General features: G+C 38.5%; 3 protein-coding genes and 2 long non-coding RNA genes across 7 annotated transcripts; 3 read left to right on the plus strand and 2 right to left on the minus strand.

Annotated features, from left to right (window-relative positions):
* Positions 1 to 9,320: 9,320 nt before the first annotated feature.
* On the minus strand, positions 9,321 to 10,049 carry LOC5564724 (HIG1 domain family member 2A, mitochondrial). Its single transcript, XM_001649015.2, has 2 exons — positions 9,871 to 10,049; positions 9,321 to 9,768 (listed from the first exon to the last, which is right to left on the minus strand). Exon 2 carries the CDS (start codon positions 9,761 to 9,763, stop codon positions 9,437 to 9,439), a length of 327 nt encoding a protein of 108 aa, XP_001649065.1. The 5' UTR covers positions 9,764 to 9,768; positions 9,871 to 10,049; the 3' UTR covers positions 9,321 to 9,436.
* Positions 10,050 to 11,541: 1,492 nt separating this feature from the next.
* LOC110674367 (NTF2-related export protein-like) lies at positions 11,542 to 11,970 on the plus strand. Its single transcript, XM_021838647.1, has 2 exons — positions 11,542 to 11,669; positions 11,728 to 11,970. Exons 1-2 carry the CDS (start codon positions 11,649 to 11,651, stop codon positions 11,968 to 11,970), a joined length of 264 nt encoding a protein of 87 aa, XP_021694339.1. The 5' UTR covers positions 11,542 to 11,648.
* A 1,572-nt stretch (positions 11,971 to 13,542) lies between these two features.
* Positions 13,543 to 14,187, minus strand: LOC110674368. Its single transcript, XR_002498798.1, has 2 exons — positions 14,082 to 14,187; positions 13,543 to 14,024 (listed from the first exon to the last, which is right to left on the minus strand). It is a non-coding gene; the product is annotated as an uncharacterized LOC110674368 (long non-coding RNA).
* Positions 14,188 to 14,426: 239 nt separating this feature from the next.
* Positions 14,427 to 17,941, plus strand: LOC110674780. The gene is made up of 2 exons (XR_002499188.1): positions 14,427 to 14,524; positions 17,460 to 17,941. It is a non-coding gene; the product is annotated as an uncharacterized LOC110674780 (long non-coding RNA).
* Positions 17,942 to 22,089: 4,148 nt separating this feature from the next.
* Positions 22,090 to 105,657, plus strand: LOC5564728 (serine-rich adhesin for platelets). Of its 3 annotated transcripts, none has more exons than XR_002499189.1 (8): positions 22,090 to 23,220; positions 48,201 to 48,762; positions 54,612 to 55,409; positions 68,165 to 68,984; positions 69,476 to 70,153; positions 92,321 to 92,901; positions 92,967 to 93,527; positions 104,673 to 105,657. XR_002499189.1 is itself a non-coding variant. In XM_021839085.1 (8 exons), exons 3-8 carry the CDS (start codon positions 48,687 to 48,689, stop codon positions 93,431 to 93,433), a joined length of 3,420 nt encoding a protein of 1,139 aa, XP_021694777.1. In that variant the 5' UTR covers positions 22,090 to 22,371; positions 22,740 to 23,220; positions 48,201 to 48,686; the 3' UTR covers positions 93,434 to 95,997. The 3 variants fall into 3 exon arrangements, 2 of the variants coding, with proteins under 2 accessions (XP_021694777.1, XP_021694778.1); XM_021839085.1 differs by lacking the exon at positions 104,673 to 105,657 and having other exon boundaries at positions 22,090 to 22,371; positions 22,740 to 23,220; positions 92,967 to 95,997; XM_021839086.1 differs by lacking the exon at positions 104,673 to 105,657 and having other exon boundaries at positions 69,668 to 70,153; positions 92,967 to 95,997.
* The last annotated feature ends 13,384 nt before the right edge of the window (positions 105,658 to 119,041 follow it).

The following is a 119,041-nucleotide window of genomic DNA, read 5'->3' on the forward strand; positions in this document are numbered from 1 at the left end:
TCTTCGAAGGTAAGTAAATACTGCCATACATCAAACTTCATGATTCTGCAAATTATTGCATTTTATGGCTGAACTGCACTGTCTTGACCCATTTGATTTTCAAGGAAGCGAATAAATCTTTGTTAATTTTTGAAGATGAGTACACGCTGTTATGTGATACATTCTGGGGGAAGAATGCTATCAAGCGACACATCAAACAAAATTATATACCAACAATTTTTGCGTCATATGAATAGCTTGAGCTAATTCTTGAAATTGCAACACAAATTGGTTCAAAAATTCATCAGGGAATAGCTTCAGGAATCTTTTCAGGAATTACAAAAAAAAATCTCTGATTCTTTATATAGTTTTTCAAATATGACATCTTGCAATCTAATGAAATTTGACTGCAGATTTTTTGCAGAAATTCTAAACATACCTTAAATAAATCATGGAAATTTCTGAAAACATTTCTATAGAATTCTGAATTATCACTTATAGAGCTCTAAAGAATGTCTCAAGAAATTGCTTCACAAGAGAAGATTTCTCTATAAGTATTTCTAGAGGAATTTTTCAAGGACATCTTTGTAAAACTGTGATACAGTCTACTCTCCACATCTCGATATCGAAGGGACCATCGATATAGGGAGAGATCGAAACAAAGAACATTTGTGTAAATGAACACTCGATTGAAAATCACTCCGTTACCAGGAAAATGATAAACAAACAGACGTCATTTCGTATTTGAAATTTGTTTTGGATCACTATCTAGTAACCTTTGATAATGGGCATATCGGTATATGGACAGAAAACCTGGAATGAAATTCACATCAAGATAGGTACCCAAGTAACCATGCTGCTCAAGCTGCAATTTATGCATATAAACGGTGTATATAAAGCTAGCATTACTATATATGTACAATTAAAGTTGATTTAAAGTGGGAAAAAGCCCCACTAGAGCCATATTGAAGTTATAGCTTATAACATTAATTCGACATTTGTGGGGCCCTTTCCCACTTTAAATCAACTTTAATTGTACATATATAGTAATGCTAGCTTTATATACACCGTTTATATGCATAAATTGCAGCTTGAGCAGCATGGTTACTTGGGTAGATATCGAGATATGCAGAGTGAAAATGTTTGCAAAATGAAGGGACCGAATCATCGATATAGGGAGAGATATCGAGATGTAGAACATCGAGATGTGGGGAGTCGGCTGTAGTTATTCCGAACAATGTCATGATCAGCTGAACTCTCCTGATTAATTTCCTAAAATTAATTCAATTGAGGGTGTTACATGTTTTCGACTAAAAAGTTTTAAATTTTGCAGTATTGCTACAGTATACTAAAGTGAAACAATTTGTGGGCTTCATGGCCGTGCGTTTAGTGTTACCAAGCATTTAGCCGCATCGAGTCAAGGGGTCCACACCCCTTCGCTGACCCCTTTGATTCCTGCTTTAGTCCGGAAAATTTTTCGTCAGGCGTTGCATGCTAGTCTATTGTGTAGTGTGTTGCTTCCTTCAATGGGCAAATCGTGCACTGGAAGCATTACCGTGTTGATGTTAAAAAAAACAGCTACACGGGTAAAAATGCGGCACTCTAAAACAGGAGAAAGAGTCATGATTTCGGGAGGAAAGTGTGTTTTCAAGTTATGAAAATACACCATGACCAAAAGTCATGAAATCATGAAGCATTTTACCGTAACGCCGACTGTACGTTACGTTTTCAATTTTTAGCGAAGAAAAATGGCAATTAAAATCCTCAAATCATGAACCATGTATGCTGGAACAAAAGCACTATTCATGGATTTAGTCATCTGTCATTTATGATTTCTATTTTTGATACGAAAAGTGGCAATTTCGGTCATGAAATCATGAAGCAGGATCTGATATCATGAACACAGGTCATGAAAACATAAGCACTTTTCATGTTTTCAGATGCCTGTCATTTATGATTCCAATTTTGGTGCTGAAAAGTGACAAATTGAGTCATGAAATTGTGGGAAGGCTAGACCACGGAGACCCACCAGGTACACAGTGGTACCGACAAAACCACCGGGGGAATTTCGGTACGCGTACGGGAAGAACACTAGAGTACACAAAGTGCGTTTGCTCGTCGCGGCGGTCGGTTTATTACTACAATAACATAACATAAACAACAACATACATACGAATCACAGGGTCGGCGCAAGGCAATGATGATAAACATCGTCAACATAAAACAGACTGGTCCAAAATTACAACACTCCTCCTCGATGTATTCATCACTTGTCTTAACAGTCACAAAGTCTTGAACAGTTCTCATTGGACAACATAGCCTACACAAAGTTCCTCCTCTTGCACCAAACACTCCTGCTTCGTCAAGTATACCACAAAGTCACAAAGAGTTTACAGTCTATACACGATGTCCACTTAGCATCGGTTTCCCTCGTCAAAACAGTCATAAAATTCTTCTTGTTCACAGCACTCCTCCTCAACGGGATGCCCAGCTGCAGTTTTCCGGCGGTTGCCACTCTCCACAACTTCTAAAGCGTACAGTTCTCCACGAAGATCCGCTACTGCTTGCACTTTCCCGCTGGAACTCACTATTTGGCACTTGGACTTCACAAAGTTCACTCTCAGTCCCTTCTGTGCCAGCTTCCGGACTGAAAGCAATCCACAGTCCAGCTCCGGAACGTACAGCACGTCTTTCACCACAACTTCATTCACTTCCCCGTTGTCAGTGACGCACTTCAGGAAGCCTTCTCCTACACCGGCGGATCTCAGCACCGAGCCATCCGCCAAGTTCACTTCAACCTTCACACTTTCGTCGATCTTATCAAAGAACTTCCTGTCGCTGGTCATGTGGCTCGAACAGCCACTGTCCACATACCAGCCGTTCCGCTTCCGCTGTCCGCCAACACCAAAACAGATTCCGGGATTTTTCTTCACCGCTTTCTTCACTTCCGGCACTTTTTCTTCCCTTTCACGTAGCTCTGGGCAATCCCTCCGGAAGTGGCCAGGTTTCCGGCAGTAGTAGCACACTCGCTGTCTTCTTCTTCCTCTGCCCTCGTTATTCGCTTTCAGCGCACGGTCACTGCGCTCACCGGACACTTCTCGCTTCTCCATCCGTCGGTGGTACTCGTCCATCAGCCGCTGCTTCACAAATTCCAACGTTTGGTCTGCATCTGGCCGGCTTTCCAAAGCCGTCACCAACCCGTTGTACGACTCCGGCAGACTGCGATACACCATCGCCACTTGCAGCGAACTTTCGAGCTTCTGTCCCGCGCACGACAGCCGATCAAACAATTCTTCGATCGCATATAGGTGCTTCTCCATATCCGCACCTTCTTCGTAGTTAAAACTACATAACTTCTTCAGAAGCGACACTCGCGACGTCACCGTAGCCTTTTCGTGGTACTTCTTGAGCTTTTCCCACACTTCGACAGCTGATTTCGCGTCCTTCACCAAGGCTAACTGAGAATCTTCCACATTCAGGATGATCAAGGCCTTTGCCTTCTGATCCTCTTTTGACCACGCCGCAGTCACTGGCATCGGTTTTTCTTCAGAAACCGTATGCCACAGATCGTAACTTATCAACAACATTTCGATCTTCACCTTCCACGTTTGATAATTTCGATTATCCAAACGGGCGATAAAAACTTTCTCAGCCATTTCTGAATATTCGTTTTTCTGTTGGCGCACACTGTATTCACGAAGATACAGCCAACAACACTATCGAACGTACCCGCCGTATCTACACACGCGCCGGCGGTACACCACACAGAGTTACTGTTCGATTTCAATCGGCTACGGCAACTTTTCGCGGCACAAAATGGCAATCTTCTATCTTCGGCTTTGCGGGACAAAATGGTGCAATCAACAGCCAAACCGGCACTTTCCACCTCGTACTGGGCTTCCAACCAGACGGGAAACAACGGCACCAAACACCACTTTCACAGTCCCGGTCGCAGCTGTTTTTCTCCACACAGCAGCAGCTCGACCACTAGCCAAAACGAGCGCAATTGAACGATTCGCTCCCACCGACCGGCACCACACAGGAAGATCGTTCGCGGAAAAAATTTCACAACGCGACGTTCCGAGGCAAACTTTTACCGGTTCTTCCACTCACTGGGCCCATAACCTGTGGGAAGGCTAGACCACGGAGACCCACCAGGTACACAGTGGTACCGACAAAACCACCGGGGGAATTTCGGTACGCGTACGGGAAGAACACTAGAGTACACAAAGTGCGTTTGCTCGTCGCGGCGGTCGGTTTATTACTACAATAACATAACATAAACAACAACATACATACGAATCACAGGGTCGGCGCAAGGCAATGATGATAAACATCGTCAACATAAAACAGACTGGTCCAAAATTACAACAGAAATCATGAAGCAGGATCCCTGAATCATGAACTCAGTTCATGAAAACGAAACATTATACGTCAATTAAGATCTCAGTTTATATTTGCCATTGGTAAACAAATAAAATAAAGACTGAAATTGTTACTGTTTTTGTGCCGATAGTTTCGTAATAAACCGTGAAAACTTTCCGCAAATTTCAACCTAACGAGTGTGACATCTTTAGCAGGAACGCAAACATTCGGTGGCTAGGTTTGTACGCAAAATGTTGTTTCGAGCATCAATTGAATTGGTAAATGGTCCCTGGGCTGGTGGATTGCATGAGTCATGGAACACTCCTTAACAACGGATGTGGAAAGTGGAACTGGAACATCCGGCTGCTGAAGGCCTTTTGTGACCTGTTCTGTTATAGGACGTGGGGAATGCATCACTTTTGAACAGTTAAAATCGCCAACGAGATTGTCAAGCAAAATCTTCGCTCAAAATCAAACATTGCCCGGTTCTGCAAAGTCAGGATTAAGTAAGTACATTGATTGTGTCGTGAAACAATGTGGGAACTCACGAGAATTTCACCAAGAATGTCATCGATATGATGACAAGGTTCCGAAGAATTGAAACTTTTTCAAAATGACTTTTAGTCATGATATCATGAAACATAAAATTTTATGAAATCATGACTTTTTGTTCATGAATCCGGCAACGGATTTTTTTCCGTGTATATGATACTTGAAACAGAAACTTTCCTATGGAACCTGCGTTTCAAATTCTCAAGAGTGAGTTAAGGAAGATTAAAAAAATATATAAGACATCCATTAAGTCGCCAGACAATGTTTACTCACCTTCGAGACGGTTCCTCGGAAACCCGGATATCGGTTCCAAAGTGGCTACATAGGTCCCAGACATTGCAACTTATTCATGAAATATACTATCTTTAAAAATTTTAATGTTTGGTGTATCGTATGACAGTATAAACTCATATTTTGATACCGCAAACGATTCCCCAGAAACCCAGATAACGGTTCCAAAATGACCATATGAGTTCTACACTATTCAATCCAGCCACGGTATGTGAAATTTGAAAAATCATGAAGTTTGATGTGTCGCATTGTAGTATTTAGTCACCTTTGAAGATTGACCACGAACTGGATTCTCGGAATCCTGGAAATCGGTTCCAAAGTGGCCAAATAGGTCCCAGGCGTTGCAGATCACCCATAGAATGTAATGACTTTCAATATCACGAAGTTTGAGGTGTCGCATGACAATGTTTACTGATTTTTAATAATTGACCCCGGAACCGGTTCCTTGGAAACCCGGATACCGGTTCCAAAGTGGCCAAATGGGTTCTGAACTGTGCAGCTTAGTCATAGAATGCACTTATTAGAAAAATCATGAAGTTTGATGTGTCGCATGATAGTATTTACTTGCTTCCAAAAATGGCTCCGGAACCGGTTCCCCGGAACATCCGGAAATTGTGATCCGTGGCACGCAGTGACCATGATGGCCTTGTAGACATCCGTCCTCATCGTTATAGAGCTGATCATTGTAAAAAATCAGCTGATTTCATATTGCAAATTCACTTTTTCGAAAGTGGCCATTTTCAAACACCCATTTTAATTCCGGAATAACTCCGGAACCAGGTGACCAATCCTAAAATTCTATCCAAGCCCTCAAACTAGAAGGATATGCGCTTCTTGTGTCAAAATTTGGTATAAAAATATCAAAAAACAAAAAAGTTACAGCCCAAAACGTGTTTTTTCCAACACTCGTTTAGGGGGGTTGGTAATGGAAGGGTTAATAGTAATTAAGTTTTAGTCTTAAGGAATTTCATGGAGATGGAGACTACTGTCAGATGAAAAAGATAATAATAAATTATCCTGGAATTTCTAAAAGAGCTCTTGAAGGAGGTATCAGAGGTGTACATGAACTAACTTTTAGATTAGTCGCAGAGCGCATTGCATCAAGGAATTTCTTACTTACTAAACTTACTGAAACGATTCACGAAGCAATTCTTTGTGAGTTGAAGAAAGTGCTGTCAGGATTTCACAGATGCATTGTTTGAAGTGTTGTTTTTAAATTTTGTAGGGATTTCATCGACGTTCTTGGTGCAATTTAAGGATAAATTAGAGGTACTCCCAGGAACGGATTTTCTTTGGAATAAACCCTTCAATGATTAATGAAGACTCTAAGGAATCTAGAGGACAATAGAGAGAAAAAAATCCTAAAGAAATTTCTTCATTGTTGATTTTGTTGAAAGAATGTAGAAATCTTTGAAAGATCTCCTAGAGTAACAACATAAGAAATTGGTGGAAGAATAAATGGGGAAAATCATCGGATATAGCCTCTGAGAAATAATTTAAGAGTAATCGCTGTGTAAATTACTGGAGGTCGTAGCGTTGAAGTGCTCAAGGATTTCATGGGCAAATTTTAGAGAAATTCCTCTAAGTATCCTTTAAAAATCGGGGGAAAGATTTCTGAAAGAATTGGTGGAGAAATCTCTAGAGGAATTTGTGGAAGTATCATTGAAGGAGTCCCTGATTGTATTCCAGAAGAAATCACTTTCAAAAGAAGTCGTCATAGACTATTACGCAATTGTCCAGTTCTTCAAAAATTTCTTCTCAGATTTATCATGGCAAAGTATCGTGGATTATTCTAGTGATATCCGTACTAGAAGAATCCACGATACTTTGCCATGATAAATCTGAGAAGAAATACTTGAAGAACTGGACAATTGCGTAATAATTAAGATGACTTCTTTTGAACCTCTAAATTTATGCATCATGCAGTGAGTTCTGCAGAATCAGGAAAAAAAGTGACTGAATATCATTTTGGTTGAAATAGACACTTAGGACACCTTCTATTGAAAATAGAAGGTTGCATATGGCTGGTAGCCACTGAGTGCATTGTGAGCAGGAACTTTAGAGACATGGTTTTTTTAAAGGATAACCTCAGAAATTACTTCCGAGACTCACATCTAAAGATTTCGTTTCAAATTTCACAAGAAAATCCTGGATTTCATCCTTTTATCGATTTCGTGCAAGATTTACGTTTTGTACATTTTAATCCGAGGAATAATTTATCCAGAGATGCCTTCACTGATTTCTTACGATTTTCTCCAGAATTGTCGTTCATGTTTTTCCATAATTCAACCAAGCATTTCTTTAATGTTACATTTAGAAAATACTCCAGAAATGTTTCTTATGAATTTGTTCTATTTTTTGAGAAATTTCCCAAGGAGGATCGTGAAGAATTTGTCTAGGATGTTTTACATGGATTGGATGACTCCAAAGAACAGACAAGAAGATTTTTTAAGAAATTTTTGGAGAAATTCGTTGGAAAATATGATTTTTTTTTCCGAAACTCTGATGAAACTTCTGTAGAAACCCCTGATGAACTATTGCGGGGATCTCTGCAAAACTCCATATCTTCTGAGAATGTCCAGCTATCTAACCAGCCGGTTGGCATTTCTTCGTCGTCAAATAGCTTCAGAAGTACTCGGTGGATCGACTGATACTACTCACTTCCGTGCTTGAGAAGCTCGACCGTAGCGTTCTTACCACCAACCTTGCAATTCTTCAACTCGCTGATAGCCTTTTTAACGTCTCCTATGATCGCTGGGTCAACAGCTTGATCTTTATTATCAATGTTCATCCTGTTCTTCGCTACATTTCCATTCTCATCGGTCAACAACTGCTGAAAGTGCTCCATCCACCTGGCAGCCACCGCCGTTTTATCGGTCAGCAAATACCCTTCTCGCTCATTTCACATGGCGGGCACTGGTACGGTATTGTGTGCACCATTGACCGTTGCATAGAATCTCTGCATATCATTCCGGTTCATGATTTCTTGTGCGTCAGCTACCACGCTTTCTTCGTGCTGCCTTTTCTTTTTGCGGTGGATTCACTTTTCTTCAACCACCCTCTGTTTTGTTGGATACCGGCCACAAGCATACGGCTTCTGGCGACATTCTTCACTTCTGTCACCCTCTGGCAATCTTCATCGAACCAATCAATCAGAGTCGTTGATTCTCCCCATCTGTTCGTCTAGATGCTGGCGGTACTGTGCAGCTACCCCATCAATCAAGCATGGGATATTGCAGCACAGCGTTCTGATATTTTTGTAACACGTGACGCTAAATAACAGCACCCGATTTTCAGCTTTAACGAGGAAATTATCCGAGTCGATTTTAGGCCCTCGGTGTTTGCGGATATTCTTGCGTGCAAAGTAAGCACTGCTGATTTCCAACCTTCTAGCAGCAGCGAAGGTTACAAGTCGCAGGATATTATCATTGGTAACAAAATGGAGGCTTTCTGTTCCAATGATGCGTCGGAAGAAGTCTTCTTTCCCGATCTGTGTATTTGCGTCGCCGATGACTACCTTGAAATCTTGTTTTAGGCATTATCCGTAGGTCTTATCTAGGCTCTCATAGAACTCATCCTTCATGGCATCGAGTTTATCGTTCGTTGGCGCATACAGTCAACTTTCGTTCGGCGCACTAAACCTGTGGCCCTCTTAGTGAAAGACTTTCACTAATCGGGCTAAGTTTCGAGCTGTCAAATAGCATAGAACAAAAGAAAATCAGGGCTACCAACATTGATAAATTGCGTCTTATGTCAGAAAATGACGTTTGCCTTCGTTTTAGGTGGGCTATAGCCCAACTAACGGGAGCCCAATTAAAACGAAGCCCATCTAAAGATAGTGCAACGAACGAAATTCGACTGTATATGCTGATCAAGCTGTAGTTGAAGAACTTGCCTTTCATTCTTAACACAAAAATTCGATCGCTTACCGTAATGATAGTCTCTTGAGGTTTCTTTGAAGCATGTACAATTTTGCAGCAGAATTCATTGCAAGCAAGATAAGAAAAAATAGTTAAGTATAATTTTGGTTAAAATAGAGTTTAGAGACCAAATAACTAAAAAGAGGCTCGCTACCAGCCCAGTGAAAGCCATTACAAAGGGACAATCGAATCGAATAAATCAAATCTTAACTGAAATCCCTGTCTTTACAGTTAGATAACATCAATTATATTGGTCTTGCTAATTTCCTTCGCAAAAACCCGCTAAAACAAACACATTCGAACCGGACCAAAAACCGCCAAGTCATCCATCACTTCTTCCCCTCGTCCTTCTTGGCATAAGTCATTCCGACACCCACAATGAGCGCCACCACGGTAAAACCCTGCGCAAAGATTCGAGCCCTCATCATATACTGGGACATCTGTCGGCGGCCCTTCCGGAAGCTCCACAACCCGTACCCAAGACAGCTTATGGTCGCAGCGCATCCAATCGGAACCAGCGGGTTCTCCTTCACCTTGCGTTCCATCTTTTCGCGGGTCGTTTCCGCGTGGATGTCCGTGTAGTCCTTGCGCATCTGGATCCACTCCAGCTCGGCTTGCTGCTGGACGGCCGGTGCTGCCGCTGGGGCGTTCGACATTGCTCCTGAAATGGGAATGTCGTTACGTCAGTTGCCACTTTTGCCCCGGTCTCCCGGTGGCTGATTGTGAAATTCGCTCATTCTGCACTCTCGCATACGAAACTTACCTGTTTTCTACTAAAACGTAGACAAACCAAACGTGTTTGAAGAAACTTACAATCAAGGGTTCAATCAAGCCAATTGAAGTGAAAATTTTATAGTTTTAGATCACAAAACTTTAACAACGTCGCATTATATCAGTCGGCTTTTGAGTGATGGGTGAATTTTTTTACATCACACCGCGAAGGATTTGCGGGCCAAAACAAAAACAAATCGCCAGAATGAGAGAGAAATGTCAAGAATCAAAGAAAATAGAGAGAGCTTTTCCTGCACGGGAAGGAGCTTTTGCGTGCTTTCGGTTACGCCTACCCACACTGAAAGTTTGTGTTGAAGTAGGACTACACCCGAGTTCAGACAGTGATTTTTTAATTAGAATCTTTTACTTCAAGAAAGGGTTTGTAGTAACCAAAAGATATATATTATAATAAAACTTGCAAAGGATCGCTTCTACGGTGGTAATCAGATTTCATCTCATCCGTCGTAAATCAAATCCATGAACCCCGTCCAGCTTCAACAGAGTACATGCTGGTTAGCGGAACTGCGCGCGACAGGGCCCGCCTAGGAAGCAGTGTTACGATAGACGGAGATACCTTCAAAGTGGTGGACGAGTTCGTCTGACAACAATGTTAGTCGGTAAATACGAAGGCGCATCATCAGCGGAAGTCGTGCCTACTATGGGCTCCAGAAGAAACTGCGATCAAGAAATATTCACCCCCCACACCAAATGCACGATGTACAAAACGCTCATAAGACCGGTAGTCCTCTATAGGCATGAGACGTGGACTATGCTCGAGGAGACTTGCAAGTTCTTGGGGTTCTCGAACGCCGAGTGCTAAGGACGATCTTCGGCGGCGTGCAGGAGAGCAGCGTGTGGCGGCGAAGGATGAACCACGAGCTCGCGTCTACGGCGAACCCAGTATCGTGAAGGTAGGTAAAGCTGAAAGGATACGCTGGGCAGGGTATGTTGCAAGAATGCCGGACAACAACCCTGTAAAGGTGGTGTTCGCTACGAATCCGGTCGGAACAAGAAGGCGTGGGGCGCAGCGAGCTAGGTGGATTGACCAGGTGCATCAGAACCTGGAGAGCGTGGGTCACAGTCGAGGATGAAGAGAAAAGCGCTCATGAACCGAGTGAATAGGGTCCTAAAGCTCTATCCAAATTTTAGTGCCAAACGCTTAAGTTTAGGCCAAGGTTTAGGTCAAAAACACATGTTTAATCAATTTTTTTAATTTTTCTTTTTTTTTTTTAATCCAAAAAAACATTTATTATGTTTTATTAGATTTTATCATACCTCTTGGCTTAAACTCAAATGTTGGTTGTATTTTCCCGCATAGCAAAATACAGTTTGTCTTACTTTAAGAACAATAAACATCTTGTAACGAATACGGTTAATGTATCAGAAATAGTTGCTTTTATGTATAACCATATGGACTTCAAAGCTGTTCACCATATCAAACAGTAATCCATACCTATCAGTAACAATATATGATACTGCACTGATATTGTTAAATTATATGGGAATGGATTCAAGCAAGATATGGTGGAAACATTACGCCACCATTCGGCAAATTGTTTTTGTTTTAATTTGTGCAACACACTCACACATTTGCATTTGACAATATTGAACTACATTTAAACAGTTCGACAAATAGTTACATTTTGTTGATATTAGTGAGCGACAATCTAGCGTTGAGTGTAGAAAAAAATTGTCGTCGGATTGCCGTCGAAGGAAAACAGTCGAGTTAAGCTGAAATTATATTTACAAAACAGCAATTCACATCAAAAAATGACAACTGCGATCGACCCAGTAAGTACATTTATTTCGCCAATCTGTTGGATGTTTGGTTCAAACCCAATTCCCGTAGGAACTGCGCACCAAAATCGATGCCGTTTACCGGATGGAGGAGGAATTCATCAAACTGTACAACGAAACAGTAGCCAAGAAGCGGCATCAGATGGCCCGGCTCTACATGGACAACGGTTTGCTGGTGTGGAACGAAAATGGTGCCAACGGGAAGGACAACATCCAGAAGTACTTCCAGGAACTGCCCCGCTTCGAATACATTATGAACACCCTGACTATAATTGAATCATCGCAGGGCTGGTAGCAGATCTGGTTTTCTATTTTAATTCGAGTCTCTAAAAAGTGCAAAACTAAATGCAAATTCCTCGAGAAAAAGCCTCAAGAATTATCCTAGTGCTTGATCCAGACATTACAGCTTGAATTCTTTCAAGGATTCCTACTGGGATCACCCCAGAAATTCGTCTAGAGATTTCTCAACCAATTCTCCCTGAAATTGATTTGGCGATTCTTCAAATGATGTTTCTCTAGAATTTTCTCCTGGAAATGTTTGAGCGCTTCAACGCTACTACCTCCTGTAATTCGCTAAGGGATTATCTCTATTTTTTCCAAAGACCAGAATTCTAGTTATGTTTCTACTAATCATTCAACCGAATTCTCCCTTTGTTACTTTGTCAAGCTAGAGCCTCAGGAGTTAAGTTGGATTGCTGTCGAATAAAAGTTCAAGCCAGGGGATGGGAAACTCGGCTCACTGTGCCCGGCACACTGTTCATAGTTCCGCACATCTGGGCACCCTTCTCATCAGCATTTTTTTTTATTGGATTTGACAACTGAATCTTTGTTGTTTTTAACCATCAGCAAAAAAAAGTAGTGCGGCTCAACCCAGGCAACCAGCTTGTTTTAACTATCTAAAACTTGATTTTGTTTAGTAAGTACTAAATGGAAAATGTATACGTCTTCGTTTGCTCACAGCCGTTTATTTATTACTTTGCCTCCGGTACCAGATATTTGGCGTGCATATTGGTGTTCGGTTCCACGATGGTCCAGCCCAGCCCAGCCTCCACTGAGTAGCATTACCAGCGGCATTCCATGATTACGGACAATCTCGTACCTCCCGCCCACACCATCGCCGATATTATCCAGTACGATCTCGGAGGGTCATCTTTCAGCGCATTGGTGCCGGCGTTGAAGATTAGCCAGTTTAGTCGAAAACTAATAGAAACGACAGTACCAGATTCTCAACGCAGATGCTGCTCATCTCCCAGGAAGAGCTTCAGCCCAACCGTTCTCTTGATCGCCAGATCTGCCTTGTAGATAATCAATAATAAAGATAATAAGAATAATCAATTTACACACTCCACCATCATCCATCCAATCCGTAGCATGTCCGTTGTCCTGGTGGGGATTCAAATTTACCATCATTTCTATTCGATTTCTGATCTCGCCCCAAAAGCCATTGGTAATCGAGTGTGTCTTCCTTAGGCGAGTGGTTAGAGCCCGCGGCTACAAAGCTAAGCCATGCTGAAGGCGTCTGGGTTCGGTTCCCGGTTGATCCAGGATCTTTTCGTAATGGAAATTATGAAATCGTATCATCGTACCTGCCACACGATATACGAATGCAAAATGCAAGTTTCTGATCGTTGATAATTATTTAAATAAATGAATACCAACGAATCCAATCCTGCGTTGAAGATGATAGGACCCATTCTCAAATTTCATAACGTTAAATGAAATCGGTGGGTGTCCTTGATATTACAGTTGATACAGAATTTTTAAAATATTTATACAAAATTCGTTACGAGGGGGTGGGTGGGTGTCGAAATAGGCCATATTCAGCATAACATAATTCGTGAATAATCCTTTAGTGAAAGTCACATTGTATGTACAACATTTATTGTTAGATATCAAGAACCACTAATAGGATAGGTACATTGAAGGATACAAACATGAAATGTTTTATTTAATTTAATTTGAAGCCAACTACTTCTCTATTACTATCTCACCTTTAGCAAGTCTTTGGCATGCAAATTAATAATCGAGTCCACAATGTTCCACGCATAGCTCCGAAAATCACCTCGGATGAGAAGCATCAGCAGCGTCACGGCGCGGTCCATCTCATGAACGATCTCGTCTCTTTCGACCACTACCTGGCTGGTGATAACCAGTACCCTCACCAGGTCATTCTTCAGCACATCGGTGCTGGCGAATAGGGGCGGATTGGTTCTCAATAAAATTATCAGCTTCTGCAAGTACTCCTCATCTTTCTATCGTCAGTCCATCCATCAGATTCTTTGAATATCCGTTGCCCTGGTGGGCATCCAAATGAGCGATAATAATCCACTCGATTCCTCTGCCAGCGGACTGCAACATTGTATTGATTAATGTATTGTTTAAGATTCAATTATACTTAAAACTTACCAAAATATGTTCAGAAATGTTAATAACGCTTCCGGAAAGTAAAAACTTTAGCTCCAAAGCTGTCCAGACTGCAGTTTGGGGTCTCGAAGTTTTTTGAAAAAAAAAAAAAAAAAAACAAAAATAATCTGTCACGAAACGATCACAGTTGCCAGTTTTTGCAGTGCAACCAGACAAATGTGACATTTTAATTCAGGGGGTGGGAAACTTGGCTCATTTGAAATTGTGCCGAAATGTGCCGACTGTGCGAGAGTGAGCGAACGAATTAAAATGTCACATTTGTCTGGTTGCACTGCAAAAACTGGCAACTGTGATCGTTTCGTGACAGATTATTTTTGTTTTTTTTTTTTCAAAAAACTTCGAGACCCCAAACTGCAGTCTGGACAGCTTTGGAGCCAAAGTTTTTACTTTCCGGAAGCGTTATTAACGTTTCTGAACATATTTTGGTAAGTTTTAAGTATAATTTGTTGGAATAGAGGTAGTGTCGCACCTCAGGTAGAAGACTCGTTGGTTGAGGTAAAAGTGTGGAAGATTTGTTGTGAGGTATAATATTTGTGTAGGATGTTGAATTGTAAAAATAGATACCTGGTTTGAATAAAGAGAGTTGCAGCTGCTGGTTGAGGCATCAGTCAGTTAGCTGCCCAGTTGAAGGAAACATCTACTGTATTGTATTTCTTTATGATTTGCAATCGGATGTGGACGGGCTAGCCTCGCTAGGATCTGCGTGGTCTTAGCGGACTAGCTCTTCAACAGGTTATGGGCCCAGATTTCGGAAGAAAGTACTTAGAAAGTGTACTCTGGTCAGAGAGGTACTTGTGTTTTGCGAACGACTCTGTGAATGATTATGCGCCCTTGGCGTGCCTAAATGCTGCTGTCGAATAGCAGATTTAGAAGAAAGTTTTGTCGGGTGAAGCATCTTTGGCGGTAATGTAGGCCAAGCCAAAGTGGAAGAATATAGTGCGGACACTGTTGCTGGTAATTTTTATCGAGGAGGAGCGATTAGCAGTTGCGCCGATTGTTGCATTGAAACGTTTGGTGTTCATTTTGTTGTGTTTTTGTATGGACTTTCAAGTAAGAGCAGTGAGAGAGTGAGACTGTGATAGACTGTAACGTGAGACTGTTTACTACAGATACAATCTAGAGAAAAGTGCAACACAGTGGTCCGAAAGTAGTATTTTTTGGACGAATTACTTTTACCAAGCGTAAAATGGCAGAAGCAAAGATAACGTTTGATCGGTTGAACGATGTGAACTGGTCAACATGGAGATTTAGAATGGAGCTGATGCTGATGAAGGATGATTTGTGGACGATAGTGAAGGACCCCAAGCCGGAGTCTGCGGATATGACGACAGCATGGACTAGAAAGGACGAAAAGGCTCGTGCGGTAATCGGATTGGCACTGGATGATAGCCAATTAATCCACGTCATGGAAGCTGCTACAGCGAAGGAAATGTGGGAGAAGCTCAAAAGCTATCACGAGCGAGGATCTTTATCGAACAAGATTCGCATTCTTAGAAAACTTTGTTCGATGCGCTTGGAAGAAAATGGAAACATGTCCGACCATCTGTTGGAAGCATCAGAGTTAGTTCACAGTTTGGCCAGGATGGGAGAATCGCTAAAGGAACATCTTGTTGTAGCTATTTTGTTGTCAAGTCTGCCTGTGTCCTTCAGCCCACTCGTAACTGCGTTGGAAGGACGTCCTGAAGAAGATTTGAAACTTGATTATGTGAAGGGAAAGCTGCTGGATGAGTGGAGACGGAAAAGTGAATACAGTAAGCAGGAGAACGTCCATGAAAATGTATTGAAAACAACAGTGCAGAGAGAGAATCGTCGAAATTATGTTCGGACGTGCTACTATTGTGGACGAGAAGGCCATTTCCAGAGAAGCTGCCCTATTTTGTTGGAGGAGACGAAAAACAACATGAGAAAAGATCAAGCGAAGGCAATAACTGTACAGCAGCCAGAACCGGTACGTGATGGTGCTGATCGTGGAGTGTGCTTCACGGTCACTACTGAAAGTGATGTGCTTGCTGGAAAATGGATTCTCGATACTGGGTGCACAAAACACATGACAAATTCAGTCGCAAGCCTCGGTTGGTGGAATCCTTGCGCTGAAGAAGTCATTTTAGCGGATGGAAAAACAGTGAAGGCTAAAGGTAGCGGACAAGGAAAGTTTGCAGGAGTTGGGTTGGATGGTGAGCAAGTTGAGGTGAAGCTGAAGGAGGTACTGTTTGTACCAGGTTTGACGAGAAGCGTGCTGTCAGTCAGCAGAATAACAGAAGATGGCTTTACAGTAGTTTTTGGATCGACAAGCTGTCGAATCATGAGAGGTGGTACGGTAATTGCTGTAGGTAAGAAGAGAAACGGTTTGTATTATCTTCAGCAGTACTAAAAATGCACTGAACTCTGAGCTGAAGCAGGAGGAGTGAATAATTGAAGTAATAAGAACAAGTGGGCTGCACTAAGGAGGAGTGTTGAGATAGAGTAGTGACAGCCCCCTGGCAACACATGTGAAAAAGCGAGTGAGGTCAACCCCCTGGTTGATGACATGACGACGACTGACATTTGCATAGGTGTTGAGTGTGTGAGTGTGTAAATTAACGAAGCATTTATGCTGATGAATATGTATGATTGTTATTGTTTATTTTAGTCCGTACTGCTTACTCGTTGTAAATAGATGTAAAAATGAGAAAATAAGTCGTCGTAATTTACTTTCATCCGATCACGCGAATCCCAGGAACGTGTTCTTACAGCATGTATCGTTCTGGAGGAGGATTGGCCGCATAAGCCGCGTGGCGCAGAACGGGATCCTCAGGCTGGATGGATTGGCCGCAACGGAGGACGGGATCTATCGGGAACGTAGGCGATACAGGACACTGGATGGCAGCTGGCTGGTCAAGAGAGCTCGTGTGACAGGATCGAAGTCAGGAGGAGCTCGGATGGAGGACGAAGCATGTACGAAATTCGGAACGAGGAGGAGTTTCGAGACAGGAGGAGACGATCGGGAGTTGAGGTTGCGATCCTAAGGAGGAGTGTTGGAATAGAGGTAGTGTCGCACCTCAGGTAGAAGACTCGTTGGTTGAGAAGCATGCGTCGTCGTAGGTAAAAGTGTGGAAGATTTGTTGTGAGGTATAATATTTGTGTAGGATGTTGAATTGTAAAAATAGATACCTGGTTTGAATAAAGAGAGTTGCAGCTGCTGGTTGAGGCATCAGTCAGTTAGCTGCCCAGTTGAAGGAAACATCTACTGTATTGTATTTCTTTATGATTTGCAATCGGATGTGGACGGGCTAGCCTCGCTAGGATCTGCGTGGTCTTAGCGGACTAGCTCTTCAACATAATTGAATCTTAAACAATACATTAATCAATACAATGTTGCAGTCCGCTGGCAGAGGAATCGAGTGGATTATTATCGCTCATTTGGATGCCCACCAGGGCAACGGATATTCAAAGAATCTGATGGATGGACTGGCGATAGAAAGATGAGGAGTACTTGCGGAAGCTGATAATTTTATTGAGAACCAATCCGCCCCTATTCGCCAGCACCGATGTGCTGAAGAATGACCTGGTGAGGGTACTGGTTATCACCAGCCAGGTAGTGGTCGAAAGAGACGAGATCGTTCATGAGATGGACCGCGCCGTGACGCTGCTGATGCTTCTCATCCGAGGTGATTTTCGGAGCTATGCGTGGAACATTGTGGACTCGATTATTAATTTGCATGCCAAAGACTTGCTAAAGGTGAGATAGTAATAGAGAAGTAGTTGGCTTCAAATTAAATTAAATAAAACATTTCATGTTTGTATCCTTCAATGTACCTATCCTATTAGTGGTTCTTGATATCTAACAATAAATGTTGTACATACAATGTGACTTTCACTAAAGGATTATTCACGAATTATGTTATGCTGAATATGGCCTATTTCGACACCCACCCACCCCCTTGTAACGAATTTTGTATAAATATTTTAAAAATTCTGTATCAACTGTAATATCAAGGACACCCACCGATTTCATTTAACGTTATGAAATTTGAGAATGGGTCCTATCATCTTCAACGCAGGATTGGATTCGTTGGTATTCATTTATTTAAATAATTATCAACGATCAGAAACTTGCATTTTGCATTCGTATATCGTGTGGCAGGTACGATGATACGATTTCATAATTTCCATTACGAAAAGATCCTGGATCAACCGGGAACCGAACCCAGACGCCTTCAGCATGGCTTAGCTTTGTAGCCGCGGGCTCTAACCACTCGCCTAAGGAAGACACACTCGATTACCAATGGCTTTTGGGGCGAGATCAGAAATCGAATAGAAATGATGGTAAATTTGAATCCCCACCAGGACAACGGACATGCTACGGATTGGATGGATGATGGTGGAGTGTGTAAATTGATTATTCTTATTATCTTTATTATTGATTATCTACAAGGCAGAGCTGGCGATCAAGAGAACGGTTGGGCTGAAGCTCTTCCTGGGAGATGAGCAGCATCTGCGTTGAGAATCTGGTACTGTCGTTTCTATCAGTTTTCGACCAAACTGGCTAATCTTCAACGCCGGCACCAATGCGCTGAAAGATGACCCTCCGAGATCGTACTGGATAATATCGGCGATGGTGTGGGCGGGAGGTACGAGATTGTCCGTAATCATGGAATGCCGCTGGTAATGCTACTCAGTGGAGGCTGGGCTGGGCTGGACCATCGTGGAACCGAACACCAATATGCACGCCAAACATCTGGTACCGGAGGCAAAGTAATAAATAAACGGCTGTGAGCAAACGAAGACGTATACATTTTCCATTTAGTACTTATTGAACAAAATCAAGTTTTAGATAGTTAAAACAAGCTGGTTGCCTGGGTTAAGCCGCAATACTTTTTTTGCTGATGGTTAAAAACAACAAAGATTCAGTTGTCAAATCCAATAAAAAAAAGAAAAAGTAAGAGGTTTTTTCCGAGATACAACCGCCAAGTTGACGTTGGATAACATTAGCTTCTTCTATTTCCTGGCTTGAGACCGTCACGAACTTATTAAAGATTTCTACTGATCAAAATCGAATCAATTTTCATACTATTTGTTGCATGTCAATTCTGACCTATTATGGACATTGTGTGTTATTATTTGGTTGGTTCGGTTAACACTTCAACACCGATAAAACCGGTCGATGGAAGAAGAAGCATGTGTGGTAACTCTTGCTTCCCAACCAAATATTCCGGTCGAAAATTAGGTCCACGCATGATCCACTAAGATTGGTTGTGGGTTCTTTAGTGGGTTCCGAAGCCAGTTTGAGGTTGAGGTACTTCTCCATGAAGTCGGCGAGCTCCATGTTCTCCTCTTTGCTCAAATCGATGTTAAGGCGAAGTAGGCCGTCATTGAAATTTGTACGCGTTGTTGATGATTGTTGCTAATTCATCTCACGATTGCGAATCGAAGAAAATCAAAGTTGGTTTTGCACTGACACAGCAGGAAAAGTATCAGCATACTTTATGCATGATAGCGCGTACAGTGATACATTTTCAAGTCAATATAAACTATCAAGACCGAGTTTAATCACTTTGAAATGCAAGCTGAAAAGTCATCATTGTGGCCAAAACGAATGACGGGCGAGACCCACAACATATTAAACGAAATAACGAAGTTTTTGTCAATCAGTTAAAAAAAAACATTGCAAAAACAACGAGTATTAGTATGAAACTTCATGTTAAAGCCTTTTTTGTTGGAATCAAGTATATTTGAGGATTTATTTGCAAGTATAGAAAATTTACAAGATTTTAGCATTTTTGCAACGCTCACAAACAATATGTTCTACGATCACTATTTGATAAAGTCATTATGAGATCGTCACTTATCCATGACAGCCTAGTTATAGTAGAACATGATTTCGGTCTCAAATCTCTATAGCGAAAACCATTTTCACAAACTGGGACCATTTTTGTAATCCAAGTCAGAAATTTCCATATAGCGTTAAACGCCTAGAGGTATACAACGCCCTTTAAATGTTCCGTAATTGATTCAATTTTGTTTAATTGATACTCCATTATCAAAGTTACCCCAAAACAGATAACCGACTTTCGATTATATGACAAATAATAATCGGAATTTAGAATAAATCTTTTGGGCTTCGATAGCTAGGATATCAGTACTTGTTTTAAAAATTTAAATTGTAATTCAGCATGCATAAGTATTAAAGTTTCCTTAGAAAAAAACTATCAAAATTACCCCGTTTTACGGTACATGTAAACTTCAAAACGTCAAAACTTTATAACAGCAAGAAAAATGTGCTTTTTCTATGAAAAATAAGACATGCCTCGATATTTACCTATTTCTCAATAGTTTAGTCTTGAAAATCAATAGTTTTCATTATTGGAGTAGATTCGTAGAAAGATTTCCAATCGATTGGTGCAAGAATCTTGAAAATCTATGCGGGCGTTGGTAAGTTATTAACAGTCAAAATCTAACCACTTTTCGTGACGCGAGCAATTTTTTGTTTTTCGAAATTGTACCCCAGTATGTTGCCGTAAGACGTTATCAAACGTCAAAAAATGCTGATGAGAAGGGTGCCCAGATGTGCGGAACTGTTCGGAATAGTGTGCCGGGCACAGTGAGCCGAGTTTCCCACCCCCTGGCTGAAGCTGCGGCCACAATGGTCCGTTAGCGTCGACTTCACCGTCAGCTTTAACTGACAGCTAAGTTTAAAGTAATGATAATCAAAGCAGCACCCCACAATGATGCGTTGCGTCTAACGCACGCATGTACTAAAAACGCTGACGCTGTGCTAAACTTTGAAAATCTTCAAAGTTGACGCAGCAGCCAACGCGTGACGGAAGATTCAAAACAAAAAAAATGGCATAACTTCGGATTCCGCTAGAAATGCAGTCAACATCACACAAAAATTCAACTCCGAGGAAAAATTGATCACAACTTGATGTAGGTAAACAAGACTACGATGAGAATGACGCAATTCAACAATAATAACAACGCACGACGCAACGCAGTATTGTGCGCATGTGTTGCATTAACGCATCCGTCAACGTTTTTAGTACATTGACGGATGCGTTAACGCTGAAGTCGAAGTCGAAGTTGACGGACCATTGTGGCCCCCGCTTGAGACGCAAAATTTCAGTTCACTGTGATTTTTATAGCAACCCACTTTAATAAGGTGTGCCAATCAGTGCGCCGAAATGTGCCATAGCTGCGCAAGGCACACTGTGTAGAGTGACCACCCCCTTGGTTTTGCTCTAAGTTTCCATTCAATTTTTTTTTCGCGGAATAAATGCCAATAGTAGCTCAAATAAATGCCCAAGTGCAAAACCAAAAGTAGCTCCACTGCATACAAAAATAAGAATATAATACAGTGAAACCTCCATGAGTCGATATTGAAGGGACCATCGACTCATGGAAATATCGAGTCATGGAACAGCAATCCTTTGGAAAGCTGCTTCTAGGGACCATCATAGTAACCATGAAATTTGGTTTTTAGTATGGTTCCATGAGTCGATATCGAGTCATGGAACATCGACTCATGGAGGTATCACTGTATATATTATTATTAGTACATTGTGATGTACCTCTTTGGAAATAAAATTTTGTTCCGAAACACATCTGTAGGCCAATTTCGGCGCGTATTTTCTTCGAAGAAAAGAAAATTTTCTTGCTGGTGCGTAATGAAAGAAAATTTCTTCTCTTCGAAGCAATTGTTCGCCGGAATTCACCTACTGGTCACTCTACCCTAAAACTGTTGCCAAGAACTTACGCCCACCCTCGCAGAAATTTGAATCTAACATTGACGCTTCTTCTCATCTTCGTTTTTCTCGATTCTCCCATCGCGAATGCCGAAAAAGACTATGCGCCCGAAAGCAAAAGAAAATCAACAAAACGCACCCACCACCGCTGGTAGCCAGAGCGAAACAGCTTCTACCGCCCCATCTCCCTCTGGCCTGTTGATTCCGTCCGGGAACGCCGAGCCCGTCGCGATCCGAAAGAGAACTGTAAAATGCGTAGTTTTGTTCTCGGCCGTCGGTCGATCTCTTCTAGCTAGTAGAAGAAGGCTCTGTCAGTCTGGTCAGTCTCTACGGTGGTGTTTTACCCGACGGGTCGCGGTTCTTCTTGGAGCAGTGTTTAGTTGAAAACGTCGCCGTCGTTGGTTAAATTAGTTTGATAATGGCAGTTTAGTAGCCGTGGAAAAAGAGGATAATTAAGTGCACGCCATCCGTCAGCTTTTGAATCATCACGCAGTTTTACGGGCGAACAATACGACTGGGATTTGTGGATTGGTGCAAGAGTATATTATGGGGTAAGAAGCCCTCTCGCTGGCTGCTAATCAATGAATGAAAAGAAAGGGACGCTTCCATTATCACAGCTTACTAGATGAAAATATTTACATCGCGCAGAAGAGCCTGCTTATTTTTTTGGTGCGTAACGAGAATAATTCGTTTTTTGTGCGTGAATTGTGGTTCCGATTAGAAGAGGAAACTCCGCGGAACCAGAAAGAATCGGAAAAAGCAAGAAGAAAATCAGCCGAGGCTGTGAAATTTAAATAGCGCCTCGTCGTATCATATCGGAGGGGAGAAGAAGAAGAACAAGAGTGCGTGCGAGTGAGAAAATTTTTCAATGAAGGTGCAATACTTTGCAATAGATTACAGCCAGATGGAGTAATTTCAGGTGTTTCCAATTTGAAAGAGCAGAACTTCGCCAATTCCGAGAAGTGCACCTCGAAAGGGAAAACCTAAGAAGGCGCGACGAGGGATTATTACGCGATTCTACGGGGAAGAAGAAGCAGTGCACTAACTAACTAGCAAGCAGCAAGTAGGCGACACAGGTTTTGGAATTTTCCTTTGGCGAATTTCCTCGGTTGCTCGGACGAAAAGTGCGCGGAAGGCACGGAGGGAATCAACAATTTTACGACACCGCGAAAGTTTGTTACTGTTTGCCATTCCGCCGGGACAACGAAGAATCGGCGGTGCGGTTTTTCGACGTGGCAGACAGGTTTTTCGTGCATCAGGAAAAAAGAAGCTCCGGCAGCAACAGAAGGAGGAGAAGGGGAGCAGGCATTATTCTCGAAGTAGTGGGCGGAGAAGAGCGCTGGGACAGAAACAGATACAACGAGCAAAAGACGGATTTTCTAGCGCGACGCAAACGAAAGGTAGGTTGCTTGGATTGGAGACCGTTTGTTTGACTGAAGAGCGTGTGTGGGAAGATTTGGCAAGCTAAAAAATAATGTTCAAACACGGGATGCAGAGGTTCTCAAGTTTTCCTCACGCAACCTAGACTCTTGTCATCGCCTTAAAAAAAATTGAAATCGACGTGGGTTATTTTCCCTGAAATAACGGAATATTTCCAAATAATTTCTGTTGGACTTCCAAGCCAAGAGTCCTCTTTGAATTTCTAAGGGAAATTGTAATGTATTTCCGATAAAAGTTACACATAAGTGAATATGGGAAAATTTGACAGAATTGTCTTTGTAAATTTGATAGATGTAAAAAACGACGAAAAATCATTTGGAAGCATGAGAAAATTGACCTTGGATACTCAACAGATGTTCTCTTGTAAATTCGACAGAATTACTCTTGGAGATTGGAGTGAAATTTAATTGGAAGTTTGGACAGAACTTCTCTTGGGTATCACGAGATAAATTCGATCTATTTTATTGCAATTTGTTATCTGGAAAGTTCTGCCAAATTTCAAATTTCCTAGAGAAATTCAGTCAAATTTTCCAGAGCAACTCTGTTCAAAAACCAAAGGAAATCCTATCGAGTTTCCAAAGGAATTTGATAGGGAAGATCTGTCGAATTGGTATGGAAAATTATGACGAATTTTCATATAAAATACTGTACAATTTGAGGAAGAAATTCTGTCAAATTTTCATGGGACATTCTGTACTTTGATTATTGCATGGAGATTCCCATAGAAATCAATAGAATTTTTCTTGCAAATTTGACAAAATTTAGCTAAGTATGCTGTTCCGCTCAAGAAAAGTAAAAATTTCTGCGGAAGAAATGGTCAATTTTCTACAGTGAGCTCCATTTGAAATGACATGTCTTTTTAACTGCGTACTGCAATCGAAGAAAAATGCTTTTCTTGACCATTTCTTGCAAGAAATTTTCCACGCATCGAGATAGGCGATTACTTTTCTGTTGAAGTGCATACTTCGCTTTTCTCTTGAAATTCGGAGAGAAATTCTATTGGAGATGAGACGGAACCGATCATAGCAGCCTGAGAAGATGTCACCATGAAAAATAAACAAATACCTTTACTAATTTTATTGTATTCAAATCCTCTGAGCAGAATCTCAATAGAGAAACTAAAACGTAGATTGGAGTACATTGTACCTTTTAATTCCGCCCTAAATGTTTATCTCTGACAGATACGCGTATTTCGACTACCACTTGCAGTCTTCTTCAGTGTCAGTGGATCCGAGTAATTGCTTGAAAGCTCTCAGTTAATAATTGTGGAAGTGCTCATAAGAACACTAAGCTGAGAAGCAGGCTCTGTCCCAGTGAGGACGTAATGCCAAGGAGAAGAAGAACACTGCGACCTTGCTTACCCGGCGTGTACCGGGTTTTCATGATGCGAGATTGCACGCACACTACGACGAAACTGTCAAACGGTTCTGTTTTTACAGATTTTGATTTTTGATTACGTTCTAAAATGTATGCTACTCTGGAAATTCAGAGATAAATAATTTACTGCAGCATTTATGTGTATAAGATTTTCGGTGCGGTTTTTGCATGTCTGGCGCACTTTTTTTCTGGTATTCTTCATAGATTTTTGGCAATGTAGTGCAATTTGGCAAAAAATACGTTGTTATTTAATCACGAAAACTATGCAAACTGATTGGTAGCGATTTATGCCTAGATTAGTAGGTATCCCTAGATCAATCTGATTTCCCTCTAGTTAGCAACTTTTGGAAGAAGAGCATACAACTTAACTGTTTTTTCTGCAGTGAAACTTTAAGATTTTTTGTTCCAAAGACACACCATGTTCTAAGAAACCATGTGGAAATTCTTCCAAACTTTTTCATTGGCGTACCAGTATATAATATCCTAGTAATACTTCTAGGCATTTCTACCCTTTCTCTTTTAGGAATTCCTCGAGAAATTACTTGGAACTTTTATTCAAATATACTTTTAAATTCAAAACACTCTATAATATTCTAAGATGATCCAGTAGTTCTTACAATTGATCCTTAACTAATTTCTTAACTAATTATTTAAATAAATTTTTTGAGTTTTTATTAAAAAAAATCTGAGAAACTACTAATGAAAAAAAAATATTATGCTGAATGCTTGTAGGAACATTGGGAGGCATATATTTGAAAAATGATGAAACTGTTCCACTAGAAGAAAATCTGTAGTATTCCTGGAGTGATCATTGAAATCTATATATTTTTTTGTAATGAACTCCTGAAAGAATTTTTGAAAAATTCTTGTAAAAACGCGAAGACAAATATTTGGATAAATTTCACTCATCGTATGCATGGAATAATACTACGCTTATACTATTTTTGTCATCATACTATAGTGATCCATGATGAAATTTTATAATGATCTTGTAAATGCCATATGCATATTTGATGCTTGAGTTTTCGCAAGGAATCTTAGAAAATTTCTGGAGAATTTTGGGAAAAAACTCTTAAATCATTCCTGTTTATTTAATCCTTGCAGTAATTTAAAACAGAAGCCAAGAGATTATGACTGTTTGTACAGTCATGTTTGGTATAGAGCCTGTAGTGGATGAACTTGTGGAAGAATACCTGGAACAATTTATGAATGTTTGTATGGTGTAATGTTTAGTTGGATCAATTCTGAACAAATGTAGGCAGTTATGGAAGGATTTTTGTAAGAATTTTGATGCCTTGAAAAATATCAAGTAAAGTGGACATACTCTCAAATTAATTCACTACGTGATTTCTTGTGGCAATCCAGGACACAACTTAAATAGAATACTAAGCGGTATACATGAACAAGTCCATGTGTAATTCCCAGAATAATTGTAAAGGTGTACATAGGGAAATTTCTAGTCATAATCTCAGAGTATTTTGGAAATTCAGAGTTCAGAGTTAATTCAGAGATTCCCTAAGTAATTCCTACAAAAATACTTATGGGAAATTCTCTGATTATCCGTCTAGAAGTCCATCAAAAAATCTCTACAAGGATATTTTTTAAAAATATCTCGATGGATTCCTCCGGGATTTCCTGCCGGAAATCCGACGAGAATTCCATCAGAGATTGCTACGGAAATCCTTCAAGAATTCCTACTAGAATTCTTTCAGGATTCTACGAAAAACAAGAAGATTCTCCCGAGAAATTCCTGCAGAGACACATCTATATAATTTTCTGGGGATTCCACCAAGAATTCTTTCTTCAGGTTTCTACCAGAAGTTGATCCACTTTCAGAATTCCAGGAACTTCTGAAGGATTTCCTAGGAGAAATCCTGGAGGAACTCCTAGTAGTATCCCTGGAAGAACTTCTGGAGGAAGCCATGTTGGAACTCTTCGAGGTGTTCCTGGTGAAACATATTTAGAGGAATACATGGAGGAACTTCAGGAGGAATCCCTTAAGAAACTCCTGGATTCCCCATAGAGGTAATTTTTCATTAAGGAGGGGATGGGAACTCTTGGAGAAATTCCTGAAGAAACTTCAGGAGGAATTGCTGAAAGAATTCCTGGGGCAATCCCTGATTGAACTCCTGAAGATATTCCTGAAGAAACTCCTGGAAGAATTCTTGGTGGATTTCCCGAATGAACTCCTGGAGGAATTCCTAAAATAGTTCTTAGAGGAATTGCTTATGATAATCCTGGAAAGAACTCCTGAAGGAATTCTTGAAGCAACTCCTGGAAGAATTCCTGGAGGAACTCCTGGAGGTTTCCACAAGATACTTATGGAGGAATTTCTGAAGAAACTCCTACAAGAATTCATGAAGAAACTCCTGGAGAAATTCTTGAAGGAATTCTTGAGAGAATTTTTGCAGTACTTCCTGAAGGAATTATGGAGAAATTCCTGAAAGAACTCCTGAAGGAAAAATTCCTCAAGAAACTCCTGGAGACCTTTTTGGAGAAATTCTGTAAGGATTTTTTGAAGGAATTGCTGAAGGAATTCCTGAAGAAAATCCTTGTGTAATTTCTGAAGAAACTTCTGGAGAATTTCCTGACGGAACTCCTGAAGGAATTTCTGATGAAACTCCTGGAGGAATTCCCGAAGGAACTCCTGGAGGAATTCTCGAAGAAACTCCTGGAGGTATTCCTGAAGAAACTCCTGGAAAATTTCTGAAGAAACTCCTGTTGGAATTCCTGAATAAATTCTGGACGAAACTCTTGGAGAAATTTCTGAAGAAGCTTCTGGAAAAAATCCTCAAGAAACACCTGGATAAATTTTCAAAAGAAAACCTGGAAGAACTCCTTTAGGAATTCCATGGGGAATTACTAAAGAAACTTTTAAAGGAATTGCTGAAGAAACTACTAGAGGAATTTCTGAAGGAAATCATGGTGGCGTTCCTTAAGAAATTCCTGGAGAAATTAATGACGGAACTTCTGGAGGAATTTCTTATGGAACTCCTGGAGGACTTCCTGAAGAAACTCCTGGAGGAATTTCTGAAGAAACTACTGCAAGAGCTCCTGAGGAAAATCCTGAATAAATTCCTAATAAAATTCTTGAAGAAGCTCCTGCTGAAACTCCAGGAAGAATTCGTCAAGGAATTCCTGGAGGAATTTCTGATGGAACTCCTGGAGCAATTTCGGAAGGAAATCCTGGAAAAATTTGTTGGAAAACTCCTGGAGAAATTCCTCTAAGAACTGCTGGAGGAACTTCTAATGAAACTCCTTAAGAAATTTCTGAAGAAACTCCTGGAAAATTTATGAAGAAACTCCTGCAAGAATTCCTGAAGAAACTCCAGACGAAACCCTTGGAGAAATTCCTGAAGAAATTCCTGGAAAATTTCCTAAAGGAGTTCCTGGAAGAATTCTTGAAAGAACTCTTGGAGGAATTACTGAAGGAACTCCTGTAGGAATTTCATGGGGAATTACTAAAGGAACTTTTGAAGGAATTCCTGATGGAATTTCTGGAGGACTTCCTGAAGGAACTTCTGGAGAAATTCCTGAAAGAACTGCTAGAGGACTTTCTGCAGGACTTCAACGAGGAATTACTAAAGGAATTGCTACAGGACTTCTGGAGGAATTGCTGAAGAAAATCCTGGAGAAATTCCTGACAAAACTCTTGGAGGAATTCCTAGAAGGACTCCTGGAAGACTTCCTGTAACAACTCCTGAAAAAATTCCGGAAGAACTTCTGGAGGAACTTCTGGAGGAACTCCTGAAGAAGCTCCTGGAGGAATCGCTAAATATTCCCCCAGGAATTCCTGCAAGAGCTCCACCATGGATTCCTATAGGAATTCTTACAGGGATACTTCCGGGAGTATTAAAGGAGGTTCGAGGAACTATTGGAGGAATCCCTGGAGGAACTCGTGGAGGAACTCCTGGAAGATTTCCTGGAGGAACTCCTAGAAGAATCTATGGAAGAGTCATGGAGGAATTACTATTTGAATTCCTGGAGTAATCCCTGAATGAACTTCTGGAATAATTTCTGAATGATCTCAAGAAGATATCCCTGAAGGAACTCCTGAAAGAATTCATGAAGAAAAAGGAATTTCTTCAGGGATTGCTCCAGGAGTTTCTTCAAGAAATCATCCAGGAGTTACTCTTAAAATTCCTCCAGGAGTTCCTTTGGAAATTCCTCTAGAAGTTATTTCAGCAATTCCTGCAGGAGTTTCTTCAGAAATTCCAGGAATTTTTCCAGGGATTCTTTCAAGACTTCCGTCAGGAATTCCTCCAGAATATCCTTCAGGTATTCCTCCAGGAGTTTCTTTAGGAATTCTTCCAGGAGTTCAAATCAAGAATTCCTCTATGAATTCCTTCAGGAAATCATCCAGGAACACTTTTTGAATTCTTCCAGAAGTTCCTTAAAAATCCCCCCGAAGATCTTTCAGTAATTCCTCCGGGAAATCCTTCAGAAATTTCTCCAGAAATTCTTTCAGGAATTCCTCCAGTAGTTTCTTCAACAATTACTCCAGGAGCTCCTTTAGAAAATTTTACAGTAGTTACTTATAGAATTTCTCCAAGGGTTCTTTCAGCACTTTCTCTAGGAGTTTCTTCAGAAATGTCTCCAAGAGATCTTTCAAGAATTCCTCTAGGAAAATTTTCTTAAAGAACACGTGGAAGAATTCCTGAAGGAACTCATGTAGGAACTCCATTTAGAGAAATAGGAGATCCTTCAGGAATTCATCCAGAAAAATCATCAGGGATCCTTCCAAGAGTTCATTCAGGTATTCCTCCAGGAGTTCCTTCAGGAATTCCTCCATTAATTTCTTCAGGAATTCCTTTAGGGGAATTGTTCTGGAGGAATTCCTCCAGGAATTTCTCCAGGAGATTCTTCAGGAATTCCTCCAGGAGTTTTTTAATGAATTCCTCCTGGAGTTTCTTCAGGGATTCTTCCAAGTATTCCTCCAAGAATTCCTCTAAAAGTTCCTTCAGAAAATCCTCCAGGAGTTTTTACAGCAATTCCTCCAAGATTTTCTTTAGAAATTCCTCACGGAGTTCAAGTCAAGAATTCCTCTAAGATTTCCTGAAGGAAATCCTCCAGGAGTTCCTTTTGGAATTCTTTCAAGAGTTCCAGAAAAAATCCTTCTGAAGTTCTTTCAGCAATTCCTCCAGGAAATCCTTCAGGAATTCCTCCAGGAGTTTCTTCAGGATTTCCTTTTAGAAGCTTTTAGGAACCCCTGCAGAAGTTCTTTCAGCGATTCCTCCAGGAGTTCCTTCAGGAATATCTCAAAGAGATCCTTCAGCGATTCCTACATGAAGAATCACATGGAGGAATTGCTGAAGGAGCTCCTGGAGAAATTCTTACAGGAATTTCTCCAAGAGATCCTTCAGGAATTCCTCCAGGAGTTCGTTCAAGAACTCCTTCAGGAATTTTTACAGGAGATTGATCAGGAATTCTTCTTGGAAGAATCTTTGAAGGAACTCCTGGAGGAATTCATCCAGGAATTTCCCTAGGAGATCCTTCAGAAATTCCTCCAGTAGTCCCTTCAGGAATTCTTTATCTTAGGAATTCTTGTAGGAGTTTCTTCATGAATTCCGCTAAATATTCCTTAAGAAAATGCTGAAGAAACTGCCGTTGGAATTCTTGAAAGAATCCTCTCAGTGAATCAAATAGGGATTTATGAAGAAATTTCTGGTGAAATTTTCGGAATTATCGGAAGACTCCTTGTAATTATTGGAAAAATCCTTGGAGGTGAATATGTGAAGTTCTTGAAGTCTTTTTCATGGAAACCTTTGTAGGAAATACTGAATACCTGGCAAAAATCCTGGAAAGAATTTTGAAAAAGTAATTTAAGAACCTCAGAAGTATATAAAAAAAATCTGTGAATGAAATGATTGAGGAAGCTTAGGATCTAAATTACTGAAGCCAATGTCATAGAGATGGAAGATTTTTGGATGAATTATCTGAGGAATTTCTGTAATAAATTCTGAAAAAAGGCTTTGGAAAAATCAAAGCAATGCATACCCTGGTCGCATTCTTGAAAAAAAATGTGAATAAAAATCTGTTGATAGTTTGGCAGCGATTTTGCAAAAAAACCTTTTTCTAAGGTTCCTGTAAAATTTTTTAGAGGAATTTCTTAGGAATTCCTTAAGCAATCCTCAAGATTGCTGAATCTAACTTTAAGGGGCTGTTAATTATTTACGTAAAACAATTTCGATTGTTTTTCAATTCCCACCTCTTGTATAGCGCAATAATGAATATCTCTGATATCAAAACTTCCCTTTTATTCGCATTTTCAGCAAATTACAAGCACTAATGCTCAAAATAATGGATTGCTTTCAAATAATTAATAATTATTCACCAGGGAATTGGTCCGAGAATTCCCAGATAATTTCTCACAAATCAATCACCACCAAAACAACCTCCGAAACCATCCTTCTCGGGTGCGTTTCATTTTTTTTACGAACGATGAAAACCTAAATAAAAACGAATACCTATAACATAACAACAACAAGGTATAACACCTCTGCTTCATATTGGTCATGCACAGCGAACTCACAACTACACGCATGACAAAGAATATGCTGCCAGCCGTGCAGCAACCGAAGAGCCTCAAATATCGTTGCCGACGATATTTTTTGACAGCCCGTATAAAGAAGTTAGCTGTGATGGCTGGAGTGTTGGAGATGAGACCGAAGCGATAATAGCAACCTAAGAAAATGTCACCAAGAAGAAGAAACAAATACCTTTAGTTCATTCTGTTACTGACAGTCATTGAATACAGACGTTTGAAACCTAAGTTTCATTGTGTCTTATTGTTAGCCAATAAATTCCCTAGGAAATTTAACAATATTTTCCTTGGAACTTCAAAGGAATTTTGTCTTGGGTAACACGAGAAAAAGTCGTTCAAATAAATGAGGAAAATTCTGTTTCACTTGAACGAGAAATTCATTTGAACTACCACAAAAAACTCTGCCAGATTTTCATGGGAAATCCTGCAGAATTTCCACAGGAAACTTAGTCTAATTGTAAGTTGAAATTCGATTAAATTGCCACGAAAAGTTCTGTTTCTCGATATTCAATAATTTGATAGAAACTCCCTTGGAAATTCGACAGAATTTCATTTGAAAATTTGACACAATTTCTCGTGGAAATCGGACAGAAATTCCATTGCAAATTTGACAGAACTTTCCTTACAATTGCGTCACAATTTTCCTCGGAAAGTCTACAGATTTTTTTCCTGAGCATTTCACGAGAAATCCTGTTTAATTTCAAGGAGAAATTTGGTCAAATTTCCACGAAAAATTTAGAAATTCAATAAAAATTCCCTTTCAAATTGCAAAAAAAAAAACCTGGAGATATGCCAGAATTTCTCTTGGATATCCAAGAAGAATAGTAAACTAAAGGAAAATTCTGTCTAATTTTGAAAAAAAAACCTGTGTCTGTCAAATTTTTACGGAAAACTTAGAAATTCAATTATGAACATTCGTTATAATTCGATATTCGGTAGAATTCTCCTTGGAAATTTAGAAAAAATACCTTGGAAACTCGATAGATTTTTCTTTGGGAATTCGACAGTAATTCTATTGGAAATTTGATAAAAACTTCGACTTTCCCTTCGTTTTTTTTCGAAATTTGTCAGAGTTTCCTCTGAAAATCTATATACAGTCAACTCTTTCTTACTCGATATTCCGTATCGAGATAGAGAACCATATTCAAAGTTAGTATTCATGGCTACCTCAATGGTCCCTTGGATCGCAGTTGCACTGATTTTGTGTTCTATAACACGATACCTTCCATCTCAATGGTCCCTTCAACATCGAGTTAGGAAGAGTTGACTTTTGCACAACCTAAAACAGAAATTAATCTGAATTTCGAAAGGAAAATTATTTAGAATTTTCCCTGGGTAACTAATCATAACTCCCAGAATGTGCACAGTGAAATTATCCAGATTTTCCAGAGGGAAATTGTTTAGAATTTACGCATAAGAATTTCTTAATTTTTCACAAAAATATGCTCCAGAATTTTGACAGATTATTTCCCCCAAATTTCTAGAGCAAATTAAAAAAATCGACGGAGATTTTTTTTAAGGATTTTTACAGGGAAATAGTCTAGAATTTCCATGAGGAATTTAAAAAAAAACCAAAGGGAACTTTTCAAAATATATACAGGAAAAAAAAACCTGCGGAATTCCCACAGACAAAAATTATCTATTAATCAAAAACAACCTAAAGATTTATATTCCAATTCACACACAAAAAATATATATTCAATTACCGTAAAGAGTTTCCACACTTTCCTTAGATAGTTATGGATTATCGATTATTTTCCCGTGGAATTTTGGAGATTTCCTCGGGGATTCTGGAGAATTTCTCGTGAAAACTATGGAGAATTCCTCATGGAAGTTCTAAAAAACTTACGGTTGAAATTTTCAAAGAATTATAATTAGAATTGTTACGGTATTCAGCACCGATCCCGTACGATTACACCAGAATCGAATACCCCTCGGAAAGAGGCCGAGGATTGACAGCCAACATTCGTAATGAACTATTTAGTATTCAAATTCTCTTAGATGTATAATATTTATCGTAATAATTGCATATAATTCTATTGTTTCAGCTATCCTATTGAAAAAATCATCGTTATTATTAACGCAAGTCAATCGATTTATGAGAAATAATTGGGCTGCTTTAAAAATCACTGGATTAGGAATGCAAATCAATCATTTCATTGCTGCCAATCCAGCGACGATCATAGAGATACAGTAACTCAGTGTTATCAATATCTCATGCCTCTCCGTGAAAAAAAAAACTTACAAAAGAGCGTTAAATTTGTTTTCTCATAGATATGAGAATTTGTTTTACTTTACACATTTTCAAACCAACAATCAATGTATACATTCTATGTGGCACCTACTATACTTCGTCCTGCCACAGACTTGCTAATTCTGGTTTAACGGTAGTTTAGATTGTAATAAAATCATGTTAGTATTACATTATTGAGCTCTGTGGAATTTTATTTATATTTCTAAAGATTTTTCATCAATTCTCTAACTCAAATGCTTTTCAAATCTTCACAATAAATCAATCATCACAAACTATTTGATGCAGTCGTGAGAATACGAAAAGGACCGACTCGACACTGCACATTTTGAGGATTAGAAGGCCTCTCTAGGATTGGTTAATAGTCCTCGATGGTCTAAATCGCATTAACATCTTCAAAATGCAATCGAATTTATTCCAGCATGGGTCTCTTCAGCTCGTAGCCACTATTGGCATTAGCTACTGTCCAGTCCACCTCATATATCTAAAAAAAATAGTCAATTATTATTAGTAAACGAGAAATCTATTTCATATTCATAAAAACATGTATAGTGTATATAAGAATCGTCAAAATTTATGGCATGCTAGCGTTAAAAGCTGGATACAAGAGGCTGGAGAGAAACGGAAAAAGGTGAAATGAAATAGAAAGGTACTGAAGCTATACACATTTTCTTTCTTTAATAGTGAATTTGTGAATTATTTGGTAAAAACAGTAAGTTTATTGTAATTCTTGTAAAACTTTATTGTAAAATTGATTCTAAATACCTCTGTTAGGTGGCAAGTAGCCAGAAAACCGCCGTTCTCATTTCTTCATTGGAGCTTGAGAAATAGTTGAGGTTATATTAAATTTAGATATTACTTCTAGTCTTTTTTGGCTCTATTTGAAGAATTATATAACGTTTTCGATTGTTGAGCTATAAGGAGAGTAGCAAGAGACCGATGTAAGTAGGACATTCCTCATGAAAAAACTAAAATAATAATAAAAAGTATATAGCTTTTAGCTCACGCAAGTCAAACGCAAAACTGTGTCTGCGTAAAGGACCTTTGAAAATTCCACTGTTGTTGGGCATTGTTGTTGAATTTTCGTTGTAAATTCTAGAGAGTATCTCGTGAAAATCCTGGTGAATTTTTTATGAAAACTCTGGTGAATTTTCTATTACAGTTCTAATGAATCTCCTTGTCCAGAATTTGTAAAATTTCCTGTGTAAATTCTGGTCTATTTCTGGTAAACATCCATGAAATGAATTCTTCGAAAATCTACAGTATTTACACACAAAATTCTCCAAATTTTCCACTGAAAGGGTAAGTGGCATAAATCTGATTTTGAGTGAATCCACTGGGTGTAAGTGACATAAATCTGATTTTGAGAAAAACGCTTGAAGCTTTTTCAGCAAACTCTCATTCCATACGACTTTCCGGGGACCCAATAAAACAAGCCAATCTCTAACGAATTTTGTTAATCTCTCTGTTAGACGGAAAAATCGTCTTAAAATAGCGTTAAAAAGCTAGAAACAGTAGAATATTTTATTACACTTAACTCAAAACCGACCAAAATGTCACTTACACCCCTTTGCGTTTAGGCCCATCAATTTGCACGGGAAATTCTCCAGAATTTATAATGGAATTATCGGAATTTTCTTGGAAACCTCATGCAAACCTTCAGTAAGGAACATTCTCCTGATCTTTCAGAGATCATATTCTGAACTAGTTGTCCCGCTAGACGTTAAACTGCCCCCCATGACAGAATGACAATTGATACGCACGATCATCATAACAATTCGACACGGCATTCTAGAGTACTGTCAGTAACATTGTAGTAATTTATATCGTACTTTGTGACACGTTGAGTCATCACAATTTCTCAATGCAACCTGTACTATTCCCTCGCACAAACACTTTGGAGCCCTAGATCAATACAACAGTGATATAGCTATGTAAATCTGTTGACCTGTTCTCAAGCCAACTCGCAACATTTTTTTTTTTTTTGACACATTTTCTTGAATCCCCCCATTGGAGGAGGCCCATTTGTTGGACGTCATTTTCGGATGACCCCTTGTATTCGACACTTTTAATGGTCTTTTACGTAGCTAACGACGATTTGATTTTCAAATAGCACAACAACTTGTAGAAATAGTTCAATTCAAACATCATCCGCAGTTAGGCACTTTTTGAATTTGCTAATTTTATTGATTATTGAAGTGATTTGCATAATTCTTCGACAAAATTCAATGATTATGTGAGAAAAACACAATATTATAATAGCTAAATATTGGAAACTATTCTATAAAAAATCAGCAGCTTATTGATTATTGCTATTTCAAACCCATTCACTTTTTTACTAGTTTTATATTTGTGTTCAACACTTATTACGGTTTATTACGTGGCCCAGAACGTTAGAAATCTTAAATAGCATAACGACTCGTGAAAATGGTTGCATTCAAATATCATCAGCAGTTAGGCCCTTTATGAATCTTCAAACCAGTTAGGCCCTTTCAGTTAGGCCCTTCGATTGGACCTGGTTTCAGTTAGGCCCCTCCAGTTAGGCCCTTTTAATAAACATAGTTCCAGTTAGGCCCTTTTGGAATTTGTTGATTTTATTGCTTATTGAAGTGATTTTCATAGTTCTTAAATAAAATCAAGCGAGAGAAACACAATGTAATAGCTAAATGTTGGATATTCTCGGTTGAATATTCACTAGGGTAGAAGCACCGGTTTTGGCCATACGCCAGTTGTAGCCATAGTGGATTATACACCATTTTACATAGCCAATCAGCATGAAAGCTTTTGTGTTCAGTAGATCACATTCATATGATAGAGCTACATCAATTTAGTCGCCCAAATTGATTCAAAACATAAGAAAAACAATTCATTTTCTTTATATTTTAAGTTCCATACACCTAATTTGGCCAGGGTACTCCTAATTTGGCCACTCTCATGAGAAATCAAGGCAATTGGCCAATTTAGGAACCGAAGTTAAATCTCTGGCCGAAACTGGTTCCGTTGGCCTATATTGACCAACGAGATTTTTAAAGCGAAAAAATGGTTTTAGCTCAGTTTTGATGTTTTACGCACATAATATGGATTGAAAACTTGCATTTGACATATTTGTAGTATCAATACGGCTTCCCATTTAATTTTTATTGACATTTTCTCTTAGGCTGGCCAAAACCGGTGCTTTTACCCTACCTTATTGATCATATCTATTTCAAACCCATTCACTTTTTCACTTGTTTCAAACTTTGGGGCCTTCCTTAGCCGAGCGGTTAAAGTCCGCGGCTACAAAGCAAAGCCATTCTGAAGGTATCTGAGTTCCATTCCCGGTCGGTCCAGCTTTTTTTCGTAATGAAAATTTCCTTTACTCTCCTGCACATAGAGTATCATCGTACTTGCCACACGATATACGAATGCGAAAATGGCAACTTGTTAAAGAAAGCTCTCAGTTTATACTCATTGAACACAATGCTTAGAAGCAGGCTCTGTTCCAGTGAGGACGTAATGCCAAGAAAAAGTAGAAGAAGAATTCTTGCAGGTTGCAGGGCTGTTACAAAAACAAACAAATTTGTTTTTGTGAAAATCGTGACTTTTAGAACTCGATTCACAACTAGAGGCAACAAATAAAAATTAACAAATAAAAGTTATTCAAAATTTTTAATGTAATTGAATTTTTTTTTCAGGATAAAAAAATCAGTTTTTCAACAAATTTTGCATTAAGATTATGATAGACCTAGTAAAAAAGAGAATGGGCTTGAAATAGGAGTCAATGTAGTACTGAATCTTCAATAAAGAATTTTCAATATTCAATGTTGATTTTCTCACATAATCGATTGATTTTGTTCTTAAACTTTGAAAATCACTTCAATAATCAATAAAATTGACAAATTCCAAAAGGGCCTAGCTGGAACTATGTTTAATAAAAGGGCCTAACTGGAGGGGCCTAACTGAAACCATGATCAATCAAAGGGCCTAACTGGTTTGCTGACTCGTAAAAGGGCCTATCTGCCGATGATGTTTGAATTCAACCATTTTCACGAGTTGTTTTGTTATTTAAGATTTAAAACGTTATGGGCCACCTAGTAGCCTATTATGAGTGTCCAACACAAGTATAAAACTAGTAAATAGGAGAAAGGGGTTGAAATATAAATAATCAATGTAGTACTGAATCTTCATCCAAGAATTTCTAATATTTAGATGTTATGTTGGGGTTTTCTCATATAATCCTTTGATTTTAATCAATAATTATGCAAATCACGTCAATAATGAATAAAATCAGCAAATTCTAAAAGGGCCTAACTGAACCCTTGTTCAATCAAAATGCCTAACTGAAAGGGCATAACTGGTTTGAAGACTCGTAAAAGGGCCTATCTGCCGATGATGTTTGAATTCAACAAATTTTTATGAGTTGTTATGTTATTTAAGATTTAAAACGTTACGTGGCCCAGTAATAGACTATGAGTGTCGAACAAAAGTTTAAAACTATTAAATAGCAATGGGTTTAAATTAGTAATAATCAATATGTTACAGAATCTTCAATAGAGAGTTTCTCAATTTTTACGTTATGCAGATAGACCCTTTTCAAATATTTCACTAGGGTCCATTATGTGAGAAAAACACTATACAATGGCTAAATATTGAAAAATCTGGGGGAAAATTAAAAATGTACGAAAGGGCCTATCTGATTTTGATGGAAATTTTCAGTTAGGCCCTTTTATGACCAGTTAAGCCCTCTTAGTTTTACCATTTTCAGATAGGCCCTTTTAAATTTGAATAAAAATACCATTAATAATGCATTTTGCATGTCAGTAAGAGTATGTAAGAGTAATTTACGTGAAAAATGATACAAATAATGAATAATCAAGTTTGTTTACATTTTGCAGTTAGGCCCTTTTCTAATGTTACGCTAGTGGAATTATTCAAGTTGACCTATAAAAAAGGCCAATGCCTGGTTGGAATTCTAAAAAGCGCCATGTATTTATTGACGTGTAGTAATAGTAAATCGTCATTCAACGAGCAAGAAATCACATCGATTGACTTGAAAACTGAGAAATAGGAATTGAAAATGCGGTGAACAATAGTCACTTCGAATCAAAAGTTTGAGTCAAAACCTCACTGTACGATTTTCAGAATAAATTAACTTGATGACTCGCCACGTCTAGGTTGAGAACCACTGACTTACATTTTTGGAGAATCACAACACATCTATCTCCGCGGTTCGTTTAGATTCGGTCAACGCCTGCGAGCAAGTGCTCGCTCCTTCCATATGTGGCGGTCGGTTTCGCTAACCGAACCGCCGTCAACAAGTTTTGTTTGCCCCGCTAATCAATACAACACAAGTCACATCGCTTGATGCCATCATCATCATCATCGCCGTCTTAGGTTTGGCTCGTCATCGATTCGCTTGTACTCTGATGTGTTGCCACAAGTCATTAGAACGGGATCCGCGTTTTGCTCGAAAACAGCCGGGATTGCAACTGAAAAAATTAGCGCGTTGGCGACGGTGAAGATTTTTGGCAACTACAGTCATACCTCGATATAACGAAACCTTTGTATAACTTAAACTTTTTGACTCTCATATGTTTTAAGTTCAAATTTAGAAATCGTTCCCGATAATCTTCGATTTGTATTAAATTTTACACATGTTTTCGGTATGACATAAGGAGTGTTTTCCATAGAAAAATCGATCATTCCGACATAAGAATAACTTCTAACAATGGCTTTTAAGTTTTAGCTTAAGATTCTACCAGAAACATTTCCAGACTGACTCAATACTTCCTTCAAAGATTTCTCTGGCCATTCGTTAAATTATGTCTGCAGTACATCAGCTACAGCTCTAAGATAGAACCTGATTCTCTGCTTATTGTGCAATGACCACTTCTACCGTTAGCTTTCTGGGAGCTTATTGTCAAAGTTGCCCAGTTTTGCATTGTATATCCATCGTATAGCAGGCACGTAAGGAAAGTCCAAAAAGTTTCCGTTACGAAAACATCTCAGGCTATCTTCATATCCCAACTATGGAAGTGCTCATAGATTACTGAGCTGAGAAATAGATTCCGTTCCAAGCAGCGTAAGACTAGTACAAAAAAATAGCAGAAAAATCAAAACTATAAGAAAATAAAAGAACAAAGAAAAGCATAAAGAAATTCAAAAGACCAAAATAAAGAATAAAACAAGGTTAGGTGAATAACATAAATTTTAAGGTTGATTCTCTTAAAGTACACATATTTAACAAAATCATGAGAAACATATGCTTTTTCGATATAACGTAATTTGGATATAACGTAACAAAAATGAAAATTGTGACATGTTATATTGAGATACCACTGTAAGTACAGTACTGTAGAATGGCCTGACTTCATCGTATTTGTAAAACGATAACGGATGACACAGAGGCATCTAGCACTGAACCCGGCTTCCGGTTGTGTGACATTTTACGTGTTTTACAAATGGCAAGGAATCACGCGTGCACTTTCCGTTCATCGAGCTTCCAGTAGCTATGGAACCCCTGTAAGACGCCGATAGTGAACCCCAAGAAGGGAACAGGACGATGACAGCCAACCATCATCATCGAATCAGAAATCATTGTTCCAAGAAGGAGAGAGAGGTCTGGTTGCAGCAAAGTTGACGTCGACCCCCCGATGCAGAGGCGTTGAACTAAGTAGAAGAACTATTATTAGGTTTAGTCTCCAACTCGAACTGAATCCGGACCGGAATTGAAAACATGCATAAACAGCAATCTATGGAACACCTCCGCAGCGTCGTCGTCGTCGATTGGACGGACGCGTTTTGAATCGGATACAGTAAAGTGAGGTGGTGACTAATAACGCCCACGGATTGTTCGCAATTGATGTGGAGTGGATCATAGCAACCCGGTTCGCGAGAGGATTAATCAGGTTGGCGTCAGCAGTAGTCATCATATTGTATTTGGAAGCTGTTGTTGAGTGGTGGTCAATAAGTATGCCGTGTTCATCTGTGGGACAATTCGCAACAAATTCTTTAAAAAAAATCATGCAATATCTTCTTTTTGAAATCTGCTTGGATAAATTTTACGAAAAATTCCAACAGTTTCTAAAGAATCTTGTCTGAAAACTTCTCCCTATTTCTGTACATCCCAAATGGGACAGTGTCTGCTTCCCCACATAATGTCCTTAAAGATACTTCATTAACTGTGAGATTGCTTTGTCGAATGATCATTTTTGCAAGAATGTGTCTTGTGGCAAGCACAACAATATTCTATGACGTTTTTTGGATGAAACGCTAGTCAAGGACATTGGACCGTATGCATAAAAATGTAGTAAAGTTGAGTTTACTACATTATCGGTAGTAAACGCTATGTGTGGAACACGAGTGGAACATGTTTGTGTAATTTCTCTTTCTACACCTTCCGAACATACTACAAACAACGCATTGCTATGAATAAAGGTAGCATTTACTACAAAGCTACTGGTAGTTAGCTTCAGAGATTGGGTGATATGAATAAAAAACGTTGAACTTTACTACATGTAGCATCCACTCAAAAACAAAATCCACAAAGTTTACTACACTTTGGTATGAATAAAAAACTTTTCGAACATGTAGTACTTACTACTTTCGAACATGAGCAGTGACTGAAGCTGCACGTTAAGAAATTTCCATTCAGGGTGCAGAGTGATTCTGCACGTAAAGAACAATCTATTCAGAGTGACGCTTAAAATTAATACAATCATGCATATGGCGGAAATGCATGGAATCTAATCGATCACGCGACAATAGGGTAACGACTGTTTATTTCGTTCTTAAACGCTAACAGTTAGCGCCAGCGGCAACAAGTACAGGCAACAACCTTTCGAACATTCAGTTTCTTCCACTGGTCGCCGTGCGACGACACTGTTGTTTGTATCCCTCTCACTGATCGCGCTACGCTGGATTCTCAAATTTCTCAAACTTTCAACACAAGCGCACGGAAGAATGGTAGTCGGAGAACTGTCAAAACGTATGGAAAATAATGAAAAACGTAAATTACTTACAATTCGGAAACTGGATCAAAAAAGTAGTGATTAGAAATCAAGTGCAAAGTGAATACATAACTTTTTGTATTTAGTTCATCTTCCGTGGTGCTTTCTTTGCTTCAGGATTTCGTTTTTACTACCACTGAAAAAGAGCCATCTATTGCCTTTTCAGTTTTGAATATCGTCCTATTTGCACAAAATCATGAAGGTGCTGTAATTTGACAAGATTTGTAGTGTAATTTTGCGATTAGTCTGGTATTCTCTTTATGTATATGATTTTATAATGATGGTACATCAAAGAATTTTCTGAGTGGTTTTCGGTCTTCGCCAACGCCAGCGATTGATGTTTTTTTTTTTTAATATTAGCTTAACATCTATGAAGAGATCTTGAGACTACAGCTATCAAATTAGGAATTACATATTTTATAGCATCAATACTGAGAATAGAATTTAGAGAGGTAGAATTTTGATGCTCCCCGTGTGTTTTCTTAACAGCATGTTGAATTCCGGAAGTTCTAAGTGTTTCTGTGATATTCTCGTTATTTTGGTAGGGTTTCTGATAGTATCCTTGGAATTTCTAGAACTTAGAACGTAGAGATTTTAATGGGAATTGTGATTCCATTTGTAGTCTGGGATTCTGGAAGCCATTCTGGGATTCTTTTGGGAATATTGTAAATCCGGTATTTGATCCATTAATCTTTTGAAATTATTCGGGTATCTTCAAAACGGTATTTCTGTAAGAATCTCTGAGATTTCAGTGAGATTCTTGCAGACTCTGGTCCGAATCTTTGGAATATGGTAAACTTTAGATCCCTTTGATTTGCAGTTCCGCTGGGATTTCAGAGGAAATCTTCAATTATAGTATAAACCTTTGAATGTCCGAATGTGAAAATGTAAGAGAAAATCCTTAATTCAACCACTGTTGTTAGAATTTATTTTAGTTTTTAAGAATTCCAGGGATACTGCCAGGAAACCTACCGAAATATCGAGAATACCACAGAAATACTAAGAACTCCATGTCCATCATCGGAGTTCAACATGCTGTTTATTTTTAATTCAAAGAGGAAGCTCAAAATTCTACCGCTATTTCATCAAATTCTCAGTACTGCAATCTTTAAAATGTAAGGAACTTTATACTCCCACAGTTGCTGTAATCTCAAGATTCCTTCATGGGATACAGATTTCTAGCTAGTATTCCAAAGATCTCAGAAAAATCTTTGTTGTCAAATCATAAAATTCACATGCACATAAAGGGAATGGTTATCGCAAATTTACACTTCAAATCGTGTAAAGTTACATAACCTACATGAATTTGTGTTCATGATCGATTACGCAATACATAGCGGGAATGTAGCAATATTCATATTTTCACATGATTTGTCGTGTGAATAAGCGATAAATTTGGCATATATGCATGATTTTTATTGATTTTAAATGTCACTCAGAATGGAATTTTCTTAACATGCAGCATCACTCTGCACTCTGAATAGAATTTTCTCAACGTGCAGCATCAGTTCGAAAGTAGTAGGTACTATATGTTCGAAAGGTTTTTTATTCATACAAAAAGTGTAGTAAACTTTGTGGATTTTGTAGATGCTACATGTAGTAAAGTTCATCGCTTCTCATTCATACCGCTACTCATTGTTTTTCGATCTATAATGAACACGGTCTTGCTGAACAGATACGTGTTTATCGCTTCTTTTTGACCCCATTAGAATAATTATATATGACAAAAAATTCAATAGTCTAACTAACCTCGACCGGTGGGATTCGAACCCACGACCCTCAGCTTGGTCTTGCTGAATAGCTGTGCGTTTACCGCTACGGCTATCTGGGCGCTTAACAACATTCAGATATAGCTCCGACAAATTACATAAGATGTCGTTGTCGTAAACATTCATAAAAATCTCAGAGATATTAAGTTGAATCCACAAGCAATTTATTGAGTAGAGATATCGTACAATGTATTTAAATGTGATGTAGTTGTGATATAATTTCTATAAAATATTATATTATACAGTATTGGACAAAACATTTGCAACTTTTTCGATTTTCCATACAAAATGACCAACTTTGGGAAGCCATATCTCAGTTATTTATAGACCGATTTGAATGAAATTTTGACAGAACATCAGACATAACTTGAATTTTAACATATATGTTTGAGTAATTTTTCCAATCACAAGTTCAAAAGCAGTAACGGTTTGACTAAAGTAAATTTTTTGATGATTTTTTATAAATGACACAACTAAACATATTGAAGGAATAGTTTCATGGTATCTTCAGCAAAGTTGTAGATTTTAACGATGTGAACAAGTTTGCTGAAGACAGTTTTTGTGTAGGACTATCAGATTTTGAGATAAATAGTTTTGAATTTTTCGTCGAAAATTACACTTTAGATAAACCGTTATAATTTATAAACCCGTGATTGGAAAAATTACTCAAAAATATATGTTAAAATTCAAGTTATATCTGATGTTCTGTGAAAATTTCATTCAAATCGGACGATAAATAACTGAGATCTAGCTGACCAAAGTTGGTCATTTTGTACGGAAAATCTGAAAGTTGCAAATGTTTTGTCCAATACTGTATTTTGTACGTATCTGCATCTCGTGTCTCACACAATCTGTGAGTTGCGATATGAAATATCGCATGGCACACTAGCTCATTTAGGTATACATGAGAAATACGACACCCTGATTCAAAATTCTGCCACCAGGCAGCGCTAGTGAGCATAGAACTTTTGTTTTGCGGATAGCTCAGGATCCTGACCACCTAAAAAGATGGCGTCTTCGGCAAAGCTGTTCAGTAGCTATCATTATAATAGCTATGAGATTCAAAATTTTGCCACCAGGCGGCGCTAGTGAGCATGAAACTTTTGTTTTGCGGTTATCTTAGGATCCTAGCCACTTAGAAAGATGGCGCCTTCGGCAAAGTTGTTGAGTAGCTCAAGCGCTATTATTATAAAAGCTATGAGATTTAAAATTCCGCCACCAGGTGGCGCTAGTGAGCAAAGAACTTTTGTTTTGCGGATAGCTCAGGATCCTGACCACTTAAAAAGATGGCGTCCTCGGCAAAGTTCTTGAGTAGCTCAAGGACTATCATTATTCTAGCCAAGAGATTCAAAATTTTGCCACCAGGCGGCGCTAGTGAGCATGAAACTTATGTTTTGCGGATATCTCAGGATCGTGACTATATAGACATGGCGTCTTGGGCAAAGTTGAGCTACTCAACAAGTTTACCGAAGACTTCATCTTTCTTTGTGGTAAGGATCCTGGGTAACAGCAAAACAAAAGTTTCCTGCTCACTAGCGCCGCCTGGTGGCGGAATTTTGAATCTCATTGCTTTTATAATGATAGTTCTTGAGCTACTGAACAACTTTGCAGAAGACGCCATCCCAAGCAACCAAAAGTTCGGATAAAAGGGCATGTTTTGGCTTAATCAGCTCACTTTTTATGTAATTAACCGAACTTTACAGATTACATTAAGCAACCTATAGAAGAATTATATTTACTTTCAAATAAGAAAGAAGTTCAATTCAAACTTGTTCTGAACTTTCTAGTTATTGACAAGTTCACGAGTTACTTTTTCGAGAATCAAGTTTCGTAGTATTCTTTCAATCAGCGGAAAAATTTCACTGAAACTAGATTTACACCAAAAGTGATCTCTGGAGTTCACTGCTTCAGTACAATCCGCACTATTGGTTGCTTGGGATCTTTCTAAGTGGTCAGGGTCCTCAGCTATCCGCGAAACAAAAGTTCTATGCTCACTAGCGCCACCTGGTGGCGGAATTTTGAATCTCATAGCTTTTAAAATTATAGCGCTTGAGCTACTGTACAACTTTGCCGAAGGCGCTATCTTTCTTAGTGGCCAGGATCCTGAGATATCCGCAAAACAAATGTTTCATGCTCACTAGCGCCGCCTGGTGGCTAAATCTCGAATCTCTTGGCTAGAATAATGATAGTCCTTGAGCAACTGAACAACTTTGCCGAAGACGCCATCTTTCTAAGTGGCCAGGATCCTGAGATATCCGCAAAACAAAAGTTTCATGCTCACTAGCGCCGCCTGGTGGCAAAATCTCGAATCTCTTGGCTAGAATAATGATAGTCCTTGAGCTACTGAACAACTTTGTCGAAGACGCCATCTCTCTAAGTGGTCAGGATCCTGAGATATCCGCAAAACAAAATTTCGATGCTCACTAACGCCGCCTAGTGGCAGAATTCCGCAATTCAATGACCACCATATGTTAGCCCTTGAACTACCGAACAATTTTGCTGTACATTATGATCCTCTATTTTGAATACTTTTTAAGATAATGATCATTTATAAAAACGGTCGTTAATCTGAATTTCGGTCGTAAAAAAGTGGTTGGAAAAAGAACCGTCGGTAAAAAAACGGTCGTAAAAAGAGGTTGGAGTGTATAAGGTTTAGAGTTATTCCTGGCTTAAAGATTTTTGCTAATAATCTTAAATTAGATGTTATTAGTTGTTTTGTTTTCCTAGGCATCTGTCTCCTCTATAAAAGATTCTGGGATAAGTTTATGGTAGAAGCTTCAAAAACTTCTGATAAATGCTCCTCAAGCTTCCCAGGCCTGGTAGAAGCTTCCCAACTTCTGATAGAAACTTCACAAATTTCTGGTAGAAGCTCCTCAAACCTCTTTTAGAAGTTTCCCAAGCTTAGTAGAAGCTGGTAGAAGCTTTCCAAGCTCTTGATAGAAGCTTTTCAAGCTTTTGGTAGAAGCTTCCCAAGCTTCTGATGCAAAGTTTCTGTGAGAAACTTACCAAGCTTCTGGGAGAAGCCTCTAAAGCTTCTAGTTGAAGCTTCCCAAACTTCTGGTGGGAGCTTCCCAAGCCTCTGATAGAAGCTTCCCAAGCTTCTAATAGAAGCTTCCTGAGATTCTGGGAGATTCTAGGAGAAGCTTCCCAAGCTTCAGATAGAAATTTTCCAATCTTCTGGTAGAAGCTTCCCAAACATCTGTTAGAAGTTTCCCAAGCTTCTGGTAGAAAATTTCAAAATTTGTCTGGAAAAGTCTGGATCGCTTATGTCGTATAGGAGAACCTTTTACAAAACCTTACAAATTCACTTCAAATTCTATCTGGATCTTCCAGATTTTTGTATAATGGGGCCTCAAAAATCTGGAATTTTCCAAACAAATCTGGAAGGTTGGCAACGCTGCTCACTACCGTTTCGCGGTCAACAGTGTTGCCGGTAACACTAAGCTTCTGATAGAAGCTTTCCAAGCTTTTGGTAGAAACCAGGCTTCTGGTAGAAGCTTGCCAAATTTAGGGAAGAATTTCCCCAGAGGAGCTTTTAAGACGAAGTACCTCCAGTTTCTGAGAGGAGATACTGGATAAGTAATGAAGTTGTCTCGAAGCAAAAAATCAATAATAAGGAGAGTCTTCACGCTTTTTGTGTTTTCTAAATTTTACGAGAGCTTTATCTGTGTTTCAAGTGGACGTCAAGTTAGGGCCGATACCCAATACAGAAATAGCCGCACCACCCACGCTTCCTAACAACAATGGACTGGCTTTTCTGAATCTGGATGACTTTACCCTTGACTGATTTGGTCGAAGCTTTATTCGTTGGCTCAATAGCCTTCTGAAGCTACACCAAGCCGAGAATGTATTCTTCTAACTCTTCTGAACCCTTCTCCTCAACCAAGATCCATCAGTCAAGTTTCAGTCCACTTTCCTACTGGCACTGACCTACCTACCTACCTAGGGCGAACCTAGATCTTTATCGGGAAAGCGCGAATAAATACCCCACCACTATAACGATGGTAATTATATGTCCAATCGAAAAGACGAAACAAGAGCCCGAAGAAAGCCCCGCAAAACCACACCGAGAATATACGCGCGACCATGATGGGCAAGGTGGTGTTCTTCGCCGTCGTCGTCGTCGTCTTCTGTACTGTCGTCATCGTTTTGTTGGAACGAAGACTATTGAATTCGGCACGTGCGTGGGCTGGGCGCCGGGGGTCGAACCCAATCCCCAAACTCAGCAAGCCAGGAAGTGAAACGGCTTCGAATGGTGATCGCTTGTGGGAGGTGAACCCGAGTAAGAATTTAGAACTAATTGAAAACTTATTTTGTATTTTTGATATCATCGTTTTAAATCATTTCACATGATAATGATTCTAAAAAAACACCTTTCATGACGTTATTCGTGTTTTTCAAGAATTTTTATGGGAAAAAACTTTGTAAAAGTTATACATTTACTGTGAGTTTCTTGATAACCGAATTAAATCACAGTTTGGATTGAGGAATATCTAAATGATATCAAATTATGAAGTTAGATTCAGATCCAGAGAATGATTATCAAAATTTGTTTCTAATATTCTATGAACAATACAATTGGATATAATTTTGATAAAATTTCAAAATCAGATTCTGCTCGGGACAAAGGAAAGAACATCGTGTAAACCATCAGCCAAGAGGCGATTGGAAGCTTTTAAGACCTGAGTGCTAGTTGCTGCTGCTTTACTTTCGATTTTCGTCGTTCGTTTCGCTGCACTGCACTTTGGAGCCTCCACACTGAGGGGGGAAGACCGACCGCAGACGCGCTTCGTAAAGGTTGCGGTGGTATATTTTTGGTATTTTCATGCATCGGCACCCTTTGCCTTTTGAGCTCGGTTTCCTTTTCTAATTTACTATAAGACGTCATAATAGATTTATAGCCTGCTGGAGCACTATCGATTTCTACTAACTTTAATTTAGGAAACACCCTTCGATCGATTTTGATTTCCGACGAGCACTAACAAACACCATTTCTCTTCTATCCTTCCAGGTTAACAACAAGATGCAACCGGCTTTGTGTCGAGTGGAGAAGGTCCTGCTGAAGTGACCTCCATCATCGTCCATCATCCAACCCCCCTTTTGAAACATCGTCCTTCGTCCACTAAACGCCTTCGAAAGGAAACGACAAAAGTCATAAACCTCGTCCTCGCTGACGTCGGTCGCGCCTCCCATATCGCCTTGGACTGAATGTTGGTGTATTGAAAACAGAAGCAGTCCGGTCTCCCTCCGCGTAACAAAGGACATCCGACACATACACACCCAGGCAAACACTTAACGCGCGATGCGATGTCCTTGAAGGGCACCGAAGACGGAGCGCACAGCAAATCTAAGCCATCTTTGTTTAGCTCCCGATAAGGGTCTAAGGTCACGCGATTCGCTGCAAGTTGGACGGACATAACAGGCCGTGCGGGTTTGGAAATAGCATTGGCCTACTAAGTGGACCCACAATCACCATCATCAACAACAACACCCTTGAATGATGTTCGGCCAACGCAGCGAAAAGATGGATCTGAACAACGAGAACATCCAGTCCGCTTCGGAGATTATTGAAAGTGGGTATCGATTCTAAAAGGAGTAACACGTATCAACTTAGCCTTTATTTTATAAAATGCAATGCTTTCTCGCGTGAAAATTCTTAAGAACCAATTATCAAATTGTAAACAAATCGTGTTTCGATACCATTCAATACCCACGAACCATGCAAACATTGTCAACATAATCATAAAACCAGATTTTGAAAACGTCCAATAACCGCTTTTTCCAAATCATTTATTGCCCCCTGCCTAAACGGCCAATTTCTCTTCATCAAGTCAAGAGGGCCTACAATCGGAAATTTTCGCAAACTGTTATTGGTTTTAGCATGGTGGGAGGCAAATGACTCTCTCTTGGCCTAACCCAGGGCCAATGCACGCTAACAAAATTCAAGTTGGCCTTTAAAAAAGCCAACGCCTGGTTGAAAATCGAAAATAGACCAAGCATTTAAACACGTCATTTTTCCACATTTTTGACAGGTTACAGACAAAAAATTGATTATCAACGTGTAGTAATAGTAAATCGTCACTCAACAAGTAAGAAATTACACGAATTTTCGCAGAACCAACGATCTGAGGATTGGCCCTTTTGAATTGTTATGCGAGAATTGAACATTCAATCAGTTAATTGTGTATCTAATTATTACCCGATACTTCTCATTTGTCTGTTAAAGAATTTAGCCTCTAAGGGCTGTACAAATCCTAATGTAAAATACAGGACTGGTAGCAGTTCTCTTTCTAGAGACTTGGTCTATATTTTAATGCAAGTTTCTCATTTTTTTTAGTTATCATTCCAAACACTACATTCATTTCTTATATTTAGGTGTTCTGTGTTATTAGACAACACTATCATCCTAATTTGGTAAAACAAATTTAAGATTTCATTAACATTTTGTTAACAACATATTACATTTCATTTGCCGTAGCATTTGGATTTTTTACAGGTGAGTTGATTTCACCTGCTTATAAGAGAAAAAAAAACGCTTTGAATATACTTAACCTAACTTAACCTAAACATATAACGCATTAATCGTGGCAATACAAGATTGTAACGATTTTTGCCTGAAATTATTATTTATTTTATTTGACATTTTTTCCAATGTTTCTACATTGGATATTCTATGTAACTCATTGGTACTAACCAGGGAAGAAGCTTCAGAATCATTTTCAAAATTTTATTTCGAATTCTCTGCAGAGCTTTCTTCCTGGTATTACAACAGCTAGTCCATATTGGTACAGCATAAAACATGGCTGGCCTGAAAATTTGTTTGAATATCAAAAGCTTATTCTTAAGACAAAGTTTTGATTTTCTATTAATAAGGGGGTAGAGACATTTTACATATTTGTTACATTTGGCTTGAATGCCCTCAATGTGATTTTTGAAAGTTAAATTCTTATCTAGCATGAGCCCTAGATACTTAACTTCATCTGACCAATTTATTGGAACCCCTCTCATCGTGACAACATGTCTACTTGAAGGTTTCAAATAAAGAGCTTTTGGTTTATGTGGGAATATTATTAGTTGAGTTTTGGAAGCATTAGGAAAAATCTCCCATTTCTGCAAGTATGAAGAAAAAATAAGTCTCTAAAAAGTCTTTATTTTTAACGAAAGGTCTCAAGGTCTCTATTTTAGCCAAAATGATCTCACAAGTCACTTTTTTCCTGATTCTGAATCCTATTGCCAAATTCAAGGGGATCTTCAGGAATTTCTCCTCAGATTCATTGAGCAAAAGCTTCAGGAATTCTTCTAGTGATTTCCACAGATATTTCTTCAAGCAAATTTTCAGGGACTCCTCTACAAATTTCTTCAGAAGTCCTTCTAGTGAATCTTCTACCAACTCTCCCATCGAATAGTTCAGCGGTTTTTCAAAGGAGAGGGATCTCTTCTCTTTCTCTAAGGAATGCTTAGAGTTTTCTCTTCAGAAATTGCTCCATGAAATCCTTGAAGATTCTAACACTTCTACTTCTTTTCTAATTTTAATAACGATTACCATGACATTTTTTCCAGAAAGTTTCTTAGGTTTTCCTACAAATTCATTTGACTTATTCATCCACCGATTTCCCCAGTTGCTACTGTAGGAGATCCTCTAAAGGTTCCTACAGAATTTCTTCCAAGAAAATTATAAAAGTTTTATTCTATAGCTTTTTGAAACATTTAGTGTAGGGATACTTTTCCAAAAAACAAATCTACAAGAATTCCTACGCCATTTTTCTAGTTATCCTGCAGAGCATTTCCTTATTTTCATAAAAAAGTTTCTTCCAAGGTTAACCGAGGAAATCATTCTCATTTCAATAAATTCGACCTGAGACTTCCCATCAAATTTCTCTAGGAATATCCTCAATATTGCATGCTAAAAATACTCCTGCAGTTCTTTCAAACAAGAAGAAAAATAAAAATGTCGCAAATAAAACCTATATTACTTCTTCAGAAGTGCATTAAAGCTTCTCCCAGAAGCTCAGGAAGCTTCTCCCAGAAGCTCAGGAAGCTTCTCCTAGAAGCTTAGGAAGCTTCTCCTAGAAATTGAGGAAGCTTCTCTCAGAAGCTCAGGAAGCTTCTCCCAGAAGCTCAGGAAGCTTTCCCAGAAGCTCGAGAAGCTTCTCCCAGAAGCTCAGGAAGCTTCTCCCAGAAGCTCAGGAAGCTTCTCCCAGAAGCTCAGGAAGCTTCTCCCAGAAGCTCAGGAAGCTTCTCCCAGAAGCTCAGGAAGCTTCTCCCAGAAGCTCAGGAAGCTTCTCCCAGAAGCTCAGGAAGCTTCTCCCAGAAGCTCAGGAAGCTTCTCCCAGAAGCTCGAGAAGCTTCTCCCAGAAGCTCAGGAAGCTTCTCCCAGAAGCTCAGGAAGCTTCTCCCAGAAGCTCAGGAAGCTTCTCCCAGAAGCTCAGGAAGCTTCTCCCAGAAGCTCAGGAAGCTTCTTCCAGGAGCTCAGAAAGCTTATCTCAGAAGCTCAGGAAGCTTCTCCCAGAAGCTCAGGAAGCGTCTCCCAGAAACTCAGGAAGCTTCTCCCAGAAGCTCAGGAAGCTTCTCCCAGAAGCTCAGGAAGCTTCTCCCAGAAGCTCAGGAAGCTTCTCCCAGAAGCTCAGGAAGCTTCTCCCAGAAGCTCAGGAAGCTTCTCCCAGAAGCTCAGGAAGCTTCTCCCAGAAGCTCAGGAAGCTTCTCCCAGAAGCTCAGGAAGCTTCTCCCAGAAGCTCAGGAAGATTCTCCCAGAAGCTCGGGAAGCTTCTCCCAGAAGCTCAGGAAGCTTCTCCCAGAAGCTCAGGAAGCTTCTCCCAGAAGCTCAGGAAGCTTCTTCCAGGAGCTCAGAAAGCTTATCTCAGAAGCTCAGGAAGCTTCTCCCAGAAGCTCAGGAAGCGTCTCCCAGAAACTCAGGAAGCTTCTCCCAGAAGCTCAGGAAGCTTCTCCCAGAAGCTCAGGAAGCTTCTCCCAGAAGCTCAGGAAGCTTCTCCCAGAAGCTCAGGAAGCTTCTCCCAGAAGCTCAGGAAGCTTCTTCCAGGAGCTCAGAAAGCTTATCTCAGAAGCTCAGGAAGCTTCTCCCAGAAGCTCAGGAAGCGTCTCCCAGAAACTCAGGAAGCTTCTCCCAGAAGCTCAGGAAGCTTCTCCCAGAAGCTCAGGAAGCTTCTCCCAGAAGCTCAGGAAGCTTCTCCCAGAAGCTCAGGAAGCTTCTCCCAGAAGCTCAGGAAGCTTCTCCCAGAAGCTCAGGAAGCTTCTCCCAGAAGCTCAGGAAGATTCTCCCAGAAGCTCGGGAAGCTTCTCCCAGAAGCTCAGCAAGCTTCTCCCAGAAGCTCAGGAAGCTTTCCCAGAATATTAGGAAGCTTTCCCAGAAGCTCAGGAAGCTTCTCCCAAAAGCGCAGGAAGCTTCTCCCAAAAGCGCAGGAAGCTTCTCCCAGAAGCTCATCAAGTTTCTCCCAGAAGCTCATCAAGTTTCTCCCAGAAGCTCAGAAGCTCAGAAAGCTTCTCCCAGAAGCTCAGACAGCTTCTCCCAGAAGCTCAGACAGCTTCTCCCGGAAGCTCAAGAAGCTTCTCCCAGAAGCTCAGGAAGCTTCTCCCAAAAGCTCATGAAGCTTCTTCCAGAAGCTCAGGAAGCTTCTCCCAGAAACTCAGGAAGCTTTCCCAGAATATCAGAAAGCTTCTCCCAGAAGCTCAGGAAGCTTCTCCCAAAAGCGCAGGAAGCTTCTCCCAGAAGCTCAGCAAGTTTCTCCCAGAAGCTCAGGAAACTTTCCAAGAAGCTCAGGAAGCTTCTCCCAAAAGTGCAGGAAGCTTCTCCCAGAAGCTCAGGAAGCTTCTCCCAGAAGCTCAGGAAGCTTTCCCAGAAGCGCAGAAAGCATCTCTCAGAAGTTCAGACAGCTTCTCCCGGAAGCTCAGGAAGCTTCTTCCAGAAGCACAGGAAGCTTCTCCTAGAAGCTTAGGAAGCTTCTCCTAGAAATTGAGGAAGCTTCTCCCAGAAGCTCAGAAAGCTTCTCCCAGAAGCTCAGAAAGCTTCTCCCAGAAGCTCAGAAAGCTTCTCCCAGAAGCTCAGAAAGCTTCTCCTAGAAGCTCAGGAAGCTTCTCCCAGAAGATCTGGAAGTTTCTCACAGAAGCTCAGGAAGCTTCTTCCAGAAGCTCAGGAAGCTTCTCCTAGGAGCTCAGGAAGCTTCTCCCAGAAGATCAGGAAGCTTCTCCCAGAAGCTCAGGAAGCTTCTCCCAGAAGCTCAGGAAGCTTCTCCCAGAAGCTTAGGGAGCTTCTCCCAGAAGCTCAGGAAGCTTCTCCTAGAAGCTCAGGAAGCTTCTCCAAGAAGCCCTGGAAGCTTCTCCCAGAAACTCAGGAAGCTTCTCCCAGAAGCTCAGGAAGCTTCTTCCAGAGGCTCAGGAAGCTTCTTCCAGAGGCTCAGGAAGCTTCTTCCAGAGGCTCAGGAAGCTTCTTCCAGAGGCTCAGGAAGCTTCTCCCAGAAGCTCAGGAAGCTTCTCCCAGAAGCTCAGGAAGCTTCTCCCAGAAGCTCAGGAAGCTTCTCCCAGAAGCTCAGGAAGCTTCTCCCAGAACCTCAGAAAGCATCTCCCAGAAGCTGAAGAAGTTCTTCCAGAGGCTCAGGAAGCTTCTCCCAGAAGCTGAAGAAGTTCTTCCAGAGGCTCAGGAAGCTTCTCCCAGAAGCTCAGGAAGCTTCTCCCAGAAGCTTAGGGAGCTTCTCCCAGAAGCTCAGGAAGCTTCTCCTAGACGCTCAGGAAGCTTCTCCCAGAAGCTCAGGAAACTTCTTCCAGAAGCTCAGGAAGTTTCTACCAGAAGCTCAGGAAGTTTCTCCCAGAAGCTCAGGAAGCTTCTCCTAGAAATTGAGGAAGCTTCTTCTAGATTTTCAGGAAAATTTTTCCTATAGCTTGTAAAGCTTCTCCCAGCAGCTGAGGACACTTTTCCCAGAAGCTCAGCAAGCTTCTCTCAGAAGCTCAGCCAGATTCTCCCAGAAGCTTAGGAAGCTTCTCCTAGAAATTCAGGAAGCTTCTCTCAGATTTTCAAAAAAAAAAAATCCGAAAGCTCAGGAAGCTTCTCCCAGAAGCTCAGCAAGCTTTAATCAGAAGCTCAGGAAGCTTCCCCCAGAAGCTCGAGAAGCTTCTCCGAGAAGCTCAGGAAGCTTCTCGCAGACGCTCATAAAGCTTCTCCCAGATACTTAGGAAGCTTCTACCAGAAGCTTAGGAAGTTTCTCCAAGAAGCTCAGGAAGCTTGTCCCAGAAGCACAGGAAGCTTCTCTCAGAAGCTCAGGAAGCTTTACTCAGAAGATCGGGAAGATTCTCCCAGAAGCTTAAGAAGCTTCTCCCAGAAGCTCAAGAAGCTCAGAAAGCTTCTTTTCAATAATTCATAATTTATTCAGAATCATAAATCATCACTAATCGCATCTTCCTTCTCATTCCGCAGACCGTCTCTACTTCGTCGCCTTCAAGAAGGACTTCAAACCACGCGGCACGTCCAACACCCACTACTTCAGCATCGACGACGAGCTGGTGTACGAGAACTTCTACAACGACTTCGGCCCACTCAACATCTGCATGCTGTACCGGTACTGTCGTTTACTGAACGAAAAGCTCCGCTCATCGCAGCATGCCAAGAAGAAAATCGTCCACTACACGACGGTGGATGCGTCCAAGCGGCTGAACGCCGCCTACTTGATGGGCGCCTACTCGGTCATCTACCTGAAGCGCACCCCGGACGAAGCCCTCAAACCCCTAACCTCCGGATGTAACGTGCTGACCTACACCAAGTTCTGCGACGCGTCCTACGTCTACTCCGGCTATCGGATATCGCTGTACGATTGCATCCACGCCGTGGCCAAAGCGCTGGACGCGGGCTTCTTCCGCTTCGACGATTTCGACGCGCAGCAGTACGAGTACTACGAGCGGGTCGAAAACGGCGACTTCAACTGGATCGTGCCGGACAAGTTTTTGGCGTTCTGCGGACCGCACAGCAAGTCCCGGTTGGACAATGGGTATCCGATTCACGCACCGGAGACGTATTTTGAGTACTTCAGGAAGTACAATGTGACGACGATTATACGGTTGAACGTGAAGATTTATGACGCGGCGAGGTTCACCAGTGCGGGCTTTACGCACCACGATCTGTTCTTTGTGGACGGGAGCACGCCGAACGATGCCATACTGAAGAAGTTTTTGACGATCTGCGAGCAGGCGGATGGGGCCATTGCGGTGCATTGTAAAGGTGAGTGGTTTGGGAGGGCAATCATGACTTGATAATTTTGAAAAATATCGTGAGAAATCGTCAACAGTAGTGCTGTGGACAACATTTTTGAAACAATTCTGAGATAAGTATGAGACAATTTTTTCAGCTTCTTCTTCTTGTCATTACGTCTTCACTGGGACGGAGCTTGCTTCTCAGCTTAATGTTCTTATGAGCACTTACACAGTTATTAAATGAGAGCTTTCTTTGCCAAAGTTGTTATTTTCGCATTCGTATATCGTGTGACAGGTACGATGACACTCTATGCCCAGGGAAGTCAAGGAAATTTCCATTACGAAAAAATCCTGGATCGACTGGGAATCCAACCCAGACACCTTCAGCATGGCTTTGATTTGTAGCCGCCGACTCTAATAGCTCGTCTACGGAAGGCCCCTAGACAACATTTACACATTAATTACACTACGGAACACGTTTTTGTCTCCAGCACCAAAATACCGCTATTCACTTAATTAAGGGTTGCTAAATCCATTGCCGTTTTCAGAAATATCATAGCACGTCTAGTTTTTGAGATATTGACTGTTGAAAATGCAAAAAAAAAGACTATTTCAGCCAACTTGCATGCAAGTTTGCCAGCTTGTAAGGTAATATATTGGCTTAATTTGCGACAGAATTCAAACTTTATGTGTATAACAATACTTATTATCAAAGTTTGTAATACTTTCGATGCGGAAAAGTTATTTTTTGAAGGTTTAGAAAATTGTTGTATTTTGCTATATAGAAGAAACGAAGAATTTCGTATGTTCAAGTTCTATTTTGCATGTTTGGCGGATTAGATCACAAAAAAAATTGACAAATCGTACTTTAAATTTCAAGTAAACATGAATAAAATCAGTGTTTTATACAACTTTGGCGACCTGTAGCTAAAAATTGTGACGTGCTGAAATATTTCTGAGAATGGCCCCAGATTCAGCAACCCCAAATCTGCTAGAGACACATAATTTGATCCTTGAGGCACGCAAAAATGTCATTTTTGTTACGCTGTGTTAGTAGAGGCATTCCCCCATTGTCTTTTGGATAAATATCTGTCTTTTTTGTGAGAAGTTTTTCCTTGAAATCATTGCAAATTGTGGATGTAAATTCTGTGCAAGATATCCTTGAAAATTTTCAAAAATTTCTCCAAAATATTGTAATGAATATCAAATTGAAATCAGGTGATTTATTTGAAATTTTCTTTGGATTTTTTTCTAAGAAAGTCTGAGAATATTTCAAAGTATGTTCAGTGAAATTATCCCAAGGACTTTTAATGGATTTCTTCTGGAATCGATACTTAATTTCCCATACAAATATTTTGATACCTACCTATACTGCCCATAAAGGCATAATATGTCCCATATTGAAAAAGTAGGCATTGAGAAAACACCGCTCAAAGTTTGAAGTTTGACTTCTCATACAAATGTTCATGATTTTCTAGTACATTTCTACTTGCCATATTCATTCAGCACAACCTCACAGGTAACTCATTTTGCTTCTATTGATCATCAAAAAATATAAACTTGAACATAATTCATGTTGCTATTTCGGTTGAAAGTTCATATAGAGACTGTTATGCCTTTACTTTTCAATGTTGAACTGAACCAACTTCATATTTTTCCCCAAAATTTTCAAACAAAGTGTGTAAATTTTTATGTGCATAGTAAAATACATATTAAAATATGGATGTTGCGACGAAAAAAGGCGTTGGTTCGAAAATCCATATGGGACAGTTATGCTTTTATGGGCAGTATAATTTCATTTATTTTTAATTCTTCAATATAAATTGAGGGTTTTTTCGCATTCCTCTATGAAACTTCTGCATTAACTATCCCTGTAATTATTGATGAGTTTTCCTTGAAATTTGATTAAATTTCTGAAAGAATCATTCTGGATCTTTTTTGTTTCTAGTAGAAACGTAACTTTGAAATTCTAGCATATTTTTTACGAAATTCACTGTAATCTCCTTTTTTCTATCACGAACAAATACTCTGGCAAACTTCCCTTGGAAGAGTTATTGTTCTTCTTGTAAAAAAATGAAAAAAATTTCCCTAGGAAATAGCTAAGACCCATGCGTTGATAAATTGTCTGTGAAAAAAAATTAATTAACTCATTACGCGTGGTGAAGATGGACAAATTATGGGTGAAATTATGAAAAAAAAATTGAATTCTAAACTTGTAACCAACTCAGTTATTGGGTCACCAAGTGGCTCGGTTGCTTAGTTGGTAAAGCGCTCGTCTAGCATACAAGAGTCCTGGGTTCGAATCCCAGCCGAGCACGTGGATTTTTTTTCATAATTTCACCCATAATTTGTCCATCTTCACCACGTGTAATGAGTTAATTAATTTAATAACCATGCGGATTGGATTTCCGAACAGCTCAATATAAGCGTCAATTTATGTCTGTGAAAATTGTGCCATATTTTTCTCTGTCGATTGTGGGGAAATGCTGGTAGAAATTCTCAGTTGCAGGGCTGTTACAACAGTCGCGAATTTCGCGGTTCTCGCGGATTTCGCGATTTTCGCGAATTTGTAGCGGAATTGTTCCGCCAGTCGTGAAAATCGCGAGTGCATGAAATACTGTCGCGAAAATCGCGGATTTATCTAATCATGACGCGAAAGTCGCGAATTTGTGTTTTACAAAAAGAGCCACTCTTTGTTTATATTGGAGGTGCAGAAAATTTTGAACATCTTCCTTCAAGTATAGTTATAATATTCTTTAGAATTTTCTTTTTGTATAAATAGGCACATCTTTAATTTCTAAAAACATAAACTTTGGAGTGCTAGTCCGTTTAGCTTCCTAAAAATATTTAAAAAATCGTTGATGTTGCGGCAAGACTGTCTTGATTTTTTTGAAGTATTACTCTAATTAACCTTCCGGTAGTTGCGGTTGGCTACCGTCAGAAGCGCCTAGCTAATGCTGGGTACCAATAGCGAGTTTTCCCCTATTTTGTTAACCTTCCAGTCGTCGCGTGTTGTGAACAAAAAGCGAGGTTTTTCCAACAGTATTGTACAAAATACAACAGCGCGACGACTGAAGTGTTACAAATACTTCAGCACGACTTTTGAAGTGTTGAAGCAAGAAGACATTCTGATCGATTACACTGCGGAACACGTTTTTGTTTCAAGCACCAAAATACCGCTATTTATCTAAATAAGGGTTGTTGAATCCATTCCCGTTTTCAAAAATATTATAGCACGTCTAGTTTTTGAGATACTGGCTGTTTAAAATGCAATATTTGATTATTTCAGTCAACTTGCATGCAAGTTTGTCAGCTTGTATGGCAATTTATTCGCTTAATTTGTCACAGAATACAAACTTCATGTGTAAAACAATACTTATCAACAAAGTTCATTAGACTTTCGATGCTCAAAAGTTATTTTTTGATAAAATAGAAGTGTATTGTATTTTGCCATATAAGAGAAACGAAGAATTTTATATGGAGACTGCAAGCACGTTGGAAAAATTGATTTTATCTAAATTTAATCGTGCAATACCAACCAAATTGTGTCTGAAATGAAAGTTTAAGTCATGTTTTGCATGCTTCACATGAAAGTTTGATAAATCATACCTTAAATTTTATTTAAACATCATAGAAAACAGTGTTTTTACAACTTTGACGACCTGCAGCTAAAAATTGTGACGTGCTGGAATAGTTCTGAGAACAGCATGAGGTCCAGCAACCCCAAATCTACTAGAGACACATAATTTGATCCTTGAGACACGCGAAAATTCAATTTTTGTTACGCTGTGTTATCTATATTGGGTGATATGAATAAAAAAACGTTGAACTTTACTACGTGTAGCATCTACTCAAAAACAAAATCCACAAAGTTTACTACACTTTTGGTATGAATAAAAAACTTTTCGAACATGTAGTACTTTCTACTTTCGAACATGAGCAGTGACTGAAGCTGCACGTTAAGAAATTTCCATTCAGAGTGCAGAGTGATTCTGCACGTAAAGAACAATCTATTCAGAGTGACGCTTAAAATCAATAAATCATGCATATGGAGGAAATGCATGGAATCTAATCGATTACGCGACAATTTGCACAAAATCATGAAGGTTCTGTTAATTGGTAAGATTTGTAGAGTAACTTTGCGATTAGTCTGGCATTCTCTTTTGTCTATGATTTTATGATGATGGTACATCGAAGAATTTTCAGGGTGGTTTTCGGTCTGCGCCAATGCCAGTGATTGATGATTTTTTCAATATTAGCTTAACATCTATGAAGAGATCTTGAGATTACAGCTATTAAATTAGGAACCACATATTTTCTAGCACCAGTACTGTTATTCTGGTGAAATTGCGGTAGAATTTTGATGCTCCCCGTGTGTTTTCTTAACAACTTGTTGAATTCCGGAAGTTCTAAGTGTTTCTGTGATATTCTCGTTATTTTGGTGGGGTTTCTGATAGTATCCTTGAAATTTCTAGAACTTAAAATGTAGAGATTTTTATGAGAATTGTAGTGATTCCATTGGTAGTCGTTAGAATTCAATGAGGATCTCTCCTAAAATACCAGGCTTCCTTTTGAAATTATTAAAATTCCTATCGATTTCACAAAAAATTCCATTGAAATCTATAAAATATTTACCGACATTCAAAATGTTTATATTTAAGCTTTGCTTTGAAATTCCAACGGAACTGGAGATCAACGGAATCTTAAAGGTTTTTACAATAATTACAAAGTTTAATTTTCAGAATTACAAATATCACACAATAATTCGCAGGAATCCCACCGCAATCTCATAGATTCTTACAGAAATACCGTCTCAAAGATACCCACGGAATTCCAAGAGATTCTCATTCTCACCCCAATTCTAGAGTTTTTACCAGATTTCTAATATTTCCGCAATATTCCTAGAATGGTATTTACACTTCCAGAATTATCATAAAAAATCCGACATCCCTATCGGAATCCCAAAGTTCCTACGAGAATTCCGGAATTCCAAAGGAAATCTTAAGAATCTGAGATGTCACAATTTACACGTAAAATTCAGAACTACGTTATAAATATCTGAATTCCTTTTAAACTTCTACACCTAAAAATAACTCTTAATCCAACATCGAGGTCGCAATCTTTTTTGTCGATAAGAACTCTAAAATTCCTAGAAAATAACATAATTATCGTAATGCCAGAATTCACACGGATATTACAAATTTCTTCTGTCGGTAATCTTACCGGAATCTCAGAATTGGCGAGGTGAATGTTTTCGTAACCTCAGAATTCTTAAGCAAAACTCAAAATACCTTCCGAAATATCAAAACTCACATCGTTTTCCCATGATTTTCACTCAAAAGTAAATTATTCCATTCAATTCCGCAATCTCAAAGCATGTGTAGCAACCTCTGAAGATAACTACCAGTAGCTTTGTAGTAAATGCTACCTTTATTCATAGCAATGCGTTGTTTGTAGTATGTTCGAAAGGTGTAGAAAGGAAAATGACACAAACATGTTCCACTCGTGTTCCACATATAGCGTTTACTACCGAGAATGTAGTAAACTCAACTTTACTACATTTTATTCATACGGCCCATTATTTTATAATTTTTTATAATGCTTTCATACTATGCTTGGTTTGACAAAATTTATGGATTTATCACATTTCCAAGCCAAGATTACCGTATGATAAACCTAATTTCAAATTTGATTTCAGTCAATTGAAGTTTTCTCTGACCATTCAATAAGAATTTTTGCTAATAACAATGAATGTCTCGCATGACTTTGTTCAGAGTGTCAATCCATCCGGGAAAAGCGGAAAAACCGCGGGAATACAAAAGGCTGGAAAAAAATTCGGGAAATACCCGGGAATTTAAACAACAATTTCAAGCTTATGGGCGAAACTAGAAAACTTCCTGTCAGTTCGAAACTAGCTATTTGTTTTATCAAAATCCTGATAAAAACGATGGTTTCCTAGGGAATTTTTTGGTAGATTAATTCTAACAATTCTTACCAATTTCTCATGAAATGCTTTGTAGATTTATTGCGGAAAGATATTGAACAAATTCAAAGGAGATGCTTGATAGATTTTCATTTGGATTCATGGCAATCTCCACAGGAATCGAGGCAGTAATTGGCCAGTTTCTCAAAAGTTCTTTGAGATAATTAAAAAGGTAATTGGTAGATCTTATAAGGTTTTTAGTGGATTTTTTAAACGTTTCTGGAGTTACCGATGATACTGATTCAGGATGAAGCCTTGTCTGTGTTACTAGTTTGAATAGTCCTAAATCAATGACAGATTTCCTGCAGATTTACAGTGAATTCCTTCAATCATTCTCGACAAATTAGGAAAATCTTTAATGGATAAACAAATAGCGCGGCCCTTTAGGTATTCTTGGGCAGGTTTTGTTGAGCTCTTGACGCGATTCTTGGCCAAATAGCTCCATTGAGAAACAGTAAAATGCTTTTTGGCGATTTGGGTATTCAACTTTACCGGTTCGTAAGAATATATTGTAAATTAAGAACACAGAACAAAATGTTGTTCATAAAATTCCAAGATTTTTTTTAGATATTTCGACAAATAATTGGTATACAGTAATACCTCGATATAACGTAACTCGATTTTTATTTTCGTTACGTTATATCGAGGTTACGTTATATCGAAGCAAAAATTTTTTTTTCTGAATTTCGTTCATCATGTATTGTTTGGTGAGAAAATGGGTCTTACATTGATATTATTGAATTAGCAGGCATTTTCAGTTTATCTCACATATTTTTTTAAATATTTTTCCGTATGAATTTTTTTATATTTTTATTTTTGTTTTATTTTTTTACTTTTACCTTTTTATTTCAGCATTCCCTAATGAAATGTATTCAGGAAAAAAACTTTGGAGGAATCCTTGAACACTCGGAGAAACTATACAATAAAGTCATAAATGAGATCTTTCAGAAATCTTTAAAAATGTTAATGTTGAGCAATCCATGAACATTTCTAGCAAGCAGATATGGAATTTCAAGAATTTTGTTATGAGCAACTCGTGGTAAAACTCTTAAAGCAAATCTTTTTGTAATTTCTGGACAGAACTTTAGAATGAATGTCCCAAGAATTCTTTGAAAAATGTATTTTTTAGAATTCATGAAGAAATCACTAGAAAACTGTCAAAAATAAGAACTATCTTCGAGTAATTTTTCAAGCGAAAGTTTCTGAACGAATACATTGTGAATTTTCGGTAGTATTTTAGGAGAGATTTCTGGAGGATCTCCGGAGGAGGATGCTCAGTTTTTGGAATCCCTGAATATATTTTTGTAATAAAAAAAATCCATAGAAAAATTTCTAGACTTATCGTCTTTAAGAATTACTTGAAGAACCCAATGAAATCATTGGAATCTTTCTTTAGAAATTCGTGTTGGAATGAATGAAAGATTTCATTTCACATAGAATCCTTGAAGAACCTAAAGTATTATATAGAATGGTTTCTGCATAAATATTTGTAAAAAGTTCTGCAGAAAATCATAATTAAATTGGTGGAGAAATGCCAAGAAAATTGTTCTTCAGGTTTTTGGACGAATACCTGTACGGTTTTTTTTAACAATTTGTAGAGCATTCCAAGAATTATAACTGGATTGTTCTTTAAAAAGGCCGCTGGAAGAATTCATGATTAAATGCTAAAAAAATTTATAAATTTCTAGACTCCGGAAAAGTATAAATATGTGGAATTGTTTGTAGAATGCATAGTTGAATTAGAGAAATAACACATGAATATCTGGAGGGTCAACTTGTAGAATTTCTGGAATACCGCTGTCGGAATTATTTTAAGAATAGGTTTTAAGTTTATACATGAATACCAGGACAGTTTAAGATAAGCCCATGGAGCAATTATTGTCGGAATATCTGGAGGCATCCTCAGAATCCGTCGAGAAATTTTGATATCTATTTATGACTGTATTCAGTGATAGTAAACGCTTGAACTGCTTTGATTTAGTATTGGTTGGTGTTTGAATCTTGAAAAATGTTTACAGCAGTTCATAAACAATGTTTTTGATAAAAATTGTAAAAATAAATGGGGTCAAAAAAAAAGTTACGTTATATCGAGGTAAAAATTACGTTATATCGAGTTACGTTATAAAGAGGTTACGTTATATCGAGGTTACGTTATATCGAGGTATTACTGTATTTTTGTCCAAATCTTTCGAATTTCATACCGTTTTGAGCTCATATTTTAAAAATTGAATAAAAAATGATTTATAAGTAAGTTAAATGAAGTCCTCCAACCTTTCGTAAAAAAAATCAAGTCGCAGGATAATTTTGACTTCCGTATTTAATTGTTCGAGCATCCGGGAAGAAGCCAGGATTTGGAAAACTGCTTTTGAATGGACACCTTGTTTGTCCTATAAAATGTTTGATTTGAACATTTTTCTGTGGTTCCCACAATTTGCTACGAAACCATCGTGACCACTTAAGGTTGACTTAACCTTGATGTTTTTCAAGTACAAATCTTAATAACCAAATAAGAGTTCAGGCTGGAGATTTGATTGATGGGTCTCTCGGTGGAGGAAAATTGAAGGTGTGGCTTCGATTCAACACATTTTTAATTAATCCTCCATGAAGCTCCGCTAATTTAGACCTGTCGTGTGACAAATAAAGGTCACGTTTTACTTCTCCCGTAGTGTTTGGCAAAATGCGCGTAGTTAAATTAGCACTTGGTTTGCGTAAAGGCAAGATTGAGAGAATTACTTTAGGTATCGAAAATTATTTTTTTTTTTCATGAGCAAACATGTTATTGACATCAAAAAATTTGAGTGTTTTTTTTTTTGTTTCTCGCGGATTGGTGCTTCCTGGCGCGGATAGAATTTTGGAAGTCGCGATTTTCGCGGATAAAATTTTTAAGTTTTTGTAACAGCCCTGCAGTTGATTCACCAGGCCACTAAGGGATAATTTTATCTTAAAATTTGGAGTAGTAATTGAGATTTTTCGTTAAAAATATCCATAGACAGCCTGAAAATACAAAAAAAAATAAAACTCGTCGCTAAAATTTTTAAAAGAACATCTACTGCAATTTGTGGAGAATTGCCAATAAAAAATAATAGGTAACTTCAAGAAAACTTCAGCAGGAAATTCTAAAAGAATGTTCCTAAACTTTTCTGGGTGATTTTATCCTTGAGTTTGTGAATGCAAAAATTTGAATGTTTTTTCTTAGAAGTTCTGTGGAAATATGTTCACAAATTCCGAAAAACTTGCTAAAAATCTAGTATCTGACTCCTACTGCAATTTTAGACAGTAACACTACAAAACATAAACTGTTGAAGCTCATGGATAGCTCACAGTTCTGAAAAAAATTGCACAACAAATTTCGACTAAATTTCATCAGCAATTGAGGGTAGATTCGTTTAGAACTAGAGGATAATTTTCCCTGAGAATCCAGGAAAAATCGGGAATTTCCGTGAGAACTATGCCTCTAGTTTCTGGTATATTTCCTTTGGGAATTGATGTGATTAATGAGAGGCATTTCCAGTTTGAATGATTTAGATTTTCTTGTGAAAAGTCCCCAGTGTTTCCTTCAAGAATACTCTCAGGATTCTAGAAAACTTCTGGGAGTTCATTTCCTCCAGGATTTGCTCAGGATTCTCCTCAACAATCCTCTCAAGATTTTCCTCATGATTTCTCTCAAGATTGCACTCAAAATTTCCCTCAAGAATCCTCTCAGGATTCCCCTCAGTAATACCCTCAGTGTTCTTCTTAGGAATCCTCTAAAGATTCTAAAGATAGGAATCCTCTCAGGAATCTTCTCAGGATTCTCCTCAGGAATCCCCTCAGGATTGCTCTCAGAAATGCTCTCAAGATTCCTTTCAGGAATCCTCTCGAGTTTCTTCTCAGGAATCCTCTCAGGATTTCTCTTAGGAATTCTCGCGGGATTCCCCTCAGGAATCCTCTCAGGATTCCTCTCAGGAACCCTCTTAGGATTATCCTTAAGAATCTTCTCAGGATTCTTCTAAGCAATCCTCTCAGCATTCCTCTTATGGATCCTCTCAGGATTCTTCTCAGAAATCCTCTCAGGATTCCTCTTAGGAATCCTCTCAGGATTCCTCTTAGGAATCCTCTCAGGATTCCTCTTAGGAATCCTCTCAGGATTCCTCTTAGGAATCCTCTCAGGATTTCCTTCAGGAATCCTCTCAGGATTTCCTTCAGGAATCCTCTCAGGATTTCCTTCAGGAATCCTCTCAAGATTCCTCTCAGGTATCCTGTCAAGATTCCCCTCAGGGATCCCCTCATGATTTCTGAAAGAATGCTCTCAAGATTCCTCTCAGGAATCTTCTCAGGATTCCTCTCAGAAATCATCTCAGGATTCCTCTCAAGAATCCTCTCAAGATTCCTCTCGGGTTTCTTCTCAGGAAACCTCTCAGGATTCCCATCAGGAACCCTCTCAGGATTCTTCAGGAATCTCCACAAGATTCCTCTCAGAAATGCTCTCAAGATTGCTCTCAGGAATCCTCTCAGGTTTCTTCTCAGGAATCTTCTCAAGATTCTCGTAAGAAATCCTCTCAGCATTCCCCTTATGAATCCTCTAAGGATTCTTCTTAGAAATCCTCTCAGGATTTTCTTCAGGAATCCTCTCAGGAATCCTCTCAGGATTTCCTTCAGGAATCCTCTCAGGATTTCCTTCAGGAATCCTCTCAAGATTCCTCTCAGGTATCCTGTCAAGATTCCCCTCAGGGATTTCTGAAAGAATGCTCTCAAGATTCCTCTCAGGATTTTTCTCAGGAATCTTCTCAGGAATCCTCTCAGCATTCCCCTTAGGAAACCTCTCAGGATTCCCATCAGGAACCCTCTCAAGATTTTTCTCAGGAATCTTCTCAGGAATCCTCTCAGCATTCCCCTTAGAAATCCTCTCAGGATTCTTCTTTGAAATCCTCTCAAGATTCCTCTTAGGAATCCTCTCAGTATTCCCCTTAGGAATCCTCTCAGGATTCTTCAGGAATCTCCCCAAGATTCCTCTCAGAAATGCTCTCAAGATTGCTCTCAGGAATCCTCTCAGGTTTCTTCTCAGGAATCTTCTCAAGATTCTCGTAAGAAATCCTCTCAGCATTCCCCTTATGAATCCTCTAAGGATTCTTCTTAGAAATCCTCTCAGGATTTTCTTCAGGAATCCTCTCAGGAATCCTCTCAAGATTCCCCTCAGGAATCCCCTCAGGATTTCTGAGAGAATGCTCTCAAGATTCCTCTCAGGAATCCTCTCAGGATTCCCATCAGGAACACTCTGAGGATTCTCCTCAGGAATCTTCTCAGGAATCCTCTCAGCATTCCCCTTAGGAATCCTCTCAGGATTCTTCTTTGAAATCCTCTGAAGATTCCTCTTAGGAATCCTCTCAGGTATTCCCTCAGGAATCCTCTGAAGATTCCCCTCTGAAATCCTCACAAGATTCCCTTCAGGAACCTCCAGGAATCTTCAGGATTCCTCTCAGAAATGCTCTCAAGATTCCCTTCGGGTTTCTTCTCATAAATCCTCTCAGGATTTCTCTCAGGAATCCTCCTAGAATTTCCCTCAGGAATCCTCTCACTATTCCCCTCAGGAGTTCTCCCAGGATTCCCCTCAGGAAACCTCTTAGGAATCCTGTCAGGATTCCCCTTAGGAACTCTCTCAGGATTCTCCTTAGAAACCCTCTCAGGATTCTTCTTAGAAATCGTCTCAGCATTCCTCTTAGAAGCCCTCTCAGGATTCCTCTTAGGAATCTTTTCAGGATTCCTCTCAGGAATCCTCTCAGGATTCCCCTTGGAAACTCTCTTAGGATTCTTTTTAGAAATAGTCTCAGCATTCCTTTTAGGAGTCCTCTCAGGATTCCTCTAAGGAATCCTCTTAAGATTTCTCTTAGGAATCCTCTCAGGATTTTCCTCAGGAATCCTCTCAAGATTCCCCTCAGGATTCCTCCCAGAAATGCTCTCAAGATTCCACTTGGGTTTCTTCTCAGGAATCCTCTCACTATTCCCCTCAGGAGTTCTCTCAGGATTCCCTCAGGAATCCCCTCAGAATTCCTCCCAGAAATGATCTCAAGATTTTTCTCGGGTTTCTGCTCAGGAATCCTCTCAGGATTCCCTCAGGAATCTTCTCAGGAATCCTCTCAGCATTCCCCTTAGGAATCCTCTCAGGATTTTTCTTTGAAATCCTCTCAAGATTCCTCTCAGGAATCCTCTCAGGTTTCTTCTCAGGAATCCTCTCAGAATGCCTCTCAGATATCCTCTCAGGAATCCTCTCAGGAACCCTTTCAGGATTCTCCTCAGCAATCTTCTCAGGATTCTCCTAAGGAATCCTCTCAGTGTTCCCCTTAGGAATCCTCTCAGGATTCTTCTTAGAAATCCTCTTAGGAATCCTCTCAGGAATTCTCTCAGGAATCCTCTCAGGATTTCCCTCACAAATCCTCTCAGGATTTTCCTCAGGAATCCTCTCAATATTCCTCTCAGGAATCCTCTCAGGAATCCTCTCAGGAATTCTCTCAGGAATTCTCTCAGGAATCCCCTCAGGATTCTTCTCAGTATTCCTCTCAAGATTCTCCTCAAGATTCCTTTCACGAATCCTCTCAGGATTCCAGTCAAGAATCCTCTCAGGAATCCCCTCAAGAAAAGGATTCCTTTCAGGGATCGTCCGAGTATTCCTCTCAGTAATCAGCTCAGGATTCTGCTCAGGAATCCTTACTTCCTTCAGGATTTAAGAATTCCTCCCAGAATTCAGGATTCTGCTGAAGAATCCGTTCATTAAAATATCGCTGATTTAAAGTATAACCTGTAAACTTCTCTGCTTCCCATTCCAGCGGGTCTCGGTCGGACCGGTACCCTCATCGGGGCGTACCTCATCAAGCACTACAACTTCAACGCGCTGGAAGCGATCGCTTGGCTGCGACTGTGCCGTCCCGGATCGGTCATCGGCCACCAGCAGCAGTGGATGCTGAGCAAGGAGGCCTACCTGATGAACGAGGGCGTGGCCTACCGGAAGCGCCACTCCATCAGCAAGCCGCCCAAGCACGAGTACGGAATCTACAGTATTAAACAGTACGATGATGACAATGGCGATGGGGTGGGCGAGGAAGTGGAAGGCGGTAAAGATTCGTCCGTTAGGACGTTTCTTTCGACGTCTTCGTCGGAGTCTTCGTCGAGTACGTCGTCTTCGGCGACTTCCTCGACTACGACCACTCCGGTGGCCAACAAGGTTCCAATAGCGACGATCGCCGGAAGCTGCAACAACAATCGAGTGCAGATGCTACTGAAGGAACGGGTCCGAGGGATTTCCCACAAGGTGGACACCATGCGGCTGAATGATGAAGAGGAACAACAGCAGCAGCAACAGAGACAGAGACAGAGCAACAACCTGAACAACAACTTCGACGGCGGAACGGGAACCGGACTGATCGTGGACGTGGTCGATGGAGTGGGCTCGACGAAGCCGTCGCCAGCGCCAGCTTTGACCACGGATGTGAAGTGCGCCACCATTCCAGTGACCCGGAGGTCCAAAATGGTGCGCACCAGTAGGCTGATTACATTGGAGCAGTCGCAGCAGACGCAGGGCGACAAGCTAAACCAGATCAAGGCCATGCGCCGGAGACCGTCCCGATCGGCCAACGTCATCACGCAGTGGTAAGTGGGAGGCGCTCATAACGGGTCCTAAACTATGAATGCTTGCTCTAAAGAGTGTTTCGGATTTGCTTGCCTTTAGCGTTTTTAGCAGCAGTGCTGGTGATGAGTGAGAATGGAATGGGGCTGATATTGGTTTTGCGTAGTGCATGGTGCTCCCCAGAAAACGACTGGCGAACATAGATTCAATGGAGAGGGGAGCACCGTGGTAGTGGTTAGAACTTGGATTGAAGGGTAGAATAGACGTTACTAACAACTGATTCGTCCCAAAGGAACCACTATCACTCATCGCTTGCTGCGCGTCCAAATTCATGCCGAAAATTCTTCTAATATTCTAATCGTGGGTTTCAACGTGGGTCCAATGACTAATACTCTCGTTTCTTAATCTCTTTCTTCTCCTGTGCTACGCTATCCATAACCATTCACTACTTGACAACGGTTGTTCTTGGTATCTTGGTAAATCATCACTCACTCAACCTAACCTCACCTTCTAGTCATGACGAAACGATCGCTAACAATCGTTTCAATTTGAATCACGTGCATCACTATCATCACCATCATCATCATCACCACCATCATACCCGTGCTAAATCTCAACCATTCCGCAATACTACTGCTGCCATTAATCCGAACAACACAACAACTGCAACTGCAACCAACATCATGAACAACAACAACATCAACAGTAGTAGTGATCGAATCGCTGCTGCTGCTGCTAGTGGTGGTGCTCCGACCGCAACTGTCCAAGCCAATAATCTCTTGAATCAAATCGCCTCATCCACCACCAACAATCACAATCAACGCGTCAACGCAACGACAGCAACCGCAGCAGAAGCGACAGCAACATCACCCAAACCAACGGCAGCAGCACCCCAGGCTTCTTCAACGGAAGTCGAAGAAGCTCCTGTGTCACGTGTTACCACCGGCACCGGCAGTTGCTCCACAACGGTGAACAGTAGGCAGCATCTGACGGAATCACCGGCAGCAGAGGGGAACCGAGCAGGGAAGCAGTTAACAACAAGTACCATCACCACTACTACAACAACTACTAACACGTCGTCCAATGCAACGGTCACATCAGCGACGACGGCCGATCCGGGAAGATGCAACGCGACCGGCGTGCTGCTTCAGTGTAGCACCCGGACGCAGAATAATCGGCTGTACAGCAAAAGGTACGTAAGCTAGCCCGGTAGAATAAAGTTTAAGGAATCACACACGAATCCCATCCTGATCCACCGTTCATCATCCGAAATTTCCTTTCCTAACATCCCTTCCCTTACTCACACTCATACTCATATGAAATCAATCAAGCACTTCTGGTTTTATGAAGGTTCTGAAGAAGTCTTTAAAACTAAATTGATCTCCTTGAAATCTTGATAAATCTTTAGCAAAGTAGGTACCTACTTTAACAACATCATCATAATCGACGGTTTACCTTGAATGAAATCTTCGATGAACTCCGGGTTCTAAAATATCATAATGAATTTCTCTATTAACCTCTAGAAAAACTCCAGGAGCAGGAACTGTAACTTGTTGATAAATTCCTTAAAAAGATCTTCAAGCAGTTCACTGTGAAATTCCCAAAACACTGTAGCATAATTCATAACACGCTGAGAAGTTAATTATTGGAAATCTGTGGGGAATTCTGGAATGAACATGAGCAATTTTGGAAGTCTACAGAAGGATAGATATTTGTTAAATTCCGAGAATCCAGCTTGTTGAAGAGTTATTGGATATTCTCATGTAGACACACTTGAATAACCCTGGGCGAACTATTGATTGAAAACTATTCCTGAGGATTCGTTCATCTTGAACGAATATATCTGCAGAAGCTCAAGCAGCAACTTGTAAAATGGATTTTGGATAAATCCAATGCGTATTTGCAAGATAAATTGCTATTTCTGCAAAAAAAAGCTCTTTGAAAAAAATCACTGTTTACTTATCCAGTTTCTACTAATTTCGTTTTGCCTCATTCTGCAGCATTTGTGCCCGAGAAAAGCATTTGTGCGATACATCAAACATAGCATGTAGAAGAAGCTCTAACAGCAACACGTTAAATGGTTCTTGAATGAATCCAATACATATCTTTTGGATAATTTGCTATGAGCCATTTTACGAGACGTTTCGGAACAGCTGATCGCCGCAACGGCGTCAATTGACAGGAGACCTGGGATTAAATCCAGCGTGATTTTCAATAACGCCTCATCTTACCAAACGGTGACATGGAGAAAATGACAAAAAAGAGATCCAAAAATGTTCGTTACTGCAACATTACACGTAGTCATTGTATCAGCTACCTCTTTGTTACCCATATTGCACATAAAAAAGCACTTTTGTGATCAGAAATATTTTAATAATTTTTCTCCATTTAAGTTTTCGCCTGGATGAAAAGCTACGCTAGAAATGCGCACAGTCATCAACCATCATCATCGCGAAAACTGACACCGATGATTGAAAAATCCCAGGTCTCCTGTCATTTGACCAGGCTTCGTAAAATGGCTTATTCATGCAAACAATCTGTAGCTTCTGAACAAATCATTATTTACTAATCACTAATCCATAGAAGAAATTTATGAGGGTTCAAAGAAAAATGTATCGCATCGATGCTCGTTTAGACCCTCGAGCAGTTCCTGCATTAATTCGCCTATGAAATTTTTCATACCTTTATTAAAAGTTCTTCCTGAAATACATCTGTTGTTGCCAGCACTACCGTGCTAGGCCGTAGCAACAAATTGACATTTTTATTCAAAGAACGAAGGAGAAGAGAGATGTCAAATTAAACTAGTTCAGTGAATTGAAGCTCATGGAATTGTATATTGTTAAAATTGAGTTCTTTAATTGACATAATTTGTTTGATTGCTAAATATGCTTAGATCTAATATTAAAAATGACTACAGTTTGATAAAAGCTAAACTATCCTACAAATCACAGAATTCTTCACAGTAAGTTATCTACATTTCTATATATTAGTAATTCTAACCTTAAATAACTATTATCACAGATGAATCAGCAGATTGTTACGGTTTTTTGTGGATGATATTGAAAATACCGGCTAAGACTGGTTTATGTAGTTACTGCTAAATGTAAAACATGTTTTGGAGTAATCACCAGCTTTTAGCTGTTTCGCACTCATTAATCGAAGGCTGCGATCTGCTCATGAGAATGCCGTAACAACATTACCAGGCTGGTAGCGGGGTAGCACGTCACTTTTCAGTTTCCTGGTCATTAATTTCTGGTCACAAAAAAGTCAGTACCTATTCGTAACAAAAAAATACTTAAGTTACTTTTTTCTTAAAAATAATCACTAAAATCACAAACTGGTTGCATTTTCTAACATTTACTACTAATAAATTTTGGCTGAAATCCAGTAGGTACGTATTTGAGGCCTCACCCAAAAGTTTTTCTCAGAAGCTTTCCAGTATCTTTAGAAATGTTCTGGGATCTTTCCGGAAGCATCCTGGGGTTGCATTTCATAAACAATTTCGATCTCTTACGAAACCGTCCTATTGGCTTTCTCTAGAGCTGTTTTTAGTCTCGTGCAGATACAATCCGAGATCTCCCCCAAAAACATTAGCCTCCCACTTGAAGGATTATAGGGAGTCTAGATGCATTATAGGATGTGAGTTATTCTCATCCCAGAATAGATTGATTGTAAAGTGTAATGTAGTCATATCTCAAAATCATGTTATTTACCGCAATGTTTTTGGTGATGAACTAGCCGTACACACTTAAATTATTTTACAGGAATCCGTGAATTTCACCATAATCTTAACAGCTGAAAATTTCGGTGAAATAAACGGAGTACGGTAATTTTTTACAGTTTTCGGTAAAATTTCACTGGAATCCGTTGAATTTAGACGGAGTTACGGTGTTTTATTTACCGAACTGTTCAGCTGTTGAGATTACGGTGAAATTTAAGGATTACGGTAAAATAATTCAAGTGTGTAGGTGCTAAACATCATCCTAACAATCACAATAATGGTTGTAGGATCTCTTCCAAAAGAATTTTGAGTTCTCTTTGGGATCACCTCTTAGATATATTCATGGGTCTGTCCAAGAAGAGCTTTCAAAATCACACTGGAATTTCTCCCAATATAGAATCTATTCACTGAAACTCTGCCGAGAACTCATGTGTCGTAATGCCTCAGTGACACTCTAGGATCGCTAGAAGCATTCTGCTATCTCTCTCAAATGCATTCTGAAATTACTCCTTGAAAATAATATCAACCTTTTGCCTACAAATAATCTAAGGTCTCCTTCAAGAGCAGTGTTGATAGACTCACACTCAAAATCTCAATCAATACGCTCTCCCGTGAGAGCAAATTCATTAGAGATCTGCTTCGAAAATCTCATGCTTGAGATTTTGAAACCAAATCACTCAATCAACTCAAACCGTAAAACATGATTCAGTCGCAAAACCCGTCAAAAACTCGTGAAACCGGAATGTTATTGTATACGTTAGAAAGGATTACTATAATTTTACCAGATTAACAAGAAATTATTGCCGTGTGTGAGTAAACAGTGGAAATACGAGACAATGAGTCAAAAAGGGGAACCAACTCATCCATGATTTTTTGACTGCTGAGTTACGTGATTATGAGAAATTGAGTTTTTCACAACACTGTTCAAGAGCATTCTTGAGTTTCCTAAAAATATATCGTTTTTAAATGCACTCACAACACCACTCTTTGTCACAACATTTATGGGGTCTCTTACATTGTAAAGGTTCTTCTAAAAATCTTTGTGAGCACTCCCTAAACTCATTTTACAGTTTTACCTCTGAAGCATTCAAGCAAAGGGTCGAAAAAAGAATGAATCTCAGACCAACTGGCTGGATAATTAACAAAGAAAGAATTCAACACAGAAATGTCTGCAGTTTGATTCTTGAGCAAATTTGTAAAGTAAACTCTGGCATGATTTCTGGCTGAAACCCAGTACGTACCTGAGGTCTCGCCCAAAAGTTCTCCGGTGTCCCTCTCAGAAGCATTTCAGAATCTTCAGTAGCATCATTCCGACCGACTGAGGTTTTATCTCATAAAAGAATTAAGTTTCTTTCAAAACCATTTTGTTACTTTCCTCGAGTGCATTTCGGAGTCTGCCCCGGAAGCATTCTTTTCCGCAGATAAAATCTATAACCTCTCCATTCGGGGGTTTTCTACTAGAAAGATTTTTGGCACAACCTAGAACAATCTCATCCCAAAATAAGGCATGCAGAATTCTGGAGTCCCAACTTGGACTGAGAAATATTTCAAAACCCATTTCTCTGAAAGGTATTCCCAGCTTTCCTCGCAATTTGAGTTCTTAAAAAAGTAGTAGGATCTTTCCCAAATTAATCTTTAGTTCTCGTTGCTGCACTATTTTGAGATTTCCTTAAACAGAATTGTGGAACCTCCTTCTAAGAGTAATTCTGGGTCTGTCCAAAAAGAGTCGTTAGATGTCGTTTGATTTTTTTCCTGATTCTTTTCTAGAATCCAGGTCTGCAGTTAAGAAAAGAAGTGTTTCAGGACCAGAAGCATTTTGGAATATTTTCACGAAACCTTCGCTTAGACTCATGTGCCTTTTCTCTTCCCTAGACGCAGAAACATTCTGTAAATTTTCCTACAAGCATTCCAGAGATAATCTGAAATCTTCCCAAGATACACTTTGAGCCCTTATACCAAAAGCTTTATCAAATATATTCTGAAGCTTTCCCTGAACACCAATATGCTCCCTATCGACAATCTTAGCGCTGTTGAATCTTTAAAGACATACAAGACTTCTCTTTTTAAATCGTATCTCATGAAAAGACAATACTAGGACTGTCAATAAATAATCTGAGGTCTTCTCAAGATGCATTTTGAGTCCTCACACTAAAACCTTTTTTAAAATTAGTCTGAAGCTTTCCCTGAATAACACTATGCTCCCTACTGACAATCTTAGCACTGATGAATCTTCAAAGACATACTGGACTCCTCTCCTTAAATCGTACCTCATGAAAACACAATACGAAGTCTGTCCAGAAATAATATGAGGTCTTTCCAAGATACACTCTGAGCTCTCATACCAAAAGCTTCCTCAAAGTTATTCTGAAGCTTGATGATCTCCGCACAGTACCAAGAAATTTTCAAGCCTTGACTAGTTAGGACATTAGGAGCTATCTCCTTTAAGGTCTACAAAATACCTTCCAAGAAACATTTCGGGGCGATTCACAAAATAATTTTAATAGTTGTCCCAAAAGTTGTTGGGTTTCTTCCTTCGAGTATTTCAAGTGGCTTCCCTACATACATTTTAGAAGTTCTAAACATAATTATTCGTACTTCCCAAGAGTATTTTGAAGTCTCATCGCTGGAGCATTCCTAGGATTATTTTATTTTGGTCATCTCTAAGAAGCGTTTCACAAACCCCTTTTAAATATATTATGTTGTCCGCAAGAGAATCTCAGACATCTGTCCACGAAAGGGTTCGGAAATTTATCCACAGAAGCATTCTAAGGTCTCTAGTAGAAGAATTCTAGAGATTCTCCCCAAAAAGCACCTAGTTTGCTTCATGTCAAAATCATTCTGGGGTTTACCTTTAGAAGTATTGTCTGATTTTCTTCTGAAGCAATCTATGAACTTTCCCTAAAACATTTTGGAAACGGATACAAATGGATTATATAACATACACAGAATAATTATGAGGTCCAGGCATGAATGGGGCCCAGATAGCCGTAGCGGTAAACGCGCAGCTATTCAGCATGACCATGCTGAGGGTCGTGGGTTCGAATCCCGCTGGTCGAGGATCTTTTCGTAAAGGAATTTTTTTCGATTCCCAGGGCATAGAGTATCTTCGTACCTGCCACACGATATACACATGCAAAAATGGTCAATCGGCAAAGAAAGCTCTCAGTTAATAACGATTGCTAATAAGAACACTATTCTGAGAAGCAGGCTTTTTCCCAGTTGGGACGTAACGCCAGAAAGAAGAAGAAAAAGAAGCATGAATGGGGTTTACTGAAGAAGCGTTCTGGAGTCTTCCCCAGAGCATCTTACAGGATTGTCACACAATATGCAAATGCAAAAGTGCTCAATTGGCAATGGACGCTTTCAGGGAGTAACATTGGAAGTGCTAGTAAAACACTTAGCTAAGAAGTAGGGCCAAAAAAAGAGAGAAAAAACAAACCTATTAATTGTTCAGCGTTGAAAAAGTTACAGTTTTTCGTAGCTTGATCCAAAGAGCACATTTTTCTATGTATAACCAAATTTTATTGCGCTCCGATATCTTAATGTTGACATTATAATTGATTAATGAAGATTTCAATTCGTAGACTTTATAACGTTTTGATTTACAAAATGACAGCTTGTCCCTTAGTAAAATTTACCGAGGGTGATTCAAAAGCGATTCCCATACTAACTGCCAACTTATTTTAGAAATAATTCCAGGACACTGAAAATTGTAAAACTTCGGATTCTGGCTTAGAATCAGAATATGTAAAAAATTGGATTCCGTCGATGGGGGTGAAAAATGTGATTTATGAAATATTTCAGCTAATAACGCTGATATTACTAAAATTAATAATCCATATGTTAGGGAACATATTATTCCACGTAATTCATCACATCAGATGTTTTTGTTTACTTTATCAATAAACTTGTACGTTGAAACTAGATAAAATTGATTACATTAAATTTCTCCTGTGCAAACTATCACACATGTACTTTTACCTCCATCGTTATATTAGTAGAAGGTTGAAAGTCTTTTTATTACAATTCACAAGTATTTTGCGGAATTTATTTGATTTTTCCACAAAAACTTTTTTTTTTCGGTACGTTGTCTAAAACATTGAAAACGGGGGTGAGATTGGGTCAAGCAAGAACGACAGTAAATTAAATGGCAAGTCCACTTTTTTGACATTTTACGGTGCCGGGTGTTCTCTTTTTTCATAAAGATGTGTTAATTCTTTCAAAATACAGCATCTCTGAAACATCAAACAAGTCTACTTGAGTATTCCGTGCATTTTGACAACTTATCAAACCAGCCACTGTGTTTCGTGCGCAGCAGCATCGTAACATTTTTTCAAATGGATTTTTTTATAATTTATTTATTTATCTGTGTTTTCATATTATAGAAACATCTCACGGAAGTACAAATGAGTTGGATCGCTGAAATACTGGGATTATGACGTCAACATCTGCCTGAAATGTATTGATCGTGGAATGTCGCACCAAAATTTAGCTATTTACGAAGGTTTAAAATAATCAGTGTTTCAGTACACCTTTGGGAAAACTGAATAGGCTTTATGGCAATGGGGATGAGACTTTGAAGACAAAGAAAATTTATGTTAACTTGACGATAAATGTTGAGTTTACATATTTTTTCTCATAGCTCTTCAATTTTTTGGTAAAATCGTTCTTTTAAGTGGGTTTATCATACCTGTGAAACATCTTAGATATCTTTTCGCCTTGTTTGCATCGTATTTCATCAATATTTTTCAGCTGTGAATGGTTTTGCAATCATATTCTCAAAAACAAGTTATTTCAATTACAGTGACCCAATGCCGCTGTGAATGAATATTTTTCTTCAATTTTTTGAACAGTTGTTAATGTACCATCAAAGTACATACACACTAAATTTGAAGTTTATTGGAGTTAAATTGCGATAGTTATTCAATAAATAAATCGTACATATTCTTTTTTGACCCATTCTCACCCCCAACGACGGTACCCTTAAACAAGCCAATATTGTAGAAAAATCCCTTCCAGGATATGAAAAGAAGTTTCTAAACATGTTTATTGTATCCATAACTGCATAGATATTTGTAACATTCAACGAAAATAGGCGTTGAGGAATCGACGCATGGGGTGATTTCCAACAGTTTGGGCAGAATCTAAATTTTCAAAAAAAATACCATGAATTCAGAAAAAACAAGAACTCTACCTAAGAGCTTTCTAAGGGGTAAAAGAAGTGTTCCATAAACATTAGCACAACTATTAACTAAGTGATTTCCTTGACAATATTCATATATCGTGTGTGAAGTACTAAGATATTGTACTGTTTGGAATTCGAACTGTCTTGCTAAATAGATGTACACTCATTGCTACGGCTATTTGAATCCCAAAGCATTTCACGGTCTCCAGATGCATTTTGGAGTCTTCCCGGAAGCATGTTGAGTACACTTCAAAAAATCATTTGAGGTCTTCCTGAGGAGCATTCTGAGCCTCACTTTGAAACAATCAACCCCCCTCCCTCTCACTAGCAAAACTCCTCCCTGTGGCAACCGTTGAGTTGCAGAGGTGATCTCGGTCTCTAGTAGCAACGGAGGTCACGCCAACATTCCTTCCCTTCTCCGCTAACCGGTTATTGATATTACTAAGTTTGGAGTTCTCGAAATTGTACATTGAAGATGGTATGCTACCCTCAAGCTGCCTCTGTTGGTTCCCTGTACAATTTTGAGTATTCCTGTCAATCACGAAGTAGCAACTACGAATTGTACGGTCATAAATGCTTATGCTTAGGGGTCATCCAAAAATGATGTCCATCATTTAGGGGAGGGGGGTCTACGAAAGTGTGACAGTGCATTTATTAGGTATTGGAAAAAGCGTGACAGAGGGGGTAGGGGGGGTCTAGAAATCTCTAAAAACGAAGTACGTCATATTTTGATCTTCCCTTATGCTTAAAAATCATTCCATGCTTTCGACAAGAACATTCCTCTAAGAGAAATTTAAGATTTTTTCGCAGAATCATTCAGAATTAACTTCTTTTTACTTAGTTTAGCCTTCGTCCAAAAACATTGGCATAGGCTCCCCAAGAAGCATTCTGGTTTCTCATATCTCATAAGGCTGATACAAATTTTAATTTTCTTTTATGTCCGAGACCACTTGGAAGGTACGAGGGGGGGGGGGGTGTGTATAAAAATAAATAAGGAACAAAAAAAAAAGTTATTTTTTCGAATTTTTATTTTTAACGATTGTTGTAAAACTTTTTCCAATCGTCATCTGGATCATTATTTTACCTGGTTTTCACTTTAAAAATTGAAAAACCCTAACTGATGTCAAAAAAAAAATGATTAATCTTTTTTTTTCTCCCCTTCAAAATTTTTGAATTTTTGAAGGGGGGATGACATAAAAGAAAATTAATATTTGTATCAGCCTAAATTGGCTACCGGTTCTATTTCATAAGCAAAAGGTCATGGGTTCAATCCCAGACCCGTCCATTTCCTTGTACTTTGTAGTTATATCTTTCACTTGTTTCTATCATTCATTCTTAATCTATCAAACTCAAACTATTCGTTTATAACAAACAGTAGTATCAGAGACGGACAAGAAACCGTTTCCATTATAATAGCACGCGTTTCCTTATACACTACTGACCCGATTTTGTCAGCCTATTTTAAATTTACCAAAAAATTGTTATCGTCATGTTTTACCTCGTTTACATTAAAATTGATGATGATGTTTGATGTCATGTACGCATGGGCGTAGCCAGAGGGGGCAATGATAATGCCTTTTATCGATATTACCAATATAAGGGAGCCCCTGATAAAAAAAACTGGCTACTCCCATGTCCATCGCCCTCCTCAAAGTCCATGTAACCTTGTAACACGCCAAAATTTGAAAAACAGGAACAAAATAAAATGACCCGATTTTTTCAGGTTCCCTATTTTGTCAGCCTAAAATTCATCGAAAAGCAAACCACTCTGTCATGCCTTTTCACCAACCAATACACTCACGCATGAACTGGCGTAGATGCTAGTCGGACTCTACAGTCGGTCTGCATTCTGACGTGGCAGGCGCCATTGTTGCCTGAAAATAGATTATCACCAGCACTTATACACTGAGGGTGTCTGTTAGTCCCGAGCAGTCATCTGGTTGGTTCCTTGTGTAGTGCAGCTTATCTGGCGATACTGGAGTAGCAACAACGGGCGGCAAATCAAGCACTAGCATTATCTGATTCGAGTTGTTCTCATTGCAGAATCAATCTACATTGTGGGATCCCATTTGAAAAATAGAGGGTATTTTTTTTTAATTTTCCATTACTATCAAAGACGAAATTTGTCTCTGGTCTTATGGTTGTTGGTACTTTTGAGGATTTTCCTAGAAGAATTTTTGAGTTTCCTCGCAAGTGTGATTTTGAGGTATCGTAACCAAACGAATGTTGATGTCCCTTTACAGAGCCTCGTACGCAATCCATCAGAAACGCTCTAGACTCTATAGAAGTATTTTGTGAATTCCTCCAAAAACATTTTCTTTCTCAAAGACAGCATTTTCTCTTCAAAGGCAGATACCCCAGTCAACACTATTCTAGAGTCTCCCTCAAAAGTATTCTTGAGTTTTCTCGAACCCTCGAGAAGCATTTTGAAGTCTCGCTGGAAAAAGATATTTTCAGCCTCTTTCTCTCTCTCTGCAGAAGCATTTTGGGACCCAAATGCCAATTGAGGTATTTGGATATACAATATGTGCGAGATTGTATCATTACCTTATTGGGTATCACTCAAGAAGAGTTCTGTAGTCTTTCCCAGAAGCATTCTGAGGGTCTTCAGAACATCATTTTGAAGGACCCGAATAGGGAAATCCTGGTCCGATCGAGCACCTTTCAGAGTAAGAAATTTTCTCGACTTCTTAGGGCTTAGAGCGTATCTACATGCCTGCCGCACGATATGCAAATGCCAAATAGTTAGGTCCTGTTTTCATATCGAAATTTTCTTTAAGAATGTTTATAAACAGGACTCTTCCAGTATTCTCGGAGATTCTAGAAGCGTTCTGAAGTCTTCATATGAATAGATATCTAAGGCATTATGGGGTTTATCTTAAAAGAAGTTTTGGATAGCATTCTAAGGAATTCTACTAGAAGTATTCCGGCATTCTGAGGTTTTCTTCAGAAGCATTCTAGGTTTATTGGCTCTAGATTTTGTGGTTCGGATCAATCTGGGTGTTTATTTTGATTTACACTTAAATAAATTTTGGGGAATGCCTCCAGAAGTATTCTAACTGTAGCATTTTACGCAAAAACATTCTGATGTCCAGCTAAATGCACTACAGGGTTTTCTAATAGAATTGTAAGGTTCACTCGCATAAGCATTCTTTCAAAAGTAGCTGTGATTTCTTCTCAGAAGCATTCTAAAGTATCTACTCTTGGGTTTGTACCTTTTCGCAATCTTCACAAAAATCAATAGTCTTGTCTCCTTCGAGAAACGAATTTCCGGAATTATTTAGGCGCTCTGGAAGAATTCCGGAATATCTAACTTGTGGATTCTGGAACCACTCCAGAATGGTTCCGGAATTAACCATTTCAGAAATATTCTGAGAAAAAAAAAATGTTATAATCATTCCAGAAGGATTCTGGTACCTCTCCAGAATGATTATGAAGCAATTTCGTAAGGATTCTGGAAATATTCTTGAAGTGTTCTGGAACCATTCCATAAGAATACATAGATCGTTTCTGAAGGATTCTATCTTCATTCTAGAGAGATTCAGTAGCCATTCGTGAAACATTCCGGGAGGATTTAAGAATAATTTCAGAAAGATTCTGAAACCATTCCATAATATTTCTGGAACTATTCCACAAGAATTCTATAATCATTCAAAAAGGATTCTAGGAACACTCTAGACGGATTCTGTAAACATTTCAGAAGGCTTTAGGAACCATTCCAGTTGGATTCTGAAATCATTCAAGAAATCATTCATTTGGAACCATTCCAGAAAATTTTTTGAATTGTTTCTGTAAGATACAATCAGCAGATATGGAGCTAGAACGTTTCAGAAGGCTTTTGGAACCATTGCAGTTGGATTCTGAAATCATTCGATAAGGATCCTGGAACCATTCTAGAAGTGTTTTGGAACCATTCCATAAGGATTCTGGAACCACTTCAGAAAGATCCTGAAATATTTTCAGAAAAATTCTATAGTAATTCCAGAATTTCGAAATAATTCTAGAAGGGTTTATGAACCATTCCAGCAAGATCCTGGAATCACACCAATTGGATTATGAAATTATTCCAGAAGAATTTTGGAACCATTCAAGAAGGGTTTTGGATGATTTATTTTCAAAATTCTTCTGGATTGCTACAGTATACTCCTCAAATTATTGTAGGCTGTAATAAACAATATGGTAAAAACAAATATTATAATTATGAATGTTACAAGGAAAGTACCCTGTTTGGCACTACTTCTTCTATCACGATTGTTTGCTGTTCATGTTAGGCAAAATAGGATCATGCTAAATGGATTACCATTACAGGAATGCATTGACAATAGATCTATCCACACATCTTCCATCTCATCTACTAGGGGGAAGTCCTGTATGGCCGGACAGCCTCTATGGCCTTATGTTTCATATAATTTAAGCTGAATTGTCTCCGTACGTTGACTTCAGTAAGTTTTGCATCAATCACAATGCAAATTTATTAGGAAATATAGAATTTCAAAGAAAAGCAACCTTTTTTTGTTAACCATTGCAAGTCCTCTATGGCCGGACACCTTTTGTCCTCTATAACCGGACAATGAAAATGTTAACCTAATAACTGGGATCTAATTTATAATTCGCTTTTTTTATAAATGTATGGTACAAAAAAACAAACAGCAACAAAAATAAAGCATAAACAACAAAACTTTCGGTCCTTGGAGGACTTATAAAGTACTGTAAACATGATGCATTTAAGGCAAAGGGTTCCACAAATATTACGTAACGCAAAATTTTCCAATTTTTGACCCCCTCCCTCCCCCACGTAACAGCTTTTGTATGGATAATTTTAAATTTTTGTATGGACCGTAACACTATGGAAGACCCCCTCCCACCCCCTGTTGCGTTACGTAATATTTGAAAGATCCCAAATGAGCGCACGAGAAGTAGCCACAAGATATGATGTACAGTCATCTCTCCATAACTCGATAATGAAGGGACCATCGAGTTAGGGAGATATCGTTTTACAGAATATACTAAACCAGTGCAAATATGCGATTCAAGGGATCATCGAGATAGCCATGAACACCAAATTTTAGATATTGAGATACGGAGGTCGACTAAGGGAGAGTTGACTGTACCTGAGAGCACACTTCAACCTTCAAGCTGACAAAGAAATTGTGAAGAACTATTGTAAATTTTGCACCCTTTCGGACGCGACGATTTGTAATCGTCGCCGGTGAAACCGTCGCCAAAATCGTCGCCAAAATCGTCGCCAGTCAAGCAAGCGCTGTGAGTTTGACGTTTCACCAGTCTTGCCAACACAAATGCATATCACCTCCTTTGATTGGTTTGCTGGCGACGATTTTTTCAGTCTGTTCGAAAGTGGGTCGCACATTTTGTTGCGAATGAAACAGACAATATAAACGCGTTAAATTCCCGAAGACATTTTCATCTGAATGCAAGCAACCGCCAATGTAAGACTGATTTGGCGAATCGATCTATGGCGCTGATCAAGAAGGAGTTTATGGAACTGACCTAAGATCTCGCTAATACGCTTCATGCGCTGTACACCATGCAAAGATTGAACCCACAAGGTTTGTGCTGACATACGAAGCACCATTTGGCCTTTCTGTGGGTTTGGTGTAAATTTCGACGGTGAAAATCATAGTGTCCGAGCATAGAGGACATAATGTCCGGCCATAGAGGACACATTTCAGTGCACACCATTTTTGGTACATAATGTAATCCATCATAAAAAGGGCCGCGAACGGTCGTGTTTTGTTTTGCTTGCCACACTTTTTTCGTGCTCTAGTTTTTCGCGATTTTGCCGATGATTTGGCTGGTGCTACACCATCCGGATTGTAGTTCGGATGTTAATATTGAAAAAACCTCGATATCTTATAGTGAAAAAAAAAAAATCCAGCGCGTTTCGTGCGATCAAAGACTTCTTTAATGTGATGTTTTATGACCGGTTCTAATTGGCTTTGCTAATGAATTTCCACGTGATTTTGTTGTTGTTGCTGTGTTTGTATTTTGATTTTGACTGACAAGCCACCGGATGGTTTCGACAATGAAAAAAAAACATTATTGTAATAATTGTGAAAAATACGCGAAAGAAGAAGTAAAAAATGTGGTCTAGAAATGACAAGTGGTATATGCGTCATAAGGAGAAGAAAATGCATGCCAAATTAGTTGCTGATTTGATTTGATGACAACGCCGCCTTGGATGAATTTTGGTGAGATTGTTCTGATTATATAATTATCTGTACTTGTCTCTTTTTTATTTTCGACTTTTGCAGTCAGCTATTTTTACTGTTAGGGGAAAGGTATTCAATATCGGCAGATAGAGATATGTTTGCCAAATTAAGTGTAATTGTGGTAACATTGTGCTAAAAGATTATGTAGATTATGTAAGATTATGTCCCCTAACAGTAAAAATAGCTGACTGCAAAAGTCGAAAATAAAAAAGAGAAGAGTAAACCCCTTTGATACGGATGTATCACAACCGTCGTTGGCCAGTGTGTACGGCAGCAACCACGTACCTATTCCTCAGCCGAATCGACAACCCGTGCGATCATATGGGGATGTAGGTACAATAGTGTTGCGTTTTCTCACACCGACTGTATTCAATGCCGGCAGATAGAGATATGGTGAGGGATAAGTGTGGTATATTGGACTAGCAAGATTGTGGGGCTTGGGGATGCTACAAAGGTCAATAGCCAAATACTTCAGTTTACCGTAGCATAGCTGTAGTATAATTGGTAATGCGTCCGTGTACAGAATGGAAATTGTGGGTTCAAGTCCCGCCGGCTACATAATCTTTTAGCACAATGTTACCACAATTACACTTAATTTGGCAAACATATCTCTATCTGCCGATATTGAATACCTTTCCCCTAACAGTATCTGTACTTGAACAGTAAATACGCGCCAGTTCCAAAGTAACCATCTTTGAAACAGGAAGTGTGTATGCATTATCATTATCCATTTGATAACGGTAATGTATACATGCGGGGCTTGTTGTTAGTGAAAGTGACTTCTGAATGGACGTGTCTCTCCAGCCATTCTGAAATGGGTCACCGGATCTGCAATAGAGCTATCACCTTCTAACTCCCGGACTGAAGCTTTTTGCAAAAATGCAGTACCAAAGCAGTTTTGCTGAAAACTTTTTTCCATAATACCACTGCCGGACAGTGGGGGTTAGATGGATCACACACACACATAATGTAATCCATCATAAAAATGGTGGTAGTTGGTCCCTAGTGATTTATCCTACCTCCGTTCTGGTCACGATCTTCAGATTATCGTGATTCGTCAACATTCGTATTGATAAAGTGGAGGGACATGGTTGAAATGGAGTTTAAAAGAAACGAATGTCAGAACAGGTATCCACCGGCGACGCCAAACGGACCAACGTAATGTGGTGTAATTTGGGATTTGTGGATTGAATACTGATATTTTTTGCCAATCATCAATATGGGTGACTTTCGAGGATAGCGAAACGTAAGAGGGGTTAGGACAAGGTTGTGGATTTACTGGGTAAATCCATCACATTGGGGTTATGACTCTGTGTCTTGTCAGGAATAGGGTCTGATTGGTATGGTAGTATGCAATAGAGTTCGGAATTGATAGACAGACTTTGAGGAAAGAAGTTTTGAACGTAAGGCAGCAGCACCTTGGATCTTGGAGGGCGCAGGTCTGGAGAGTTGGGCAGCTGTTCATACTAGGTTACATTACGTAGAAAGTGGAATCTGTTTTGCCGTGCACAAATTATGGGAAGTATTTGAAAATGTTTTCTTGTTCAGATTGGGTAACGCAAGAGAGGATTTTTAGCTCTGCGTTATATTAGGAGGATATTATAGTGCATGGTCTACTGATGACTGTGTATTTTAAGGGTGATCGAGTGAAAGCTTTGTTGAGTAAAGTTACCGTTGAATTTTTGCAGTTCGTAATTGTTTTGAAATGTTTGTCGGACAATAAGAAAATTTTCTAGGGTATTTGTTTGGATGCTAATGCATTATATTGATAAATCTAATTGTTCGTATCACACGCGAAGCATAGCATAACCCAATATATAATGAAATTAGGTTCGAAGAAAGGATTAATATTTGATCACTTAAACTTTACGCTGCAAGATATTCTTAATCGTTTTTCTTTTCTTCTGATGTACAGGAATAACTGGTATATTTAGCTAAAATAATGAACAATCATACGCATAGAGCCTACGGGTCATGCAGTTAGGATTGAAATTAAAATAATATTGCACATTTCTTTCACACCACAGGTTTATCGCAGAAGTTTTTACATGTGCGGAGGCGTTGGTAGAGGTGCGCGATTGCGTCGAGTCGGGTCGGTGTTTTCAGCGGACTCATTTTCGCAAATCGAAGAATGAGTGCTCTGAGGGCATCAACATGATTCGATGAGGTCCCACACTTTTATTTGCGCTTTTGCACTTGTAAATGTCTTACTAAATAGGAATACTTTGTGTTAGGGAAAGTGTAGGAGAATAAAATATAATTCATTAGAATTTTCTGATAGAGGCAGAGTTCATATCCCTTTCGGGACGAACCAGCACAATTGTGCTGTTCGGCACCCATCACATTGAATGATTCTTTTAGCCAATAAATCATTGTTTTACTAAACTTTTTTGATTTCGAATATTGAATTATCATTGCTACTTGTAATTAAGCACAACAGATTTTGTTTACATCGTGTTTAAAAAACACCAGCTCAGGGTAAACAATATGTAAACAAACACCGTAAGAATTGAAAAAGTTTTATCTGTCGCAACTTGTCAACTATTCGTTTTTTCTAGGTATGCACAGGTACGAATCGAGAGTGAAAGAGTCATTCTTTGAAATGGTGAAGACCAAATGAGAATTGATTCACACAGCAAATATTTCTGGAGGGACAAAGTGGGACCAGCACAATTGTGCTGGTGCCGGCACTTACCCGGTCGATGTTCGTTGTAGACTACCAATTTTCATTTTCAGTATTTTGATCGAATTAAGTGGCTGAATCTGGTTCTAATGTCCACAATAGTGCATAATATTGCATTAAAACATGAATGAGTGATTTCATACGAATCATAAGGATGATGTATCGTTCGAAAACTATGTAACAGAAACTCATAGCTTTGGTTTAAAAACTTTTAGTTTTTATACGTCCATATTTGAAATTGGGAATCACATTTAATGTTTTAAATCTCCTATAGTAAAGTTTAAGACAAAGTAAAAGTTTAGGGGAACGTTCAAAAATTACGTCAATCATTTAGGGGAGTGGAGGTGTATGAAAGTGCGACAGTGCATGCGGGAAAAAGCGTGATAGTGGACATGGGGAGGATTTAGATTGACTTAAAAACAATTGACATAATTTTTGAATTTCCTCTTGCTTTGATAATCGATCAATACAATGTTGACGCGATAATCCATTTTGGTGTTCTACAATGTATGCCGGTTCAATATCTGCCATAATATTTATGAAATTTGACAACTGAAGCTGAAAACCTTTACTTACTATTTGCTTCCGAACCACAGAGTCCTTTAAGGGGACACGGGAGACCGTGTTATTTTCCCTATCTTTCGTCTCACTCTAACAATAATCATCAAAACTTTGTGGAAGCAAATCTCGAGTTTTAGTGAACCGATGAAGCTGAAAATTTATCGGGCTGTGCACTACATATACAGAATCGTAGTGATACACTTTCGCATCGATATATGGAGTGGTTCTTGGGATTTGCTTCTTGAAATGGATAGGGTGATTATGATGACGTCCCGTGCGGCCTTAAATGGCATACTATTGATGTATGCAGCCCATGCTGGTCTTCTTCTTCTTCTTTTTCTTGGCATTACATCCTCACTGGGACAGAGCCTGCTTCTCAGCTTCAAAGTGTTTAATGAGCACTTCCATAGTTATTACCTGAGAGCTTGCATTCCAAAGTTGCCATTTTCACATTCGTATATTATGTGGCAAGTACGATGAAACTCTATGCTCAAGGAAGTCAAAGTAATTTCCATTACGCAAAGATCCTGGACTGACCGGGAATCGAACCCAGACTCCTTCAGCATGGCTTTGCTTTTTAGTCGTGGACTCTAACCACTCGGCTAAGGAAGGCCCCTGCTGGTATTACTCGCAAATATGTTGTTTATGATGTATGAAATGCGTTTGAAATACTCTACTTAACTATTGAACAATGTATGAATTTATGGAATCTAGATTATCCGCTCATATAAAAAATATCGTTTCATTCCTTTTACGTTTAAAAATATAGTGTCCAAAACTTGAATTATGAGACTTAGATAAGCTGATATATTAAAAATAAAAATCTGTACTTTATTGCCGTGCGTATTGTGTTGCAAAGTAACTAGCAGTATCGATCAAAGAAGTTTAGGTTCAATTCCCGCTGCAGTATTTTTTTTTTTTCGTCAGATACGTATTACGATTATGCCATTTGGCGTTGCATTCTAGTCCGTTGATTCGTGTGATGCTCCCTTTAAAGGCCATAATCGTACATAATGCTTTCCAGGAAACTTTCCACGGTAGGATTGACAGCTAAAAATGTACATACAACCGAAACGAAAGGGAAAACAAAACTTACGAGTATGGTCGAGCTTTACATTTTCCTTAGTAATCTAACGGTCACACCGATTGCGAAACTTTAAAAGCTCATGGCAAACCAAAAAGTCTACTGTTTGCAGCTGTCTTCTGCATTGTCTTATTAGAAGCATTGTCAGTGTCTTTATTTGCAAATCTGGTAGTTTCCAAATATTTAAATACATTAAAAAAATTGATTGTTCTATGTAATTTTCAAATTAGCTGGAATATATGTATGTAACAATTTCAAAAATCAAATTCATTCTTTAATATGGTTATTGACCTGATTTTGTCAATCTTTTTAAATCGGTTTTTGAATTCCCTGTTATATGTAAGCTATTCGTCATAGTTCTTTCGATCATACACACTACTAAAAACTAATACAGTACTGACCCGATTTTGACTGCCCCCGATTTTGTCAGCCTATCTTGAATATATCCAAAAATTGTCTTCGTCATGTAGTACCTGTTTACATTAATACTGATGATGATGTTCGATGTCATGCACGCATGTGCGTATCCAGAGGGGGCAATGGCAATCCTCCTTCTCCTCTAATTCCTCTAATTTCACTTTTATTTTTTTTTGCAAAATTGTTAAGATTATGATGATTATGATCCTTACTGGAACCATCTCACGAGATTTTTCAATAATTCGACCAGGAATTTTACGAAGATCTTTTTCAAGCACTCAATCATCCCATAGGTATAGAAATAATTATGGATATTTATTCACGACATTATCGAATGTCTTTTATGAATACCTCTAAGAACACAAAAAACTCAAAAAAAAGTAAGTATCTAAATATATTATTTTTTTAATTTTCATACTGGAAACAATTTTTTTACAACAATTCCAGGTCAAATTCTTGATGAAATTCCTGCGAAACTTAAAAAACAATTCTATAAAAATTATAAAAACAGTTCTGGAAGAATTTAAAATGTTTTAAAATTTACATAGAAATCTCCAGTTGAAATATTCTATGAATTATACTTAAAGGAATTGCAAGAAGAGCTTCGAGGCCATTTTAAAAGAAATTCTGGAAAAAAAACCTAAAGAAATGTTCGTTTGATTTTTCTTAGGAATTCCGGTGTCCTAAGAAAAGTTCTTAGATAATTCAACGGTTAGGTAGATTCAGATTGATGCCAGTTGTCTTACAGGCCAAAGCAAAATTGCCGATCAAAGGGATCCTTTGGCGCGAAATTTGAGAATGAAATTGTGAGGACCGCTTATCTCCCCCTGATAAACAAAAAAAAACCTGACTACGCCCATGTCCCTCGCCCCCTTTAAAGGCTATGTAGGTCGTACACGTAGTTCATAAGCAAATATTAATACGTTAAAATTTGAAAAACAGAAACAAAAAATATGTCCCGATTTTGTCAGGTTCCCATTTTGTCAGCCTAAAGTTCATCGGGGGCTGACAAAATCGGGTCTCTACTGTATTACAATGACTTAATTTCCAGTTTAAACAAATAGACTCGATGTAAAAAATAAAATAAAGTAAATTTGATATTGGGAGCCAGATAGCCATAACGGTAAATGCGCAGGTACTAAGCAAGATCATGTTGAGGGTCGTAGGTTAGAGCTCAGCCGGTCGAGCATCTTTTCGTTAAGGGAATTTTCTCGACTTCCCTGAGCGTAGAGTATGATCCTACTTGTCACACGATATACACATGCAACATTGGTCGATTGACAAAGAGAGCTGTTAGTTAATATCTGTGGAAGTGCTCATGAGAAATTGAGAAGCAGGCTTCTTTAGCGTCAGAAAGAAGAAGAAGAAATTTTATGGTAATTATTTGCACCTAAAAATGCGCCATTCTTGTTAATTAACGTCCAAGTTGTCGGGCACATATGACGTAAACTTACATGAATTTTTAGGGAAGCTGCTTGCGCAGAATATTTTGACGTTTCCATTTTAGCTCTTGGAATAAAATGAATGATTCCAATTATTTAAAATGAATTAATTCCATGTTACAAACCTTAACAAAAACATTGTTCAAGCATCATTTGGAAGAGGGCTATGTGATTTCAAAAGTGATAGTGTATATGTTAGGTAAAGTGAGTGAAAGAGGTTGGAGGGAGTCTCTAAAAAAAAATTTAATTTTCGAGTCTAGTACACGACTCTGACAACGGCCTTATAGTGGAGGTCGAATTATGCGTAACTGTCAAAGGATACAAACTGTAGTGGAATAAACTGATATAGTTCTCAATTCAGTTTTCATTTATGTATAGGTATTCCACTAAACAATTCGAAGGTTTATTATTTTCAATTTTAATTTTTATTGCATAATTATTTTTGAGGAAAAATCCCACATAATTTAGGAGGATATAAACAAACTTAGCAAAATCAAGACGTTTTGATTGAGACAATTAGTTATCAAGTTATTCACACTTGTATATTTACCCATTTTTATATAACGTAGACTAGTTCTTGAATAATCTCGATGAACGTCATCGTCACGTGATGCTTTGAATCTGAGAAATAATATGAAGTATTTTTATCTCTCGTACATTGTTTTCGTCTCATTTATAAAAAATAATATAAATTAAAGTATATTATTTTTTTTAATTTCAATGTACATTTAAAAAAACATAATTATTTCTGAATTTTTGGGTCACCCTATCTCACGAAAGAGCACCCTAATGACGAAATAAAAAAATACGGGTCCAAAATTTTTTAAAAAGGCATGACTTGAACAATTTTCTAAAAAAAAAAAAAAATACTTTTTCGAACAACGACCGCCTTGGGGACGGACCAGCACAATTGTGCTGGTCTGAATTTGACCCTAAAAAGTTCATGGAGTGATAGAATAGCCAAAATTAAGAATGTTTTGTTCTACGAGATGATGAGTTTATAAGGTAAATTTTGAAATAATCACTCAAATATGGTCCGTCCCGAAAGGGATATGTTACTTAGGTATTTAAAAGCTAATGAGAACCACATTAAATAATAGATAAACACTAATGGTCATATTTTTATATTTTCATTTCATCGCGGTCCTCATTGCTCGAGCGGAGACTACAAAACTCGAGGTGGATAGAATCGACGCAACTACGACACGGAAAAGAAACAGATGAGAAACTATCGATACATTTATTCAACTATAAAAACCACGTTTTAACGTAATGACTTTATTTCTTCTCGTTTCAGCAATCCAACAACCAAACCATCTCTACTATCTTTTCATTTCCTCTTCGTTACATTTATAGTCCCTCTGGCACTGAATCGAATGACGCATTCCGCTTTTTATTAGCGATGTCTTTGCTGTACGTTGAGCATGGTGTCGGAGGTGATGTGCTGTGTAGAACATCGGATGTTCTACACGGCACGCCACTTCCGGCATTTTGTTTGGCGCGCGGGATAGGCAGTGCTAGTGATGATATGAAGGCCGCTATTCGGTTTAGTGCCAGAGGGACTATATCTATTTAATGTATCTGAAGCTTGTGGGACCGCTTTAATTCCGGCGCCTGCTTGTGGAAGATCCCGGTGTGCTAAACGGTATAGGACATGTTAACGGGGGAGGCTTGGTAGGTCCTCACCCAGCCCGTGTCTAGATGGGCGGATAATTGTCTGCCAGGGTGTGGATTGAGCAATTACAATTACAATTACAATGTAATCCATCATAAAAATGAATTATAAAGGTTAATTTTTGTTCTCATGTGAGTTTTTACTTCAAACAATGTGAATTTTTAATACTGTAAAAAAATACCGTTAAAACTAATGTAGATTTTAAAATATTACAAAAAAAAGTGTCCGGGCATAGAGGACTTCCCCCTATGTATTTCTCATATTCATTGACCTTAACCTGCCCTCCAATATCCCTATCATATCATCTATAATTGTGATATAATTGTTCATTCCACAACTTAAACCTCATACCATCTTCCAGGTCCGTTTCCGCCAGCCAGCAGATCCAGCAGCAAAAGAACCGAAAGAACATACAAACCACAGCGGAAGTGATTATCACCTCAACGACGACATCCGGAATCACCACGCTGACCACGAACAGTACCACCGGCACGCCGAACTCGACCACCGCCATTGTTGCCACCAGCCCCACATCCGGAACTGCCGTCGTTTCTGCGATCCCCACTTCCGCAGCCGTCATCAAGCTGACCGTCAAGGACGAAGTCAAACCACGGGCCTCGGTCCGGACGGTACGGAACAACAGCCTGGACAGCTACCACCATCACTATCAGTACATCAACATCCCGAACATCATCACGTACAAGCGAGGGCGATCGAAGATCCCGGCCTCGGCACGGTTACGATCGAGCCTGGCGGAATCTACGGTCACCAGTGCAAAGAAGGACGCGTCGGCGGACGCGGAAATCCAGCTGATTCTGAACAAACCGATGACCAGGAGGATGCGGAATGCCGGAGGCGGAACAGCGCCGCCACAGTTGATCTCTACGGGGAAGTCCGCGGCGGTGGCCGCTGCCGTCGCCGACGAACTCAATGGGAATGGAGGTTTGTGGGTTCTGGATTCTGTGTTTGGAACTGTTGTAAGGATTAACGTTCTACATTGTTTTCAGGTTTGTCCACGTCGCTTCCGCTGAGCGGTGACGACCACCGGAACAACAACGGGGACATCAACCTGGAGCTGACGAGTCTGGCCGAGGCGGGTGGCGTTCCGTCCGCGTCGACTGCCCAAGGCGCTGGTAGCGTTGTGAAGCGCAACAAACGATCTCGAAGCAGTACAAAGATTGAGAAGGAGAAGAACGACGAGAAGGGGAGCAAGCTGCTGCGGAAGAATGGCGGGGCCGGGGCGGGCGGCAGCAGTGGGATTCCGGTGGCCACCAAGATGATCGGTGGGGATTCCAAGGGGGTGGCGAGCAGCGTGGAGAGTATAACTTCGGCGGCCAGTACTCCGACGGCCAGTTTGACGAGGAACACCTTCAGCAGTAGTTCGCTGAACCGGAAAGCCGGGGTTGGGTCGTCGAGGGTTGCCGCAACGGAGTCGTCTTCCGGGAGCAATTCCCTGAAGGCGCGGAAGAAATGAAGAACGCACTACTGAAGTGCGATTGCCGGATGGAAATAGCATTTGAGTAAGGAAGTACTAATCCTAGATTAGTTGAACTGCAAGTCGAGGTTAGGTAAGTTTAGAAGCTCGGGGAACCGCTCGGAAATCCGGTTTCTGTGATGTGATTTCATTGATTGTCATTTAGGTATTTTACGCTTGGTTTTTTGTATGTTTAATTTCCCCCATTCTACCTCTCATCGATCACGCACTAACTTTCTCCTCAGTTCTATCCACCTAGCAGTGCGCATACATCTCGAACCGAACCAGTGTTACGCTTTTGCCTACGGTAGTAATTTAAGTTTAGTTAACTCTCGAAGCAAGAAAAAAAAAGTTTACAATCCATCGCAGCGCGATCGTTATGTTTAAGTTTAGTGTCCATATCATATCTCATCATACAGAATTGCGCGATCATGGAATTGGGCGTGGTTTTTGTTGGGACGAATCAACACGAACACGTGTGTGAGCAAGTTTGAGTTTTGAAAAGGAGTGCAATGCTTGTTAGAAGTGCTTTCAGGAAAACAGGAAAAACCGATAGGACCGCTAGCATATTTGAAACTATTAACGCGCCATATACAGCTATACAAAGTTTTCCCTTGTAATTATCGCTTGATAACGAACAATCTCAACATGTATTGAATCGAAGCTCGCAAAAAAGGGGCTGACTATTGTGTAACTACATTTGTACAGATTGTTGTAAATAGGCAGCGAGGCAGGGACATATGTTGAAATTATGAAAGGAAAGGTAGTGAATTGAAGTTTTTTTTTTGCGAAACAGTGCTACGGCGAGTTGGGCGATTTTACAAAGTACAAAGTAAAAGTTGCGTATATTTTTTATTATTAAGCTCCTTTTATGTCGCTCAGGTCGAGATGATTACAGATTATTGGTGCTTATAATAAACAGTAGGCGTTTATTCGATTATTATAATAGCTCTGACTGGCTACTAGATTTCTCTCAATTCAACAAACCTCGTTTGCTGTATAGGCACAAGATTGAATCCTAGCAACCAGTGCAATAGCATTCAAATTGTTGTTATTTTTCTCATACATTTCAAACTATTTTGTAATCTACATCGTATACACTATTAAAATATAAAATGTGTCTGTTTATTACTCCAATAAATCTGTCTAGATTCAAAGCGTTATCATCCTTCTTATTTTCTCCATCTCTCGGCATTACTTCCTAACTGGGACAGAACCTGTTCTTTAACTTAGTCTTCTAGATATTTTTAAAGCTATGAACAAGCTTCCTCTACAGAAGATTTGAAAGAGCTTTGACAGATGATTTGAAAGTGTTTGCACAAAATATTTGAGAGTTTCTACAGAAGCAAATTTCAAGGAGCTTTGATAGCGATTCTTTAAAAGCTTCCCATGAAGCTTTAATAAATTTCCAAGTAAGGTTTGAAAGAGCTTCTCATGATGTCATGAAAGAGCTTTCCAGGATGTTTTCATTAAGCTTCTCAGGAAGCTTTTCAAGAGCTCCCCCAGGAAGCTTTGAAAGATCTTCCCAGGATGCTTTAAATGAATTGAAGATGCTTTGAAAGAGTTTCCCAGCAATCTTCAAAAGAGCTTCCCAGGAAGCTTCGAAGAATTTCCCAGAAAGCTCTGAAAGAGTTTCTCCTAAAGCTTCGGAAGAGCTTCCCAGGTAGCTTCGAAAGAGCTTATCAAAAAGTTTTGAAAGAGCTTCCCAGACAGAAAGCTTCGAAAGAGCTTCCCAGGAAGCTTCGAAGAGTTTTCCAGAAAGCTTTGAGAAAACTTCTTAAAAAGCTTCGAAAAAGCGTCTCAGGTAGCTTTGAAAGAGCTACCCTGAAAGCTTTGGAAGGGCTTCTCAGAAAGCTTTGAAAGAGTTTCCCAGGAAGCTTTGAAAGAGCTTCCCAGGACGCTTTGAAAGAGCTTCCAAGAAGCTTCGAAAAAGCTCTCCAGGAAGCATTGAATAAGCGTTTCATGAACCTTTCCAGAAGCGTTGAAAAAGTTTCCCAGAAAGCTTCAAAAGAGCTTCCCAAGAAGCTTAGAAAGATCTTTCCAGGATGTTTCAAAAGAACTTAGGATGCTTTGAAAAAGTCTCCCAAGATGCTTTGAAAGAGCTTCCCAGGAAGCTTCGAAAAGGTTCTCAGAAAGCTTTGAAAGAACTTCCATAAACCAGGGTGTCTACTACCTGAAAAAACCTGGAAAACCTGGAATTATCAGGGAATTTTATTGAACCTGGAAAAAACCTGGAATTCTCAGGGAATTTCGATAACAATCAGGGAAATTTCAGTGAGGTTGTAGTTCATGATAGAATATGTTAATGACAAAGGATTTTCGCGTTAATGCCCCCCAAAAATTTCAGCTGCGCCGCTATCAAAACGTTTCTTTAGCTGAGGATCTTTTCTGGTATGAAATTTAATCGACTTCCCAAGATATGATTCAATTTTATGAATATGTCTAAATTTGATCATTAATAAATTCACACATTTTCAAGCACGATTTTTAAATTATTCGAAATTTGAAAAACTGGAAAATAATTGGATTTTGAGAAAGTAATCTGGAATTTTACCAGTTGCCAATTTAAAGTGTAGAAACAATCAATTTATCAATTTCGGGGCTGGTAGCAAGTCTTTTTTTAGAAATTCGGTTTTTATTTTGATAGGATAGGATCTTTCTTTTTACTAAATCACAAATCTCATTTTTCCTTATCTTGTTTGCAGTGAATTCTGATGCAAAATTCAGTAAGTTCCAGAGTAACCTTTTGAGACTATTACGTGCCTATTCTCCTTCGTTTTTCTAAAAATAATCATCTTAAATTTCTCGAGGAAAAGCCTCAGTAATTATCCTAGTGGCTTTCCAGAGATTTAATCTAGAATACGTTCAGATACTTCTACAGGGATCTCCCCAAAAATTCTTCCAGAGATACCTCTATCAATTCCTCCAGATATTCTTCCAGCGATTTTCAAAGAATATCTTGAAAAATTTCTCCAAAAGTTGCCCTTCGAAATTCCCGAGCATTTCAACATGGCAATCTTCAGTAATTTTCTCAGGTATTAATTTGATTTTATTTTTTTCAAACGCTATCCCAGGACTTCCTCCAGATATTTTTCCACGAATTCTTCAACTGAATTTTCCAGTAGTTACTCTAGGAGATCTTCCAAAGATATTCACAAAATTTCTTCCAATGAAACCCGCAAAGATTCATTTCCGAGTTTTTTTTTTAAATAAAAATACATGTCCAGGCTTTTTGTTTCAAGAAAATCGATAAGAATGTCTACGTCTTTTCATGCACGTTAACTCCAAAAATTCCTCGAAAGGTTATTCAAGAAAATCTTATAAGAAATTTTCAAAGAGTTCCGCAAACTTAACTTTGTGTTTCATTACTGAGTTCCTCTAGATGTTTCTAGGAATTTCTCCAGAATTTCACCCAAGAATTACTACTGTTATTCTTTCAAACATTTCTAAAAAAAATCCCATAGAATCCTTTAAAGTGTATTTAGAATTCCATACAAGTTAATTCTGCAACATTTTTTTGTGATTTTGTGATCCTCTGATTACTCCTACGCATTTTATAAGGGATTCCGATGTTACTCAAGGAGTTCCTTCAGAAAATCCTGCAGAATATTATCCAGAGTTTCGATTGATTCGTTTTTTTCAATCATACTAACAATTGAACTAGAAAATAAAGTTTCCTCAAGGGTCTATGAGTTCTTCTAGTAATCACTTATTCATCAAGGTACAAATGCCTGCAAAAATTCTTGAAAGAATACTTGAACAAATCTTTAAAGGCTTCCATGAGAAATTTCAAAGAAGTACTGTAGGAACTCTTTAAAAAATGTCCGAGTATTTCCTGAAGACATCCTTAGAGATATTCCTAGTTAAAATCTTAAAGAAGTTCTGGACGACATTTTTTTTAAATCCCTGGAGGCATCTTTGGAGATATTTCTGGTTAAATTTTTGAAGAAGTTCTAAAAGGGAGTCTTGGAGGATATCCTAAAAAAATCGATAGAAGAACCACCGGATAAAATGCTGGAGGACATTTGGCTTTCTTGAATTATATATGATGTTCTCTTAATTGATTTATGTTGCTATATTTACAGGGTGGCCACCGAACCGGGAAAAACGGGAAAAGCGGGGAAAAGACGGGAATTTGAATCCACCGGGAAAAAGACGGGAAAAACCGGGAATTTGAGAAGATCACCGGGAAAATCGTTTTGAACGAACATCTTCAAGCTGTAATCTACAAAATTACCTCCAAAATAAATTATTGAAAGTAGATATGTTTAATGACATTCTCATGGCATCCACAATTTCGAAATAATTTCAAACATTAATTATTCAATTTCTACTATGCTACATCATATTTCTTAAAACTGCTTCACTCTTTTATAAGCAAAGTTTCAAAATATTTTTTTGAATTTTTGTTCTCGCACTGTCAGTGCTAATATTTTTTGAACTTTTCTCTATTTTTTTCACTTGACGTTTTGAATCAAAGTTTAATTACTTATTGCAGATTGGGTAGCACTCTTCTGTAATTGTTGGATACCAGCCTTTATTTATAAAAGTTTTTAATATGTCACTTGTTATCTAGTCGACAAAAGTTTTGAATAAGGGCGCGTTTACGATTTTAATAACGATCAAGCTGTTACAGCGCATATAAAATGTGAAGAATATCCGTACAAAAAGCATTACGAGAGGGTGGATGGATGTCAAAAATGATAATTTTCGGTGTTATTAAAATTGTGAGTGAGCCCTATGTAAGTGCTTCTACATGTGCGGATTTGTTTCATTCATACCTTGAACTTATTTGCTTTAGAGAAGAAAATTCAAAGGTTTAAGAATTGAAATAATTTACATTACGTTAAAGAACTACTTGGGCATATTGATGATTTACTTAGATAACTGGGGCTTTTGTCGGCCATATTATCTAAAATTCAGCATTTAGATGCGCTTAAGGTGATTATATACCAAAGCCAAACAATGAAATTTCAAGAGCACGAGTCTATTTGGTTCTCAACAGAGCTCTGAGCTGAAATTTTGATCGTTTTATCATCACCAGGATGCAACCAATCCATCAAATATTCAACGCGAACGGTTGTCAGGTTCTCTAGATCCTCAAACTTGAAGTTGAAAATTTTAAATTTGGCTTAAAGGGCTGTTGGTAAATATGGTTCAAATAGCATTCAAATTAAACTCCTGTCGTGTCAAGAATAGGATCTGTTTTATTAGCACAATTAACCATCTCTTTCCCATGATAGATAGGTTCAGGGCTTCGTTGATTTTCGACGAACACGAAACAAATCGATTCAGATGAATACTATACTGCCCATACTCGCAATACAGTCCCATCAGGAAAATCGTCATGTCGAGAAAAACGCAATTGAACATTATTGCAAAGGTTTTCGTAACGCCGCTGCAGGCAGCAGAAAATTTTAGTGACATTACTCAACACATTATCATTAGAGTACAAGAAAATGAACAACTACTAAAATATTGTGAATGCGGTTGTTTTTTATATACAAATCCAAGATACTTGCCAATGGGACTCGTTATCCGAGTACTTTCCTCTTCAAATTCAAATATACCCGCATACCAGTCCCATTACTTGGGACTCGCTTACTTAGTTATCGCGCATCTTGACACATTTATTGCCAAGTTTATCATGGATTCCAAGGGACTTTTCCTTTTGCTACTATAGTGCTTTCATATTTTAACTGCAATACTTATTATACAATATAAAATAATATGGTGGTGATAGTGACAGTCCTCAAGACATTCCTGGGTTTGATGAATGCGTTGCGGCCGGCCATATAGGAAAAGTAGTTAGGATTCACCTGCAGCATGTTGTAGTATCTGACACCCAGGTACACACAGGCGGGTAAGTTTTGATTAGCCTGATTTCGAAAAAGCTGTTGGACATTTCTTAGATATCCATAATGCTGGCTTTTCATTGGACCTTCTTAATTATCACCATTAGTGTCGCTAAACGTACTGCTTGACCAGTCAACGATACCAGTGGTGGTATGCTAATTCCCATGTTAGCCCAAAAAGCCTCCCCGCCATGTCGTTAGAAAGATGAACCTACCGGAGATTTAGGCAATTGGTCAGAAGACAAAAGTTATGACAGCTATAGGTTTGACTTAGAGGGAAGCTATTTATCTTATTTTTAATTTAGACTCTCATAAGGACTAGATTTGTTTCAATCACTCATCGCACCAGAAGCATTCTAGACAAAAATGAAAAACAACATTTGTTATGGAGTGCAGGTAGTTTAAAACAGTGTAATTTGAAATATTTCTTTTTCTTATGGGATGAAAACTACGATGCAAGATTACAGAAATCATAATAGAAATAAGGGTACATGAATTTCGTCGTAATCTACTAGTGGGACTGTTATGCGGGTACTTTCAATATGGGACGCACATGATTTGGTATTTTTTTCGCATTTTGTCCATACAAAAATACAATTTTAAGTATGATACCATGAAGTACACTAACAATAAACATGATTCATGAGGAAAACTCAAAAGTGATGAAAATTGAAATGGGACTGTTTTGCGAGTATGGGCAGTATACCATGTCATAGTTTTCAGGATAAGATTATATATAGATTGGAACAATCTAATAGTTAACTTATTGTTCCAATAGTGAAACTATTGATAAACAATCAAATTACAAATTACTTTTTATAGAAACGATATAGAAAAAGTCTATTAAAGTCGTTGGAAAGAATGGATTAAAAACCGGGAAAATTAAATAAAATATACCGGGAAAACCGGAAAAAAGCGGAAATTTCAAAATCGAAATTCGGTGACCACCCTGTATTTAGCAAAAACCAGGTTGTATTGTCGAGGTTTCTAAAACAAATGTCATTGATAAATTCCTTAAAATAATTTTCGAAATAATCACGTATTATTCCTGTTTGGCCTATTTTGTCTCATTTTCAGGCAAAAAATCAGCAAACAATTCATTATATATCAGAAATACAATATTTAAATGTTATACAAGTCGGACTGGAATATACAAGTGTTTGATTAACTATGGTCTGAATTATCCGTGATGCTATTTTCCGAATAGAAATTAATAAATCATCCGAGGATTCAAAAGTTTCATGGTTTGTTTGTGTTTCAGATGGGAATAATATATAAAATAAATTATGTTTGTATCATTAACACGATGCAATGAAGTGATTATATTTTAAATATTTTTTTATAGGTTATATGATTATAATGTTATGAATATATTTTAGAAAACAGCGTGAAGTTTATTGTAAAATATTGTCACAAACATTAGCCTTTTTTCAGCCCGGGCGGGCAGAAATTAATCAAACTTTGTTTTGTCTTTTTTTTATCCATCTGAAATTAGGTTACTTCCTGGAATCGTTCCAACAGTTTCTCGAGGTCAATCGAGGAAATCTAATGGGAAAGAAGGATTTCTCAATAAACTCGATCGTCGATTCATCATAATGCTTCTAGGAGTTTCTTCAGTATTTCATCCAAACGTTTTCCAATGAATTTCTCGAATAAAATATCCTTGGAATCTTCTAAAGTTCATTCAAGGTTCCACACCAGCTAACACCACTGCAAATTTTCCAGTAATTACTCCGATCATTCTCATATAAACTTCTTTGAGAATTCCTTCCGATGTTATTCAAGGAATTAGAATTCTGAAAATCCTACGGGTAAGCTACTCGATTGATTTTTGTTTTCAATATCTTGACAATTGATCTAGGAAATCTTCTAAAGTGTCCAGGAGTTCTTTCAGGGATCCTTGTTCATCAAGAGTTATGTACTTTAAACCATACACAAACTTCATCGGAGTTTACTTTAGGTTTTCTTCTAAAATATTACTCGTCCAGGTTTTTATCAAAGATTTATTTAATAATATCTGAAAAATTTTCATGAAATTTTTTTAGAGATATTCTGTTAAAAATACCTGAAAAAAAATATTCGAAGACTTACTTGGGAAATATCTCAAAGAATTACTGGAGTAATTTCTTAAGAAATCTTAGAAGGAATCTAGGGTACATCCAGAAAGTATCCACAGAAAAAAATCAACTTGAATATTCTGAAAAACAATGTTGTAGGAGATTCCAAGAAAGACCCAGAGGTGCTTTCTGGAGAAGATACTGTTTTTTAGATGTTCCAAACGGGTATTTTTGGGAGTGCCCAAAAGGAAGCGATGGAAGAATCTGTGGAGGAATTCCTAATGAAATCTCTGAGGTGTTTTTTATGGTTCTCCTTCGAAAAATCCATATTGTATTCTTGAGGGTTCTAAAATGAAATTGTAGAGGGAATTCCTTGGAAAATAATGACTAAAGAACTAATGAAATCTTTGTTTTTTGTTAAAGTGTTTTGAAGCCATTTAAGACCTACTGTTAGAAATGAGTTCAAATTCATTTAAAATTTATAATTCGATAATCCTTAGTATTTAAGAGTTTTTCTTGAGCCTGGAATTTTTTGCTAAGACCTGGAAAAACCCTAGAAATATCAGGGAATTTCATTTCAGTAAACGAGTAGACACTCTGATAAACCTTTGAAAGAGCTTTCCTGAAAGCTTTGAAAGAGCTTCCCATAAAGCTTTGAAAGAGCTTCCCAGGATGCTTTGAAAGAGCTTTCCAGGTAGTTTTGAAAGAGTTTACCATTGAGCTTAAGAAGAGCTTCTCAGAAAGCTTTGAAAGAGCTTCCCAGGATGCTTAAAAAAGGCTTCCCAGGAAGTTTTAAAAAGTTTCTCAGAAAGCTTCGAAAGAGCTTTCCAGGAAGCTTTGAAAGAGCTTTCCAAGGAGCTTCGAAAGAGATTCCCAGGAAGCTTCGAAAGAGATTCCCAGGAATCTTTGAAAGAGCTTCCCAGGAAGCTTTGAAAGAGCTTCCCAGGAAGCTTTGAAAGAGCTTTCCAGGAAGCTTTGAAAGAGCTTTCCAGGAAGCTTTGAAAGAGCTTTCCAGGAAGCTTTGAAAGAGCTTCCCAGTATGCTTCGAAACAGTTTTCTAGAAATGGTTAAAAAAGTTCCTCATAAAGCTTAAAAAGCGCTTCTCAGGAAGCTTCGAAAGAGCTTCCCAGGTAGCTTCGAAAGAGTTTCCCAGAAAGCTTTGGAAGAGCTTCTCATAAAGCTTCGAGAGATCTTCCCAGGAAGCTTTGAAAGGGCTTCCCAGGAAGCTTGGAAGGGCTTCCCAGCAAGCTTTGAAAGAGTTTTCCAGGAAGCTTTGAAAGAGCTTCCTATGAGGCTTTGAAAGAGCTTCCCAGGAAGCTTTGAAAGAGCTTCCCAGGATGCTTTGAAAGAGCTTTCCAGATAGTTTTGTAAGAGTTCACCATTAAGCTTAAGAAAAGCTTCTCAGAAAGCTTCCCATAAAGGTTTGAAAGAGCTTCCCAGGATGCTTTGAAAGAACTTCCCAGGAAGCTTTGAAATAGCTTCCCAGGAAGCTTTTAAATAGCTTCCCAGGAAGCTTTGAAAGAGCTTCCCAGGAAGCTTGGAAAAGCTTTCCAGGATGCTTTAAAAGAGCTTTCAAGGAAGCTTTGTAAGAGCCTCCCAGGAAGCTTTGAAAGAGCTACCCAGGATTCTTCCCAAGATGCTTTAAAATAGATTTTAGGAATGCTTTGAAAATGTTTCCCAGGATAATTTCAAAAAAGCTGCTCACGATGCTTTGAAAGAGCTTCCCAGAAAACTTTGAAAGAGCTTCCCAAAAAACTTTGAAAGAGCTTCCAAGGAAGCTTTGAAAGATTTTCCCAAAAATCTTTGAAAGAGCTTCTCACAATGCTTTAGTAGAGCTTCCCAAGAAGCTATGAAAGAGATTCCAGGAAGCTTCGAAAGAGCTGCCCAGGAAGCTTTGCAGGAGCTTCCCATGAATTTTTGAAAAAGTTTCCCAGGAAGCTTTGAAAGAGCTTCCTAAGAAGATTTGAAAGATCTTTCCAGGATGCTTCAAAAGAACTTAGGATGGTTTGAAAAAGTATCCCAGGAAGCTTTGAAAGAGCTTCTCAGGAAGCGTTGAAAGAGCTTCTCATAAAGAGCTTCCCAGGAAGCTACGAAAGAGCTTCCCAAGAAGCTTTGAAAGAGCTTTCCAGGAAGCTATGAAAGAGCTTCCCAGGAAGCTTTGAAAGAGCTTTCCAGGAAGCTTTGAAAGAGCTTCTCAGAACGCTTTGAAAGAGCTTCTCAGAAAGCCTTGAAAGAGTTTCCCGGGCAGGAAGCTTTGAAAAATTTTCCCAGGACGCTTTGAAAGAGCTTCCCAGGAAGCCTTGAAAGAGCTTTCCAGGAAGCTTCGAAAGAGCTTCTTAGGAGGCTTTCAAAGAGCATTTCAGGAAGCTTTCAAAGAGCTTTACAGGAAGCTTTGAAAGAGCTTCCCATGAAGCTTTGAAAGAGCTTCCCAGAAAATTTCGAAAGAGCTTCCCAAGATGCTTCGAAACAGTTTTCTAGAAATGGTTAAAAAAGTTCCTCATAAAGCTTAAAAAGCGCTTCTCAGGAAGCTTCGAAAGAGCTTCCCAGGTAGCTTCGAAAGAGTTTCCCTGAAAGCTTTGGAAGAGCTTCTCATAAAGCTTCGAGAGATCTTCCCAGGAAGCTTTGAAAGGGCTTCCCAGCAAGCTTTGAAAGAGCTTCCCTGGAAGCTTTGAAAGAGCTTCCTATGAGGCTTTGAAAGAGCTTCCCAGGAGCTAAAAAAGAGGTATTTATGTAGCTTTGAAAGAACTTCCTAGGATTTGTTGAAAGAGCTTTGAAAAAGCTTTACAAAAGCTTCACAAAAAGTTTTGAAAGAGCCTTTTAGGAAGCTTTAAAAGAAGTTTCCAGGAAGCTTTGGAATAATTTCCAAAGCATTAGGAGAAATAAACTGCTAAAAAAACGCCTAGAACCTTTTTTTTCTTGATTTATTTATATTTATATTTAGATATTTTGTGTTAGGCAACACTATCATCCTAATTTGTTAAAACTTGATTAACGCTTAGAAGTTGAAAATGCTGAAGTTATTTAACATAATCCGGTTCTGCAATAGCAATGCGCTAGAATCATTATTCTACCCAAAAGCGTGCTTCTTCGTTGTGCAACGTATTTTTTAATCTTTGTTTGACCGCTTTTATGTTAGATTTTTTATACGCAATTTTATTTTTTTGTATTTGATTGCCTTTGAATTAGTTTAATAAACCAGTTTAACGTACTAGATTGATGATATGTAACGCCTAAGCACAGACATAATTCATAGCCAGCTAGCTCTAATTAGTCAAAACCATTGCCCCTAAAAGTCGACCACGTATAATTTTCTCTTCTTTTGTACAGCTTTATGTCGTGCATCGATTGATATCGATCACTCGAATAACTCACTACCACCACTGAAGGGTTATGGTTTGGAAAATGAGAACGGAAATCAGTATTTTATTGAACATTTTCTCGAAATAAATGAAAAGAATAAACTACGTGGATTGTTCTTAACAAACACGATCATATAAACCACAACTGTATTTATGGAAAAAGTAACAATCACACACACACACACACACACACACTTTAAGACCCAAAAACAACACTCTTACACATAAACATACACGAAACCCGTAGTGAGATCGTTCCAGTTAAAAATAAAAATCATGTTTAGTATGGAATTGGTAGGACTGAAGACTAAAACTATTCAATCTTAGCGAAAATTAAACAAAAAACACCCGCCATATATTGTAAATTGAAATCTATGTAACGAACAAAAAGGAACGTAAGTCATATTAAATTGAGAAAGATTGTATTGATAATTAGGAGCGAAATCGAAACATGCATTAATGACTGACAGAGAAACGTCAGAAACAGATTTCTAGGTTTTAAGAAACATTTGAGATAAATAAAGAAGCAAACGACAAAATATAGTTAGAGGCACTGTGCAATGAACGGGAAAAACATAGCAGAAACACACAAACACAAAAAAGACACCGCACCCACAGATGAAAATAATATCAGCTACCTACTGTGACTTAAGATGCACTGGAGGAAGGACAAAAAAGCAGAACAAAACTGATTAACAAAACATTTGAGAGTAACTTACTTTAACAGATCACCACACTGAACTAGAAGTAAGGATTGAAGCAAACAAAACACACGCTATACCATTCACCCCTTCTAACACACGGAAACATTGGAAAACAAATCAGTAAACTAATCTTGAATTCGACTAAATTGGTAACAAATGGAAAACAAACAAACAAACATTAATGCATTCTAGGTTAATAGTGAAGTAAAAAGAAAGTGCATATTTAGCGAAACACAAACAGTACTAAAATGTAAAACAAATAATTATTAACAAAATGAAAAAAAAAAGTATAAACCATTTTGCGGAATGGAGCAAATAAATCGCAATAGCACCATATTATATGATGAATGAAAGGGTGGCGTTATAGGTGCATCTGGCTAAAACACGAATCCGAAATGTCCTTGGATTCCTCGGAGATACAGAGTTTCAGGATTTTTTTTTTGGTGTGAAGTTCGAGATTTCATCGAGATGGCAGCAAATCAGCCTTTACCTGAGATTGAGATAAACATGTAGCGAAGTAGGCATGATCAACCCTTAAGATAATCGTAGTAGTCTAGTCGTTGGAAAATAAGTGCATTCCTTTGTGAACCGTCAAACCAAACGATGAAAAGTTCCGGAGCCACCAAGATGTCGAATCTGGGAGAAGCCGATGTTCTGAAACCCTCAAGAACCGAGTACCAGTACTCGAATGCTATCGTCAAATATTCCACGCATTAACTGGAAAATGCAGTTGAAACAATCTTCAAGCTTGAAGAATTCTGGGACTCCCGATGCCGTAGGAACCTATTGACCGGTTGATGCAGTAGGAAAACCTTCATGCCCATGCGAAGGTCATTTTTTTTTTGTTGTGCCTGATTGGTAAACTACGTGAAGGAGACTAAGTCTACCAGGGAAGTCTGGGCAACGCTGGGAGTGAACAACGGGTCGTGAAACTGCCCTCCTAATGAAGTTAACAATGTCAAGGTATCCCTGATATGTATAACAATTTACTATCCATAAGCCTTAATCTTAATAGGTAACAATCGGAATTCACAGCAAAGTCAGAAGTCTGTTCTGGTTTTCTGGCGATAAAGCAGTTGTAAACATGCAAATTGTTTCCCAGAAAAAAAGAAGCCTTAAAATAACTTGAACGACAATATTCAGACTTTTCTCAACTTCGAAGTATCTTTCGAAGATTATTTCAATTAATTTTCCTAATTTCCTTATTTTTTGAAACTTGCTGTTTTATCCTGATGCTTTGGAATGTGAATCTACAGATTTCATGATACAGCTACCTCCAAGGTTTGCTGTAAATCTCTAGATTCAGTAGAATCCATGTGTCTTGTAATCTACATCTTCCTAGAAATTGAAATTACTCATTATCCCTTCTAATGGTTGCCCCTTTGATCAAATAAGGTACATATTCCTTGTAAATATCCTCCAGGCATTTTTTCAAAAATAGCCAAATAAAAAATCTCTAACAATTTTTTGAGTTATCTTCAAGGATCTATCAAAAATTCTTCATTTTATCAAGCAATATCTCCAGAAATTCCTTCGGCAGAGGTTTCAATAACAAGTTGTTAAGAGAGATTGCTTTAGCAATTCTTTTAGAAATACCGTAAAACGTGGTAACTTTGATTATGCGAGACCCACAACATACTAAACGAAATAACAAAGCAAAACGAATGCAAAAGTAAACAGTATTAGTATGACACTTCATGTCAAAGCTATTTTCTTTGGAATGAAGTGCATTTGATGCATTATATGCAAACATAAAAAAAAAATGTAAAATTTTAGCAATTTTCAAACGCTCACAAACAATCTATTCTACGATCACTATTTCATGGAGTCATAATGAGTTCGTCACTCATCCTTGACAGCCTAGTTGTAGTAGAACATGAGTTCGGTCTCAAATCTCTTAGCGAAAACCATTTTCACAAACTGGGACCATTTTTGTAATCTGAGTCAGAAATTTCCATATAGCGTTAAACGCCTAGAGGTATGCAACGCCCTATAAATGTTCCGTAATTCATTCAATTTTGTTCGATTGATACTCCATTATCAAAGTTACCCCAAAACAGAAAACTGACTTTCGATTATTAGAAAAAATATACATCCATTCAGAATGAATCTTTTGGCAAACTATCAACTGCAATTGATAATTAGGATATCAGTATTTGTTTTTAAAAATATAAATTATAATTCTTTGAAACAGCATGCATAAATATTCAAGTTTTCTTCGAAAACACTATCAAAGTTACCCCGTTTTACGGTACTCATAAGTTCCTAAGATATCGTTCAGGGAAGTTTGTGTCGCATCTAGAAAACGCGTTAAGGATCCCCCAGATCTAAGCATCTTTTTACGGCGACAGCGACAAAAAATCGACGCGATTTCGCTGATTTTACGCTACATGCACTGTTTTATGAACCCACCCGGATAAAAACGTATCATTCAGTGAATGGAATAAACCATTAATGTACAATATAACGTATTGGATACAATACAGCGTATTGTAAGTGAATGTCGAAGCAATATTATTCTTGTTTGGATAAACAATTCAAAAACAATATAATATATTGTAACAGAACATTGTATTGTTTTTAATTGGTTTTATACCTTACAATTTTGGTCAAATTCCTATTTTCGAGTAAAACAACTGTTGCTTTTTTCTATGTAGCTTTGCTGAAAAAAATAAACAAAACAAGTTCAGAAAGCAAGAAATGTTGGGTGAAAAATATTCAAAAAGTAAAAATAAGTAGTTTTTTAGAAGTCACTTGACATTAGCTGTAACGACGAATGCAATCATGATACAGTTCGTTGAATTGTTTTTGTATTGTACAACAATACACGAATTGCTAATCAAGACAATACATGAACAATATATCGTATTGTATTTTCAAAATGTTTGTATGAGAAAATATCTATATTTGTATTGTTACGATACTTAACCACCCATACATTATATTGCCAAAATCTCATATACAATACAGTGAACTGTTCAAAACAATATATTGTACTGTAATTGTATTGTCATTGTACAATATACTGTATTGTATTTCCAATATATTGAATGGTACTGTTGCAATACGCTATATTGTTTTTGTATTGTATTTTTTATCCGGGCATCCAAGCCACAGCGACGCGATTTCGCAGCGATTCGCGTCGTGTCAGTCAAGATGGTTTCACAGAAGAGCGCTTGCAGCGACACAACAATAAAATCGCGACGATTTCTGGATATGATGATCGAGCGTGAGGTAATTGAAAGGTGCATACAGCACCACGATGAACACTTGAATGGCCTTGAGGTAGATAACCAAGATGGCAGAATGCACAGCTTTATGTCGCTATGGTGATAACACTTTAAAAGTCATGGTTATTCAAGTGTGTAGTGTCGTAATTTGGAGGAATAGATCCACCGGCCGAACTCTCATTTTCTGCTGCGCGTCCTTGAGCCGAAAGGACGTACGCGCCAGCCGAACTATCGCCGGCTGAATTTTCGGAAAACTGTTCCATTTTAATGACCGTCCGTGTTCGCTATATTCGTAAGTCTTCTTCTTCTTCTTTCTGGCGTTACGTCCCCACTGGGACAGAGCCTGCTTCTCAGCTTAGTGTTCATATGAGCACTTCCACAGTTATTAACTGAGAGCTTACTATGCCAATGACCATTTTTGCATGTGTATATCGTGTGGCAGGTACGAAGATACTCTATGCCCTGGGAAGTCGAGAAAATTTCCAACCCGAAAAGATCCTCGACCGGTGGGATTCGAACCCACGACCCTCAGCTTGGTCATGCTGAATAGCTGCGCGTTTACCGCTACGGCTATCTGGGCCCCTACTCGTAAGTCTTATTCCACGATTTTCTAACTGACTGAGGTACACCTCATTCTCGGTATGATACTCTCCAAAATCACAGAGAGAGAAAGAGCTTGAATGAGAAAAGTCTTCAATGTCATTTTCTGAGATATTGAAATGTCTACATAATACCTATCATATGGAACACGTTCTTATTTTCTAGAAAAACTTTTGAAAATGTCTTATAAGAATTTCAATAGTAACGAATGCTTATGTACTAAATAAAAAGTTATATTCTATTAAGCCCGCATACCACATGTAGCTCTTTGTTTCTGAACAAATGATTGAAGTGACGTGGAAAATTCTTAACGGGTGGTGGCAATTTTCAAATATGTAAAGCATACGTTTTATTCATAAAATCAATAAAATTGTCCAGATGAGATTGTGGAACGATCATTATTATATTTTGCGGCTAGACAGAATCCACTAACCCGCAACCGAATACATCGAACCAAGGGAAACTGCGCATGACATCCCGAAGCTCTCAGGCTTAGAAATACTTGTGCTTATTCTGCGCGGCGTGTGAGGTGACACGAGTCGAATGAGGTGACAATTGTCGACTCGCTCCCATTTGATTAACATTAGTCGTCTCACGTCACTCGCGGTGAAAGCGACTCGTCTCGACTCACACGCCGCGCAGAATAAGCACAACTATCTCAAACATTGATATTCCCTGGGCTTGGGATTATATTTTCCAGGGAGCGATGAGTTTTGATAATTGATCGCTGTTGTTAGTAGCTTTGATTAGATGTTGGGTGAATTTCAAAGCAATGGCAACCTTTTTATTACAAAATTTAGATTTTGTCTTCTGACCTAAAGATTCTGGTTAAACTACTGCATAGTGCGGCTATCACTCATCAAAATTACTTTCACTTCGGGAAAATATATGTGCTTATTCTGCGCGGCGTGTGAGTCGAGACGAGTCGCTCTCACCGCGAGTGACGTGAGACGAGTAATGTTAATCAAATGGGAGCGAGTCGACAATTGTCACCTCATTCGACTCGTCTCACCTCACACGCCGCGCAGAATAAGCACAATAATTTCAAACTGGCGAGAAGATTACAAACTGAGGGTGGGTTAGGAGCACAGTCAGACGGTTTGTAATCTTCTACGAGGTTTTCGAAAACCAACAGGGCGCGTGCACCGGGTTGCGGATAGGAGCAAAGGGAGATCAATAGCATCTACTTAAAATAATAGAGCAAAAAGCCGTTCCATGATTAGGTAATGTTTAGCGATCTTCTATGGTGTTCTAGTACTATAAAATTCTTCACTCACTGAGAATTCTGGCCTTGATAATATCAATAGTGCTAAACATAAAATTATACCTAATACTCAATAAGTACAATGTAGTTTCAATGTAGTAATAAATGAAACAAAATCAATTTTCTATACTTGACAAGGTTTTGAAGACAATCAATGAGTGAAAAAAACTACCTATTAGAAAAGCCACATCAGCTAAGGCTATACATATACAAATGTTCGTCATAGGGTCATGGCGAGCATTCGGTATGTATGTCTATGACTGATTCTGATCTAATAGGGGCACTAGAAGACCACGCGGACAATTTCGAAACAAATTATTTTTATACATCGGTCTTATGATCCGAAAGGCTCAGCTATGCTGTTATGTCATTTTTTAAGCTATTCATTAGTGCTGTTTAATTGTTTATTGTCCTCACAAAACTACATTATTATTCATTACTAATCACTGTTCCTAATTCTCTCTTTCTCACCTTCTTATCTGTTGCATGATTATGATCATTACTAATATAATGCATGAGCATGCACAATAAGAATAATTTCAGAATTGAAAGCAGTCAATGGATAACTGGATAGAATAGCTTCGAAAAAGATGCTCAAAACAGAATAATTCTAGTCAGGGAAGTATGACCATCATGAGTAAGTAACACATTTCATTTTAATAATATCAAATATTTTTTTATAAATCAGCACCGCCAATCAGTGAACTGAATTGTAATTTGATATCTGTAAATGATAAAAACAGATAAAGTTTGTACAGTTGTCACCATCGATTGAATTGCGTTCTTTATAGTAATGTTCAATCATTATCAAAAGCTCCTAAAGCGTCGCATCGTGCCATAAGCAGTTCTTAGCATCACTCTCATATTGTTATTACTTTGTTGTTTATTAAATTTATATAAAGCGATCAGCTCATTCTTTCTTACTTGTACAATTGTTTGAAATTTTAATAAATCAAACCAAAAACTTAAATTAAATTGCTCTCAGCACATTTACATTTTGCAGCATTAATCGCATTACTGTGTCAAGTCTTCTCCAATTTCCTATACCCTACCCCAACCCTTCCTATCATTTCCGATGGTGTTCAAGTGGTCCGCATAGACTATTACGGCCATTACCTATCCCTGCCCCCGGCTTTGGACTGACTTGCGCTCTCATTGCCCCACCAAACGCTGCAAAATGAAAATGAAAATGAACTATCTCAAACATTGATATTGTTCAAGCAGTAATTTCGTCGTTTTTCAAGGGTTATTCATTTTTTAAATGCTGAAAAAGAAATGATAGTCTAAAATATTGTTTTATTGGTTACAAACAATGAAGTTTTACTTACTAGGAATCCAACGATGAATTGAAATGGTTCTGTGTTTCCAGTGCACCAGACAAATAATAAACAAATAATAAACAAATAACAAACAACAAACAAATAATGGCGGCAACGGTTGCCACGAGATGAACAGCGCACTGTGGTCAAACATCGCAAATTGTTTGAACTTGAACACGGCTCTCGTGAGCACAAGCTTTGAACAGATCATGAACAGAACGCGTTCAAATGCATCTCTGCCATAAGCCTTAATCTTAATAGGTAACAATCGGAATTCACAGCAAAGTCAGAAGTTTGTTCTGGTTTTCTGGTGATATAGCAGTTGTAAACATGCAAATTGTTTCCCAGAAAAAAGAAGCCTTCTGTGGTAGTTATGTATATAGCTGAGTAGGCCATGATCATTATCATTCAATCTGTCAAGTGCACAAATACCACATTGGCGACGAGCAAGAACCCAAGAACAGCGGATAAACCAGTCGGAAGTTGGATCAGAATAGATCTCAAGGCATCTATAAAGGGTAACTATAAACGTCTGATTTTCCGAAAGATAGAATCTCATCGGATCAGACTCGAGGGAAAAAAGAAAAGTCTCGCCTCAATTGAGGGAGATGCCTTAGCGGTGGATGAAAATCCACCCGGAGAAGGCAAGAAAGTCTCGCCTCAAAGGAGGGAGACGCCTTAACGGTGGATGAAAATCCATCCGGAGGAGGCAAGAATGTTTCCCCTCAATGAAGGGAAACGCCTTAACGGAGGATGAAAATCCTACCGAAGAAGGCAAGCATATCTCGCCTCAATGGAGGGAAATGCCTAAATGGCCATCCATCAGGAAAAGGCAAAAATAGACTCAAGGAACGTAGAAGAAAATTTGAAAATTTGACCGCACCATCAAAGAGGTAGAAAAGGATACGGATGTCAAAACCGGATATAAATTCGGGTTTCTATGGTAATTAAATTTCCCATTGAAGGAAAAAGATGAGTAAAGGTTCAAGTGAAAAATTCATAAAAAAGAGACCTACGTGCTCAATAAAAGTTGCAAATATTCATCTTAATGTGCATACAAGAGAGCAACCACAGGATTGATCTGAATGATTATACGCAGGAAATAGCTAAAAAATAATTAATGTCATACAAGACCATCTTTCGTTATAGAAAAGGAGATGTGGTAGTTATGTATATAGCTGAGTAGGCCATGATCATTATCATTCAATCTGTCAAGTGCACAAATACCACACCTTCAAAATAACTTGAACGACAATATTCAGACTTTTCTCAACTTCAATGTATCTGAAGGTCTTCAGATTATTTCAATTACAGTGGGATTCCGTTTTTGGCATGCTCCGATTTTGGCACCCCCCGATTTTGGCAACAAAATGGATCCGTTTTTGGCAACATTTTTCAATACCATTAAAATTTGTAAATTTTTGAAAATATCGTGTCTGTTGCTTTAGTCATTTGAATTGCATGTCAACTCCACACCGATTACATTCCAGAGCTTTATTTTCGTCAATATTTCCCCAAATCTCACCAACTACTAAGGACTCGCGTACACGCTTTTTACTTCAGAATGGTCATTGGTCATACATTGGTAACGTTTCATGAGGTCAATAATCTTCACCAGTAGCTCAACTAAAGACCAATCTCTTTTCTAAGGCATTCATATTGAGTGACCAGCCCACATGAGTCTGCCAGTAGGTGCTAAAATAAATAAAAAAAAAACACTGTTCTTCAGATTTGGAACAGCTTGTTTGAACAAAGCACCAGCACCGACATAAGAGCAACAAAAAATCTATGACTCACACAGAGTTACAATCATAAATTTTGTCTCATCTTTTGGCTCATTGTCTTTATTACTATAGTTTTACATACATTGCGCATATTAAAACACACCGCAATAATAGATACAAATATGTACAGCAAAATGTAGTGTATCATAACTTTTGATAAATTTCATTAAATGACATGACAAATGCGAATACAGACCAAACTACAATTTATTCTCAATAATATCGTTGAAGCGTGCGATAACTACGACTGAGAGTGTTTTAACTTTTTGTCTGTGGTATTGGTGTGTATATTGATCTTTCTGCGTCAACAATTTAAAGCTACGTTCCCTCTTTTCTATAGACTCTGTAAAGCGTTAGATTTGTGAAGAGATGATCCAGAATTCTGTACAAGATTGTTAATCAAAGATACGGGTCTCAACATCATCAAAATGTTCCTTCCGAGCTGAGTCTATGAGTTTCCTAACTGGACCCTGTTGAATCCTTAAGGGATTCTTGGTTCTTGTGGGACTTTTCAGAAATTCTAACGAATTCATGAGGATATCTGCAGATTTCAAGTGGACACTAAGGGCTTGTTGAGGGATCCTTAGAGTGTATCCAGCTTTTTACACTCGCCATAAAAACGCTGAACTGAAACTTGGAAATATGCCATCAGCATGCCTTGACAAACAGTTAATTTGTTTGGTTTTCTTTGTTTATGTTTCTGTCAATCAAATGAAAATTTGGTTCCGATTTGCGGAAATAGTCAAAATTCGTTACTGTTATGTTTAATAATGAAGAACCCTTTTTTCATTTTAGGATTAATTAAGTTGATTGATCATACCTCACAACAATTTGAAGGAGATGTATTTAAAAGACCCGGCTTAGCAGCATGAATTTCGCAAGACCAAGGGTGGGATTATGATAAAATCCTGAACAACATCCGTACAGATTCCACGATACGATTATAGTTTGGAATTTTAGACAAGATTCTGATGAAATCCTTAGCACGTTTATTACAGATTCCAGGACATGCTTCTCACTTAATTTTAGGGAGAATTGTTACTTAATTCTAAAGAAGGTTCTCGCAAAATGCTTTACAGTATTCGTACAAAATTCGGAACTTTATTTTAACAAGTTATTTGCAGAGATCCTCATGATACCAGGTGAGATTCTCACGCAATGTTTCGTAGATTTCTAACAGAATTCTGAGTATGATTATTGCAAAATCCTGAACATCATTCTCATAGATTTCATGGCAAAAGCAAGAGTCTAACGTGATATTGTGCACGATTTTAACTCTGGGTAATATTATTACAAAATCCTGGGAGGTATTTTCACAAAATCTTGTGCAAATTACGCAGCGGCAGATATCTTAATTTTCAAGACAAATTCCGTGTTTAACCGCACTATATTGTTTGAATGATTTAACCTGCAGCTCAAAAATTTATTGCGAACTTGATCTAAATGAAACCTAAAAACAAAAAGGGAAATGACTATGATGCGACTAAAGCATTCTATTTGCAAATCGGAATTAGATTTTAGTATGAGTTGTCACTCAGCAATGAAAATCATCATTATAATCGATGGGTTACTAAGGATTTATTTTCGAGTTTCAGCTCAGTGGTGGCAGTCTGCTTGTGGCAAATATTTTATAGCATGACGAGCGTAAAAAGCTGGATAATTGGTTATGAAGGATTATGTCCAAAATCTGGTGATTCCTAATAAACTCTAGGGCGTCGTGTAAATTTTAAGCTGAATAATGTGAATTTCTAGTAGTATTTTTAATATTTCCGGCGAAAGCTTGGGGATTATGAAAAGGTTCCTAGAGGAATTTGAGGTTTGCTAGTGGTAGCCTTATAATAATAAACTTTTTTTTTTTTTTCTTAGACTTGAGAATGTTCAGCAACATCGCAGCGGAATTCCAAGATGTTAACTCCTATCAAATTCCTTAGCAAGATCCTGAGAACTCTATGCGAGATCCTACGGATGCTTGGCAAGATGCATCAGAGCTCAAGCGTTTTTTCTGTAGATTTCTTATGACAAACTGAAGATTCCTAAAAAGTACTTGAGGTTGCATAACAGGATCCTGTAAATTTCAGTTGATTTCATAAGGTAGGTGTAAAACATATATCAAGCTCAATTAAAAATTATTTCAAGTTAAAATTAAATTCTACAAAATAACATTTTTACTTGTCACATTTATGCATCATCTTGTTTATGTTTGCCCTTTTGATGCAGTCAACCATTCATTATAACATGCTTTACTCTATCAGAAACATAAATTGAAGAAGCAATTCTAAACTAAGCGATTTTTTCGAATTTTAAGCTTCAAAAGTTGAACTGATTTTAAATGGTCTTTCAATTAGAAAAAAAAACACATGCCGTTTTGCAATAGTCAGCGCTTTTGAATCGCTAAAACGTTTTTGAAGGAAAACAATTTTTTTTCGTGTTCTTTCATAGTTTTAAGAAATTGTCCAATTCTTCATTAAAAGTCTCTTATGCGATTATTGGTTTTACAAGGCCCTCTTATACAAAAAATATACATAAAGCTTCTAAAAAATAATTGAAGACATTGAGGCGTAAAAACGCCAGCATAAAAATGTTTGCCAGATTTAACATTACGGGGCTATATATTCATAGTATAGTATAACCCTTCGGGCAAATGCTTCAATGTGAACCTTTTCGAAGTCTCAACGCCTCATGATTATATAAAAATGATGTATTAACATTGTAATGATGTTTTCAAAACCAATAGTTGAAAAATAAAATTTAAAATATGGGTTCCGATTTTGAAACGGTTCCGTTTTTGGCAACTGAAAATTTCAACTTTGTTGCCACAAACGGAATCCCACTGTACCTATCAATGTCGGTATTCCGAATTTTTACAGAGGTCAATGGGCGACCGCTGGGATTTTTCTTTGCAAAAGTAAGTTTCCCCATAGTAAATCCCATACAAACTTTGAACGGCTGGCGCTAAAATATAGTTTCACCTATCGAGCTGAAATTTTGCACAGTTGTTATGGGACTTGAATGCAATCCAAAAAGTGGACTGGAGCATGAATCTAAATTTTGTCGCACACTGATGCCCATATCATATTCAAAAATTCAAACGCAATGATACGACGGATGAAGTTTCATTATTTTTTAGGGTCCCATTCCTTTATTTCAGAGATTCCTTCATATATGCCTACAGGAATCCCTGTAAATCGAGCAATTTATCGAAATTCGAAATAAGAGATTTTTCCAGCAGCTTTCTTAAAAAAATTCCAGAGGTTACTACAGAAAAATCTCTACATAGGATCGTCCAACCAATGGGCATGAATCCCTCCGAAGAGTCCTGTAGTAATTCCTGTAGCGATTTCCCTGGAGGTTTCTCTGGGATAATTCCTGGGGAAACTTTTGGGAAACCCTTTGATGAATTCATTAAGTAAGTGTAAGTTCTAGTAGGACTCCTAGAGGTGGCAAGTATCCTTGGAGGAATCCATTGAGGAATTTCCGGAGAAATATCTGATCGAGTAATTCTTGGAGGAATTTCTGGAGAAATTCTTGGTGACATCTCGGCAAGAATCTATATAGAGGTTTTCCTGGAAGATCCTCTAAGCAGAAGAAGAAGTTTTGGAGGAATCTCTAAAAGAATACCATGAGAAATCGCTTCAAGAATCCCTGAAAGAATCTCTATAGTAATCCCTACAGGATTCATTGAATATATTCCAGGAGGAATCCCAGCAAAAATTTCACTAGAGGAATAATTGGAAGCATTCCTTAAGGATTCTTTAGGAACCTTCTTGCGAAATACGATTCCTTGTAGAATTCCTGGAGAATGTTTTGGCAGAATTTCTGGAGGACCTTCTGGCACAATTTCTGGATTAATTACTGAAGGTATTCCTAGAGCTCTATCGGAACCAACCTAAGAAAGGTGGTTGCGATCTAAAGTTTATCCTGGAGGAATATTAGGAAGAAACTACTAAACATACTACTACTGAAACTACTGAAGCATGGAAAATTTCATGTAACATGCCAGATTTTGTTTTAAATTTTGAGTTTATTACTGGTAGAATCCAAGAGAAAATTTCTGAACGGGTTTCTGAAGGAATATCTGAAAAAAAAATCCTGGAAGCATTTTTGAAAGAAATAAAAAAAATATTGAAAATCTTTGGACTAATTTAAGAAGGAACATTTAAAAGTATTTTTGAAAGCATCTTGTTATAAGTTCCTGGAAGAATTCAAGTTTTTATTTTCACAAGAAATATAATAAAGTCAACTTATATAATACAGCTGATCATAATTTACCAAACATAACCAAAGAAGTTTTAAATTGTAGGAACGTTTTTCAATGGATAATCAAAATAACCAAAACGGCCGCTATGGAAAGCATAGATAGCGCCACCGTAGCCTTGTGTGTTTGACAGAACAGCATTGCTGTCACAATGTTAAATCTCATTTACGGTGGCGCCTTTGTTTTGATGCGGTGAGCACTGACAAAAACTATCTTCAATGATCCATTGACAATTTTGGATAAAGATTCTTCACATTCTATGGCTTTTTGCTGGAAATTTTTACTTAATTTGATCTAAACGTTCTTTACTTATTTTGATATATTTCTCAGAAAACTTCAGATTTTATTCAAGAAATGTCTTCAGAGATTTTTCTACGAATTCCTACAAATTTTCATTTATTTCATAGTCAGCAATTTTTTTAGGGACTGTTATTGGAATTCTTCAGATGCTCATCAAATTTTGCATTGTTCAGTAATTCTCGCAAATTATCCCTTAATAATTCCTGCAATATTTTTTTTAGAACTCTTTCAGATTTCTCCAGAATTTTATTGAAGACTTTCAAATAAAAACCTCACGGGATTTTATTTTTGACTAGTTGATTGCCACCCAGTAGGTCATTTTATTATTCATAATACAGTTATCTCTCCCTTACTCGATATTCCGTATCTCGATATCGAGTTAAAGAACCATAGTAAAAGTTGGTTTTCATGGCTAACTCGATGGTCCCTTGGATCGCAGTTGCATTGCTTTTGTGTTCTGTAACTCGATACCTCCCTAACTCGATGGTCCCTTCAATATCGAGTAAGGGAGAGTTGACTGTATCCTCCAAATTTCTACAGTATCCATTTATTCCCTGTCCTTTGGTTCAGAAAGGGGTATAGGCGTGTTCTGCCAACTCGGTCAAGGCAGATTTCTTTGTGTGAACAAGTTACAACATGGACGTTCTAAATAGGGTTACCATATTTGCTCTCACAGAAAAAAGTACATTTTTTGAACTCTGAAAAAGAGTACTAAAGAGTTCACTTAGCATGTTCTGAAAATGTTGACCCGCACTTTCCCACGGTATCTCCAGAATTCCACTGGTTTTCTACGAACTTTTGACAAACCGAATCAGAAAAATACAATTAAATATATAAAGGAATATGATTTCATACTTATCAGATTAGCATAGCATAGCATA

Source organism: Aedes aegypti, chromosome 1 (assembly GCF_002204515.2).
Source record: "Aedes aegypti strain LVP_AGWG chromosome 1, AaegL5.0 Primary Assembly, whole genome shotgun sequence".
Classification (NCBI taxonomy): Eukaryota; Metazoa; Arthropoda; class Insecta; order Diptera; family Culicidae; genus Aedes; species Aedes aegypti.

Coding starts and splice junctions, on each gene's coding strand:
- LOC5564724 (XM_001649015.2), bottom strand. CDS start 9,763: ATGTCGAACGCCCCAGCGGCAGCACCGGCCGTCCAGCAGCAAGCCGAG.
- LOC110674367 (XM_021838647.1), top strand. CDS start 11,649: ATGACAACTGCGATCGACCCA. Junction 11,670..11,727: donor TGACAACTGCGATCGACCCA/GTAAGTACATTT, acceptor CAATTCCCGTAG/GAACTGCGCACCAAAATCGA.
- LOC5564728 (XM_021839085.1), top strand. CDS start 48,687: ATGATGTTCGGCCAACGCAGCGAAAAGATGGATCTGAACAACGAGAAC. Junction 68,985..69,475: donor GCCAACGTCATCACGCAGTG/GTAAGTGGGAGG, acceptor CTCACCTTCTAG/TCATGACGAAACGATCGCTA. Junction 70,154..92,320: donor AATCGGCTGTACAGCAAAAG/GTACGTAAGCTA, acceptor ACCATCTTCCAG/GTCCGTTTCCGCCAGCCAGC.